Here is a 144,179-nt window from a genome sequence, read left to right on the forward strand (position 1 = left end):
GGAACACATAGGGAGTTTTCCCGACAGAACAGCAGGTCCGGGGTGAGGAGCCGCTGGGAGCCCGCCTCCCTCCGCCGCATCCCCTCCAAGCCCACCCCGTAGTAGCCTCCAGGAGGCTGGGGGGGACTTTTCCCCTCCCTTCTCTTCCCTTCCTTGCTCGGGCCGACGTTCCCCTGGTGCCCGCCACGACCTCAGCGCCGAGCGAATGGCGCCCGCCGTTCGCTGCCGCCGCTCCCGGGGAACGCGGGCCGGGGCCGCCCCCTGTGAGGACTCCCGGCTCCCCGCACTGCGCATGAGCGGGGGAAGGCGGCGGAAGGGCCCGTGAGGAGCCGGGAGCCGCCGCCGCCGGAGGAAGCGCCGCCGCCGCCGCCGCCCTCAGTGTCCGCCCGAGCCGGGAGGGGAGAGGCCCGCACAGCCCCCACCATGGTGAGCGGCCGCCCGGGGCCCTTCTGGGCGCAGCGCGGCGCCTCGGGGCCGGGCAGGGGCAGCGCGGCCTGGTCGTGGCGCGCTGGGTGTCCGGGAGCGGCCGAATGGCCGGTGTCGGGGGCTCCGCAGCCGGGCACGATGTGCTGGCCCGGGGGCTGCTCGTCCTCCTGCCGGGCACGGCAGGACCGGCGTGTGGGGCCCGTGCCGGGGCCGCGGGGCGGGCGGCAGGGGCTGCTCCGGGCAGGGGCCTAAGCGGGGGGCGCCGGGATCCCGCCCAGGCTCCGACCCGCGGCGCCCCGGCAGGCCCCGCACGGCGGGGAGGGGCTGGCTGGCACCTGGTGTGAGGGTTCAGGAACCTCTGCGAGACAGCGGCCGTGCTGAGGGCAACTCTCTCCGGTCTGTGCCCTGTGCTTGCAGTAGCACTCAGGGAGTGCAAGGGGCTGCCAGGAACCAGGGGCTGCTCGGAGTTTTTCCGCAGGATTTCAGGCGTCTCAGGGCCCATTAAGTGCTCTCAGCTCACAGAGAAACTTGGGGTTGTTGATGCTTCTTGAGCTGGGATTATGTTGGAGAATTTCTGGATAATTGTTCTAGGGTCTTGGTTGTTTTCATAGAAGTGTTGTAAAGGAGGGCCTTGCAAAGGTCATCGTAGTAAAGGTCTTGTAAAGGTTTATCTTGCATTTTCTCTCTAATACTGTTCTTATAGCTGAGGATTTGCTGTGGACTCCCAAATCGACCGACTTTCTCCCTTGTTTCTTGTAGGGGGAAACCACAGTGTTTAGAACAACATTTGCTGGTTTTGTTTGCCTAAACAAAAGAGAAATATATTCCTTCAGTTTAATTAAGGGGGCTCTCATTGGTTTCTTGCGGAGTGTCTTATTCACCAGAGGGAAGAGTTTATAGTAGTACTTTCAGGCTTTCTCCATATTCAAATGTTGTAACAGCTTTAGCTGCTACACCTGTACAATTTAAAGCAGTACTTTTCTGTAGCAGTGTTATAGTCTTAGGAATGGTGTAGGAGGGAGTTGTAAGATCTACTGGTGTATGCTTATTGGTATAAAGATATTTTATACTTGCTGTTAATACTATTCTGACAAGCAGAGTTAAAAACATATTAAAAAAAATTACAACGTCACCTTTAATTGATGGAGTTACATTGGCATAAAAATTTGGTTAGCCAGCATTTAAATTAGTGGTGTGCAGACCTCTAATAAACTTGTCACTATGTAACTAGTATAATTTTTAATTGAATAGTTTGATGTAGATCTTAATTTGTGTTTTTTTTTTATGAGCACTTAAGACTGAAGTCTGAATAAAGTTCAGACTGTAAACTTGTCTTACTGTAATTCTGCGGGTCTGGGACTGTCTGAAATTGTGCATACACAGTAATGTTACCAACTTTTTATGAAGACTTTTTTCCACAAAAATCACCTTGAGTTGTCTCACGATCTATCCAGCGTAGGTAGGCAAAATAGATACACAGGTGATGAAATAGACAGTTAATGTTTTGAATGTGCATATATTATTGGCTGGCTATGAGATTAGGAATTTAAATTGAACCATACTGTAGAAAGTGGCATTATAGCAGAAATAGTGAGGCCCATTATTCAGAGAATATGTTTTTGTGAGAAACAGCAGAGTTCTGTCTGCTTGGTCTTCTTGGAAGCACTTAACTGAAGAACCAGCAGACATATTCTGTGTAGCAATTCTGTACTGGTAGACTGGTATTTATCAGATGGGAGGGAGTATGTGAATACTCCACTCATGGCCCCGAGCAGAGCTGTTAGGCCCTGTGCAAGCAACTGTCTTCCAGGTTGTGCTTGTTCACTCCAGCACCCAGGTGAAAGGATGACACTGAAGAGAGACTAAATGACAAGCTGCAGCTTTTAGAAGTAGTAAATACAGGTGTGGATGTTTCCAGTGCCTGGATGTAGGATTCTGTACCTTACTTGTGGTATGGCAAAATCCTCTCTTTGTTTAGGGGAAAGGTAGGGAGACTTCACAGAGATCTGAGGATGCCCATCCAGAAACTTGAGATTCCATGTTCCATTTTTCTGCCCATGTACACAGCTGCTCGGCTCTGGCTTGTCCTCCCAGAGGCTGTGGCCAGGTAGCTTGTCCAGCACAGCACATGCCATGGCACAGGCTCCTGCAGCTGGGGCCTGGCTCCCACCTGTCCATACATCACTGCCAGATTGAGCGCTGCTGGCTCTGCCTTAGTCTCACCAGTGTCCATATGGCCAGAGCTTTGTGCCTTCAGGACAGAGGTTTCCTGCCTTTGAACCATCTTTGTCCTAGATCTGGAAGGGACACCCCCCTGCCAGTATTCCTTGGGCTGTTGGGAGCAGTCAGCCTTTCTTACCCACTCTTCATTTGAGCTGGCTGAGCAGCACCTCTAGAAGTGCTGTCCTTCACCCTCCTTATTAGAGTGTTAGTGCTTCATCTCATCCTGAGGACAGTGGTGTGCCCATGAATCAAGACAGAGCAGTAAGCTGGTCCATTATACTCTGAGACATCTTCACTGCCTGTACAATTCTGAATGATTTAATGAATTTAGAACTGTATGTGGTAATCGAGGCAAGTGTGGGATTATCTACATTTTTATCCAGAGCCATGTGCTAGCCTTGTCTCTATTTATATTATCTATTATATTGTCCAGTTTGTGTTCTCTGAAAAATATTTCTGTGCTGATAAATACATAATTTCTTACTGCAAACCTCAGCTGACAGGAAGTTGTAAAATTTCATATTACAAGAATTTCATGTCTGACGCTGTCTCCTGTAATGTTAGTGTAGTTCATGACATTGTTATGTGGTGTTTAACTCCACAAGCTATTCTGCAAGGCCAGCTGTTTATATGTGTAAGCAGTGGTGCATATGCATGTCTGAAGCAGTTTGTTGATATTAAATATTTGAGGTTTGGTTGTCCCATGGTAAAACTTTAGATTCTTGGCATTACACTTCGGACGGAGTAGTCAGAGTGCTAGACAAGATGGTGCATGATTTTGTTTCCTCTCCTTGCTTACCAGAGATCCCTTTGAACTAATACTTTAAATCACTTTTAATTAGAGCCATGAAAAAATATCCAAGAATATGAACTACTCTGAGAATAAGGTGTGAAATTTATTATGTAGCTCTTGATATTTTACTCATGTTTTATGGTGCCAATGCAAATATACAGTATGAATAGAGCTTGTGCCCCAGACCAGAGTTAAGAATGCTAAACAACTGGCTGCTTTATGTTGTCCTTTTTTATTTGGAAAAGCCCTGATTTTTGTGTTTCCTTCACCTCTCAGGTTAGCATGAATTACCATTATATCTACAGCAATATTCTGCGTAGCTGTATATTGACCTTCTGCCTGCATGTGAATACTGAAATTATTTTATCCATTAAAAGAACATTATAGAAGGTGGAAAGCAACTTTTTGTTGTGATTTTTTTCCCTTGGATTTTATGTCTCAACAGACTTTTTAAGTGTTTTTGTTCTGTTCCACTGCAGCCAAGTAGATTTCACATCAGTTTGAAACAGAAGCTTACAAATGTCCTGACTGTCTTACTTTGTGTGCCCTCTCTTAGAGAAACTGCTGTGGAAAATAAAATGCAGTTGAAGGACATGTTTGTTTACGTTATTCAGAAACGGTGGCGATTTACTTTCATTGTTTTTGTCTTTACCTTAGATTTTTTTGGAACTACACCTGTGTGCCATCAGTGTTGGTGAGCTAAGATGCAGTTCTGTCTATTTGTAGATTTTTGTTGTAATTAATGTTTTTCTTACAAAACAAAGAAAAATACTCATGATTCTGCCTTTTAAGCTTTAGCCATGTGTTTGTTGAATACAAGCAGTAAAGCAGACATTTTTAGGTGTCTTTGGTTCCTTTCATGGATGCAGTCCAAGGTGGATGATTCAGGAGCAGAACTCCCCTGGCCATTGGTGTCGCATCGAGGGACAGGAGTGGCAGTCGGGTGAGGGGCTGCATGCCCAAGACTGTGGGATTGAGCTGGGTTCTTGGGAGGAGCAGGGATGCTTCCCACAGCCACAGCTCTTGCTGGAGTCTGAGTGCAGTCAGTGTAAAGGCCAAGACTTCGTGGAGGTTGATACTATTTTAGAAAAGGCTTTTACCTGTCACATGCATGAGAACTTAACAGGCTTTTCTTTGAGTCCTGCCCGAAACAAAAGCACAGATGTCACATCGTTCAAATTCCTTTGCTTAGCAGTGAAACTCACAGGATTTGGATGGTCTGTATCAGTGGCTGGGAAGGCAAAGGTGCAAGGCAGTCACTTACTAATGAGTGACTGTGTGAATGCCTTCCTTGGGGGCCACAAGGAAGTCTGGGCAGCAAAACTCATCGAGCCCTGCTTGTCTCGCTGGGGCCACATGGGACCTTTGAGCCAAGTCCAAAAACAGGCTCCAGTAGGGATCCTCAGCTCTCCAGTCCAGGCAGTGTGGGACAAAGGTTGGTGCTGTTTCCCATGAACCTTATCCAGGAGAGTGGAGCCCTCAGTCAGCTATTAGCTGTCTGCAAAATGCTGATGACCACTATGCAGAACTTATCTTTGAATCTGGGGTGACTAAAAACTGTGCAGAAGATAAGGAAAAATAATGCTGTAATCAGAGTTGGTAGAGAGGTTCTAGCATTTTTTGTACCAGAGACTAGGAGAAAAAAATACTTGGAAATATAAAGTCCACGTATTTTATTTTTTATTTGTAATTTTTCACTGAAGTATCTGAGCAAGGAAAGGATATTGAATTAGAATATTCAAATGTGGTACTTCATAGTAAGAGGCAAATCTTCGTTTTAAAATCAAATTTATAGAACCAGATGTTAATTAGAATGAGTGTAGTTTTATGAATCTACACAATGTAGCTTTTCATTTGGAGAAGTTATTCTGTGTTTTAAAAGTAAGGTTATCTGTCTTGTGACATCCTTATTATGAAAGGTAGCTTGGATACCACACAAACTTGATCAAAGGCTTGCAGAACTGAATTTTTCCTTTTGAGCCAAGAAATAAGAGTACAAATATGTTTCATCTGCTTTCCATTGGTCTTCATTTGGATATATAGGCAAGACACATATCTCTTAAATAAAACTCTTACCTTCCTTTTTAACCTGTGTTAAAGTTGAGATGTTTTAAGTGGATTGTGTTGCATTACAGTGAGCACAATTTCAGTGTCAGGTTTTTGTTGCCTGATGACTGTGGGATTAAAGGTTATGTGCTGCTCTGTATTACACTTAAAACAATAATAGAGTATTAGTGCTCAGTGTCTAGAAATAGCCCTTAAAAGTGCAGAAGGTTTGGAACATGTTCCTGCTTGAAGTGTGCGTTTTTAATGTGCTGGAAGAGGAGCTATAATAGGATAATAAAAACTCAGCAGTAATTCCATCTCCTGCTGTCCTGTAGTAGGCCTTCAGAGAGTGCCCAGTCACTTAGGATGTGGAATGTCTTGTTCATATTGGCAAGGTTCTGCAGAAGCATTCATCAAATATAAAAAAAGGATTTTGGCACTTCTTCACTAAAAATAAACTCATATTTAACCAGGAAAAATATTAATATTAAAGAGAAAGGTTATGGCTGAACAGTGTGATTTACTGCATCTTATGCCTTACTGAATGTTGCAATTAGCTGCTTGCTTCTTTGCAACTTCAGTCTTCTTTTAGAAAGGTTTTATGTTGTTGCTATCACTTAGGGAGCCCCAAGCATGGGAAAATCTCATGTGTATATGTAGAATTTAAATTTTATCATTAAAGGCATTTAAGCTGAAAGTTTTTGTTCTAACAAATTGCACTCCTCTTTTATGTGACAAGATGCAGACCATACCACCTTCTCTGGTCCTGGGCATCCGTGGTAAAGCCTATTTAAACCTATTCCTTGACTTTTTGTGGGATGTCACTGCTTTTAGAGTTCACCCTTGCAGGAACAGGGAAGAACAAAGCCTCCTGAGCTTTTACAGAGTACTCACTATTAAATGGGCTATGCATACTTATGTGTACATGTTTTTAAAAAAAAATCAAAATACTAAAGATTAAAGGCGCCAGCTTTGTAAAGAAAAAAAAAAGAAAAGCTAAGATAATTAAGTGTGGCTGCCCTATAGTGCAGCTGAGTCTGTGGTGATGCAGCAGTCTGGCTGTGTGGAACTGATTAGAAGAAGCTGGTAATTGATAGAGAAATTTAAATTTGGGATGGTTTCATCTTCATTTGGGATTTCTTTCAGTGGTTTGTTTTCAATAATCTGAGTTTACAATGCATTTTAAAAAGCTGCAACTGAAAATCCATTAGTCATTTCTGGAAGTTGTTCCACATGGCCTTGTCAGTGTAAGAGATTTTTGTGGAAGTGTGAGCTCAGTAGTGCAAGGTGCTGAATGTCTGCTGTGGAGCCAAGCATGGGGTGCACAGGAGCTGCTCTAGTGGCTTGGCCTTTAGCAAGAACCACACCTGAGAACCTCAGTTTCAGAAATGTGTTTGTAGCCAGAGGTCCAGTGTGACAAACTTGGTCAAGAGACTGAAATAAAGCAGCAGCACATAATAGCTTTAAAAATGGTATAGTCTAACTAATACCACTCTGTTTGAAGTCTGCAATCTGAGCTAAAAGTTTGGCTTCAGTTAAGTGTTTTAGATACAGGGTGGTTTTGCTTCGGGGGGGATTATTTCTTTTAAAGGATACCTAAGGTAAGAGTATTGTTCTGTTTAGCATATTATGTTGGTACCAGTTTAAACCAAATGTGATGTTCTTGTATTTTTTTTCAGTGGTGTAACTCTGAAGCTGGTAACCTAACTATTCTTACAAATAAAAGTGTTTACACTCATCATCAAGCCACAGCAAACTAATCCTGACTTTTAGGACAGATGAATTTGTGCTCTGAAGCATTAGTTCCTTTTTCTTATGATGATGTGATTGAACACTAATTAACACTTTGGAATTAAGAGCTTGAGCACATACTGCTCCTAAATCATTCTCTGTCTGAATTTTATCTTGTCATGGGATTTTTTTTTTTTTGCCCCTTTTTTCCCTATTCACTGAGAAGGAGCTGTTGAAATTACAGTTACAGTAATGAGCAGAATATACAAGTTTTGGTTGGAATACAAAGTAAACTAAAAATGAAATACTTGTGCCGTGTAAGGAATCCAATCCTGACTTTAAATTTTGTCAGAACTTCTGTGTACCAGGTTGTAACATTGGGAGTGTTTGCTTTGACTGTATTGAGTGAACTGTGGAACTGAATTTGGGTGTAGTGCAGGAGCTGTGATTGCTTTCTCCTGATGATCTGTTAGTTTTGTGTAACTCATACCCTTGAAATCCTGAATGTGCTTCTCCTCGTCAGAAATATCCTTGGGAATCCCTCTCTGCTGGTAAGCAGCAAGTCTGCGTTCAGTTCTGGGCTGGAGCAGGGCGGGATGGCTTGGTCTGGGCAGGAGGCCTGGAATTCCAGAGCTCTCACCTTGGCTACTCACTCCCCCGCCTGCCTCAGGCACCTTTGCCTCTTTTTTTCTTAGCTTCGGTTGCTGCACCTGTGAAATGGAGACAATGCCTCCTCGCAGGAATGTTTTGCAAAGTATGTAGGTGGAGCTGAGAACCTTCAAAGTGAAAAATCTCTTTAAAGAAAAAGAAGTCTTTAAGGTATTTCAGTGTGTAGGTCCCTGAAATGGATGGCTCAGCCTAGTCCCTTGCTGCCATCAAGAGGCACCTCAGGAGATCCCGTTCCAGGTGTGGCCCTGGTCCTGCAGTAGCTGGGACCAAAGGGACACCCGCCTGATGCTCAGTGGTGCTAAACTGTTCAGTGGCCTGCTCTGCCCCACCTCTGGAGGAACTTGATCAGATATTTTGATATCCTGATTGCTTGGGAAAATTAATACTGATTTAAAAAGCATTAAGAGACTGTTTTTTATTTACTGGTGGGTTTTTTTTGTCCAGTAGACGTTTCTAGTTACAGTATTGTCTGTTTTCACTAGAACAAGTTGAAATCATCACAGAAGGATAAAGTGCGTCAGTTTATGGTCTTCACACAATCTAGTGAAAAGACAGCAGTGAGTTGTCTGTCTCAAAATGACTGGAAGTTAGATGTTGCAACAGACAACTTTTTCCAAAATCCTGAACTTTATATACGAGAGAGTGTTAAAGGATCACTGGACAGAAAGAAGTTAGAACAACTGTATAACAGATACAAAGGTGAGTGCCCTGAATTTTAAGCCTTATTTTATCTTTGTATAATTCTTATTTACAGTGTATTGGTGATGTTGTGCTCTTGTGCTAAAAAATCTTAGCTGACTCTTTCAGCTTTTTTTCTGTGCTAATAATACAAATTAGAAGGGAAATATAGGTAGGTTTCTGCTTTACAAGGATTCCATGCAGTTACTTTATGTGCTCTGAATGTATCTACGTTTATAGGACATTAGGGTCTGTGCTGGAACTGTGTGTGCAGTGAGTAATTGTGATGGTTAATGAGGATTTTGGGTAAGTCTCCTGGGGAAGGCACATCACACAGGACTTGATCCTGACAAAGGACAAGGTTGCATACTGGGGATGGGTTCTACCTTAGTTTTTATTCAGCTTGTTCTTATTATCAGGTAGTTACAAAGAGAGTGTAAAAGAAAACAGAGTCTCTGTATCTGTTATATAGCCAGTGTTCAACTGATATCCTACCACATAAAGTGGATTCAGTAGAGCAGAACAAATCTTGTGTTTTAGCACTTAATCTAAAAATGAGTGCTCTGTTTTCTGTCAGTTTTCCTATGTTTTATATGTATAATCCAAATACCATTTTTGTGAAGTCTGTGTTGGCTTGTGTTAGTAGATCTTTGTTAGCAGAGTTGAAATGTGAGCATCTCACTTCCAGACCAGATGTTGATTCCTTTGTGGAAAGAGGAGTGGGCCTGGTTGACTTGGAATCACTAAAGGAGCAGCATAACTTTCCCCTGGAGGTTACTGTGTCCAACATCTGCATGCTGGAAACCTCCTGTGTGCCAGGAAATGCCTAAATCTGCTCTTGGGGTAGCTGTGGATGGGCAGATTTGGGTGTTGGTACAGCCTGGAAATGAACACGGCAGAATGGCTTCTATGGGAACACAACTCATCAGTCTGGCAAAGAGGCCAAAAATTGAATGTGCTGGGGGCAGAGAACCAGTGTGCTCTGTAGGGAATGAATCAGAAGATCCTGCATATTATTAGGCAGAAAATAAATGTTTGTGGTGCTTTTGTCTCTCAATTAAAATAACATGATCTTCATTGTATGGGAGGCTTTATTGCAGTAACTGCCTCAATTGTTAAAGCTTAGCCGTTGGGAGCACTAATTTAATTTTGTTTTTAAAATACTCTCTTTTAAGGGCAGATCCCAAAAATGGCTTCTTGAAAATGTTTCCTTGTCTTAAATATACTTGTTGAACAAATGAACTTTTTCAAATATTTGTTATTCCTGATACTTACTTTTATGTGCCAAAGATCCTCAAGATGAAAATAAGATTGGTATAGATGGAATACAGCAGTTCTGTGATGACCTAGCTCTGGACCCAGCCAGCATCACCGTACTCATCATCGCGTGGAAATTCCGGGCTGCAACACAGTGTGAATTTTCAAAGCTGGAATTCATGGACGGAATGACTGAGCTGGGGTGAGTGCTCTCTGAGTGTTAGATGGTGACAGTGTGATCCAGTGTCCTGTTTTGGGGAATTCTCAGTCTTGGTCCTTTCTGAGATATTTCAGAGCCCAGCATTGCTTGTCTGCCTCTGGAAAAACGCAGCCTGGCCTTGGTTGTGTCAGAGTTGTGTGGTGGTTGGCACAGAGCTGCTCTGGCAGGTAGAGCAGGGATGTTGGGCAGACCTGGGGTTTCTCTGCCTTGTAAGAGTGCAGAAGTCTTTTTCACATTTTCCCAAAAATTTTGTGGATTCTAGAACCTGGTATGTCAGGTGTATGTGCAAATGCGACACGAAGAAATAAAAAATGAAATTCTTGTAGAGGTGCAGACTCATCAAAGGCTTCCTGAATTGTTTTGATAATCATATTGTATTCTACAAACAGTTTATAGATTTTTGTTTAACTCACGTTTTTATGGCAGAATGAATAATAAATAAATATACAAAAAAATGTGCTTTTTAAAATGCAGATGTGACAGCATAGAAAAACTGAAGGCCCAGATTCCTAAAATGGAACAAGAATTAAAAGAGCCAGGAAGATTTAAGGATTTTTATCAATTTACTTTCAACTTTGCAAAGAACCCAGGACAGAAAGGTTTAGGTATGTATTCTAATTCATAAGCATTTTTTCATAAATATTGGGAATGGCTAATTAAAGCAGTAAATGAATGTATTATTGTGATCCAATGAATCTGAAAGATAATCACCCTTGGGATAAAATATATCTCTGTGTTTTGAAAGATAGATGTCAATTTAAGGTATTCAAATTGATTATTAATTTAGGCTACAGGATTTTATGGGAGAAGGTTTATTCGTTCACTCAGAGTGAGTGCAGTTCTCAGGAAGCACAATGGATTATGTTCTTATATTGAAGACATAATTACACCACTTAGAATTTGCAGCACTGAACAGATTAATTGAATTTTTACTTTTAGGATAAATTGAAGCTGTAAAACCATTTTCTGTGTAAGCACATTTGTACAGTCCCTTGCAACACCAGAAATGCTTGCAAATGTCTTAGCAGGATAGAATTGGAATGGCACAAATCGATTCCTGTGTTGTGGGCCTGATGCCTGCTGGTGCCAACCTACAGAGTTTTTTTTCCCCTACCTCATTGAAAGCTTTTTGTCATTATTTCAGAGTTCACACGTGGAGTGTGGCTTTGGTTGATGTAACAGGTGGAGTGGAAAAATAACTTATTCAGAATAACTTCAGAACACCACAGTTTGGTTGGAGTTAAAGCAACAAACTGTAGCTCTGTCTATTCAAAACAACAAAAATGAGGGAATAGAAATTTCTTTCAAGCAGTGATGTTAAACAGCCAGGATGTACATTCATTTCTCTACAGTGAGATTTGGCTATTAGCCATAGCTAGCCTTTCATGATCCTTTAACTTCTTAAGTTAATTTTTCTGATTTTGAGAGGTAATAAAATATGGAAAGGGTGGTAGGTTCTTCCTTGGCAGCTTGTGAATTTGCTCTTCTCGGTAATGAAAATGCTCTAAACTGGCTGCCACTGGACAGACAGTGCAAGACAACTTCTCATTCCCAGGCTTTGTAAAGATGAGCTTTCTGCTTTAGTTTTCCTGGCTTTTATGTGCAGACCAGCTTTTGGCTTAAAATAAGTATTAAAAAATAAGTAACTAAGCAAAAGCTCTATATCCTTTGACATCCTGCTGTATCTTTGTTGTTTTCAGTGGATTGTGAATTTCATTGTATCCAAAGGAGCTAAAAGTGCTGCTAAACCATCTGAAAATACTTGTGCATGCTTGTAGTAATTTCTGAATCATGCAAATAAATGAATAGGCAGATTTGTATTTCTTGTAGAAAATCATCATAATTTTTTTAGGCTGCTACAATAGGGAAAATGTGGACAGCAACTGAATTGTGGGATTAATTTCCCAGGAAAACTCATTCACGTGCTTTATTTCTCATTCCTCATAAAGCTTCCTTTTGCATGTTAAGCTCTAGCAGGGGCAGACAGGTGTTGTTTTCTGAGATCCATATAGCATATACTTAGTGTAAGATAGGTTTTGAAATTGTTTTTGTTTTAAAGTCTGGGTCTGGAAGTCTGAGCCTGAAGTCTGGATGCTTACCAGCCATTTTGGTGATCATAAATACACAGTTCTAGGCATGAATTTACAACAGGGCAGAATAATTCTGGAAACCCTGGAGCAAAACAATACTGGGAGAAGTACAGAGCTGCAAAGTAAGTGCTGCTAGTTAGGCAATTAATTTTAGTGTGTCTAAATAACTGCTTGTAGGAACTTGCCAAATTGATTTTAATGTATATTGGCCTCTAATCTTGCAAACATTGTGCAGTAGTTCAGGCACAGTTCTGGAAATATATTTCCTCTGCATAATTCCATACTACTGTATAAGTAGGAGGGTGTCTGAAAAGTTCTTGTGATATTTGCATCTCATTGGAGAATACCCTGTAGTGGTGTTCATCTCAAACATTGTTTGCTTCTCTTGCATCTCTCTGGATAAAATTCGAAATGGAGGATGTATTTTGAGACTCTTATATTGATCCAGGGGGATTTCACTGAGCATTTTCACACTTACAGAAACCTAAAATTATATCTTTACCTTCCAGTTTTGCTATTTCATGTAATCTATTTTTAAACTAGTTTGTCCCAAGGTATTGTGTCATCATGCTTTACGTGTCTGGACTCATACAGTGAGTTTGAGGTTGCAGCATCCTGAGATTTAGCTTTTAACAGCCTTTGCTTACCCGCAAGAATTACCTCAAAATTGGATAAAAATGTCAGAAGGCACTGTTTGTTTGTAGTGATTGTTTACAAACCACTGTAAAATGCAGCGATTTTATCACCTTGCCTTTTTGTATGCACACCATTAATACAGCACAAGTAAATAAAACTTAGTTTTCAGTTTTTTTCCTTGAGGAACTGATCAGCTCCCTCTGAAGTTCGTATCTATTAATTTTTAGAAAGACAGTAGTTTTAGTTGAAAGCTAAAATGCATGTTTTTGTACCCGAATCTCCTGTTAAAGAGAGACTTTGAGCCTCTACAGTCTTGAATGAGTTGCCATTTTCAGATACAGCTTTATTTACTGAGGAGTAGTGACTTCTGTCTAATTTGTCTCTGCTTCTTGCACTTTTGTGTGAAATCAAATCTCTTTGCAGCTTTACAGCAGAAAATCCTTCACAAATTTTATTCTGTACTTTGGTCAGGAGATATTATAATGTGACTCTGCTGTTTGAGAACTTTAATATCAGATGCTAAACAATTCAGAAACTCCTCATCAGCTCCTATTTTCCCTCCAGCAATGCAGATTTCATATTTTGTTTTGCTTGCTGTTGGTTTCACCTCCAAGATTTACCTCCCTGGGTTCTTTTAATATTTGGGCATCCTGGGGGAGGAAGGGAGTGGAGTTCTTGGGTTATTGGTGTGGGTTTTTTCCTTCTTTTCCTGAGGTGTGCAGTTGATCCTGTGCCTTCTCCCCCTGCTTCCACAAGGGGATTGTTTATAGAAGGAATTTGCTAGACTGCCATAAGAGTTTTTGTTAAAAAGAGGAGACTTACCTGGGCAGCTTTTTGGGGTCACTGTGTGATCTCCTGTGGCTGAGGATACTGAATTTGGTAATTCACAGTGAGTGGGGTTTGCTGCTGCAGCAGTCCCCTGGTAATTCCTGGAAGTGCAGGTGACCCTGGGCAGAGTTGTGGGTTCCAAATCTCTCTGTGTGCTCACAAGCTCCTGTCTGCCCCTCCTGGCACTTCAGCCTTTGGCCCTCCCCAGGGAGGGGGGAGCTGGCTCTGTCCCTCCCCTCCATCCAGACCTGCCAGGGTTCTTTGGGAACTGCTGCCCTCCAGCAGCTCTGAGAGGCAGGGGGGCTGCTTTCAAATCTGTCAGGCCAGGCTTGACTCAACAAGCAGGAATTTAACAGGAGGCTTGGAAAGAAGAACAAAAAAAAGCCAACCCACCACAAAAAACACCCAACAAACAAAAGGAAAAAAAAAATCCCAAACAAAAACATCCAAAAACGACCCCACACCACCAACAAAAAAACACCCCACAAAAGCAAAAACTCAACCAAAACAACACCACCAACAACTAAACTATCTTCTGTCTGCCCAAGGACACTACCTAAAGATTCTTCTTCAAAAGGAAATCTTGACTACAGAAATGAGCACTTGACAAAAGCCTCATTACAGGCAGCACTTGTAATAAGGTTGCCCTAAAATGAAATAATTAAAAATTTTTTACATTAAGAAAAAGGTAAGTTTCAGTACAAAATACTATAAATTTTCTTTTCAAGCCCATAGCATCTTCAACTGAAAATATTTTGCTGACTTATAACTAAAGTATTGTTAGATAGCAAAAGGCATATGAAATGTCCTGGGGGGTTTTGAATATGTTAGATATTAATATGGGCAATTTTCAGTTCTGTAAAATATAAAATATGTGTGTAACACTTTATTTATGGTTGCCTTTTTGTAAAGGATCCACGAGTATATTTGCATTAGTTTAATCTTTTCACATTTATGGATACATGGTTCATCCTGATGTGAGATACTTGTGGAGATTATATATTTGATATGTATATCTCTAAAAGTAATTATTTTAATATTACAGATTTAGAAATGGCCATTGCCTACTGGAATTTAGTACTTAATGGAAGATTTAAATTTCTAGACTTGTGGAACAAATTTTTGTTGGTAAGTTTTAACCTTTACATAATCTGGACTGCAGTATTTTCAGAATTTGGAAGACAAACATGTTTAAGTTATTGAGTAGATGAAATAGACTGTCTTGACCTAAATCCCAGATACTCATAGTGTGTACAATAGAAATATGTTTTGGGGACATGGATGTGTTTGAGACAGTAAAAATGAATGTGTAATAGGGTTTTAAGTTATTTTTTTTAAAAAATAAATTTTTCACCTCTCCAAACAGGAACATCATAAAAGATCAATTCCTAAGGATACCTGGAACCTTCTTTTAGACTTTAGTACAATGATAGCAGATGACATGTCTAACTATGATGAGGAAGGTAAACATTGCCATTTTCTCTCAACAACTTCTGTGTTGTATGTTACATTTATTACTGTGTATCTGCTTTGGCACAGTCTCAAAAGCAGCTCAATTAGAGTATTTCTGGTGGTCCGAAGTGCAGTTAGGGGCTGCTTTATGCATGTAATCATATCTGTTATTAATGTTTTAGAAAAGAAATGCTGGAGCTTTCATGGAATCCATTTTCTTTTTCTGTTCTAAGCTCAGACACAAATTCTTTCTTACTGAGACAACCTCAAATTCTTTCTTATTGAGACAAACCCTGCTATATGTCCATTTAAAACCCACAGATTCTCTATTGGTGCAGTTCTTGGCATCTTCATCCAAGTAACTGATCCATGGTTTGTGCAGCTCTGTGTAGGGTCCTCTGGTTACTGCATTTCGTAGCTGAGATGTTTTTAAGTCTGGTTGCTTCAGTTTATGTGAGGCTTGGACATGTTTTGACATAGAAGTGAAGCTGGCAGCACACAGGGGTTGCTGAACAGAACTCACTTCCTATCAAATGTGTTTCTTGTAAACTTTTGTATCGATCTTTCCTCTTCAGTCCCTGTGCAGCCAAGAACAGCTGATTACCCTCAGCCCTTGGCAGCACGTCAGTTCAGTGAGGGGGGGAAACTAAACTTGGGATACCTCCACAGCAGAGGACAGCAAACTTCTCCAACTTTATTTAGTAATTATGGACTCTCCTCATTCCCTTGTCAGTTTTGAGTTAGGATTTTGGCCAGTTTTTTGGCTTTGTCTGGAAGATGACCCTTGAAAGTGATGTGTATTAACTGGCTTTAAAGGAAGCAGAAATCTTTAATCGGCTCTTAAATTTCCATCCAGAAAATAAAATTACGGTTTTTTGCTTCAAACTCTGCCTAGTTTAATACTGAAAAGCAAATAGCTTGTCTGGATATGAAGCTTGTGAAAGAATGCCTTGTTGAACCAAGTTTTTACATTCTGGTGTTTTCCTCTTTTAGGGGCATGGCCAGTCCTTATTGATGACTTTGTGGAATTTGCACGCCCTCAAATTGCTGGGACAAAAAGTACGACAGTGTAGCACTAAAGGACCCTTCTAGAGTGTACATAGTCTGTACAATACCTGAAATGGAAAATTGCACAGTCAATTTCTGCTGGCTGGACTGAACTGAAGATCAATCCTCACAATATGGCTGAGGGTTGAGACAAACCTTTAAGGATACATCTTGGACCATATCATATTTCATTCTTCTACTGGTGGTTTGGGCTTTTCTTCTAGTCTGGACCACTCTTGCCCGTTAAAATTCCAACACTGTGGATTTCATCATGGATTTATTTTTTGTTGGTGGATCACCCTAGTTTCATCTCCCATAAGTCCTAGAAGCTTTATTATTATTTTGAGGTTTCTGATTTCACATAAAGCACAACGCTGGTCATCATCAGACAACTGTTGTATGGCATCTGAATTATACAGATCAACATCAAAACAATTTTTAAAAGAATCCTTAAATACACACTTGGGGCTAGTTGCAAAGACTGTACTGATAGCACTTCCTGCAAGAGTGATATATTTAAGTGTACTGGGTCCGAGTTTTTTCTTTTCTGGAAAAGTGCAGGTGTCGTCTGAGTTTGAGTCTCTGGTCACAGCAGTGACAGGAATGACCCAGGAGCCCCAGGGCTGTTGATTGGAGGTCTCTGGTACCTGGCTGAGGTTTGCTGGTGGCTCAGCTGCTCTGGGGACAGCTTGGGGACAACACAACTCGAGCACTTCCCCCCCTGGGCCGTGGCAGAGCCCGCAGTGGGCCGAGCTGTGTCCTCACAGAAGCCAGCGTTCTCTAGGTTACTCTCTAAGATATCAGATTTCGTTACAGTTTTGAAATGCTTATCTGTCTGTCAAAGAGAGGTTTTTCATTTCTGTGGAAATCAAACACTTGAATATACTGAATTTGTGTCTTAACTGTTTGCTACACAACACAGTATTTTAAATTGAGACATGTGACTTTTATGGCTGAGGTGTGACAAAGCAAATGGCCCTGTTGTACAAGAGGCAGGTGAGGTTGATGTGTATCTGGGTTTTGAAATCATTATCCTGGTAAGTTAAATCTTCATAACATAGAGGTACTGCCATTATGGATGACACCCTTTTTAAAATTATTTTGCTGAGTTTTCCTTAAATTGACGTATGACTGTGGTTGCCAAATACAGAAATTCAGTGTAAAGCTTTCCCAAACAAGCACAGATCAGATACAAACTACTACCCTGCCTTTGTTCATTTAAATTATTTTGTTGATCATCACTACTTCTGTCTTGCTGCATTTGACTAAATCGCTTCATTTGGATCAAAGCAGGTTTTATCAGATGCAATTCTTTGATAATACAAGAGCTCTTGAGCTGCTTTTATGGTCTTTTACTCCTCACTGAGTTATTTGGGAAGAAACCTGATAAATCCTGCTCTGGAAAACAAGCTGGAAAGAACGAGCTCCAGGAGAGGAGGCAGACCATACTTACAAGTGAGAAGATGGGGGTCTAAGTCCATGCTCTAAATAGTGCCCTGATAAGGAAAGAATTATTCTTGAGATGAGTCACTGGTACTTGCACTAGACTGCAGCACGATTTTATGCAGATGCTAAAAGTATTTTTTAAAAAAATTTACCATTAAACAGCTAAGATTTTTATTTGTACTCTGTACAGTTGACCTTAAGGCTGGCTTCCCTTACAGCAGTGCCCTTTTGGCAAACCCAGTTGTGCATTTATTCCAAAAATACAGTTCCTCAAAAACATTGCAGACTTTCTCCAGCTACTGGAATTGGCTATGCCAAAAAGTGTGTGTTTTGCTGCTTTTCAGTATTTCCTTTCTCAGTTTTGTGTAAATAAAAATGGGGACTTGAAATTATGGGGTGGGTGGGGTGGAAAAAAAAAAGGCTCGACAAGGTTATCTCTGCGTGCTGTTTTCTGTCTTGAGGGTTTTGGTACTGTTTCAGATTGATTAGTTCAAGTATGCTGTGCTTGGAGAGGAGAACTGACTTTTCATCCCAATGCAGACTTGTCCCTCAAAAAAGTCTGGGATTGGGCAATGGCAAAATGCCGTGGTGTTTTAGAGACTCTTCCTTTTGAATGCAAGATCTTTCCAACAAAATAGTGTTGTCATCAGTTTGGTACTACATGCTTATAATTACTGTGTAATTATAAAGAAATACATAAAAACTTTGACTAATTATGTTGCAGAAAAGGGTTATTTGTGCTATCATGGCATCTTAAAAGTTTTTCAAAATAACCGAAGTTGAAAGAAACATTGATTTAACAGGGTGTTGGTCTAAGGACAAAATGCCTGGTTACAGGGAATATTTTGTACTGAAACGTGCTCAGATGTGGCCATGTGGTTTTTTCCTTTATATATGTGTGGGGTTGTTTTTTGTTTTTTTGTTTTTAAGAATGCAGCCAGTTGCTTACTTGGATTGCTTTAATTCGTAAGTGCTTATGTCTTCAATTTGATGATCTCCCCGCAAATGGATTGATTTAATTTTGCCAAATGTCAAGGGAAAAAAAAAAAAAAATGAAGGCAAACATCAAGTTTGTAAACTGTTTTTATACATTAAAATATGTACAAAATTAGAAGTGCCCTGATATAAAACACTTAATCTTGAGATTATATTTAGTAAAAACCCATCATTTACATATCTCTGTAAGTTCAAAATGTAACTTCTTACAATCCCTCTCATTACCAACAGAGGCAATAAAGCTCCAGTGAAATTGCCATGACTGAGGTTTGTACTGCATTGTTTCAGTGTATTATTTGTAAAACTTATTTCTGGAATGTACTTTTAGGGAGTGGAGAAAAAAAACCCATGGAATACATGTGTTCTGCATAAAATACAGCTCAGGGCAAGTCTTTCTTTTGGGTGGGGAAAAAAAAAATCTAAAAACTGCACCTCCACCTTGCCTGTTGCTTGTTCAGAATGTTTACAAGTCCCACCTGGAGCTGATTCTCCCAGCCCTGGGCATGGCAATGCCCCAGCTTGTGAGGGAAGACACCACACACTGCAGTGGCTCAGCTATGCCTCAAGTACAGCAGTAAAGCCACTCCTTATTGATCAGCTTGTTAATAAGTAACTTACGACTTGCCTCAAAACTGTTTTACAATGAAATCCATACTGAGACATCCTTATTTAAGAAAGATAGAATTTTTTTAAAGAATGCATTTAATAAACTTTTGTCATTCACACTTTTATTTAAATAACGTTGCCAGAAGTCTCTGTAGATTTTATTTGAGGACGGTAAATTGTCTGGGTTGGCTTTTAAACAAAAACCAGTGATGCCCTTCAGGCCTCTGAGCTCTCCAGCAGTTGACCACACCGTTAAATACTTGATGTAATTATAATTTAATCTATCAAAAATAGGCCTTAGATTTGTAAATATGAAGCTGGTTTAGTACCAACATGTACTAAAGTAGAAGTATCTGCAGAAAATAACCAAGAGTTTTGCTCCTAAATAGGCACCTGTACCTCAGGTCTGACCATTTAAACTGGCAGAAAACTCAACAGCCAGCCTCTGGAATTCTCAGTCAGCAAAAGCTGCCTAAATGCAATTTGAATGTTTTGCGTGAAACTGCAGCTCTTTTCTAAACTCAGCTCTGTGTTTGTGGAATATAATGTTTAAGCCTTTTTCAGTGTTCAAAGGACAACTGGCAGGAGTCTGAGGGATAAATCAAATTAGGGTGAGGAACCTGGGAGGGTGGGAGATGAGGGGGCTGTACGAATTGTGTGGGGAGAGGCCCAGGTTTGTTACCTTTTTCTTGCTGGTGATTTCTCTCCAATCCTGCTCCTGGGCCAGGGTGCAGCAAGCCTGGATTTGCTCTGCCAGCTTTTCCTCTACCACTTACATAATTAAAACAATGACTCAGCTAGAAGTGAAATTTTTATTTAATAAATATAATTTTCATAACCATTTTCAAAACAACTACTGACCAAGCTGTACAAGGAGCAAGCACGTGGCCTCCCTGTCAAAGGAGCAAAAATAACATGAGGCAGCCACAGTGTCAGAGGTCCAAAATTCTTTGTATTACTTATTGCTCATTTCCAGTGGGCAACACCCCTAATTGCCTAAAATTAAGGACCAACAGCTTTTAAAATTACTTCTTGCAGAGATGAAACCATTTGTTTTTTCCTTCAAAGGAGCAAGCTCAATCCCTCTTCAGTGAAAAATCAGGAGTCTAGCTGATGATTTGTTATTTTTGTATGCATAAAACCTGAAATCTGTCACGGGGACTGCAACTAGGAATTGTAAAAATATATTCTTTGAGATACAAATTAAGATCCTCCTGGAGTAAGGTGCGCCTCATTTTTAACCATTTTCAACTGCATGCTCCACAGATCATCTTTTATCCTTTTGTCAAAATGTAAAAAGGGTGAGAACCTGCTGCAGTTCGGAGTAATTTCCTTGAAAACTGCTGAGAAGAGATGAATAAAGCCGCAGGCCACGGAGGTGCCCGCCAGGGTCTCTTCCAGGCAAGCGTCGCTCTGAGCGTCCGGGAGCTGCGCGTTGCTGTCCCCGTGTCCCGCAGAGCTCTTCCCCCCGCGGGGACACGGAGCGGGCTCAGCCGCAGCCGGGCGGTGACAACGACAAGGTCCCCGAGGGAGCAGCAGGCGGCCGTGGCAGCACACACGGCTCTGAGCCAGTCCTGACGCCTTTGGAGCAGCATTGAGCTGAAGGGAGAGAGAAACCCATAGAAAGCAGAAGCCTGGCACATCCCGCGGCAGGAGCTGCCAGAGCATCCCCGCACGCCGGCCCTGCTCCTGCTCCAAACCAGAGCAGAAACCAAACCGTGCCACGGGGAACAAACAACAGAAGCAAGGAACGTGCGAAACAACCAACAATAGAAACATTTGCAGGAAAAAACCCCAGCCCAGAGGTGCAAAGAAGAGAGTCTGGCTGGGACATAATTTAGGAACAGGATAAAGGTTAGCATGAGGCTCCGGTGAAAGGTTTGCCCAGCTCTAGAAACAGTTCCTTTAAGCAGTGACATCTGTGTAACAATCTGTGTAAAAAAAGCAGTGGTGAGGGTAGTGACAATGGTGAGGTATTAGGGATTCTACACAAAAAAAAAAAAAAACACCTCAAAATAAGTGGTTCAAAAGCACATTTTGCTTGAGCACTTTGGAAGACTGAATTTCACCAAAATCACAGATATTTAGAAGTACAGCAATAGCAGACAGAACTATGAAAAATAATTTAGGCTGCAGCTTTGAGACACTTCTAGCAGTAGAAAATTATATTTTATTCCTATAAAAAAATTATAGGTGCTTAATATGCATTCTAAGTTGCATAAGCTTTTCTCCAATCTTTCTGAAAATGAAAAACCAAAGTTTTCAGCATTCCTTCCTTTGAAGCTTCTGTTCCCCCTTCCCTGCTGTAATCTTAAAAAAATACAGAGTATTTTTAAGCGGAATATTTACATTTCAGTTTTTGAACCAATTCAGAACATCTTAGGTTTTTTTCCACTGCATCCTCTTAAAAGCATGAGTTTGGCAACTAAAATTTTCCTAAGCAACCAAACCCTGTTTTTCGCAGAGGCAGAAATGACCTGCAGAGAACACGATCCCATGGAGAAGGTGCTTCTTCAGGAACACTGCATAGTAAAGTGAGTGCACACAACTCTTGCTTTGAACTACAAACATCTGCTACAGGCTTTTATGGATTTCAAGGCTAAAAGGTAAATAATAAAACTTTTCCTCCCCATGGCAAAGCCTCCCCCACCCGTTCACATTTGCACTAGGAGGTGAATGCCAGCATTACACTGAATTTTAGCTGGATTTTTCAGTTTCCCTCATGAAGGACTCTGCACTGTGCCCAGGGCACAATGAACTGGCTCCTACACTTCAGCTATCAAAGAAATACACAAAGTCTCTCTTCCTTGAATAGGAGCATTTTTAAAAGATTTGTGAAATCAACACAAAACCGCAGTGACTTCCACACAAAATATTTTTCACACCAAAAAAGCTGTCCTTAAGCAAACCACATCTATGCTCTTACTCAATGAGACATTACTGACTTAGATTTACTGCAAATAGAAAAATATACCTTGGCCGAGGGATGGATTCTTAAGTCCTTCCTGAATTGTTTAAATGCAAGTTTCTTCGGTAACCTTACAAACACTGGGAAAAGGGAAAGTAGGGGGAAAGGGAGGAGAGGAGATGGAAGGTTTTAAAGAAACACATCATGAGTGCAAATTATTCTTCAAATACACGACTGTGCTGCTTTTGTGCAAATCTACTCAACACACTGGTGTGGTAAAAGCCAAAATTCATCACCTACAGAGCTGGGCCAGTGGAAATGCTTGGAGTGGGGTTTTGGGCAAAGCCTCTGCTTCCCCTCACACAAGGAACAGGGCAGGAGACATGAATCACACGGATGGATGAGAGCACAGAGTCACACACACTGACAGGACAATGCCGGGCCTGACACGGACAAACAAGCACTGCTGAAAGGTGAAACACTCTGGCTGAGGTGTAAAATACAACTAAACAGCAGATATCTGATTAGAGTAGTAAAATAAATCTGTATTTCCTAGGTATCCATGGCAGCGTGAAGACTCCTAGGAAGAGAAACTACTAGAAGAAAATTACTATTTTAAACCCAGGTTTAAGATAAATATGAAATATAAAGGAAGTTATAGGAGTTGGTGAAAATTAAGTGTATTTTGCTACTACTGCAGATCTGGAGGGAACTGGACGGATTATTGCCTCTCCAGCTGGATCCAGGTTTTCAGCCCCATGCAGTGGGATTAGTCACATGTTCATACCTGCTGCATGAGAAGACAAGGCTCAATTTTAGTGTTTCTCATCCCCTGGGCACTCGCTGGGGGGATCTAGTGCACACTGACATTTTCAACCTCAAGCTTCACTGCACTCAGGCATCTGAAGACACGATACAAAAATGCACTATGAATGCTGAATTGAAAACTTATTTAAAAGGAAAGTTTGCTGTATTTTGTTCCTTCTTCTTGTCTCGTAATTTATTTTTAAAGCTTCTTAATTTCTGAACTGATCTTTACCTGTTACAGTGGGAAAAATTTCTTGTGTGCTGCAAGTTCAAGTCACTAGAAATTTAACAATGAAGTTGCAATGACAATTTCTTTCCTACATAGATGTTGCCTTGAGCACTGAGATCTTGTAAACTCCACAGTACCTGCAGCCTTCAGAGAGAAGCTGCCAGACACTAATGCAAAAACAAAGCTCCAAGAGGAGAGCTGAAATAATCCCAGGTAAAGTCACAGGCAGGAAAATGAACAGCAGAGCTGTTTATAGGTAAGGAACATCTGAAGGATGTGATCCCAGGAAAGTGGGACCTGTTCTTTTGCTCACTGAACTTGGGAGAATTGGGGATGACAAGAGGGATGCACTCCCTTGGCAGCAGCCCAGTTACAGTCAGCCAGGTTTGCAGCAGTCCAGATTTACAGTTTTTACCCAGAGCTAATTTTAAGATGGATCTTTACACTTTTAACTGTCCAACAGGATGAGTATTCCAGTTATTGATGAGATGTCACTGTCAGAGGTGACAAAAGGGGGTGTCCTGTAGCAGCAGCACTTTTCCCAGTCCCCAGCCATGAACAGCTCTGTTGTAAGGCACCCTTGCAGCACTTCCACTTCATCTCCCACATCCCAGGACAAGCAGTGGGTTCAGCCACCCTGGCTGAGGGAACGGTGGAATGCTGCTGCTCCCCAGCCCCCACCATGCAGACAGGTCTGTACTGGGACAGGGGAGGCACCTGCAGGATGCACCACCCAGAGCTCCAACTGCGCAATTTGTTTTTATTGGCATACTTAGGTATCAAAACATTGCCATCAAGGTCTCGGATCCTTCCGACAGACGAAGATAATTAAGCATTAATTATATCTTCAAAATACAACGTGACCGAATATAAATACATGAAAAAGAACAAAACATGCAAAAATTCCCCAACTTTAAAAGGATTAATAATTCAAAAATTTATGCTAGTGAGACTTCTGCTCAATCCACAAATTCTTAACAAATTTTTCCATGTCAGGATCCAGAACTGTTAACAAAACATACAGGGCATAATAAAAGATGACTGGTTTCTCAATTGTACTTTAGGAGAACAGTGAGCCATTATATCCCTTATTATTCCAAATTACTGGTTTGTCACAGTTAACAGTGTTTTTCAAAGCAATGGCTAATATATTATCCTCCCATACACCAGCATAAATATTTGAATTGCATTTAACTCTCAAAAATTATTAAACTGATTGCTTATAGAATACAGTAACTGTCCACAGAAGTAACAAAATTGATTTGCAAACTGCTAAGACAGCATCTGCAAGACAGCTCAAAATGAATGTGTATTTAAAAAGAAGGGTCATCATTAAAAACACAACTTTTAAAAGTTTAATTGTGTAGATTCAAATTGATTCAAATTGGATCACTCAAATTTGGGAGGAGAAAGATTTCTGTCATTGCCCTATAGGGAAATCTCCAGTATTAAATGTAGGATTCCAATCTGCTCATACAGCAACAAAAAGGATCAAATGGTCAGAGGTAAAAGCATTCCTTAAAAAAAAACAAAAAAACAAAAAAACCAAAAAACCAAAAACTTATTTAGCAATTTGTAGATAAAATTATAAAAAATCCTGGAATTGCTGTGCAGATTTTGCCAGGCCAGACAAGCCCTGCCTGGACTCAGGAGTCCTCTGGGCTTTCCTAGGGCAGCGCCGGACACTGAGCTCGCCTCAGCACCTGCTACAGGTGTGTGAGCACCACATGGCTTCCACAAGGCATTCAAAAATGTCCCTGTCAGCAAGTGGCTGAGTCCATTGTGGAGAGAGTCAAGATGCTCCTGTCGTTGGCATAGAAGGGATCCGATGAACTCCATGATCTAAAGTAACAATAAAAAAAAAGTTTGGCTGACTGGGAACTTGTATTTGCACTGGGAGGTGAGGAGAGAAGTCTATGAGAGCAAAGGATAGGAGTGTTACAAGAGCAGGAAAATTTACCTCTTTAAAGGACTAATCTACTAATTTCACGTGGGTACCTGCAGTTCATTCAAACCTTTGGAAACAGGCCGATTCATGCCTGCTGTGTAATTAGACACAGCTACAGCTATTTCCATCACTCCAAATTAAAACAACCAGAGGTTTTCATGCCTATTTTGCAGCTGAAGTTTTAGTGCTGTGCCTCGGGAGGCTGTGAATGCTGCCTGTGTAGAGAGGCACCAAGAGGCTGCTCCAGCAGAGCCCTGTGGAGCCCACAGCCAGCCCTGGGAACCTGGCACAGCCATGTCCCAGTGGGAAACCTCCACACTGCCTGAGCCTGGGGGAGGCAAAACTTATCCACAGCCAGGAACCTGTTTCATCCCTTCCTGTTACACTTCAAAACATCAGGGAACCACCTCAGCCATCACAGCTGCTGACTCAGAGGGGTCTCACAATGTTTTTTGCTTGATTACTGCTTGGGAAGAAATCCTGTTCTTGGCTGCACAGCATTATAGGGCTGCCTGGGAAAAGCTGAAGAAGTTTGGAAGGCAAGAAATAAAAACACAATGAGCTTATCCTCCAAATTAGGCTCTGTCAGAAATCTGCTGTTTCTTTAGAACTGTTCCATCCAGTGCCTTGACACAAGAATCACTAATGGGAGACCCAACAATTCAGCAATGATTTCTACTGTACAAGTGATGTATGTGATCCAGCATTCTGAATATTTTAGTGACTGACAAGTTCAACAGACAATTTAATGGAACAGACAGACAAAATGCATTTTAACATACCACACCACACATTTTATATTCTAACTGGCTAATGAAGCTATAGAAAATATTTCTCAAATACATTTTACAAGCAGTAAAATAAGCACTAGAGACTACATTCCTGTGGCCCACTACTCCAAGCATTTGTATCACTTTGATTCATCAAAGTTTTAATCAAAATTTGATACAAGGTTTGATTTCATGTTATCATATTTGACAGAATATCATAAGCAGAGAATACAACACAAGCTGCCTACAGCAACGTTTTTTAAAATAGTGTTCTTCATTCTACAGCACTTGCACAAACAACATATTCATCAGCATCACTTCAATCAACAAAAATAATTTGCAGCTACTTCCTGGTTGAATACTTAGCTGTTTTATAGAGTACAAGTACTCAAAAGACCATCCTGTTGGGGACTGCACAATCTTCTGGAGATTGAGATAAAAAACAAAGCAGCTCAAGCTCATTAACAAAGCCTAAACAATTTTAAAATCACCCAACAGTTTTCTTAATTGTATTTCACAACTTGTAACTTCACAACTTGTAACTTCATGTGATTTAAGCAATTAGTAATTAAAAAAAATTAATAAAGACTTCTCATATTAGCAAAAAAGTATAAGGGAGAAAATGGTCCCTTGACTTTCAGAGCAGGTTATCAATACTGAGTGGAAGGAGTAGAAATCATTAGCAAAATAATATGACTGACTTTTAAAAAATCTCTTTTCTATTTGTACTGTACTTAAATTTAAGTGAAACTAGAAGATTGTTCAGAGCAGTTTCAACCAGAGGCAGATGCAAAACCCACAGAACTTCAAGCCCTTAGTGTAGCACCAAGATAGTTTTGCATATTCATTGAACATAATCTTAATGTCTGTGTTCTAAGAACTCTAAAATAATTTGGCAGATGGAACTTCATCTGAACACTATATGAAGTAAGCAGGAAATAAATCTAACAAAAAGCAGTCTTGAAAAAAGTGTTTAATATTCTGTCAAATACGAGTTAGCTTCAGTATTTTTAAGTTCTTAAGGAAAGAAAACTTAAGTGGAACAAAGAGAAAATTGTAAAACTGCAAATACATTGCAGAAAACAAAACACAGAATACCTACCTTATAAGAAGATTACAGGTTACTAAGGCAATTGTTAACTAACAATCTGCCCTAATTAGATAGTAAGTGAAACATACTAGCATGAGAAATTCCTCATTTGGAAAGCACAGTTTTACAGAGAAGTGAAAAAAAACCCCAGAAAAGTTAGAGCAGCTGCTACCAAAATGTTGATTTTTAGACCAATCAAATGCTCACCTTGCAGATAAAAAATTCTATTAAACTGTTTATTTTACACATCATGCTCGCTTTCTACACAGCAAGTTTGAATTAAAAATGTACTTAATAGTAACAGTTCATTTTTCATATGGAATGAAACTTCTTGCATACTCATACCCTAGATTTGTAGAAACATTGAATAAATTTCATAAGCAAGCCAGAAGAGAGAGACTGACTGAAAGCACAGACACTGTGTTCAACACAAGAGTTCCAACAGAGATGAGCTACAGACCAGGCAATACCTAAAGGCAGAATCAGAGCTGACAAAGCTGTCAGGGTAAATTACCCACATGAGATTTGATACCCAGTGAATGATATCACAACCTTTAACTGAAAGAGACAAAGTTCTTCAAATACAAAATGAGTTTCCTTGAAAATGTGTGAAATTCAGTCTTTTCAGGTTTGCCTTTTGACCAATGAAGGACCATGATATCATCCAGGGACAGAGATTACGATGTACAAAAGACTATTTTTATTTCTACCCCCAAATATTTCCATATTTGTTTGCTATCCCTCTTTGTTTGGAAATGGGGAGATGGCACATGAGAGGATTCAGTGAGAGCTCCTCTCCCAGTTGTGCTGACTGCAAGAGCAGCGTTGCTCTGCAGACATGTCCAATTACTCAACATGCTTTTACCTCACTGACGTTTGTTTCACACGTGGTTTGTGAAGGAAAGATTTATTTAGCACATACTTTGGAATGGCACACATGATTTTGACAATATATCTTCTGGAACCCAAAAAACATTGAAAATTCTTAGAACCTGAAGACTCTGTTCTGTCAATCACTCTGATTTTAGAAATAGATTATAAAAGTTATACTACAAAAATATTTCATCTTCATATCAATCAATGGCTGAAAGATTTAAAGGCTCTCCTCCTAACAATGAAGTTAGATTTAAGGGGGGGAATGTGAGCCTTTTGTATACCTTCAGGAGTAATGCAAGCTCCAAGGTAAATATTTGGAGGTTGTACATCAAGAACCAAAGGGAAAAGTCTTTTGACTTTACAAACAACTCCTGATTTGTGAAGGCAAAAAAGTAATAATAAAAAGGAGAACAAAAACAGGAGCAAGGCTTGATTTTCTAAAGAGAAGAATGTACAAATCAAGAGAAATTACGATAGATACAACACAAGAGCTTGTAAAGCCGAACTAAACACTGTAACAGAAATCTTTCAAAAACTGTTTTTCCCCTCCCCATCCCAAAAGAAATCACTCAAAAAGAAACAAGAAGCTAATCTTTTAGGATGAAAAAAGTACAATAAAGAGTTGCATTTTCTACTTAGGTAAGCAAAACCTGCAGCTGGTTTCTAGACATCTATTGCTGCAGGCTCATCGGGTTCCAGTTTATAGGAGAATCGTCTGCAGCAAAGGCTATTGAGAGAAATGCCACACCTGTTGACCCGGGTTGGGCTACACCTTCCCATTAGTCGTTCCAGCATTCTTCTAACAGATGTGCATGCTGTTTCCCCATCTGAGAAGCAGCACATGGAGTCCAAGCAGTTGATACCTGAACCTGCCTCAGTAAGCTGGAAAGAAGAAAAAAAAAAAAAAAGAAAAAAGAAAAAAAGAGAAATCAGTACTCACAAATTCTAGCAATGAAGATGTTACCAAAAAACACTCAGGAAAAGTAGATTTCCTTAAAGCTAGAGTGTTGAATATTTTTCAGTTTTATAGGAGAACTACAATAATAATATTACCACTCCCTAAGGTCTACATACACTAAAATTTGTTCTTCCCAAGGTTTGACTGCAGCCTTGTTGAGCACATGGAAATGGTCTGGCACCTCATCTGCCTAACCCTGGAAATTCCCTCCACCAAACCCCACAGCAGAGCACATGCACTTCCAGCTGGGATGCCTTGATTTACCTTCAACAATTTATAACAGCTCAGCCCTATTTTAAGGGAAATTTATCAAGACAAAGCTTCAGGCTGCAGAATACAACATAGCAACTTGGTCCCAAGTAATTCTACCTCAAGCACACAATGCAACTTCCTAGAATAATTGACATTATATCACTACCATAGATACCCTTGGCTTGGTGGAGAACAAAGCCTGATTATGTGAACATGGTTTATCCAAAAGCAAACAAGGCTAACGTCAGAAAGGTTCAGTCATGTTCATGCCAGCATGAAGAATTATTCAGCATTAGCATAATAAACTCTTTCAACAGCTCATGTTTTGTAGGTGAGGAAAAAAAGGAATAAAAGAAAAAAAATGAAAAGAAAGCAGCAACAGATGTATGGGTGTAAGTGCCACCTACCAGTGTGCTCCTCTACAGCACTGCTGCACCAACTGCAGCATAACTGGAATCTCCTGCTTCTGCAGAGAGAATATCCTAAACTGACTTCAGTACAATTCTAAAAAGAAATAAAAATGTGAAGTGTGGAGATGCTTTTTAATTTAATTTTAAACTCTCCATGAGAGCATCCTGTCAAACAAATACTAAACACAGAGGCTGAACTTTACCTTCTCCTCACACCAGGAGAAAGAAGAATTCTGGGAGGAGGCATCTTAGTCCATGACAGGACACAGCTCACTTAAGACCTTCCCACAACTTTTCACTGTGACACTAAAGGTCACTGACTGTTGTCTGAACATTCTATTTTTGAGCCCGAATTTATTCCACACCACCCGCAGTTGCCAAAAACTGCAAGGAAAGCAAAGAACCTCAGGAGCTCCCTATGGGAACAGTTCACTATGAGTGGAGACACTCTTTTTCCTAATCCCCCCAAACAAGCAGCTGGACACATTTACAGCTTCACAACAGAACAGCCTACACAACAAAGAAGAGGCAGCTAACAGAAACAAGAGGCTTTTGGAAATACAAGAGAAAAATCTCAGCTGGTAGGACAAGGAGGAACACAGACAGAACTGGTGTTTGTTTCCATGCAACTTTTCCTGTGCCTGTCCCTTCCTCAGCCCTGTGCCACATTCCCCACAGCCCCTCCAGACCTTTCCATCACACCATTCATTGTGATGTTCACAGAACTGTCACTCAGCAGCTGTTGGAATGGACAGGATTCTCCACAAACAGAGCCCCCTGATCCTGTGGATGCTGCAGCTCAGAGGCCATGGCTGAGTACAGGCAGAACACGCTTTAGCTCACACACTCATCTGGGGGGTCTTTGGGACACAGAAGGAACATTTACTGTGACAATGAACTTCTGTACCTGAGAGGCAGGAGCAGAATATTTGCAAGTGACAGGTCTGAAAGGGGTTCTGGTGAAAAGACAAAACAAAACACATCTCAACAGAGATGTCCCTGAACACTCTCATGTGATGATCACCATGATGGTCCCAACTGCAGTGCCACAGGAGATACCAGAATCAGGAACTGCACATTTTGCAGCACTGCAGTACCAACAAACATGACCTTCAGAGCCACCTCAGACTGTGGTCCCAGAGCTGTGACACAAGAGATTACACTGAGCAGAAGGAATTCCCATTTGGAGGTCAGCAGGCAAACCCCCTGCTGCAGATGTAGAGACCTTCACAGCTGTGGCCACTGCAATACCAAACTGTAACACTGCTACACTCAGGATTTCAAACAGAATATTTAGTTCATCCATTATGCTCAAGCAGACCTTCAAATTTACTGCAGAAAGTCACATTACAGTGGCTGTATGCCGGATCAGATGAACCAGAGCATTTTTGTCCTTAGAATCTGTTACCCTGAGAGCCAGGAGTCCTGGATATTATCCAAAGACTGCCAGAAAGAAGAACCAAGAGTAACCCAAACAAGCTTCCAAGGAGCAAACCCTCAACTCTGGATTTTGGAGGTCTAGTGTCTCTTTTTCTGGAGAATCTCCTCTATTCTTCACAAGTTAGGTACAAAAAGCAAGGATCATGCTTGAACTACAACCTCTGGAAAAGTTAATACCACTCTTTTAAAAAATGGCAAATGAGACCTTACATAAGTCTGGAAACAACAATTCTTTTCTGTCAAATTCACAGTTAAGTGTAAAGAAATGCTGTGAGAACATTAAGGACAAAAAAGCCTAATTAACTTTTATGTGTAGATATATTGTTTATCATTGCCTGGTGAACATGGATTTTTCTATTTACATCCACTACCTGGAAGGAAGATACATATGCTAGAGAGTCCCCTTTCTCACTTTCTCTCTGTGGAGGACAATTATGGTCATAATTTTATACCAAAGTAAAACCTGTCATGGCAAGGCAGGAAGTCATAATGTTCCCTGGAGACCTGAAACAAACCCTCAGGAAACACAAGGCAGGAGAGGCAATGCTTTCAAAAATTAATGAGTAGAGAGAAATATCAGATATTATTAATATTTGTGTGGCAAACAAAGTATGTTCATAAGGTGAGATCTGGAATCTCAATAAACATAATACTTCATATGAGAATGGCCCATTGGATGTAATAAATCAAAAAGCAACTGAGAATTAAAGAATGATTCCGCTTGATAAAGAAAAAAAAAAAATCAAACCAACATTCTATGATGCAACTTTTCTTGTAGATATAAAAAAAAAAAAGGTATTTTGGAGATGGGTCAATGACTCTCTCTGTATGTAAATAAATGTAAATATGTAAATAAATACACACACATTAGGGTACAGTGGGAGTACTACCTAGTGGAGGTAAGAACTGTCGGGCAGGCAAGATGGGTCTAGCAGCTGCCTACTGTCCTCCCCTCTGTGCCTGCTTTCAGCAAAGTCACATGCTGAGCTGACTGAACCCTTATCTTCTTCCATCTGGAAGGACAGAAAAGCAACAGATCTTATAAAGCACCATGCTTGCATTGCTTCTTTAAAACAGTTACCATTGTTACAAGAACTTTCACAGGTCTGGTCTTGAGAGAACAAGGCAATTTACAAGGTCAAGAGGCAATTTTTATTTTTGGTGGATCAAATGCGGTTTCTCAGCACCCAAGTTTTAAAAGTGTTTGGCCTTTTTGTGCTATACAGACTACAAGGAAACCCAATAAATTTGGACTTTATCTAAAATTCTTAAAGATTCTGGAGTTTTATTTGTTTTCCCCTTCTAACAGAAAGGACCATTTCAGTTTGTTTGTCTTACTACAGGTTATTCCATATGCCACAAGACAGACATTTCAACCCAAAATTTATTCACACTGAAAAGTTGGGACTTTGAGGAATGGGGAATGTGCTCAATCTTGTACACCAAGCTAAGGGCAGGGTATTCTCCTGAGCCCAGGTCCCAGCTGCCAACATTCTGATACCACATGGATGTTTTAGAAGATTGATATGAGATGGTTATTACTATTCCACAATTAAGTTAAAACTTGCTCCCTACTGTAAATCTTACCATCTTTAACCCTTATGTACTGTATACCAAAATCCCAAACAATTGGATTTAAAATTTTTAAAGAAAATATATAGGAATGTTGACATCTAACAACTTCACTGCTCTGATGTTTTTATCACTTCTTTTTCTACTCTTTGTACCAAATGAACCTACAAGGGCCAAATTATTTCATTATTTTGAAGTCATTAGACAAAGGTTTCTTCAAGTAAGCAGTAAGTGCTCTTCTGTGACTGAAGTCAAATCCAAAATGGTGCATTCTTCCCTCATTTACTCATCTTCCTGGGAGAGATTCTGTGGATTAGCCAACAGATCAACACCAAGCCATGCTAACCCAATGAACAGATCTGTAAAGGAAGAGATCAAAGTGCAGCACCATCAGGGTGCAGAACACCTCACTAGTGGGAATTCATGCTTCCAGTGGGACAGTTTTCTTGGAAATTGCACGTTCCTTACAGAAAACATAGGCTGTAAAAGGAACACAGACCTCTCTGCTCTCGACACCACACAGCTGGGCTGGGTCAGACCTGAAAGCTGCAGGGGCAGAATCCTATGGAAAGGGAGCTAGAGTTAAAAATAGAGACAAGGAATGAAGGCCTTAAGGGCAGGGCCTGGAGCTCTGGAGACAGCTAAAGAGCAGATGGGGACTGAGATGAAGGGAAAACCAGGCAACAACAGACTCATGAGGCTGAAGATGGGGAAAGAACAGGGTTTGGCTGTGACAAGGTAAATGCTCCAGAGCCCCAGATACAACACTGTGCACTGACAGCCTTTTCTGTAAATAAAACCCTTTCTGGTGTCTAACATTTCCCCATTTCTGGGTACAGTTCATAACACACTGTCCAAAGGTAGAAACTCTGTAAACACAGTTAATCCCATCAGTAAACTGAATTAAAATATCTGTCCAAGTAACACATCTCAAATGTGGCTTAAGATTTCTGACAGTTCTTACAAAGCACAGGACACATAGACATACATGCACATAGAACACTTTCTTTACAGATAAAAACATGGAATGAGATACAGTGGGACCCAGTTAGTACCCTCAGGTACATATTTCACACAATTTAAGAACAGAAGAGGCAGCTATGAAAGAAAGCAGTGCTCTGCCAGACTCCAGTGAAGCACAACACCTGCACCTGCCTGTGCTGCCTCATTTCCTCTTCATCCCACATTCCAAACGGGACAGTAGAGTTAAGAGGCAAGACTTTAACAGGCACAAAAGACTGCAATTCTGACTTACAGGAATCACCTGGACACTTAGAAGATCCCCTCAAAGATCTTAACTGTACATCACCAATGTACTCAATATAAACTTGAACATTTTTTGCACACTGTGAAGCCTACAGAAACAAAAAATGATTGTAGCATCATACTTCTCTTTTAATTTGCATTCATAAAATAAGTCTTTTGATCTCAAGAGAAGACTAAGCATTGTGGCAGAACAAAGCATAACTCAGTTTAACCTGGAGTTATGCTCCTTTTGAGACTCTTAATACATATTTACAAACAACAAAAACCTGCCAGAGTCTGTTCATTAACCTCCGTGCATTCTGCAGTCCCAAAGGATGCAATCCCTGGGTGGGCATTACAAATGAGGGGTGACAGATTAGCTGCTATACAGCTACATATTCACCAGGCAGCTGTTTTGTTTCATGCTCCCACAGTTTTCCTTGCCTTCTTTGCCCTGTTGCTTTGGGAAAACCACAGAAACCAACTCACACTCTTCACTCCAAATTAGATTTTATTTAGTATAGTGAAGTGAGTAATTTCTGTCTATCAATTGATTTTCCTTTTCACTGTTTTAGGCAAGGATCCACAGGATAACTTCTGAACTTTGTCCAAAGACAATATAAAGAACTAGAGAAACCTGAATCTTTCTTTGCTTCTTGTTGCATTTTACAAGCTCAGCTGCACATTAGAAAGCAGCCAGTGCTTGTACTTCAGGTACTATCAGATACTCAAGTGCAAAAATTCTGACTTACAAGAGAATTGGATTTGCATAATCATTTGTAACTCATGGACAAAACAGATTTCTTCTTTTTTCAACTCTTCCCTAAGTTTCATATGAAGAAAATTGCCTCACATTAGCAAGGATTCTCCTGGTTTTAGCATTTTAATGGCTACAGTGCTGCATTCCTAGACAGCTTTATTTTCCTTTGACTACCCAGCTGTATAACCATTTAGATGTGTTTAGTTTTTGAAATTTTAGCAGAATTATCTGTTCTAAAACCTTTGGTGTAGCTATGATCTGTGACGTAATTCACTTTAATAATTAACTGAGAAAATAAACTTACATCCACTTATCCACAGTTTTTAAAAGGTAACTTGATAAACCAAGATATGTAATAAACTAAGAATTTGAAAAGCTAACTTGTAAAGGCTTTTGCAGAGGAACCTCCCCAATATATTGCCAAGTTTAACAGCTTTCAAAAGCTACACTGTACTTTGCCTGTTTTAAAGCTATTAAGTGCTGAATTCAAAACAAAACAAAATAAAGCCAGCCCACCACTACCCCCCTGGGTGTTTGGAAATCCAAGGTGTTGCCTTTCACACTGGGGTCACTAACACCACAACACAATGGCCATTTCAAGTTTTGCCTTGTAAAGTTGTAGTGTACTCTCAGAGGAAACACAAAACTTTTCTCTTTTGGTTTAACAAACAGCAATTAAGTCCCTAAAATGTAGGTTAGTTGGTTCTCCTAGGCACCTATTTGTACATTTTTAACAACAAAGTCACCTTGAAAAATATTTAAAAGGAATCAGATCTTTGCATTAATTCTTGCTGTAGGATTTGGAATTAAACAGACTGAGACATTGCTGGCGTATGCTTAAGTCTTAATGAATGCTTAAGTCATACAAAAGAGAATCAGCATTTGACAGCATTTCATGTGCTGAACTCAGTGCATTTGAAGAGTTGCAGAATCATGTTTTACCTACACAGACACATGTATACTTTAATCTTGTTTTGAATAATTTTCTGGGACTTTGTAGCCAAATGCCTTTAGGAATAAGTATCTATACACATTGGAAACAAACAACACTCACTTTATAGCTGCACAAAACAGACACAAAAAGCCTCAGCTGCACAAGGGTATGGATGCACCCAAGCTTCAAACATTATCTGCTCTTTTGACACAATTGAAAGCAAATTAAAATGGGCAAATAATTTGCAAGAAATTGCTGCCTGAAGTACATGGATCTTCCTGTCACAGCCTTATAAAGCTGAAATTATCCAGCATGCAAAATGCACTGTTAATTGTTATCATAAAGAAACCAAAAGCATTATAACCATGCTAGAAACTACGATTATTTAAAAACAGATGCAAGAAAGCTGATCTTTATTCTGGAAGCTGAACATCATGCTAGGGATGTTTTTTCCTTTAAAAAAACAAAAAGCACGTCCAACACATGCTACTTAGGAGAAGCATTTGGCTCAAAAACACAGAGCAAAGCCAAGAAATCACCAAACTGAATGTTTCTGCACTACATGTATTGCCCTCTCACCCCACTAATATATGTTCATGCCTCTTCCCATCTCTCTCAGCACTGGTTAGTTCACCTTGAGCATGCATAAGAGTTGATGAGGAACTGTCCCTCCTACTCTACCTAATTTTGCTCAGCTGATTCCTGGCCCTGGACAATGGCTGCAGTGCGATGAACTCGTCACTTAAAGCAACTCTGTTGGAGTACATCTACAATTGGACAGAGAAGGGATGGAACATACAGGTCAGTAAGTAGCAGCAGTAATTTTCTAAGAGAAAGACACAGGACAACACATTGTTATTTAAGTGGAATACACATCATATACAGAACACAAGCCTGGTACCTTCAAGACAGCTCCTGGGACCATCACAGCCAGTCAGTGGCAGGACCATTCTTAAAGTACCTTTGCTTTCATACTGAGAGAAAAGGCCTACACACTTTTACATCTGTGCTTTACCAGACACCTTTATTCTGTATTGCTTTCTTCCCTCAACAGTGCTGTGATTTATCTTTACTCAAAGATTTATATTTTGATTCACATTTACCTTACTGTCCAATTCCTCCTGTATGATTCTGTAACAGACCTATATTGAGAAACTGCCCACAAGCTACTTCAGGGCAACCGACCTCATACCATCTTATGAAAATATCATAAGATGGCTTTTCTTTAGGCCAGCAAAAACCCTTGAAACACAGCAAAACTAAAATGCAAACACATTAACACACATTCACCTCAAGTGCATTAACGAACACAAAGTTAGCCAAGCTCATCCTCTATAAAAATCAACTCATGCTTGCCTGTCAAATTTTTAATTTTTAGTTTCCTAAAATGAATGACTCAGATTTAAGTTGCTGTTAAAGAACAATATTTACATTTAAAAGCCTATTAAATTTCTCTCTTGTATCAGTTAAACTTCTCTGCTCGCTTATGAAAAACTTAGCTACATGTAACATCTAACAGATCAGAGGCAAACTCACACTTGATGCTATCACCTTAATAAAAACAAAGTAAGGCAGATTCCTACAGATACAGTGAATTCAGAGCACTAAGTCACACACAAAAAAGTTCTGAAAAATTAAAACAATAGGGGCAAGCATTTTCAGCTGAGAAATGTGTGTTTTGCTCATTGCTCCAGGGATGACTTTAAATGATGGCAGACAGAAACAACCTAAAAAGCTGCAATTTAAAAACAAGGAACTAGGGCATGTAACAATTTATCTTGCCATAATAAAAACATAGTAACTATAAACCAAGCTTTTTCTTTCCCCTAATATGAAAATATACCAATGTAGTCCTACAATTAAAAATGAGTAATTGAACATGTTCAGTTATACAGAGGGTGCACCTACACAACGAAAAATAATTTTAAAGGACAATACACAAAATTTCATATTTATTCCTTCAATGACTTCCACAGAATTCATTAGCATCAGTCACCACCCTTAGCATTTAGGACAAAGATATTCTCCAAACCCTTTCTATCTGAAAGTCAGTCACTTCCTCTGTTTGGAAACAGAAAGAAAAATATTTACTAGGAATTTTAAACACAAATTATGAGGTATGATGATACAAGAAGAATTCTGTCACTTCTTGACAACAAATGTGCTAAGCTGATGATCTGCTCCTCTTCAGCTATATCCACTTCCCCACTGCAAGAACAGTGAGTGGAATCTAGTGGAGCTGACTGTCCCATTAAAGCAAGAGTAGGAAAATCTCAACAGATTAAACCTCAAGAAAGGAACAAAGAGGTGTCTTCTTTTTGCAAATACATTTGTAGCTATAATTTCACTATCAGACACACAAAGAGAAACCACTGGATGGCTGCTGAAGAATTTCTGGTCAAATCCCATTTCAGATACCTTGACTTTGCAACATTAGGAATTAAGAATTTTCAGAGAAAAGACATTGTATTTTGGTAAACAGAGATCTCAGTGCTGACTCTGCCAAATGCAAAGCAGAAAGGAAATAAAGAAAAAGAAAAAAGATAACTAATAGAGATGCACAAAGCAAAATCCCCATGGACAAGAATCAAGCTATAACCACAGGAAAGGAGTTAGATATTCATTAAGATTCGTTCTTAAAAATAAAAAGCCTTACTGTGTCTTTGCACAGCTGTAATGGCATTAAACTGAACCAAAAAAGTCTTTAGAAAGGAGTCCTAAAGCAAGAGAATGTAGCAGGAAGTATATGGATAAAGGCAGGAAAATCCATGTGGCTTTTAGGGTTTTAATTCAAGCACTTCAATAACATGAAAAACCTCAAGAACCACACCAATACTGTGCCAGACAGCAACAGGTGATGTACAGCAAGGAAGGAAAGAGAGTGTTTGATAAATACGACCACTAGTTTTTGAAGAGAGAAAAAAAAAATAGGTAAATATCATTACCTACAGACACTCTAACCCAAGAAGTGCAGTAATGTGCAATCCAGAGCCTCACCAGGTCTATCTGAACAGTCTTATGAAAGTCAGTGGTTATTTACTTTGGCTTTTAGCTCCTGAATTCCAAGACAGGAAAAGCAGCCAATGTTCCAGTTCCCGAAAGGGACTAGTGGGATAGTCTGGCTTCAGTAGGCTTATCAGCATGATGTTGATCCCACACAAATGAAGAGAAGCTCTCACACGGATTTTTTTTCAACACACATATTAGAAGGGTAATATAATTTAAGTAAATCAATGTGCACTTACATCAAAGTAATTACAAGGTTAGATGCTAAAGAGCAGCACGGATGCAGTGCAGTCAGCAGTTCTGCATGGCACAGAGCTCAGTGCCACTTGCATTAAGCAATTAGGACACCACAAAATCCATCTGGCACACAGGTGGACAGAAAGCTGCTGAGAGGTTTCAGACCATAACTGTGCATGGAATATCTCTGTCAGCTGGGTTCTTCATACACTTTCATATTTTTTGCCCTGTGCTAATTGGCCTCTCATCAACGCCCTGAAAGAAACCAACATCACCACCTGCAGATGTGTAGAAGATGCAGAAGACAACAGGTCACTGAAGTATGTTATTCTGTAATCTGAATATAGCTGGGGACTCAATATTTCCGTACTTGGCACTGACATCTGCTGTACTGGAATATTGGGTCCACTGGTGAAATCCAAAATTCAATATGAGGTTGAAGAAGGGTGAAAATTACAGGAGAAACACAAGAATGATGAGAAGACCCTAAAACAACCTTTTTGATGAAGATGCAACTTCAATCTACCTACCAGTGCTAAAATTATCTTGATCACAAAGCTAACTGTGAATAAAACAAAAACTGTAATTGAGACCTTCTCAGTTTAGCAGAAGTATAAAAAGATATAAGGTTGAAAATTGAAACCAGAGGGACAGTTACTATTAGAACAATAGGCCAGGATGACTTCTCCATAACTGTCTCTAAAAAGAAGAAAATACTCAAAGATATTTACCTAAAAGACAGACTAATCTCACCAGAATGATTTAAATGATTTTTTGTAGGCTGTGTCAGGCAGAAGGGAGATTTCATTACCACAGCATAACTTTAGACCTTGTCTATGAATCTGTAAAACTGCCACATGGGAAATTAGTTTTAATTACAGAGTCAATGATCAAATGCTTAGCATATAAAATGATTGAGATTTAAGATATACTAATTAAAACAAGTTTTACTAAAGTAATTTTTACAATTATTGTTTCCATCATATTTTAAGAACTATTCAGTGCTAATTAGAGTAGTAGCTTCTAATACTTCTAAATACCTGGACAAAAAGAAAGTTACCATCTATAAAGCAGTATAAAAATGTGCAGTATTATCCTTTCATACAGCTGCAAGCTGAGATGCAAAAGACTGAGTGACCCCTTCAAATAATTCTATTCTTTTTATTACCAATTACTAAACATAACCATTACTGCCTTGTTAAATGGTGTCCTCACTTTTGTAATTTGAAATTACCAAGTGTATTTTGAAATGAGAACACTTTTCTAAACTAAACAGGACAGCAATGTAAGCTGGTAACTATTGGTCAAGTTGGATACAAAAGCATAACATTACCTGAGCTTTTTCAGTACTTGTTGGTTGCAGATGTCTGTACAGCACTTTCTTCACAACATCAATAAACAAACAAGCAACTACTATGAGGATTATGGCAAACCAAGCAGAACCACTTGACAACAGTTGAACAAATACAAAATACATGTCCTGGGTATGTAAAAATGGCCTGAAAAGTTAAAAGAAGTGGTAATTACTAAAAATTTCTAGGAACAAAAGTACAGCACAGGCTGTCTCAAGTGTGTCTCATTTTACATTAAGCAGAGAGACCCAGGATGCAGAGCCACAACTGCGAAACCCAGCAACCTGTTGGACCTGTCCTGCCCACGAGCTCCAGGGAATGGGGGTACTGAACTTTGGAGGAAAAGGTTCTGATTTAGTTTTAAATTGTGCTGCAGAGAATCAATCACCACTCTATCTCCCCAGACTCCAAATTACAAGCAAAAATACTTCACTTTACTGATTCAAACCCCAGCATCTTTATTTCTGTTGTAATTATTCACCTATTACACAGCACCTCTGGGAACCTATTTACTTCTTAAAAATGCCCTTATAGTTACAGGCTGCCAGAGACAGATACTGTGTGTCCTTGAGCACAGCACAGCAGCACTTAAATTTTTCAAAGACTCACCAGAAGCAAGTGGCCAGTCTAGATTTAAAACCTTTTTACTACAAACCTGTCACAAAATTCAGAGCAAGATGGTAGAACATAATATTTCAGTGTTTTTTAGCTTCATTGATATTACATGCGATAAAATGGATGGGGGGGGGGGGGAAATCACTTACCAGATAATTCCCCCATAAAACAAGGAGAATATGAAATAAAATACAATGGATCCCCAAGTAACAAAATGGTTTATCCATGTCCAGAAGTGAGTTTCTAGTGCCATCTAAAACAGAGATAACTTCAGTGAGCTTCTGTTTTCCACCCACTTCACAGAAAATTATAAATACGAGTCAGAACACGCTTATGAACTTCCAGCCCAAATACTAGAAATTGTTGTAACACACAAAAACTAAAGAAAAATTTCAAACACTGTTTAAACTAAACATAAAAATCACTTATCTGGAACCCTCAAGAATCAGTAAGTTTAGAATCAATTGCTGCTTTATTACATCTTTGCCTACACATCCAAACCCAAAGAGCAGTGTGATATCATACCTTCATCGTAACAGTTATAACCATAACGGTGAAGACCAAAGTACCAAATGTCCAGTTCCCAAACATCTAAGAAAATGGCAAGGCAAAGATCATGGAAGAAAAAACCATCAGTTAAGGGCATTCACAGTAAGTTAAATTCTTCTCAAGTCAGCTACACTAAAGAAATAAGACATAAGCTTGTGATAAGTAATCATCATGAAAAAAGCAAGGAGGGTACAACACAAACTACTAGAAAAAGTAGAGGTTATGATAAGAGCATAATTAACAACCCCCAAGACATCTCTCTTCTTAGTTCAAAACAAACCACCATAAAGGCTACATGAAATATGAAAAAAAAAGGCCAAAAAAGTAATATGAAATTATAGGGAAATGAAGACATCAATTTGACCAATTCATTCTAAGCGTCCAATAGAAAGGAAATATTGGGTGGAAAGGATTCACTTTAAGTGCAAAACAGTTTTCAGTTTAAACACTTCCAGATAATTTAAAAACATGCAGCATCAAATGAAGGTTCACTTTCAACCCCAAGCACAATTATACAATTCAAAAATAATGGTGCCATTGTATTTTACAAAGAAAATTCTAAGGAAAAGACACTTTGTTTCCAGGCTAATAAACACAAAATTAAGCTCTAATTCTGAAACACTGAAATCTGTCACTTTTGTACTCTCTTGTGCTCACAAATTAAACTATCAAAACTCTGAACAAGGTCTACAACAATAAAATCTCAGCTCTGACAACCGAGCAGGGATGCTGAGATTGTATCTATCTACACACATGCTACTCAGGGCTGCCATTCTACACCAGGTCCAGCCTGGAACTGGCTGGGGGATCACAGGGAAGATTCTGCTGTTTCACAGCTGGTTTTGCCACTGACAAACTGAACAATGACCAAATCCTCAACTCTGTGCTTACTGGTAGCAGACTAAGCAAGCAAGGATGAAGGTACCACATGCAGACAGGCAACCAGGGTCATCCTGGAGCTGATGTGTCACTACAGCACAGGGGCACGGAACTGGGAGTCACACAGTTGTAGTTCTTGTTGCAGAGCTCTGACAAAAAATCCCAACAGCCTGAGGACAGATCTCACAACTGCTTCTCTCATCTATACATAAGGTATAAAACAGAGGCAGCCATGAGTCTGGATTTACTGATCATTTTAAAGATCTTTGTGATAGCATGCCTTTTTGAAGCCTTGGATTTACTTGTCCCACCAACAGTAATGGTTAACAAGTAATATGCTTGTTGTTAACTGCTGCAATATTCATCTTAAAAATAAAATTAAACTTCTCCTGAGTGACCTGTGAAATAAAGTGTCTTTGCTAACACTGCTCTCAATAGTCACAGAGTTAGAATGCAAAACACAAACAGGTTCTTGCCACCATTTTATTTTTGAACACATTTACACTGCGGATGCTGCATCCTTTAGTCCTATGAAGTAACAGATACAATATTTTGTATCTCCTCCTCTTCTAAACTCTTACCATTTGCCTGTTAGGTTTCAATATCTGACGACATGCACAGCATGAAAAAGGGGGGAGAAAAAAGAACTAAAAGATCAAGTTGTTGCACAATGTGTTGAGGTAAGCCTAACAAAGCACCAGCATTAACAAATTATTTACAGTCTCTTCTATTCTGCTGTGCTCTGAACTGAGAACTTGGAATGGAAACATGAGGCCTTGCACTAACACTACCCTGTACCACAGATCTCTACAGGTGCTCACTTCTTGAGGACTTAAGAAAGCACCTCAGCAGCACAAAAAATCCTCTTGCCCTTAATTTTGGCTTTTCCAGGCACACATTAAATTTACAGAAACTATGCAATGCAGATATTTCACTGCAACACAGTTCTACCAGTTCTAATCAACATCTTTTAGCAAACACAGAGAGGCAGAGTAACTAAAACTCAGAAAAGTCTTAGAATTTTTTTGAAGTCATATCACATAAGAAGCTAAAGGGCAGCTGACAATTCCCCAAACCAAACAGTTGTTACTAATTACAATGGGAGAAGTCTCTTCCTGCCCCATGGACATTTACTAAGCAATTCTGAAGTGAGGTGCTTTGACAACCAAAGATGGATGCACCATACACACTGATTCATAGTCTAAAATTACCTCATTACAAGAGTCCTGAAGGACCTTTACCAGCTCACAAGAATTTCAAATCCCACAGCTTGTAACAAATGACAAGAGAGGACACACTCATGCTTCAGCTGGAAAGAGACATTTTAGTCTAAAGAACAACTATTTTAATATTCTTATCAATCATCTGCTGATGGAATGGGTGCTCCAGGTGGCTGCACCACCTTCCCTTCACTGCTCCTCCTTCTGCCAACCTCCAGCTCTGCCTGCAGCCCCTCAGGACCATTCTGTTTCCTGCCTGAACATCACTGCATTTCTGACTAAACTTCCTGAGCTCACACCCACTCCCTGGCACCAGGTGACACTGGGAATTCAGCAGGATGCTGCTTTTGTCCCTTGTGCCCTAACTTGCAACTCTGCCAAGCATTATGAGAACTGGCAAGTTCTTCATGCCAGTATTAAGTATGGCATAATGAGAAGGAAGTGTATTTCCCCATTACAACCCACGTTTAACAAGGGAAAAATCAGTATCAAATTGTTTTAAATTAAGTAATTCAGAACCAAGGGAAATAAAGAAACAGACTTGTAATGGTTTTGTTCAAGCTTTAGAGTTTTTTGTAAATGATTCTTCCTGTGAACTTTAACATCTTTAAAATAAAAAGTGTCAAATTAGTGTATGATGCTTTCATTAAGGTATGGCCTTAAAAACACTTAACAAATAGCATAATTTAAAAGCAGCTTGCACCAATAAATTTAGAAAAATTCAGAGTAATTAAAATAACAATTTCAGGAGAAGCTTTAAGACTTTTGTCAACTTTCAGCCTAACTTTATAACAGTTACTGAAGAGAAGACATTGCTTCTCTTGCTTGCCAGGGCAATTAAGTCCAATTCAAAATGAGTTTTGAATGAATGAATATAAATTCTCATTTGCTGACATTATGAAATAGGATTTTCACAAAACAGTATGAAATACAACAAAGTTAAAGACAACCATGATACATCTATTATCTTGAAAGATATGTTCTTCAGGGACATATGCTTTCTCACAACAACTTACAATTTCCATGCTAAGAAATGTTACTCTTGAGAGCACACACAAATACTGACAAAGAATCTTTGATAACTGTAATTCATAAAAACAAAATTTTTTGGACAAGGGAGAATTTTTCAAAAAAGCCCTAAGAAATACCAACAAAAACACAGTGGTAGAATAACACTTATGATATTGTACCTGGCCATTTCCCAGCAGAGAAGTGTCTTCTCCCATTAGAAGATATGAGCCATAAAAGAAAACAAATGCATGAAAGAAGCCCAAGATGGTCCAGTAAAGAAATGGTTTGAACCCCAGATGGGCATTTTTACTGATGTCTCTGCAGAAATAAAACAGATTTGTATTTCATACTGTCCATAACCATCAGCTATCCACACTGCATGACTGCTACTGCTTTGAATAAATATAACTTTCAACTGCACCAAGACACATTAAACAAATGCTGACATATGAAAAAAATACATAAATCATGGGCAAAAAAAGAATTCTGAGCTCTCAAGATTTGGCTCTCCTTTAAGGAGAGGTCACCAATGGCCAGGGTCTCTAATGGGTCAAATTCAGAATAGCACAAACTAGAATTCTTGTCCCTGGAGGCGCAATTGCAAGAGGAAGAAAAAGCCAGATCTCCTGATACTTACCCCTTGCTCTGCTTAATAGACTTTTACAAAACCAGAAACATCTGAGAGGAGACATCTCTTTTTTACAATAATACCTTTTTCTCCAAAAAGTATGCAGTGCAACACGCTACCACTGGGAGGACATCTAATTCTACAGGAAATCACTCCTCCTCTTAGTAAAGGATTTTAGTAATGATTCCCCTAATCATGGTGTCCTAGTTTTTCATTCTCCTTGTCTGAGTGATTTTCATCTCCTACAAGTAATGGAGGAGAAGGCTGCCAATCATGTAAGCTGACCATGGCTCCATGCTCTTCAATCGTAACATGGTTGACATAAAAAGATACTTCTCTTAAAATATCCCTTTTCATTAATTAACTTTTAGGATGAGAACTATGTAGCTTCAATTCCTCCTCATCAAGATAGTTACTAAAAATGCCTAAATTACAGATAATTATTGTAGCAAGTTCAGAGTTGTGCAGACGCCTCTGCTGTTGCACAAGATGTGTCCCTGTGGGAACTGATGCAGGACATACATACCTGTAGAGCACAGGCTTACTCTGCAACACATGCGGGTGTACATGCTGCTCAAAAAGACTGTAGATGAGGACAGGCAGGGAAGTGAAACAAATATTGTACAAAGTCAGGTATACACTGTCATAGAGCGTCTGCAAAGGAAAGCAAAAAGCATTTTATGCCTTGGAATTGATAAAGATTTATTAGCACATTTATAGCAGCATTGATTGATCAGTTACATTAATTTGCTAGTTAGGAAAACAGCTGCACTCACATAACAATCTAATAACATCAGCTATCAATTACAGAAAATGAAGCTGGGTATTTGCTAAGTGTAACATCTCTACTGCTCCTTCTGTCACCCTCCTATTTTCTTAATTATGGACCTCAAGTGTTTCACAGATAAGATGGCAGACATACAATACTTACTTGTTGTGAAAACAAACAGAAGAACTGATATAAAAATTGTGGTGTAATAAAGCACACATTCTGAAATAAAGAGAAATTAAGGAAACAGTTAATCCTTAGTACATGCCTCACAGCCCTAAAAGCAATTGCTAACTCTTAGAAGCTGCTAAAAATACACAGGGAGAGCATAAAGCCTTACAGCATTTTACTTGGAAAAGTAAAGCAAGTTGCTTTTCTTGAGAGGATATTTTGTTTGTTTGTCCTTTGGGACAACGAATCTGAAAAGTTTAAGCTTAACTATATGTGCTTGGTGAGCACATCTCACTACAGGAGTCTAAGCAGTAATTAAGTAGAAGAAATCCATTAATTTTCCCCTTTGGCTTCTTTTAAATAATTTCTTCACAGAATAGTTTCCACGTTTTATTCAATAAAGCTGTGACGTGCTCATGTGAGTTTGCTGCACAGAAGCACAAAGAAGAAACCAAAACATAACACCATGCTATTGCCATTAAATGAAAGAAATCAACTTCAAAAGGGACTTGGGAGCCAAAGCTGAAATCCCAGATAAAATTCAATACAGATAGTGAGTTTTGACTTCTTTGAAAACTGATGAACAAGTGAAAAACTCAAAAGCACCCCATCCAAACAAACAAAACCCCTTTCTTGAGAAAACAAACACATCAGCCTCTCAGCCTAGATAAACTCACTGAAGTATTTAAAGCCTATGTCTAGGTGGAAAGACTAAACAATTTCACAGTTAAACTAATGCATTTGGTTGTAAAAGATAAAATTAAAAAGCTCAGAAAACATGTTTAAACAGAGATATTTAACCTGATCCCAACAAGAATCTCGATCTGAAATAAATTTCTTGCTGGGAAAAAAACTCACCTTATAAAAAAAGTACTGTACAAGGGTTGCTATTCTAATATAGTAAAAGTGCCCATGAACAAAAAGCAACTTGGAGAGGAATTTAAATCTTGCTATTGCATAGTCACTGTTTCTTACAGCTTGCCTTCCTTCCTTGCCCATGATTCCTGTAATGTTTGGAAAACAAAACACAAAACAGGTCAAGTATAACAGCAACTGAAGTTTAAAAAACCCAACACCATACATCTGAAGCTACAGCTCTGTTTTCCTGCACTTCAACACCGCAAGGATTTCAGCAATGTTGCAAAGGAAGATATTCCTCACACTTAAAACTAAAGGAAGCTGCTCATTTGATGCTGATTCAAATAAAGAAGCCCCAATTGGTGGAGACAGAAGGAAGGTACCTATGCCAACATGTGCCTCCTGGATCATGCTCACATCATTGGCACCATCTCCGATCGCTAACGTTATGGGCTTCTCCGGAGAGGTTTTTAACAGTCGAACCACCTGGAAAAAGAAAATAAGACACTTTCAGACTAGACAGTCGACCTACAAACCATGTCAGCAATTCCCAAGTATCTCAGTTAGCAGCCTATCTGTGTATATAATTCATATGTTTTATGAACATGTATGCTTGGGTAAAAAATATCTTAGGCATATCACATGCATACATTAATTCCTTCTTTAGAAAAGCTGCCTGTTTTGGAACACAAGCCTGATTTAAATATTATATCTGCCTTGAGCTTATTTTCCTGTTCATATTTCAATGTTCTGTTACAACTCTTAGTTTGGTGCTTTATCATACAAAACAAAGTCAAGTAAAATTTAAAACTGAAAATTCACTTACAGACTAATACAGATTTAATGCACTTTAATAAACACAGATTCTTCATATTTATAAGTAATTGAAATAATCCAGGTGAAAGAAGAATTTGAAAAAGCAGATGCATTAGCTAGAAGAACAATATGCCATTATTAAGGAAAATAGCTTCTTTCAAAGCAACTTCATTATCATCAAGGGGTATCCTCAACTGACAAAGAAACAGAAGAAGATATGACAAAATGATGGAAAAAACTGTTAACCTGCAAGGCCCTAAAATACTCAGAAGAGGAGCAGTGATAACAGATCTTCAGTGTAAGTGTCAATAATATTCTAAATACAAAGGAGTTAGTTAGATGAGGCTTTTGGTTAAGGAGAATTAGTGATTCATTAACCTCCCACAGAGCCCTAGCTTAAGGTAGAAGCTTCACTAATTCAGTTGTAAGTGGGCTGCAGGTAAAGGCACAAACACAGATCAAGAGGTTTTCCAAAATCAAGAAATAAATAGGTATGAAAAAACATATGAATTAAAAAAAAATAAATCACAAAATCTGAATTTGAATCTTATCCAACACATATTTTAGTAAAATTCAGTATAAGTGAATGAAAAATTATATTAGAAGAGAGCATTAAGGCAAACCTTTCCTGGAGACTAGGCCTTGCCTTCCCTTCTACTTCTTCCTCAAACTTGGGTATTTTAAAAGTATTTAGAGAAGAAAAGTTTCTCCTTACAGGTTCATGAAGTTTAAATTTAGTTTTTTTGGTTTGGAAAAGCGGTGGAGCAGCTAAGGCAAAACCATGCAGGAGACTGGGAGAGCTGCTGCCTTACTGAACACTCAAGAGGTAGAATAAAGATGAGCTTGCTGGCAGTATTTTGATTTCTCCATCCACTTGCAAATTTTCAAACACACATGTAGAAACTTCTGAACAAACTACTCTAGATCTGAATTTAACAAGGTTTCAGAGGGCACAAAAAGGGTCAGACAAACAAACAGCAGTTTCAGACCTCCTTGCCTCCTCAAAGCATGATAAAAATACTTCAAAGGATTCTGACTGCATTCTCACTTACCTTTGCTTTCTGAAGGGGTGCCATGCGACAGCACAACACTGCAGAACAGTTTTTGCAAACTTCCATGAACAGTTTTTCATGTTCCCTGAGTGCAAGAGAGAGGCTGGTGCCATCCACAACCAGTCCATGCTGGATAACATGGTCTTCCTTTATTCTATTTGGGGACAAAAATGTTGACTTTGTACCAGCGTTAATGGTGAAATTCCAATTTTGCTATAAACACAGTTGTTGGCCAAGACAATAAGCAAAGGAGTTAATCTGTCAGACAGACTACTTCTTCCAGTCTGTTATGATATTAATAAATATTTTTTTTTCAAAAGACGGCTTCCTTGTTTGGCATATGCATCAAAGAGACTGCTATAAAATTTAAGAATGAAAGCAACCCAAGCTAAGATCATCACTGAGATAGTGACTTCTCAGGTATTTTACCTCTTGGCTAGCTGCCTCAGCTGTTCTGCACAGGTACTGTCTGACTTGTGCTGCACAAGCTCAAGGATGTTCATGGTTCTGTGAAAGTGTCCACAGGATAAACTGACACTAACAGCTGTTTCATGCTTGTCTCCAGTGAGCACCCACACTTTGATACCAGCCAGCCTGAGGGCTTCTATAGTTTCTTGGACTTTCTCCTGCAGTCTAGAAACAAGAAAAATCTTAAATAACCAACTGAACACTTTACAAACAAAAGAGCTCATACTGTAACTCCATGCTACCACTGTAACCCCACTGTCATGGAGAGTTAAGTCTGCCTTTATAATATTACATGCCTTTTCAGAGAATCATAGTCTGGCAAATGATATTCTGTTATGAGCAACAAAACAAAGGTCTTGATGAAATAAAAACTAAACTTCAATCTTTCTAAGGGATCAAAAATTTGTACCAAGCATATCTTGATTTAACCTAGGCACTGTCACTGCATTTGAGAAGCTTTAAAACAGTCCACAATAATTCCTGGTATTGTGGTGCATGAAAAGCTTGTCAAGCTCCATGTGCTCACTTCAGTGTACAACACACCCTGTGACCTAGAGAGCACAAGCAGAATGCTTTGCAAAGGAGCTGTGTGTAGAAGCTTTCCTAAGGAATTTGCCGTTACACTAAATATTTGCTGCAACTATTCCATTTGACATACATGACATCTCTCCTGATGAAACACACTGTACAACACTGTTATTAAGACAGAATCAGTTGGTACAAGTTTTGTTTTGAATCTGCCTCAATCCAAAGGTAAATATACTAAAGAAGAATAGCACAGAACTTTTGGTCGTAGTGGGAGAGCTTTTCACACTTCATATTTCAAGTATAAATCCTAAACTCGCTGGGTTTGAGCACAGATAGCAATAACTCCATGGCATACTTGTCTTCTACTCCTGTAGCCCCAAGTAACTCCAGATCCCTTTCTATGAAGTTGAACACATCTGCTAATCTCTCTTCCCGCTGCTGTAAGGCAGTCCTGGCCTCATGAAGGCGTTTGCCAATTTCTTGGTACTCCTCGGGTGTGAATCTTCTGTAGGCCACACACAAAGTTCTTAGGCCTTTCTGCAAGAAAATAAAAGACTTCATTCAGAGTAGACAAGTTTCTGATCTAACAAGAAGGTGTCAGCAGCAATTTTTTCACTTCAAGTCACAATTTAAACTGCACAAATTTTCTTCTGATCAGCTGAGGCTGGAAGCTGGGCAATCATATACACTTACCAAAGCAAATTCATCCACATGTATCCTTGTTTTATCTATTTCTCCACTCTTACTACGAGGAAGAATGGAAGATTCTGCTCCCTTTGTGAATAAAAGCTTCTCCCCTAAAAGTCAAATAGAACTGAAATTAAAAATAATTTTGTTTAGGAAGTTCTCAAGTGCTGCTTGTGCAATTTCTGATCACGTACCTGAGGGACTCTCTACAATGACACTCATTCGTCTGCGATTTGGATCAAACTCCAAAACATGAAGCAATTTATACCTGCATTTTGTGTTTTAAAAGAGGGAACGGGAAGAAAACATTTTTACAAATAAACTTCCAAAGACAATTGCTTATAAATAGACTCTTACACCACAGACCTTTCCTCAAAGTGTTATTTTTGTATAGAAACTCCAAAAGCAATGCTATCACTGCTGAACAACGATCACTGTTCATTGCTTTTTATGAATTTATATATGCTTAACTCCATTCTGTAAGAATAAAAGGTTCTTCCACCAACAGGAATAGCTTTCTGAATACTAACTTGACATTTGGCAATTATAAGCAGCTCCTATTTCTTCATCCTTCTGTCGCTACTTCAAGTATAACTTTGAAAACTACATTTTGTTTCTGACAAATTTGTAAAAAATCTAGACTGTCAAAAAATGTGTGTGCCCTGGTAAGTGGATTAGTTTTTATGTTACCACTAGCTTAGCAAATTAATTTTAGACATTTAAATTCAAAGTACTGCCAACTAGCTGACACAGATCAAATGAGTAAAAGGAGTTATGGAATACTGCACATATACAGTTATTAATAATTTGCAGTCATTCTACGAAAGATTAAAATATGTGATTAGATTATGCACAGACGAGACTGATTCTGGGAATTTCGAGAGCTGAAACAAGACTTGAATAAGCAATTCAGTTTTCCAACTCTGCTACAGTCTCCACCTTTGAGGAATGGGCAAAGATACAAACTGTTACAACACACACCTACACAGAGTAACTCACACAAAATTCTTGCATCTCAGCTACAATTGGTAAGGAATAAGATGCAAGCTGTCTTGAAGACATCAAGGGAAAAGCATTAAACAGAGCACGCTGTGGAAAGGCAAGGTTTGCTTATGAACAAAGAAGATTAAGAGGAGAACATTATATTAATCTTCACTATTGTTCTAGCCTTCAAAATAATCAAGGAAAAAAAACAAATACCTCTCTGGTTTTCCAAGACTTTTTACTTCCATACTGTCTCCACTAATTCCAGTAAATACAACTCCAACCCTAAAAGTAAAGAAAATATACACTTAATTATGAGTTTAGACAAAATGCCTATTAATGAAGGGAGAGGAAGATGCCAGGGAAGAAAAGGAGAGACTCTTACACCCCATTAATGTACTCTGGTTCTAGGGAAAATTAAGAATGCCCATTTCTGCAGTATTTTATTCACATCATACTCTGGCCACTGTAATTTCTCAAGTATTTTCATAAGTATTTCAAATCATCACTTTATAATACACCTAGGGGGTTGTATATTTTACATTTGAATGTTTTCCCAGTAAGGTGACAGCGCCAGGCCCTGGTCTTCACCAGTGTCCTGAGCCATCTGTAAGGCTGCCCTTGCAGGCAATTCCTGTGTCAGACAGCCCTGGCCGTGCTGCTCACCGGCTCGCAGCTTCCACCAAAGCCTTCTCATCTGGGGAAGAAGCATAATATTCCAGGGGGGATGTTATTCCATTGGCATGCCAGGGACCATCAGCACCATCTGTCTGATCTGCATTGATCTGCACTGTATGGCACAGACAAACTGCTTTCAGGAAGAGCTCTTCCTCTTTCACCTAGAAGGAAGAAAAAACTTGATTTGTAACATTTACATATCAACCCAGTTTTGAACACACTTAAGGAAAAAGTGGTTTTACTTACAAATCTGCCAAGCATTTAACAACCACATCTCAACATGTTTAATAAATATTATTTGTTCAGTGACACTTGAAAGATTCAAACTATTCAGAAATTCTGATTTATGTTTGGGTTGGGTTTTTTTAAATGCTAATGGTACAAGAATGTATCTCTGAAATAAAACACTTTCAAACTAGGATGACTAATGGTGGGAAAACCAAAGAACCTTACCAAACCATGCCTATTTCCATCAGGAGAATCTTCAGAAAATCCCTCTGGAGTAAGTTTACCATTGACCTCTTGGTACTTTATGCCATTAATAGAGCACTCCCGAAATTGCATCTCATTTTCAGTTAACGTACCAGTTTTGTCTGTAAACACATATTCTACCTTTTGTAAAATAAAACAAAAAAACAAACTTGGAATTGCATGTACTTGTTAGAAGAGAAAAGATACCATAATCTCCACTCACACCTTCTTTTACACACATTTTTTAAATCATATAAGAATTTTAATTTCTGCCATCACATCTTCATACCTTATTTTAAAATTAATCAGAAATAATATCACAAGTAATAAAAATCCCACAGTAACAAACTTTAATATTAAAAACTAAGTAGAAAATAGGTGAAAAAACCCAACAGACAACATATTTTTTACCTGTCCCAATTCCTCATTGAGGTCTGAAGTATTTACTTGTGCCCTCTGGTTTGTTTCTTCATGATAGAGGTCAAGATCCCAGCCAATAAAAAAAGACCCAAGAAATTTCTGCATCTCAACAGTCACATAGAGTGAAATGGGTATGATAAAATTGTAAAGTACCAGAAAAGCAAGAAAATCTGAAATAAATCTCAGGATCTACAAGAGAAAAAAAGAAACATTGTAGATTACCACAGTGCTCAGGTGAAACATGGTGACTTAGTTATGCTTCAATATGCATGAAAAATGACAGACTGGGAGAGCCAGAGAAGCCCAAGTCCCACACACACGAGAGAGACAACACTCAAGTGACAACACAGGCATTTGAAGGTTGCCCCAGTAACACGCCTTCACACTGATGCAAAAAGTCTGCCTTAAGCTGACTGGAGGTTTCAATTCACAAGTTCATTAATTTTTGTCTCTCTACTGAATCTGTCAGGAGGGCTGCCAATTAATATTAACTGTCATGGTGATTCTGTTTTCCATCTCTGAAAGAGTTTGGTCTGAGAAATCAAATGTACTCCCCATTACATCAAGCAGCATCATTCATGCAAGTTTTTCTAAGAAACCCTAAATTGTGAAGGCAAACAAGTGATTTTCCAGGCTGTCAGAGGAATCTGCAAGCACTCTGTTGTTTCAGGACAGCAAAGTGTCAAGAGGGTTCCTGTCTGCTGGCACTCCCCAGTGATATGGGTGATCCAGACTACATGAAAAGAAAGGGACCATGTGGATTTCTATTATGCCTCTCCAAATCATTGTGTTTCACACACACATTTCAGGCAAACACCAATGTGACAGGAGAGAAATTTCTTTTCACTAGGAATGATAATTTTAACAAACCCTGAAATGCAACACTACAGTCTCTTTTTCATCTGCACAACAAACTCAGTACCTAAATTGTACTTTGGAAAGACTCTTACCAACACTTGAATATTGAGCAAGGGAGACTAGAGATGACAAAAACCAGGCCGCCTCTTTTAACTCCTGCACCACAGTTAGGAGGAGTTAGGTGCAGGAGAACATTTTAAATAAAGGAAAAATAAAAATAGTCAACAATTTGCAAAGCTAAATAATGTCTCTTCTTCCTCTCTAGGGAGCATTGCTGTAAGTATTTAATAAATAATTAAAGTAACTGACAAAAACTCATCAAGTTCTGTGCCTAAAGAGATCTTCCAAACTAAACCAGAAAAAACAGACAGAAAATGAGAGCAGTAATTCATCTAAGAGAGGTAGTGACAATGACTTTAGTTAGAGAGTTTCTTCAAGCAATAGCAATGAAAAAACAATCTGCATACGCAGGAGGAGATGGACAGGGAAAGAACTCTGAGTAAGGATGTCAGCATGCTGAGAAATGAAAAGCAGATTGTAGAAGTCAACATGGGAGACAGAAAAAAGACAGAAAAACAAATACATGACAGAAGGAGAATGACACTGCAGAAACACACATGGCTCTCTACACTCCTGATGGCAAAGGGATGGAAAGATTGAGGAAATACTTATCCCTGCTCTATTCAGAACTGAAAGGCTCCACAGGCTAGACTAACTTGCATAGCAATTATTTCAGATTAAGCTCCTGAACTGCTTTGGACAAAGGCAGACTCATACAGAAATCCAAAATTAAAGAGAACACAGAAAAATACCGACTAACTGAAAAAAGAGATACTTTTCATAGCCGCAGATTTCAGGGACACTTTTAAGTATCCCTTCAATCTCCGAAGAGAACTGAGCAGGCAAGCAGGAGCTTGAGCAAAATTATGAAATTGCCCAAACCATCTCAACATCACAGAATGTACAAAATTCCTGAACTGTGAAATCACTGCATTAGAACATACACAAGAACAGCCATCCTCGTCCTCTTTTCCTTTATGGAATGAAAAAAGACATCCTAAAGAACATAATTAGAACATAGACCATCAGAAATATGTCCTAACAAAGCCTTTTCAAAAGTTTTCAAAAAGTCTGATCTTTTCATAAAGAAAGGAAAAGTCCAACCAGTAACAGAGGTAGAAATATTTCTACACAATGGTGAGGCTACATGGGACTAACTCAAAAATTACTGAGACAACAGCACAGAGACTTGCAAATGGATCATGCAGTGGTTACACAGCATAGAGACAGAGACATAATATATATGACATTGAGTGTATATTGCTTGAGTGTTCCTCAAATATGCACCTGGCCAGAACTACGTTACCTTACTGCTGTTTCTTTCATGCTCTGTTTTTTCATTATACCAAGGCTCATCCCATTTCTCTTCAGCTTGCCATGCATACTTTAAAATAGTGCTCAGAATGGCTTCAAAGAGGAGGATTATTAGATAAATAATCAAAAAGGAATTCATGGACCTATAAAGAGGCAAAAAAATAAAGCAAGACATTTCAGTTTATTTCACTTCATCTGTTGACACAGCGTGGTTACTTTTTTAGAAAGTGTAGCCTGTGCTTGATACAGATATAAAGTTTCTATGCAACAAGCAGGCAACAGAATGGGAAAGAAATTCTACATCTGACTAAACTAAACTCTCTACATAGCAATATGAAGACTAGATTAAGGTGCAGGAACACCCCAACAGCTGACTTGTGTCACACCTACAGTCCCACACTGGTCCTCTTTTTCTCGAAGGACCTTGCAAGGCTGTGCAAGCAGTACAAACAAGCACAGCAGAAATTCATGGCTGCACTTTTTCTTCAGTTATAAGAGCAGTGCCATGCGCAGCTGAGCATTTAACCCAGGCCAGGCTACAGCAGGAGAGTCACACCTGCTTCTTGTTCTGTAACCACCCAGACCAGCCTTCCTGCCCGTGCTCTGATGACTGAACTTCTCTCGTGCTACATACAGTTGTTTTTATGTAGCTATATATTTGCACAAGAATGCCAGGGGGCTCTCAGATTTTTAGTAACTGGAATAAAGGCATATATCAGAACTCCTTTTCCTTTTAAAATAAATCATGAGACTCAATATAAATATCCATCATAGTAACACCTATCCTGCAACGAGGAGCAAGCTTGGATATTTCCACCTTGTACACTACTAAAGGATGTAATATCAAAAAATGGATTTTATCTTTATAGCTTCCTACCGAAGGCAAGGCAATTAACACTCTCTTCCCTTTGCCTATAACTCAATGATGAGACCACCAGGGTTTTAAGGCTACACAGGAAAAACTAAGTTAAAGCTCTACAAATAAGAGAGATATTAGAAAATAAACATACTTTTCTACTGCTGACCGTTTCTGAGATTTACTCTTGTAATTTAATGCCATCTTTGTCTCCATACCTGTATACACAGCAACACCTGGGAAGGAAGGGGGGAAGAGTCAGACTTCATTTTCTGCATAAATACAATTTGCAGATTTTTTCATTTTGAGAGATATAAGATAAAAGAAAAAGGTAGTACTACTATGTTTACTACGAGACAGCATTTTGTACTATTTGCAAGACTCTTCTGTAGTAAAAGAGTACTTTTGAAGTTACTTTAACACCTACTTTAACACTCTTCGTTATTATGACTGTACTGCTCTTCAATATGTATTTTATGGAAATCAGTATGGTAAATCTCAGGAGAAAGCCTTCAACAATAGGTAACAGTAAGAACAGTCATTTATCCATTGAAGTTAAGTTATTCCTTTATCAAACCACTTCAAATATTTTCACAGAGCAGAGCTGAAACTTTATATCCTTAGAGGTTCTTCAGCATAATATCATTACTTTCATCTATAATCATATCCCCTCAGGTAACAGTCAGAAAGATTATTACAATTTCTTCAGTGCAAGCAGAATTAAAACACAGTTCATCAACATGCTTTAAGAAGAGAATACTCTTTAAATATTTAGATGTCTACAAACCAAATATTTCTTTAGTGTTTTTTAATCTTGCTCCACGAAGTAAGAGACTTTCAGGGCCAAGAGGTCTAAAAAGAAATAGACATACCAGCATGTGAACATCAGCTGTTCTGTATTCTGGAGAAGTACTGAAATCCAGTCTCCTATGCAAAGCTGTCCTGTATTCCAAATAAATTCCCAATGCAGCAACTCAATCAGCGATCTTGCCCCTTTCACCACACCTCCCACACATCTCCACAGAGCTCTCTGTTTCCTTTCATGTCTCCTTTGGTCACTGCCATACTCCCCCACCACTGTTCCATACCCCGTAACTACTGACTGAGCTAAATATTCCAAATGCCTGGTTCAGACAGACAGACAAGGTACTTGGGAAGGAAGCAGGCAAGAAACCAGTGGAGCTCACAGTGCACCCAAAGTGCTGGTTTAGGTTTGGCTAATTTACCAATCCTCTACCCCTCTGAGACTGAAATGATCTAGAAAATTCAAAAGCTATTCATACCAAAGAAACAAACAATTAGATGGATACCATGGCAGCAGTGCCAATTTTTTTTCCTCACACAGAGATAAAATTTCAGGAGGTAAAATAGATGTTTTTACCTCACATCTATCACAATACATTAACACATTCATTTCTTTGGCTAAGTTCACCATAAGCAGTGCTGTGAAAATAAGGGTCTAGTTAGAAACAAGGTTAATAATATAAGGTTAGAACTATAAGTTCTACTACAGCAGCTGTATCATCTTTAGAAACTGCCAGCAGGGTTGGTTTGAAATTTTAAAAAAGGTATTTTTTCCACTATTTCAAAAGAAAGCAGAAGTTTAACAACTGCAGTGGCCAGACTGACGTATTAGGTAGAAACAAAAGAATTAAAAGTTCAGATGCTAAGTGCTTTGGCATGCAAGCCCTTGGGTTTACCCTATTTTTACCTTAGCTGTGCCACATGCAGGCCATGATCACTATTAGATAAACAAAGCTCTTAAACTTGAAGTCCCTTTGAAAGTATAACCTGAAGTTACTCAAAAGAGCCAAAGCCAAACCCACAACCCATCTTGTACAGTCCAAAATTTAACTTAAATGTTACTGCAAATGTAACAGTTACCATCACAAATACCATGTGTGCCAATTATACACAGAGATGATGATGGATTCTTTAAATTAAACATACTTATGTTAATATTTTAGGCTAGACTCAGACTTTAGGTGAAAATTTGAACTAAAAGCAACTAAATGCTTGAGCATTTAAAATTTTCATATAAGAAACATAATTTATATTTCTGGATTCAATTTCGTAAAAGCAGCCTGACAAACCCAAAATACCAAACCTGAATCAGTGCAACACAGACTAGACAAGTTTATCTCAGGCAGAAGATACAGCTCCACTAGTAGTCAGAACTTGCAATTATTTTTTTCACCACCCTTTAAACCGGCTGTTTTACATTGTCAACGGAATAAATTATCCCAATGCTGCACCTGTCAAGCTTGGCAGGAATGAATTCTGAAAAGCTCTCAATGAAGTAGCAAAAGTGACCTTAGAGAACACCAGAGTGGGTTTTTGGTGGTGGCATAGGTGAGGCTTTTTGGTGAGAGTGACTAAGCCACTGAACTTGAGGCCAAGTAACCTGGCTGCTAGACTACCATATTTCGGGCAAAACTCCTCAATTCACTCTGAACTCCATGTCACTCCCATCCAAAGCTGACAGATGTTTGCCAGCTTCAGGCTGAGAGACATTCAGCTCCTCAGACTGAAGGCAGACTGAAGGAAAACAGTAGTCTTTTAAAATTCAAGTAGAAATTTCACTAAAAAAAAGTGTAAAGGATAACATTTTGGACATTAGAGTGAAAAAATCATATCAGATTTACCTGCTTCTGTGACAAATTTATACACAGCACTTCACCTTTTCAGAACAGGTGACAAGGTTTTTTCGAAAGCTGGACAATCAACAACTTTCAAGATATAATAACTAAACTTGAATGCTAAGTATTTCTGAAAATTTGGCAATTTCTTGTGAGAGATTTCTATGTCTTTATTTCAAACCATGATTCTTCTAACTCCTGTTCTTCCTGTTTTCGCTCCTATCCTGTTGTGGTGGTGGGAATTGAATGAGCAGCTGTTTGGATGCCTCGCTGGTAGCTGAGGCCAACCCACAGCAATTAGAAATCTTTCCATGAAGTCAAGATGGAAGTCTGTAAATGGCTTCACATCTTTATTTTTGTAATTGCAAGCGTGTTTGTTATTTTCTGTGACTGCACAAGGAAAGGTGGTGAGCCCATGATTATGTGCACACAGCTGTGTTGCCTGTAACAGATGTAAGCACTTATCTGCACAGTCCAGCTGTAGTTTGAAATAGATACTAAAAATTACAAATTTATAGCAGAGGCTTTGTTAAACCAGGAATTTCTAGGGATTTCAACTGCAAAAACTCCTTCTCAGTGCCTCTGATGACAGGGGATCTGTTGTAGTATAGATACTACATCAGTGGAAATTGTTTCAGATCAAGAAATGCTTTAATTAACAAATAACAACAAAGTTACCGATTAACAGTGCCAAAAAATTACATAACTCGCAACAGCCAAGCTCTCCAGAACTCTTATATTAAACCTATAAAACTGGAGAGTAATGGACTTTTTTCACTCATCTTTTCTCATCTCCATCTGAGGTATGCAGCTGCAGTTGATAATTTTAGTAAAAATACCTCCCCTTTTCATATATTTAACAGTAACTCTTGTGATGGTCAAGATTTTAATGCGTTCTAAATAATGATCTTATACAATTTTACTCACCGTACTATTTCTTCAGCTTGCTGACTTACAGTTATTCTTCCAACAAATCTATGAAAGATGGGTTTGTCTTAGAAGTATCTACATAAAGACTCAAAAATGTAAAAACCTTCTCTACATTTATAAAATTGTCATTAATCATTCCCAAGTAAAAAACAGATCAACTTTTATTAACAATTAAACTAAACCAATATGGCAAAACTGGCAGTAATTTTACAAGAGACATTTAGCAACAGAAACATTCATCCCTCATAACAGAAACATTTGAGAAAGCTTATTAATATTAACTCTGATTAATTGCCACAAAAGATTGTACTTCTATTAATTTAAAACAGACTGTGACTTCTTGATGATTCAGTAAGAAATAATTCCTCAACGAATCTAAGTCTGCACATTATCCATCAGAAGTAGAAACTTTCCATTTAATAAAGCCAATCTACTACACATTTAAAAATCTGACACACACATATTTAGCATGACTCCAGCCAGAAAAAGGGACACAAACTTCTATAGTGATTGTACCTTAATTTGCTAAATATCAAATATTTGAACATCTGCTCAAACTGAGTATCCTAGTTTTAAAATACCTAATATTTCTCAAAGATCTCCAAGCTTACTTAAGAACAGCTGCAATAATATACTTGGATTTTAAAAACTACTACTTCATAGCTACCATCTTCCATTATACAATTCAGAAGAAACTTGGATGGGAACATAACTTTTGCTACCCATGATGCTGCCTTACAGAGTCTATGACCTTGCTTGCTGATGTTAAAGCACACTTGGATATCCCTTTTTAAAAGTAAGGTTTTGCTGCTGAAGAATGGAGTTAAAATCTTCTCTGGAGCATATGCAAAATAAACAAGAGCAACACATATCCTTAGAATTAGACTTGAGTCAATTCTACTTTAACATATCCTATATAATATTGAAATCTCCAGCAGAACCTTATGGAATTTTCTTCAACCTGATCAGACTGTTGGCCATTTAATTCTTTAAAATCTAGAAACACGTTTACTGATTAGAACTGAAATGTACATCACTAAAATAAAAAAGATAAATATTATAATGTCTAGTTGCTACTCAAGTACTCAAGTTTAACTTGTCACTTGCAACTTTCAGTACGTACATATGTACAAACCCAAGGTGATTATTAAAACCTAAAATTCAAGCAGATGTCTGAAGCTATTTTAACCCTAGCAAGACATGTAACATTCTGAGTATTAAACACCTCATTTTGATTTAAGTTCAAAATATTTAATATTAAAGTGATACCTGTATAGATCTGCTTCTGGCTGCTGGCATTCTATAACAGCTACCAGTTTGTCCAGGTTGGCAACAGACTGCAGCACTGCTGTTTCTGGGACTGCAACATGTGTCTGTAAAACAGTGCCCATTGGGTTACTACAGGACTACCAGGCAGCAGGGCATGTATTTCAACAAGCTGAAGGAAAAATGGCACCACAAATTAACTACACTCTATTTCACAGAAGTAACCCAGACCTTAAGATTGGTCTCTCCATCCAAACTTGCAGTGGTAACGTGGCATGAACCGTCCACTCGGTCAGATGACAGGAGCACCAGATCAACAGGGAAAGTCTCATCTTTGGCTACTCTGACAATGTCCCCCACCTAACAAAGTGAACACAGATCAGAAAGATACAAAGAGGTTTAAAAGGCAGAATTCCTTTCAGCTTTGTTACCAAACCACAATGATAAGCAATAAAAGAGTTTTAGCCATATAACAGAAACAAAAGTCTCCATTTGTCCTTTACCCGAATGTTTTTAGATCTGGTTTTCACAAGGCCACCACTTCGAACAACATAAACTGGAGCACCGTTGACTTCATTGTCTGCTTTATGTCGCAGCCAGTCCTCATAGCCCTGTGGAAAAAACATAAAAATCTACTTTTTAAGCAAGAAAACTAAAAAATAGACTAAATTTTATCTACTAAGCAAATGTGTTCAAACTACTTCCTGTTTTGTCTAAATAGTTACTAACTTCTCTTGAGTTTCTGCTCCAGCTGTTACTCAAGAACCTCTTAATTTTGTCACTTTACACAAACATGTAAAGGCAAATAAAGTAGCAGAAGTGGTGAAGAAACTTAACAGTCTCATGTTCTCTTAAACAGGCAGTGACATTTTCTGTGGATCAGATGACCAAGCACTCAATGAATCTTTGATCTGTGGATTAATACATCACAAAACCGGGAACAGTCGATCCTCAGGCTCCTTTGTGGGTTCTTTTTTTTTTTTTTTTAAGAAGTAACAGATTGAAAATTCTTTCTCAAGTCATACCATGTAGCATTTCTTATAGTTACTGCCATAGCCCATGCATGAAACCGCAAAACTTAATTCTGCGTGACATGCTGTGGACACATCAGCTCTGTCCAGCAAGAGAAGATGACTGAGAGGACTTTTGTTCTTTTTGAGTCCTAATGGAACAGTCTGCAGCAACTGAGCTTTTAATTGATAAGCTAAACAGCTTTTTTTACTCGTACTTCAACCTATTTAGGCACCCTTTATCCCATGTACACACATGTGCAAACATTCAGGACTGTGAATCCAAATATACTATTTGCCTCCTATTTTTTTAAAGTATGAATCCTGAAACTGCTGGTTTAATCTAACAGCATTAGATCATAATAGCATATTAATCTCTGATCCCCAAGTCTAGGTACTGTTTGGAAAGCCCCACTAGCAAGCACAGGAAATGGATCAATCATGCAGGAAGTTCAAATGTCTCTTACAACCTGGCAAGACTCCTGCAACTAATCTGCAATAACAGAGACTTCCTAAAATGCTTTTCTGTGGGTATAAGAACTGTGAAAGAGTTAGAAACATTTCCTGGGAAGTCTGCAGACAGAAGAAGGTAGCTATGTGAAACAGCAGGCAAATTCCCAACACACCTTACAAATATATGAATGTCATCATACAAGAACTACTAATGCAGAGGCAATTTAGAGAGTTCTGGAGTTTGTAGGAAAAGTTATATGATGAAATTTGCATGTTAAAAATAGTGTTGTAGTTCTACCTTTGCATATCTCCACTCTTCCTTGCACAAATGAATAAGGACAGCACAACTGCACTACCTGTGTTTGAAAAGATGGAGAGGGGGAAGTGGGGAAAGGAAAAGAGCTTTATATGCCAAATAGTTCAAAATCAATAATTAAGAAGTGTGCAGTAATAGCAGCCATACAGAGAGATACTGGGACATCAGAATCCTGAAGTCCCTAAGTATGACTCTTGAATCCTTCCCAAGCAGTATGAAAAAGCAAGAGTCAGGATCGACAGCTCCTTGTTAAAGGTGACTGACAGAAGAAAACAAGGATTTAACTAACATCCCGTAACCTTGGGGCATTTGTCTCACAAACCTGAGCAGCTGAGCAATGTGGGCATTTGGCAAAGAACTGAAATTTACCTTCTTTAGAAAGTACAGATTTCAGCGCTTTCTCCATCTGACACCTCCTGCCTCCAACACAAGGGTGACACCTCACACCAGGGAATTTTCAAGAGCCAACTTAGTGTGGTCAGTTCAAATTCCCCCCAGATTTACCTACTGCGGCATTTTTGAGAGGTCCTGTCCTCACTTGAAAACATTGGAAAAATACAGTGAGAAAGAAACATGCAAGAGGAATACAGGGAATGTTACCTACTTGCAAGAAAATAAATTAAAGAATAAAATCTCTCAACTAAATTATATTCTTAAGTCCTGCTTAAATAACTACATCAATCTAATTGAGAAAAGATCTGCATTTTGTTCTACCAAGTTTTTCATTTTCAGTTTAGGTCTATAGTTAATTAAAACCCGCACAGCAGTTGTTTATAATTTACCTGGTAGTCAAGTAAATATCTGTGTTCCTTCAGCTAAATACCTATGAACTTATTAAAATGCACTGTTTCCTAAAGTTCCTTGGGAAATACCTTTATTTTGTGTATTTTTGTTTGTTTTTTTAACACTTTTTGCTTTGCTTTTATTTATTTGCTAACAATGAACTCCTTGGAGGACTGCATAAAGATCTTTGGAGGCATAAGGAGGAAAGTGCTCTGGCTAACAAGACAGACAAAATGACACAGCATGAGCTGCATCACTTTGCAGTCTTGTATGTCCTTCTTCTGACCTAGGTGCAATTACACTTCCAAGGAGAAAAAGTTCTGTCTCCTTGGCTGAGATTAAAACAAGGCTGAGTTCTGAGGTGGCAAGAGGCACCACATTCACCAGTCTTCTGGAAGGCAGGGGACTTTTTCCATCTACTGCTAAGCTTCTCAAACCTTCATATGATTAATGCTTCTATTTTTCCCCTTCATCTTTTGAAAGAATACTAAATCATAGTTTAACATTTATCCTGACATAACTTTGTATAGAAAAAGTGCCCCACAGCTTTCAAAAAGGGGTTCTTTCCTTAAGATCTGCTCCTATTACACTTCTGGTTTCAAGAAAATGGGAACTGATTTTGAGGCAATACTGGGGATTTTTCCCTCTGCACTCCAACAGATTTATCGTCATCCCTTGTCTGAGGGCAGCCTGTTGGAAATAGCACAATTCATTGTCCCTTGAAGATAACAACCTGTGAATATTGCTTGCTTCCTTGCAGCAGGTAAGAGAAACATGAGAGTCCATTAGATCAGTTTAGGTGGTTCCAATAGTCCTCGCAGATATATTGAGACAGCCAGGAATCTCTTGATGCCTGGCAAGTCATGAATGATTCAAAACTTCCAGGAGGAATGACAGAATCTCTGGTCTTCAAAACTGATGATAAGGGAGCTAAATTTCCCAATATAAGACTGGACATCTAGAAGCAAGGTGGTGTTAAGATTATTTTGGACTATTTTAGACTTACACAAGTTCAACTTCTTTGTGGAAAAAATGATCTAATATTTATAACTCTGTTTCATAATGCCTTTTAGTCCACACAGTTTCATTATCCATTGCCTACATATGATTATAGCTTTTGAATATGTGATTTTTTGGGGGGGTGATGGTAACAACTGCAATTGAATAGGATTAGGGCATTCTATATATACAAATTGCACAGCAACAAGACGAAATATTAGTCCAAATATTACTCCAGCTTTAAGAATCACTCTGTCCCAAACACCCTTCTGTCTGCTTGAAATCTAGAACTATTTTTACTTTTGCCCTATTTCTGGGTGGCTTTGGGTCTTTCTGGCACAGAAGGCAAATTGAAATTCTGGTTACAGCTCTGAAACAGTCTCCTGCTTATTTTTCAGCTGCGAGGCTGCATCTATTCCCGACAGCACTGTCAAATCCCTTGAAGAGGATAGTTCCTGAAAATTACCTCCCTGCAGAAGAGATTATAATTTTTATCCACATCACTTCTTTATTTATGAGCTTGTTTCTTTCTCCTCTTGCTTTAAGAGCATAAAGAAAACAGAAGACCTTTTTTTCTTTCTTTTTCTTTTATTTTATTTTTACATTCTGATTACAGAGGCTCTAGGTCTCAGTAGCATGTAATATGGTGCTGGAACAAGATTTCTATTAAACTCAGATGATTTTTCTTATTTTAAGTGCTATGAAACACTCCAAAATGTTTTATGCGACCAAAGAAGACATGGGGCTTTTACCTGGTACAGAGTCACAGATAATACACATTTTCCACCACAAAACTTACCCCTTGGGGCAAAATTTGCCTTTTAACTACTGTCAAACACACCCCTTCATCTGCTCAAGCTCCTTTCTTAAGGTGTGATGTGGGAGGACTGGTTCTAAGAGGCAGCGAGGTGTGCCAAAGGAATAAGTGAGGAGCTTTCAGAAAAGGTCTGATAACAAGTGACATGTAATGTTTAGACAAAAATGCTGCCTGACAGTCATCCACTGTCCATTTTAGGGTACTGCAGTGAGTCACTGAGTGCCTGACAACCAACCAAATGCTGAAGCTCAAGCATCTAACTAGAAGCATTAAACCCAAAATAGATTCTAAAAATTACACCATTTTAAAGTATTTTTAGTATCTAAGCACTATCCTGGTCAGACTCTGTTAAGTAACTTTACTTCAGTAGGACCTCATGCTGCCAGATTTTTCCCCTTTACCTGTTTTATGGCTGTCACAGTTATGACAAAGAATAATGGCAATCCACTGGTAATAGGACTGGTAGGGGTATCTATCATGAGCTAAAAGAAAAGAAAATACGAAAATTAATCCAAACTTCATTTTTACAATTGTACTTAAAAAAAAAAAAAAAAAAAGGCAAGATGACTATTTTCCAAACTCTTTATTATAACCTGTGAGTATTTTTACTGCATGTCCAATAACATGTCAGTAATGATGCAAACAAATGTTTTAGGACACAGAGCAGCTTTAGTCACATTCGTAAAGCATATGACAATTTTAAGGGCCCTTATTAAACAGAAGGTATTAATTTCATCCTAGAAAAATTAATTCAAAAGAATATTACAAAGGAAGGAAATCTACATTTCATGAAGCTCTTTCAACACTCTCTATGATCTACTGCTTACCAGCAATGTAGAGTATAACACCATCCACTTTAGAAATGAAAATAAAGTTAAGAACAGTAATTTCCAATGGTTTAGATATCAGAGAACACTTTTTTAAGACTGGACCTTTCTGGTTGCCCCAAGTTAACATGCAGTTTTTACAATTTGTGCAATTATTGCTGGCATGCCAAAAGTGCAGTGTACACACTAAGGTTCTGTATGTGGGGGGATGTTAGTGGTTCTCTTCTGCTGCAGGAAAAAATCAACATGGTCAAGTGCTGTAAAGGAAATATACACAAGAACTACTCAAAACCACAGACATTGATTTGATCCACTTTACCTGAGACTTATGGCATTGCTTTGGGAATCATTAAAGAAGAAAAAAAAAGTCATATATGAAGTTTACTCTACCACTGGGGAAGGACCTCACAGAGAAAAAAAGATCATGCCACTTTACAATGCACACATAAGGTTTTTGGTTGGTTGCTTTTCAATGAAAAAGACAATTTATAGAACACAACAAAAATGAGACCTAGCCTGCAATACTGTCTGTTCTTTAATGGTAGCACTACGATTTCAGCTTGGCAGCATATTGACCAAGAAAAAACAGACCAAAAGCATCTGATTTTCAGCTGGATAGGGTTAATCATAGCATTTCTACCATCTATACTCTCTCATTCTTTCTCAAGAGAGGCTCATATATGAAAATTAAGCAGGTTTTGTGCTAGTGGAATTGTCATGTTTCACCAGGACACCATGGTCCTCTACCTGCCACGCAGCTGGACACACAGCCATGACACACCTCGTGTCACCAAAATGCAGTCTGTCACCTTGTTTTGGGCATGCACATGTGTGGTGAACAACGTGGACTGGACTGTGCTGCAAGTTGAAATCACACAATGAGACCCTGCCCCAGCTCTGCCATCCCCAGTGGAAAAGGTGGTAATGACAAACACTGCATCTTGGCCACATGAGATTCACAGGACAGGGAAGGTACCATGGTGGTCAGCTTTAAAAGGCAGCTTAGCCTCATAAAAATAAAAATATTAGATATTAATGAACTTCCAAAAAGGATATGAATAAAACTGGAGTTCCATTCTAACAAATGAACAAAAATTACTTCAACTTTTCTGCTGCTCTGTTTCCAAGAATGCAGACAGACAAGAAGACATTTCCCACACACATGAGGGCATCCACTTGTCACAAATGGAGAGAACAGGATTACACTCAGAACAGAATTTCTGCCTCAGATCCTTATTTAGATACTACTGAAAGGCAATAGTTTGAAAGAACTATGACACAACACTGAACTGAAGAGATAAATCTGCATAAAAAAGAAGTAAAAGCCATGATGTCTGTGGTTACTTTAATAACATTTATGTTCCATCTTCAGCACATTCCCATCTTCCTCATGCTGCAATATGTTAAACAGCATGAAACATTACAACAGGAATGATACAGTCATTATTCTTAACGGGAAGATGTGACAGACAACACATTTTGTCAGCCTAAGTTAGAACTGTATGACTTTAGTCCAGCACAGGAATTTTCAGCCTAGGAATGTTCTTCCTTTTAATGTGAAAGAACAAGATCAAGGGACACAGGAGGCAATGGATGTAAAGCTGTAGATCTGGCCTTGATACTGACACCTTACACAACCACAGACAAGTTTTATAAACTCTTCACTATCCCCATTCTTTGTCAAATGAGGTGCCATCTTTTTCATATGCACACTCTAAATGTTGGTTAATCACTGTGGAGGGCTGTACATGTTCAAATAATTCTATTTTATAATGAAAGAAAAGTTTGTCCACCCCAAAATCTTGTGTCTGCCTCAGATATTAATTAGTCTTTCAAAATACTCTGAACCCTTCTCCCACTTATCCTTCACCTACTAAGCCTACAACAGCTCCACAGAATTCAGGTACATTACAGAGCTGGAGGGGCAATGATCATAGAAAATTTACAGACTGTCCTAATCTACTCGTGGGTGTTCCTAATTAAAAGAAATTTAGTCAGCTACAAAAGCCACAGCAGTATTTCTGACACAAACTGTAACAATAAAAGCACTAACTGAGGTCTTGAATACTGGCAAACTATTGATTTTAACTGTAACATCTGTGTGTTCATTTTATCTGAACAAACTGAATTTGAGGATCTTAGAACTATATCACAATCGTCTGTTGATGACAACCACCTACAGTGGAAATATACAAACATTCAAACACCACCAACGCCCACAAAGACAAGAAGCGTATCTGGCATTTCATTACTCCCTTAAGAGCTTTAAAGTTGTATTGGAGGCAGACAACTGAATCCCTGTGCTGACTGTGCAATGGACTTTGAAGCTGGACACTTAAATACATTAGCATTCATGAAGATAAAACCTAAGGATAATACTTAAATTTGGACATAATTATTTTTAAAGTTATGTTCATGTTCTTTTCCTGGAGAAACTGGAAATGTATTCTTTGTATAGACAGAATATATAAATAGAGAAGTTAAATTCATAAAACAAAAATCAGTGGCAAAATTTACAACAAAAATTGCAATTTCTTGAGTATTATTCAACTTACCTGAACCAAAAATATAATGAGAAAATAAAAGTTGGCTACTCTTCTGAACTGCTCAAATAAGTTTTTTGGAACAAAATTCCACACTGTATACTAAAGGGGAAAAAAGGAGAGAGATGAATAATTACAACACAATGCACAATTTTTCAGTGCAATTTAGTTCTGCTCCCATTGAACTCTCCTAACCTAAATGTTCCCATTCCCCAGGTCCCCTCCTCCAGCCCTTGCTGCTGTATCCAATTTTTGTTCTTTTTTTTTTTTATTTCTTCCATTTTAAGTCCAGCTAGCAGGGAAGCAGTGGTGGCAACTGCATTTCCTCTACAGGCCAAGTTTAAAATGTTTTCCTCCTACTGGGACAGGGGCAGCTGGAGTCATTTGGCTGCTTATGTCCTGGGTAGGAGGAAAGAAATTAATTCCTGCAGCTGTAGCATTCCCTCTAACACTACAGCGACAAGGCACATCCCCACCATCAGCTCTATTGATTTCAATCCAAGGACACACCGGGAGGGAATCCGCAACTGCAGTCCACTGCTGATTTATTTTATGCAGAGTACTGGCCTTCAATTTGGCTATTTTAAAAATCCTCATAACCAGCTTCATCCTGCCTTTTACGTGGTTTTGGTAACACTGGATGAAAAACTATTTTTCTTCAGATAGCCTGACCAACTTCCTTAATTGCTTTGTACTTGAGTATTGGGAAAGAAGGGTGAGAGAATGAGACAAACTACACCAGAAGCAACTCAGCTTTTCCCTCAAAACAGTTCAGAGTTTGTTCCACTTTGAATATTCTATATGCACCACTAGACATAATACAGGCATGCACATCTGCCACACAACTTCTTAAGCAACACATCAAGTGGTTTTGCCATGACAAATTGATTCCTTACCTTGGATGATATGATTCTGTTGTCTGCAAACTTCTGAGGAACATAATGGCCATGCTGGGGAAAACGGTTTGCTATATAAATAGTTCTTGTGTCGCTTTGATGCGGTGGGTCAAAACCCTAGAACATAAAATAAAAAAAAAAAGAGGCAATCAATAAAGTTGATTTTATTAACTGCTGTTTTGCAAAATTCTGTGGAAAAGGACATTCAGATACCAAGCAGCAGTTTTAAAAGAGTAAAGAAAATTACTGTATAAAATTGAAGTCTGCTGTGTCCAGACAATTTTCAAAAGCTGTGGGGGAAAAAACCCAAAATCTTACTTTTGATGTTGTGTACTCATTCTGAAAAAATGAAAGGAAAAAACCTGTCTCAAGGTTAGAGAACACTTGCTACCATGCAAGCTTGAAGCCCTGCAAAACTTAAAAAGGAAGAAACAGAAATAATTTACAAAACCTCACAGCTGTGCTCACAATAACCCTAATAAAACAGTTTATTGAGAAAAATAAAAGGTCAAAACATGCGAGCTATACTACTATGCTGTAGTAACTGGATTTTGAAAAGATTCTCACCAGAGAAAAGCCAAAAGCATATGCATCTGACCAGTCAGCAGTATTTTTCCAAACAAGTTCTATCTCCAAGAACTAACATTTTGTCTCATTTCAAAAGTGATTTCCTGCCATTACCACCAGTTCATACATGAATGGTGCAACAGTGGAAGCAAACCCATGGGGAAAAAAAAGAAAAAGCTTACTCAGCAATACTTATCAATAATTTCCTGCCAAAAGATGATCTGAGTGAGGTCCCTGGGAATCAAAGCCCTGTTGCAGGTCTAATGGTCAGTGTTTTCATCATCTGCTTCTTCAAGAGAAGTGGAACACAAGTGTTAAACCTGCAGATGATACCACCCTGGGACCGCAAGAACACCAAGTAAGAGAAAATTCTTGACCAACCAGATGCACAGGACACAAAGACCCAGCACAAAGAAAATGCATCCAGAAAAAAAGAATAAAAGCCTGTAAAGGAATTTTGAAGAAAAATGTCAAAGGCTATAATAGATCACAGGCTAGACATGAGTCATCCACATCACCCCACTAAGAAAAAGGCCTTCACTGCAGAGGAAGCTGGAGGAGGAGTGGGAGCCACAGCTGAAGCACTGTGAACCAACTGGACAGCACCCAGAGGAGTGCAACATGAGCCCCAAGAGATCCTGAAAACATGACATATAACGCAAGGCTGAACAATCTAAAAAGCAAAGAGCAAACAAATTAGAGTCATTTAGCCTGGAGGAGAGGAAACTTGGGATATCCTAGTAAATCTCCTGATACACAGAAGACTTCCATTGAGAAAATGGGTGCTGTGAAGGCCAAAGAAGAACAGAAGTAAACAGGCTTAAGCTGCAGGTAAGAAAACCTAGGTCTGGGTATTGGAAAGCAAACAAATTCCTTTGTTGTGGAAAGGAATAATTAAATACCAAAACAAGTCATGAGAAAAGGTTGCAATGTCTGTAACACAAGGGCTTATATCTAGGTCATTCAAGTCTATGTTTAATTGAGCCTTTCCTGGGGCTACATGACTCACCAGAACCCTTCCTAGCAAAAATGTTCTGACCCGGAGAAGCAGGTGATGGCAGAAGATAACCAAACAGTAATAATTCAGATAACAGGCCAAGAAAACTACTACAGGAAAAAAAGCAGTAAGTTTTTAGGCATGAAATAAACTAGTGATATTAAATTTGGAACTGCTGTTTGATTGGGAGTCAATGACTGTCTGCAAAGCGGTGAATTCCAGCATAAGCATCACACACATTCCTAATCTTAGAACCAACTTGCAGAGTTTACACAATCTCCTTATTCTCTGATGCCAAGTGCAAGGACAACTGGTGGTGTCCTTTGCTAGAAAGGGCATTATCAATTTCACCACTGCAGGTGAGGAAACTGCATTTGCAGTTTTGCTCCACTTGAGAATGAGGCTCAGAGCTTTATCCATGTCAAATAAAAAGTGACACTTCACAGAACTCCAGAAGAGATACCTCTGTACCAGTTAACTACAGAAGATGAACAGTGAGCACAATGACTGGCACAAAAAATGGTTAGTGCAATCAAACATTAATTTTTTAAAATCCATTAATATCTCTAATGCAGGTCATTAGGTATGTTCACATTCAGGATGGTGTCATTTTAAAGTAAAGGAATAATTAAAACATCCTCTCAAACGCACAAATGTTTGTATTTGGCATCATTACTACAGAAACATTCTGCTTTAGAAAGAAAGAGGTCCAGAATACTGAAGTGAGAAAGAAAGGAAGGGGGATTTTTCAAAGAGATTTGAAGGAGAATAAACTTCAGATGACAAGCAGTGGAAGGCTGGTCTAGTCACATGCTCCAGGGTGAAAACTTGTTTAAAGATAAGAGTGGAGCAGGGAGACAAAAAGTAGATAGGGGAAAGGATGGAAAAAAATACACAGGATACCAAAAGCAAAATGCAAGGAACTGCAAAGCTTTAAGAAAAGAAAAACAGGCAAGAAAGGAAGATGAAAAAAAATGTACCTGTTAACTGCTGACACAAAACTTAAAGAGAAGAGTGTTTGTAGCAGAAGCATTTTGGATATCTGACATTAGTGACACAGTATTTCTAAATCAATCCAGAAGATGTCACAAATAAAAGTGTTTTTCAAGCACAAAAAAGGAGCCTAATTAGTCAGACTTCGTGCACAGTTCTCTTCTACATCTCAGAAAATGTCTGGCACTCACAAAATGCCAGACATCCTCACTTTGGAAAGTCAGATTCTACAGCCAGAAAAAATTCCACTCTAAATCAAACAGATGTAAAGCAAGGAAAAAAACCACAAAGAGCAGAGAAAACAAGTTGCAGTCTTCTTTCTGACAGTGATAAATGCTAACCTGCATGCCACTTGCTGAACGCTATTAAAAGATAAATCAAAGATTACTGACTGACTAGGATATCACTGAATTTTTATATGCCCTTTTTAGGCCACTATCTGAGCACCTGAAGGTTGATGAGTATGATAACATTTTATGATGAAGAGTAAAGATCTCTGTACAACTCCAGTCTCACTGCACAAGCACTTCTATTAGAATGACTACCTCTGCTGAAGCAGGCTCAGAGGACTAAAAGCAAGAACTTTACTTTCCAAAGAAATCAGAATCTCAGGCCATACAAGCTTACAGGTGCAGTTGTGGAGCTAAAACAGCTGAAATTTGCAGTCTATAGAGATTGATTCTGTTTTGTTGACATTTGCCACAGAGAAGGCACAGAAGCTGTGCAGTCAGCAGATCACAATGCACACGCAAAGCAGGCCGGGGACAAAAACCCCTCAGTTGTCAGAGCTGCGGTTGGAAAAGGACACATCCCTGACAACCTCAGTGACTTGGCTGCAGTCACAGCAGGAAGTGAGTGTCAGAGCTGGGAACAAAACCCAGATTTCCTAAGTTTTACAACTATAACTACTAAAAATCACTTGAAATTAGCCAACAACCCTGCTGTCTCATAACTAGCTGATGAGACCACAACTAAGCAGATCTTCCAGAGAAATTTTAATCACACATCTCTCCAAGGAAAATTCTGCACAGGCATTGAACTTCATCGTTCAAGAGCTGAAATGTGTTTAACTCTTCCCCAACTATGGGGCTGGTCACAGAGCCTGCTCCTGACACGAAACTGATTTGAAGACCAAATTTCTGCCCAGCGAGGGATTTTCCACAGTGACTCTGTGCAGCCAGCAAAGCAGTGCAGAAAGCACACTGTTCCTAATTTCACTTAATAGACAGTTCTCTCTCTTTCTAACGTCATTCTCCAACTCAGCTGCAAAAGTAGGGTAGCATGCCCTTGTCAAAGGATTTCTGCAGCTAAACAGCATGAGCAGAGAAACCCTAAATTAGAGTCTTGCAAAATGATTAAGTTGTCACCAATCTCTTTCCAAAAAAAGTTAGTTTCCCTGCAGTTATCTAGTGAAGTGATTCCTACCCAAGTGCACAGATCACTGACTTCATAACAAATAATGCAGAATATATGACAAGACCTGGCTTTTAAGGCTTCTTGACCAGGTATATTACAGGCATATATATTACACGAATCTCCTTTAAAGAAAATTTGACCATAAGATGAAGTGACCTGATTTTTCTCCCCTTCATGTCGCAAATTAAATCTAGATTTATTGGCTAAAGTTCAGTTCTTCAGATGATTTACCAACACAAACCAGGCGTTATCTACCCTTGGAATACAGCTCTCATTTTATCTTTGCTACACACTTCCCCAGCAGAAGTTTTGCACCCAGATGAACTTAATACCTTGGTTTTGAAAACAGCCTAAGAGCATGCCTCCTATACACAGTACACAGATACTCTAGTCAAACTGATTTATAAAGCACAAATAAAAATAACCTTTAACAAAAAGAAAAAGAAGTGATTCATAGTTTTCATTTCTTATAAATTTGAATGACTGTAAGCAAAGTAATTTTCACTAAACTTCTTCAGCAGTTACTGTTCTAAAAGTTAGACAAAGATATTCTCTGTGCAGTAAATTAGGCCCCTTTAAAACAGCACAGAAAACACATCCTGGGGAACTGAGGAGAAGTATTTGACTGCAATTTTATGCAATTTATTTCATGAAAGCCATGGGATTCAACAGCCACCCCCCCCCCCCCACCCGCAAACAACTCTTTCCTACATTTTGTCTGCATCTCAACCACTGTACTTGGAGAAATGCCCACTGGCCATCAGGCAAGGAAAACTGATCCATCCCTTTTCCCATTTTGTTCGTGGTTTTGGTTTTGTCTTGGATTTTTTTTTTTTTTTCATCTTTTTTAATATGTCATGCCAGTTGTTTGGTCATATAATAAAGAGCTTCCCCACAAAAGAAGAGTTTTACGCTGCTGCTGAGGAAGCCTTAATAACACACATAACGAACTCGGCAACCGCACAGGAAGCAAATGAGGATCAGCACTACAAAAAAGACCCTCCCAACACCTGCAAGTGCAAAGGAAGAAAAGAAAAAAAAGGCTTTTGTACTCAACCTGTTGCTGTAACATACACATCTACCGCAAGACTTAACACTTCAATACCACTATTAAGGTATGGCAGTGTGCGCCAACACCCTCCTCACACACTCTACAGCACTGTTAGGTGAGACAGCAGAAGTCCACAGATCTTTCAGCAAGGATTACTGACATGAGACAGACAAGCAACACGTCAATTTCATTATCAAGCTTTGCAATACGTGCATTGATAATCACAAATAATCCACCAGGTGGTTTTTGCTTATGACTTGCATAAACTTCGTATACTTTAGTATCATCTCCCAGGGTTTCTCATTCATTACTCACAGCTTTTACAGAGGGGGAAGAAAAACCAAACTTGTATTTGCCAAAAGAACTTCTGCTATGTGACCACTGAAAAGTGAAAGGGGCTTGAAAGAAGGAAGTCTCATTCAGAGCCTCTTCCTCCTTTAAAAACCCACACTGAACACAACAAGACAAAAGCAGCATCTCCCCAAAACCTTTCTGAATATCACATACTACTTAATAAAGTTAATAAACAGAAGAAAAGCTTTCTGAGACCAAGTTTTCTCCTAGGGAAGTGACTTGACTGATCATGGCTGCAGAAGCAGAACACCACATTTCCTGGCAGACAGCCCAAAAGTCTGCTATTACACTGATGTCAAGATATATTTTGATTAAAGGTGTTTTGAGGAAATGGATTTTCTTGCTTAGGATTTTCTTCTGAATATACACAGAATACTTTTCCCTCTGTCAGATAAGATGATCTATTCACACTCCATGCCCATTTTCAGAAGTCTGTGTAAATTTGTACTCCATACAGTCAGCCAGTAATTCTTTCAGTCATGTAACTGGGCAGCAGTCAAACTGAATTTGCCTTATCAAAGGTTAGCATGAAGGAAGAAACAGCCTCTCGCAGCAATTTTAAACACTGCTCTAACAACTAAAATAGTGAATCAGCTGAAGCACCCTGATGTGTATCCAGTGCCATGCAATTTGTACCTCCCCTTTTAAATACCACTGCAGTAAAGAAATAAAACTACTTAAAGTCATGCACTATTTGTGCAACTTCCTCTTCCCCCTTAACTGTATCTACAGCTGTTCAAAATATCTGATAATAAATCATGTTGTAACCTCCTAAAAGACCTATAAAAAGATTACATTCTTTTGTGAAAACACACCCTCTAGGTAACAAGGCCTGTGAAATCATGAGGCAATAACACTTCCTTTCACAAAGTTAAAATATGCCTAGTATTGCAGTAAGAAAAGTTGTCCTGGTGCTTGCCACAAAGTCCTGCTCACACTCAAGTGAGCTCAAGTCGTTCTCACTTTACACACTATTTTGCCAAGATGCCCACCAAAAATAACTTGGAAAAATCCCTACTTAAAATTTTAAAAAATCATCTATCTTCTCTTTATTTACCTGCAAACACAAGAGGCAAGGTAAGCTGGCCTCATTCACTGCTAACACACTGCCCCACACCAGTTTCTCTGCTCAGGTCACCGATGCCAAACAGACTGGTCTTGGAACATCAATAAAATCAGAAAGGAAAAATGAGCTGAAAAGACAAGTTAATATTTCTATCATAGCACTCTCAAAGGCTGCTATAGCATGTCCAGTTCCTGTTAGCAGCAAAGGATTTGAATGTAGATTCAACTAAATTCTTTAATTCAATAACAGTCCAACTTGCATCAATGAAGGAAATGGTTTTCTTATCCTCCCCTAAAATCCAAATCACATTATTTATAAAGCATAATCCATTTTGGACTTCATACGATAATACAAACCTAAGACCTTGTAATAGCTGCTCTTTCATGACTGTCTTCAACAGAATGCCAAGATTCACTTTATCAATCCAGTAACCAAAGAGGGCCTACACAAAAGCCAGGGAGGGACTGTTTAAGTTCTTGTAGTGATATGACAAAGGGGAACGGCTTTAAACTGAGAGGGGGCAGATTTGGATTAGATACAAGGAAGAAATTCTTCCTTGTGAGGGTGCAGAGGCCCTGGCACAGGTTGCCCAGAGAAGCCATGGCTGCTCCATTCCTGGAAGTGTTCAAGAACAGGCTGAATGGGGCTTATTCTCTTGCCTCAATGTGCTTAACCAGCCAAATGCCTCTAATACATTCCTCGTCCATTGCTTTATTTTCGGATGCTCCCTGTCAGACACACAGGGATGTATTTTGCTCAGATGCTTTTTGGAAGAAAAGAGACTCTACAAAAAATTGTCTTTAGCTCCAATGAAGGAAGAAACTTAGTTAACATTCAGGTTCTAAGAAGCAAGCCTCAATCCCAAAGGCAGGGCTAGTGGCTCCCACGTTACATTTCAAGGCCTGTCCATGCGCTCTCATTTTTTTTTTTCCTTTAAAAAAAGTGTTTTACATAAAGTCCAATAAGTTGAAGAGACACTGAGGCTTGACAGTGTCTATAGTCCAAAATGTCAAATGTGGTCTTCTGCAACATGCTCCCAAAGCAGCCCACTGCTCTACCATGGAAATGAAGATGCCTTTGCAGTTCCAACTACACAGCTCTAATTTCAGAACTAAAAGTTTTCCTCTAAGGGCTCCAGCAATTAGTTTTCTTTATCTGCAATATCATCTTCCTGTCAGGCACCTACAAAAGGAGGGTAGGCGAGATTTTTAAAGCTGAAGGGTGACTTCAGACACCCATCAGGAGACAACTACAGGGTATCACACTTTATAAAATAAGAAATGAGAGTTCAAAAATCACAAGCCACTTTTTCAGAAGACTTCTCAAACTATATAAACTACATTGAACATGGAAAGTGCTACAATCCTGCAATAATCAACCACACTACTAAACAGGCCACAGTAAGAAATACAAAACCAATGCAAGAAATGAAACATTTAACACACAAATGCTTCACATACCTCTAATGACCTTAGGATGGATCTCAGAAGAAGAACCCCCCAAATGCATCCTTTCCGTACATTCCCTGCATTTGTTAACTAGGTTTATAGCAGATTTTCAATATTAAATAAAGCATTCAAATCTGTGACAGGCTATGAACTTTCCCTTAAGGCTAGAAAGCAGCTCAAGTTTTGTAGATAGCAATTTCACCAAAAAAAAATGACATTTCTCAAGTCCACGACAGGAAAAATACAGAGCAATCATACATTCCTTCACGTACTGGCATACTAAATACACTATTATCTTAAAATGAAATGCTTTTTACCCTCTGCTTTGAAGAATCATTTATAAATAAGTATTTTACACAAGCATGAAGGGCTCCTGTTCTGGACTACGCATACAGCCATTATTGAAAAGCCTTGTTTTCAATATTTGGATTTGTTCTAGTAGGCAATAGCTATTTATGCCAATCAGCTCCTGCACTGAGGGTCTAAATCATATTTTCTTTCAGCATGGAACAAAAAACAACAAACCCTTTCCAAAAGCATCTTCCCCCAAAATCCCCATTAAATAATAAATCTTAAGGCTTTTTCAAAATGTGTGCCAAAATTACACTGACAATTGCTGACAATGGCTGCTCAACAAATTTCACAGGAAGAGAATTTAGTTTATTGCTGGAACTGTCTGGCTCTTCTTTTAACATGCTTTGAAAAAGCCTGCTCTGTAAAACATTACAGTTTTGAGTCCACTGCATCCACCCAATAGCATTTTTAGCTCTAATTCCATTTTGAACATGATTTATGATTTAAGTGTCAGTTTAATGCCCTGCTTTCAGACATGTGTACAGACCAGTCTATCCTTAAAGCTTGCTAAATCTTAAGCTTCCTTTCCATTTTGCTGCAATTCTCTTTCCAAAGAGAAATGTAAATATCTACAAAAATGTGCACAGCCACCCAAAGTAGCATAAAAACATGCAAAGGGGTAACAAAACACAACAACAGATGACAACATGTATTTTGGGGGATAAACCATTTAAAACCTCTTCCTCTAGTAAAACATTTCAGGATAAAAACAAACAGTTTGCCTTTTTTTCTGCATCATTATCTCTCCTTCCCATTTACAGGAAAGTTCTCCTTTCCCAGACTTATTTTAACTCAAAGTAAACAAGGAAAAAAAAATCCTATTAAGTCACTGCATGTGGGAGGCCAAGGAATTGCAGGCGCCTGTTTTTTAAATCACAGTGTAGTTCTCAGTCCTACTTTCTATCTTTTCTACCATGGTCTGTACTAATGCTAAGTGGTTTTCTCAACAGCAGGTGAAAAGAGGTTGAAAAAAAGTCTAGCTGCAAATATGTCACCTGTGTTTTGCTAGAAAATATGACCTTGCATTTACAGAAACACTTTGTCACATCTATTTTGCTGCAGTTCTTACCTGCTTGCTTAACAAACAGATTTTGTACTAGAAATTGAAGGATTTTTTTGAGAGGTGAACTTTTTACTGGTGACATAATTACAAAACCAGTCATAACTACTGAGCACATCATAATACAGTCAAGAAAAAGCAAGAGCAGATCGTCAGTGAAAGTCACTAGTCATGATGCTTTTAATGAAATTTAAACACATTGTTATATTTCTCTTTCATAACTTCTGTCTCTCTATCTCAGAGGAAAGCAAATGTCAGTTTTAATGAAGTCAGCCAACCCATTTAAAACTAGAAAAACAAATACCAATGATATTCAAAACACATGTTGAATGCTACTAAATCCAGCATGGATCTACTTGCCTTAGATTACAAATTTTACCTTCCACTGGGAGTGCAGCAACAATCTCTGAGCAGTAAACAGAGCCTTTCACCCATCCCACCAGATACTCCCTATTGACCAGAACACAAATAGTTTTTGCTCATTGTTAAGAAAATTCTATTTTTCTCCCTTAGTCACATAAAAACCATAAAAAGACAGAAGCTATTAAGGGAGCAGGACCCCATTAGTGCAGGAATATCATACAGTCAATTAAATAGTCTATTCTTGAGTGATAAGTGGAAATTTGGCACAACAAAAATTTGCTGTTTAAAAAGCTCATGGATAGGAGAAACAAGAAAAGAGAATGAGACAAGATACAGGTCAAATACCTAAGCCTCACAGCAAGGCAGCACATCAGACAACACCAATCTTCCCATTTTTAAAACAGTCTTAGAAAGAATCAGTGTCAGGACTGGTTTGATTATGTTTTGGTATGCAATTCTTAGATTTAGAGTTTAATTTTCATGAGGTAAGACTTACGAATTACACACAGGACACAACGGATGTCTCCATTTGGAGCAGACAGCTGGCTGAAGACAGGGCCAGGTTCTGCAAGCTTTGGAACACATTGTCCTGCAAATGTATCAGCCCTCAGCAGCCACAGAATACAAAGGGTGAAAAGACCCTAACACATGGGAGCACTAGTCCAGCAGATCAAAGAATATCTCTGGCAAAAAAAAGAGGGCCACATTTGCTCGTCTGCTAATTTACAGGAGGGGAGTGCTTGACCTCCAGCTCTCAAACCACTCCAGCAAAGCAATGCAACCTTTGGCCTGCTCCAACACGCACCTCGCTGATCCCTCAGTGATAATTCAGAAGGTATTAACCGTGCAGTCTGAACCCCAGGAACTCTTCTGAACAAATATGCATTTATTTTCCTAGCATAAAATAACAAGCAGTTAGTTAGCTTTAGCCAGAAAGGGGAAGAGGCTTCACTGACAAATAAGAGGGGGGAATACAGTACTCCAGAATAGCAAGGTGATTTCAGAAGCTAGATTCTCAATTCTCAATCATTGGATTAGTTTAAAGTACTTCTGGCATTCAGAAAAGAGAAGGAATTTTGGAGGGGGATGGAATTCAGTAAAATGATTAAGAGAAAATAATACACACTTGTCAGTGCAAACAACAAAATAAATGCTGTCCACCTTGTTCAGAATGCCAGTAACTGCAAGGTATTACAAAATACCATCTGTCCTCTCAGAACATCTTAACAGTAACCAGCATCTGAAAGGAAAAAAAAAAAAACAAACCACATCCCAGACATCCAATCCTCTAATGCTAATCTATTTGAGGACATTCCCTTATTAGTAAAAATTTTTCATTAGAACACATCTAGAAGATGAACACTCCTACAGATACTGCGCTGGCTGTGGAGGGTGTGAGGTGTGACAGGCACTACCTACACAGAACAGTCAAAAACATACCCTGTGATCACCCCTCAGTGCAGCCTATAGAGAACTTCTGGATTTGATAAACTCTTGACATCCCTCCCAATCTGAACCTTCTTATAAGCAGGAAATAAATAAAATAGCCTGGTAACTAGGTTTTACAGTTAATCTATGGATTTTATCTTTGATTTACAGTAAAATAAGAAAACTGCATTTGCCCAAACCCAGCTCTCCACAGCATTAAAGCTGTTGTGCTCTATAGCATTCAGGTCCTTAAACTGCAAAGATACTTGGCCAAATGCAGCACAACACTTGTCTTGAGTTGTCATTAACATAAGAGGGGCCAGGCAGGCAACTCTTAGGTTTTGTCCATGTAGAATCCTTTGTACTTCACTGAGCTCTTAGACAACAGCTCAAAAGGCTCAAACTCCTCATAACAGTAACAAAAGAGAAATCCTGAGTCCCTTCTCCAATTGATAGGACTAATAATTTAAAATTATGCAGCTAAAATCATACATACAAGGGTATTCTACCACAATTTTCAGAGACCTCTTTGCCAGAGAACTGAAGGTGTCAGTACATTCTGTTAATAGCACTGCAACAGCTCCTGCACGGCATGTGCACCATCAGAGAGCAGCACAGCCCAAATGCTGCTATAAACCCACCAAAGGAGAAGTGGAACAGAAAGTCCCCGGGTGTTACAAATGTACTCTCCTTTTGTGTTGGTACTGCACAAACTCAACCATGGGAGCCACAACAGCATTTGGTACACAGATTTGCCATGAGGTCTAACCCATCATATCTGGAAATGCAAATAAAACAAACTATGCTATTCCTGAATATTAATGATGCTTCCTATCAACTGTTGTTTATCCGGTTGCTTTTTTCGAGCAGAGCTGGCTGTGCCTGTGGTGTTATGCAACTCTCCAAATCCACATGCCTACTGCTCTGAGATCTCAAGGTATCAGAGCTGGAACCCAGACATCTCTCCCGCCCAAAGCTTGTCTTTATCATGGCATTTTATTCAAAGCCATGAATCATAACTCCATTTGGCTCTATATTTTTGCATTACTAGAACCTAAGTACTTCCAACTATTAACTACATTCTATAACATCACATCAACTAGGAAGTTAATGACTTACTATGCAGCTTATTTCGCATGAGGCAGCATTAGATGGAGAAAAATTGATAAATCGTCTCTGCTATGGCGGTGTAAATTGTTTCAGAGCAAGAAAACCAGACTTAAGGCCAAAACACTAAACCTGATGATTCGTGCTACACAGGCACTGAAGGCTGTACTACTGTCACCCATTTCTTAGATACAACAAATCACTAAAAAACATCTAACACCTCAGTTAAAGAACTGTTACGGACTTCTAAGATGATAATAAGAATGAATGAAGCCTTACATTCCCAGCATGTCTCTTCAGATGACTGTTCATGCCTTTCTATCCCTTTCTGTAGCTCTACAGGCACGCACTGGACTTCACAGAGAAAGCACAGCAAAGTCACTACTTTCAAAACATAGCTAAAATCATCTGAATTCAATACCAGGTCCTCTCATTACCTGAAGTTCACCTGCTTCATTCTCTCCCCATCTTAACAATTCAAGTTCTCAAAACCATACCCACTCCTGAGCACTCAGTATATGAAATACTGCTCCCTTAAGCAAACAAGAAGTTGCAAAACAATTCATTGGTTTCATACAGAGTACTTAAAAACTACCTCAAAGCACCTTCAGCTAAGTACCAGTCCCTCCCCCTTTCCCCAATCCCTTACTACTTTTCCAGCATTTCTGCACACCAACGTTTTTTCTTTTGTATTACTACAACATCCCACTTCCATCACTCCCACACATTTGCCTGACTCCAACCCTCCTGTAAGGATGAGGACCCTTTTATAAAACCCGTTGCCACATCAAGCACAGGTACAAACGCACGCTCCAAAGGCATCCAAACCCACACATTCCTCTCTTCTCCTCTCAGACACAGATTCTGGCACCTTTTGATTAAATTATTTCTGTCACCCCACTCTTCCTACTCATTCTGGTTATTTTGTCAGCATCTTTCCCCATGTTTTTAGCCCTCTGACATTCTTTCAGAACCTAAACATCACAGCCATGTGGAGAAACAAACATATGGTGGGATCTATGTTAAACCAGCAATTACACACAGGGATGAGTTGTCTGAGTGCATTTAGGAAGAAACATGCATTATGATACCTATCTTAGGCCAAATTTCATCTTTATGAGCAGTGAAACAACCAAGCCATTAACATCTGTGACGTCTGTAGGGAAAAACCCACAAAACGTATATCATTGCAATAATTTTTTCTCATCAGTACTATATTTAGATGTCTGCCAAGAATCTTGAATTTTTGTTGTCCTGCTTTTCTACTACATTAATTGGTTTCTTCCCTGTCAAAACTAGTGCAAGTTTTAAACAGTTATTTTCCACCATTTTCCTTTAAGAAGCACTAAAACCTCCAAGTTTATTGCTCATCCTGTTACACTAATGTTTTACTTTCCATTAAGGGCAAACAGATTTCTGGAAAGCTGGTCAGTGTACTACTTGCAGTGAAAAAAGCAACCATGTTTGATACATGAATTGCTAGCACTGATACAGTCCTAATCTAAACTCTATAGAAGACTGCATAATGCTGCTTTAAAAACCACACACACAAACTGCAAGCCACCTTCAAGTGGAAAAAATGACAGCTATGTTATACCAAGTTTTTTTTCTAAAAAACATGTGCAGGACTGTAACAGAACAGAAGAGTGCAGTCAGAGCTCTAACAGAGCAATTAATTTCCAGGTCAGTAACTCTTGGTGTCAGACCAAACTACTGAGCACTGTCAAGCTGCCACTGAGACCATGACCACAAGCTCTGCCTCAGACACAGAACTGAGAAAATCTATGGGCCATGGGAAACCAGGTCAGGGAAGAACAGGAGGAAAAAAGAAAACACAAAATTTTTTATCTTTTTTTTGGGTAAAAGTGATGCAACAAATTAAACAAATCATTAGTGAGACAGAAGCTTTAAGAAATCAAAATCTGAAAACCTAATGTAAGCTCTTGCACTAACCTGGACAACATCCGTGATGCAAAGTAACTCCAAAGAATGGAAGAAGTTATTTTACAAATACATACATCATTTAGAAAGAATTTCTCCCTTAGAGAAAACACAAGTAGGATAATGCTGGTCGGGGCAGGAAGCCGGCCAATAGCTCAAATCAAAACAGTAAATCTCGATGTACTTCCCTGATACAGCAGCACCGACGTGACAGCCACGGCCGCCTGGTTTCCCCTGCTCGTTCTAACCCAGCACAGCAAGCAGCGCCCGGGTGGGGGGACAGGCACCCTCACTGCTGCCTTTTACAAGTGGTTTCCCCCGCCAAAAGCATTTCACGGATGCTTTCCTTCAATTTCATTCACTTTCAAATCCTCAGCACGCAACGGCTGCAAAGCGCTCAGGTACGGGGAAATATTTGAGAGAGACGCAGGTCGGGTGAAAAAGCCTTAAAACATTTCGCAACGGGAAGGAGGAAGAAACTGCGAATCTCTGAAGTGTCGGTCCAAGGAAAAAGGCACCGTCACTTCTCCGGGAAGTTTGGGGAGCCCTTCACAACGGGGACCACACGAAAGAGAACGCGCTGTCCTCTGTGCCAAGGGGATTTCGAGGGGAAACCCCCCCCCCCAAAAAAAAAACCAAAACCAAAAAACCCCAAAAAAACCAAATCCAAAACAAAAAAAAAACAACCAAAGGCCAAAAGACCGGAACAAACCCTCGGATACGGGTTAAAAATAAAATTTAAAAACCCTTTAATAACGATCTAAGTGCAGCCTGCGGGTCTCCCCAGTCCCCGCGGGGGGAAGGACTCTCCTCTCTCCCGCACCCCGGCCCTGTCTCCCGCTCCCTCCGCGGACCCGCGGCCCGGGCGGCGCCGTCGGGACGGGGCCGAGCCGAGAGCTCGCCCGGCCCGTGGCGCGGAGGGTGCAGGGAGGCACCTACCAGCTGCTGCCGGACCCAGCGCAGCATCCCCGGCGGCGCGGGTCGCGGCCCCCGCGGCGGGGCTCCCTCGGCAGTGCCGCGCCCTCCCTCCGCTGTCGCCGCCGCCGCCGCCTCAGGCGAGCCGCCCGCCGCGGCTGCTCCCCATGGCGCGGGGCCCACGCCGAGTCAGGAGCGGCACAGCCCCGCCGGCGCCCCGAGCCGAGGCTGCCGCCGCCATCACAGCACGGCCGCTGACACTCGGCGGCTGCAGCCGCCCCGGGAAGTGACGTGGCGGGGCGGAGAGAGGGGCCGGTGTGAGCGATGGAGCCGTGAGGGGGGAGCCGCCATCACCTGTCCCGGGCCTGGGCTGCTGTGGTCCGGCCGCTCCGCCGGCCTGAGGTGCGGCTTCTCGGGCACAAGAGCCGTGCGTGCGCTCGAGTCATCCTCGGGTAAACTTCCAGCTCCCCCCGCACCGCAGCCCGTCAGGGCTCAGCGCTCTCAGCCCTATGAGGGTCCCCTGTTCTACCCAAGGGAAGCTACTTCGCACCTTACTGTTTTGTCTTTCTTTTCTTTGCAAAATGTGCAAAGCGTACACATGTTGGAACAAAGACTTTGAAAAGACAGCAGATAATCACTGATTTAAAGTAAAAGCCCAAGTGCACGGTGTGTGGGTTTCCCAAAGCAGGGAACAGGTGCTGGAGGATCCGGCGCCCTGCTGCTGGCAGCATTGTCTGGAACCGCTGTTTGTTAAAATCGGGTGTAGAAACGTGCTGATGTCAGGCAGTGATCTCTCTGAAATCTTCCCACCTGGACGCGTTTTGTGTCACCTGCTCTGAGTGACCCTGCCTTGGCAAGGGGTTGGGCCGGGTGATCTCCAGAGGTCCCTCCCAACCTCGGCAAATCTGTGATTTTCCTCTGAGAACAGCTGTTGCTTATCAAAACAAAACGGTGTTCAGCGCCAAATACCGGACACACCTATACAAGTCTGCAGCTTCTGCGCCTCTGTGACTAAGAACTAAAGGAGATTATTTTAAGCAGTAAAGACCTGAGCGTTTGTGACCAAGTACTGTTGTCCCTGAAGTCAGTGACAATTTTGACACTGAATTAAAAATAAGTGTTTCTGTGAGTGAAGAGCACTGTTTCTGCCGCTTCCATTTGTTCCCAGGGAATTAGGACTTTTAGCAACGAATCATAATCGTATCTGCTGTAGTATTTAGTGTTCATATAGAAATTTAGAATGTAATTCAGGATTTAAGATGGATGATCTAATGTCTGAGCAATGGAATCTTGTGGTGGTTTAAGTATCTGCATTTAATTAGAAAAATAACGTTTAAACAGTGGGGAACAAAACTATTTTTATCAGTCACTTAGGAAAGCTCATGTTAGCAAAACTTGGTATTAAATGCTAGGCATTATTTCAAAACATTTAAATACATCAAAGCAGAGTTTCAAACAGCTTGCACTACCCTATTCATCTAATGAGAAGTCGAAAATAACAGAGTGATTTCATAGCTGTGGCATGTTGCCTGGAGAGTGGCCTTAAGCCAGAAGCTGAACTGATACACTCAATATTCGTGCTCCTCTTTTATCATCAGATGTAGAACAGGGTCCTGACCACTACACACTAAAATTCATATGCCATTACTCTGAAGTGCAAGAATATTTGTCACTCTCTCCCTGCCAAATTCCAGTATGAGTTGCACTTTCTGCAAGCCTGTTTCCATGGCTTGCAGTTGTGTTACATAAAGCTGCTTGGCGCTGTCTGTTCCACATTTGCTGTAATGATACTGTTTCACCAGACAAAACTTGGAAGCAATTTGCAAGTGATTTGAACTCTGCAGTTTGTATTTTTTCACTCTAAGATGTTTGTATTTTAGTGGATGAAAGTATATTGATAGGATGGATTTTTTTTGCTCTGTGCAGCAAAGGCACCTTTTCAAATATACAGAAAAATTTCACTAAAAAAAATCCTTTTCTACCATCCCGCCTAGTAAAACTTTGCACCTTTTAAATTGCTCAAAAGCCTACACTAGACACTTATGAAGTTTCATCTCACCCTTGAGAGATAAATAGTGTTCAGAAGAGAAAATTGAAGTAGAGCAGCCAAGCCAGATATTGATTAGCCAGTAACACTCCAGCACTTCTCAAATCAGAGGTCAACTGTATTAAGAATTAAGATTCCCACATCAGAGACCTCACTTTAAAATAGTGTCATGGAGTCACCTGAATTCACACAGCAGGCTTATACAGAAAAAAAAAAGGAAGCAGAGGCTGAAGGAAAAAGTCACTTTCCAAAAATTAGGTTTAACCCATTGCCCAGGCTCTCTTGATTAGACTCCAAGCTTTCCACTTAAGTTTCTATGAGAGTAGTAATTTCAGATGTTTGTTTAGCAAGATCAGGATATAAATGCTGTCTGATAAAGAAATATTTACATAAACATAAAAACACACATTTGAATGTTAGGTCCAGCAAGCTTTTATTTATGCATGCATGAGTAATTCTTATATAATCAATGGTGCTACTTTTAGGTTTATAAAATTAAACATTGGTAACCACAGAATCATTGCCTGAACATGCAACCATCAAATTGTCACTGGGGCTGCTGATGCTTCTCCCTGAGCTTGTGTGTGACACTCACACATTTCCATTAGTTTTGAGACCAGCAAATGGTGTTTTTTCCAGCAGGAACTGGTGAGATGCTGTCAGGCTATATGGCCACATCCAGTGCATGATGAGAGGAGATGGAAGTGCAGCACTGATGCCAGAGGGTGAGCTGCCTGCAGCATTCCTGCCTTGGAAAACTGAAGTGCCTGGCAGCTGAGCCCTGTCACCTGCACCATCCCAGGCTCCCAGGGTGCTGCAAAGGGGGTGATCTCATCTGATGCACTGACTTTGGGGCAGCCCAGCTCTTGTGTTGCATCTTTGGGATAGAAAAACAGAAAAGCCAAAGAGGTGCAGAGTAGAGATGGAGGTTCAGAGCAGGGATGTAGGTTTCTGTAGCAAAACCCAGTAATACTCCTTACTGTATAATTTTCCTGGTGGAAAATTCCTTTGGTTTTATTGAAATATTTTGTTATTTCTCGAAATGAGTATTTTAATCTATGCATTATTTACTTGCTAATTATGGTGCTAATTAAAAATGCACACTATAGAAATACCTGTTTTGTTTCTAATCCATCGAGGTTAAGGGCTGCCTGACAGACACAGGGCTTCTTCAAGGCATCTTTATTCCTAAAGCATTCACTTACTGGCTGAAGCATCAATTATATAGAGATAATCAGTGGCTGATTTTCAGTCACAAGGCTTTTCATCTAAAGCCACATGTGTATTCTTGCCTAGAGCAACCAGTCTTCAGGGGAAAAGTAAAAGAGTTAAAAAATGAACTGAACTTTTTAAAGGGAAACCTTGTGTGCAGTTTGCCACTCCCTTTTTGTGCCCTGAAAGAAATAAAATCAGATTAAATAACAGGATGCACAAGGTGACATTTCCAAGACACTCACTGGATCTCCACAATAATGCAGTATTTTTTATTTCATCTTCCCCTTTCTCTCAGTTGTTAAAACCTGGATCTTGATGTCACACCTCATCTTTCCATTGCTGTTTTTTCCTTTTCACTTCAGAGCTTTGTTGAGAGTGTAGAACTTCAACTTCTACCCAACACATGAAGATCAAGAGATCTGGATACCAAATGGTATCCAGGTGAGGGGCTTCATGTGACACACAGAAGGTCAAACCTGCCAGTGCCCTGCAGGCACAGAGAACTTCGCACTGCACCACACTTCACCAAAAGATGCTCTGCACTTACCTTGTCCCTGGCTGTGTGGAATGGCCTGGCCTGCTGAATGCAAGTCAAGAGAGTTTACAATCAGTGCTATTCAGTTTGCAAGGCCCCAGGATAACAGGAAGCTGTGGAAAGCATTAAAATTCATCTTCCCTTTCAGTCTCACTGTTAACTTTTTAATTACGTGTTGCCTGTAGGCTGCAATGTTCAGCTTGTGGCTTTCTCTAAAGCTGTTTTGTTTTCTTTTACCCCAGGGAAGCAATCCAAGATTAGAAGATATAGGAAATCCTGGAAAGCCATCCCTTATCTTCATGAAGCTGAGTATGACCAGGATGAAGTATAAAATGCTAATTGTTCATGCCTTTTTTTTTGTTTTGTTTTAGGGAAGAAATACAATTTTTCAACCTATGGCTCATAAAGTTTGGAACATCTCCAATGGCCCTGTCTTGATGGAAAGTGGAGGACTCATAATCTTGCAAAACAATTTTTTTGTTGGAAAATGTGTTCAGGTATGTCAGGTAATTTCTAGTATATCCTTCACAGTGACGTAATTTTGTGATTCTGTATTATAAACAAGGATAACCTTATAAAATGTGAATTTTTCTCCAGACTCTTTATTTAATGATTTATAAAAATACACTTTTACAACTAATTCATTCTTATCGTCATCTTTTTATAACAATTTCCTTTTCTAATTTATAAGCCCTAGTGATTATTGGCATCCATACATCACCTCAAGGTTAACCTTTGTAAAAAACTACCAGGCAGAAAATTATGCATCTCAATAAAAAACTCATGATAGTCTACAGGGAATTTTTCATTCTTCTGCTTTGTAGCGCTTCAGTTAAGATCACTGAGTGGATAAAGAAAGATTGAACTCTGGAGAATAAACACAGGGCCTGGTTTCCAGTCTCTTGACACCAGTCACCTGGGACATTACCGTGACAACTGTAATACAAACAGTTACACACCTAGGGATGTTACCTTGGAAAGGAGTTTGAGATCTTTATGGGAAAGGAACATGGGAATTCTGGTCATGGTTGTACACTCTCTCTTGGTTTAATAGCTTGCTTCAAAATAGTGTAACATCTAATACATGAGATGTTCTCCAGGTAGTGGGAAGTAGGATTTCAAGCACCCTTATGAAGAACTTCAGTTTCCCATGCCTTGGAGGGCAAACTGCTGAATTGGATAGATGTTTTCTGAGAGCACCTTCTGGTTTGGACATTACCAGTTACATAAATCTCTGTGGGATTTAGATATGCAGTAAGTTTGTAATAACTAACATATTTTTTTGTGTTCAGGATTCAGCTTTTTAGTATTTGAGTTAGCTCATGTAACACCAACTAACATGCTCCTATACTGCACTCAAATTATGAAGTAGGTATTTCTGCAGGTGTTCCTTGCTGTGCTGTTGGATGGATTGTGACCAGCTCGAATGCTGAAAACCCGACTTGAATGCCTGTGGATCTTACCTGTCCCAGCAGCAACAAGCTGTGATTATACAGGTTCCTTTTCCAGATTCTTCCTTTCTCTCAACTCATCTAAGGGAAAAGGGAAAACAATTTACCAGAGCCTTATAATTCAGTGCTTTCCACCAATTCCCTTTTATTTAAGCCTGTGCCTCAATGGTAAGTGGCAGGATATTAGCCAATATTGGTGAGTTCCTCCCTTTCTCAAGGGTGAGAGATTAAATTCATGCCCATTGACTTTACCCCATCCTGTTTGTTCAGGTGTTTTAAGAGTAGTGGTCACTCCCTTGCACAGGCGTGTCCATGACAAAGCCCAGGGCTCCAGCCTGGCTGGGTTGCACAAATGCCTCAGGGAATAAGGCAAGGAGGCTTGGAGAGACAAAACAGACACCTTGGGGAGGTGAAGAAAATTTCAGTGCCTCATCTAAAACTGATACAGCCACCTTGGGTGACAAAGGACAAAATAGAAGAGCTCTGCCAAGGTTGGTCATGAACACAAGTTTCAGATGTATCAGTGGATAGGAGAGGGTCTCACAGATGAAGACAAAATCTTGTACTTGCTCAGCACTGGAGAGGCTGTTCATTAGTGCAACTGTAAAAGCAATTTTTGCTAACAGAGATGCATTTTATATAGCAAAAGGGTTTTACAAAAGCATCTACCAAACAGAATAAGCTGGCAAAAACACCTCTTCCTTCCAACACATTGTTTACAATAAAGTTTTTGCTCTTCAGAATTTGTACATTAATCACATCTCCAGCTGGTATTTATGATTGGACCTGTCTTTCCACCAGCTTTCCTTTCACCACCATCCTTCCCACCCAAACCAAGACTGTTCACATTGTGCTAATAGCACCCTGCATGCCTCTGGGCAGATCTCCCACGTAAGTGTGTCCACCAGGAATGCCAGGCTGGCTCCCAGCTGCTGCTGACCTCCCTTCCCACTAGAGCCCTGACCTGGGCCAGGCTTCCCTCACACAGACACAGCACATTGTTCTTTGGTTCACAGCAACCACAAAAAAGGCTTTTGGTTGTTTTTTTTCCCTCCCCTCTTTATTTTGGCATAAATATAGTAAAATCGGTTGATCGACACTGCTCTTGGGGAATGAGACTTTCCTGGCCTTTAGGTTGGAGATCACTTGCAAGTTATGTATCATATAGGAAAAGTATATGCTAAGTCTGATGACATGTCATGGTATCACTGATTCCACAACACCTTCACATCTCATTTCCAGCTAAGCTTTAAGAAAAGTCTCATAGGCTCAGAGTTTCAAAAACCTGTCTACCATTTCAGTCAAGTTTTTGAAGTAGCTGCAGAATAAATAAACCCATAGGAAGTGTTTAGCACTTAAGCTTTATAAATCTGAAGCTGGATACTCAAAATTGGAGAGGGTGTGTGCATATATTTATTATTTTTTAAAAATCCCCTCATGGCCTAGTATTCTAGAAGTAGGGTGCAATAATCTACCATGCAGGGATAACTGGGGACTCTGCAGACAAAAAAAAAAAAAAAAAAAAAAAAGAAAAAAAAAAGCTATGAACATGACAGATGATGTTCCTACAGCCATTTGAGACAAACAAACATATGGTTGCTCTGTCTGAAGTTCCTACAATCCTTTATGTCTTCAAAGTGTAGCAAAACATTGGCTGATTAACATAATTAAAGCATTTTACAAATGATTCCTAATTATATTTTTGCAAATGTAAATGAAGATGCTGACATGAAGTTTTTTTGCTGTGCATGATGAAAACTGAGTTCTCATTTTACTGAGTACTGTAATCAAATTTAGAACAAATGTTATATAAGTGCATAAGTAATCCTAATCCTAATCCCTTTTCTGCTGTCTCACTGTCTCCATCTAGGCCTGCTGCAGCTGTAAATCTATAAATCTCCCATATTTTGTAATTTCCTCACATATTTTTATTTTTGTTTCCCAATCTCCTGCCTTTCTGAAAGGAGACATTTTTAGTTGCTAATGGTTCTGATGGAATGAAAAGTTTGGTTTTTAGCCTTCTGCCAGTTTTCTTACAGTACTGTATGTTTGATCACAGCAAATGTACAGTACTGATGCTATTGCTATAAGATGTTAAGCCTCACCCTGCTGAAACAAATCTAGAGGTCTTCAAACATTTTTTACTCTGTCCTTAGTTGAATATCTGCTGTTTTCAATGTTTTATTAATATCAGTAGAGGTTGGCTGAGGGTATGTCAACAATGCATAATTCAAAGTAGCCAGAAGATATCAAAGATAGCTATAAACAAACTAGTTGGTAATAAATCAGTTCTAGCGTTGGAGCACTGAATTCCCTGTGAGCAACCTGACTCTGTTTCTGATTTTACCCTAGGATTTGTGCCACTGCTATAATCTGAAATTATTTCACTGGCTCAATGAAAAACAGCCAGGAGGGACAGGATCCAGTGCAGATTTAAATGCTGGACTCAGAAAAACAAGAGAGACTGTGCTAGTGATTGTGTTTTGTCATATATTTCCACAAGATATTTTGGAATTTATTTAATAATTTCACCAAAAAATTATTAAATAATTCACATATCAATTAAACAATATTGTAACAATTCTTTAAATCACTTTTATTAGTCTGTCTTTCTTATTTGGAATATTTCTAAGAGTACAAAATAGCAAAAGATAAGTATTACAGATGAGTGGTTCACAGCATATAATTTATCCAGTTAATTTAATTTCTTTGTATTTGTCTACAAATTGCTTATAATTTTATCTAATTAATTCATTATGTGAACCTAATTGCTAAAATAACTCTGAGATTGTCCAGCTGAAAAAAATAGCAGCCTTTTCATTGCCTTGTGTGGGAACAATGCAGGGCCACAGGAATTTTTTCCCTACTGTGCAGACCTTACTGGCATTATTCTTTGGAAGTACCCATCTGACATACTAGTCCTTCTACTTCTTGCTTCCTAGAACAAAAATTATTCTTAAGCAGAGAAAATTCACATTTATAAATTGGCAAATGAGACACAAATATTCTCTGATTTTATTTATTTTCTAAATATCATACTGCCTATGAATCTATTTGTCAAAATATATCTGTAAGAAACATTAGATGATGAGCTATAGCAAACAAAATAGTCTTCCATGTTTTTTAAGTTACTGTATTTCCTTCTTTTCTGCTTATCCTCAGTTTTGCTTGTTCCACAAAAATATATTCAGATATTTCAGTACTGACCTCAGTTGGGACTGAAGCAATTGTTTTCTAGAAGATAAAATGGGCAGCAGTTTTCCAGTCCCACACTCCTGCCTAAGGCCTGCTGCACCAGTCAAACCTGGTCACCCAGCTGCTCCTAAAAACCAATCATAAAAGCTCAATATCCCCCAAAATGTTAAACTTTTTGGAACGTCTAAGCTAGATCTTCTTCACCAATAGGTAAATTTTTTGCTTCTTATCCTGGACCATATATGAAGTCTAATACTGAGAAATACCTGTGTATTATATGAAAATAATCCTACTTCTTTAACTTGAAGATCACCCAGTTTCATTAAGTTTTCTGATAAAATCTGTTGGTTTTGTTGCTGTCATCTGGACATTATCCTGGCCACTTCTTTTCCAAATCTACAAGTACCAAATGGAGCTGGTACTTTAACTGAGGGCTTATCTGTGCTGCACGCAATGGAAAAATAATTTCACTTATCTCACATGTATTTGTACAACCCATAACAAGATATGCTTGTTTTTTCCCCTATAGCTATTATACTTTAGACTACTAGCAAATGAATGCTCTGTAATATTTGAAACTTTCCTGGCAAGCCAAATCAGTCACTTTATATCTAATGTTCATGCAATTCATTATTCTTAAACAATTCCTATTTTTTTTTAAATTACCATTTTTATTTTAGCACCACCCAGACTATTTATCTACTTTACCGCAATTTTTTTTTAATTTACCTTTTCTCCTGCAAAGTGCCTCCCATCTTGGTATCATCTGCAAATATAATAACACAGTACGCCCTAATCCCAGTGCTTAATGAAAATACTGATTAGTATTGGACCAAGAACAGACTCTCATAAGAACCACTCTTTGATTTACACAATGGGAATGGATTTGACCAGCACTAGCTCTCATTATTAACATGGAATTGAGTCATCCTTAGACAACAGATAGACTCCAGTGCACCCAACTTGCCTGGCTGCTATGGAGCCTTTCTTGAGCCAAACAGGATTCTGGGTTAGTCAAAGAATTCATTGCAGAGCCCACAAACGGCTGAAACCACTGTTATTGAACTGCATCGGCCCTTTGGAGGAATGCCACCTGAAAGTGATACGGACAAAGTGCATTGTCCAACTTGTACATTTTTAATGCTATTCTGCAAGGTAAATGTGTGTGGTGCCAGCTGAGCTTGCCCTTCTGCATTTTGCCAAAAAGATACTGCAGGTGACCCAGAAAGTACCGCAGTGAAGAGCTGAGGTTGGATCATCTACACCACTGCTACACATCCTTATGCTCCTTTCTCACTTCTCATTTTCTGCAACTCCAGCTCTGGTGCTGGGCTGATGGCACCCTCAGGAGTGCAGAACTTGACTGTAAGAACACCATGAAAGCCACCACAAAGAGACTTGTTCCTGTCTATCTGTCATACATGGTTAGAACAGGGAGTATTTCTCATTATGTTTTGGGAGAAAGAGCAGAGAAATTGAGAGACGCATGGATATATTCAAAATTTCTCAATGCCAATTCAGATGGGATTAACTTATTTTTAATATATTTCTCTTTTGTGAATTTACCCATCTTCTTATTTGAATGCATGTGTCTTTGAGCTGAAAAAGGAACTAGGGATTTGCCTGTGTAAGGGCACACATAAATCAAAGAAACAAGCACCTTCTTTTGATAGAAAAGGCTGTTGCTCAAAGAACTATCTGTAAGGGAAGATTATTAACTTTTTTATTTCAGATTTGAGGATCTGATTTCGATTCTGAGATTGAAGCACAGTAGTAACAGTATAATTTAGATATCAGATATACCTGTTCCTTACTGCTGCCAGCCTGTATATGGTTTCAGGGTTCTGATGTTGACTATTAACCTATTTAAATATTCATCAACAGCCTTCTGCCAAGGTGGATTAATTCACCATCTCGGGTCGCTGTCAAGTTGTCAATTTCTCAGATATTTTTCATTTGCCAGTGCCCTTTAGAGTGACAATGATGGCACGCTTACAGCCGAGCAACAATTTTACTGTTGGTACCTCCTGCTATACAAAAGCTCTCCAATACTTGAGTGTGTAAAGCTTGCTGTTATGGCAGGTCTGAAAAATAGTCTATTAACCAAAAAGTGAGAAGTATATATGGAAAGGAGCTGATGAACCATCTTGTTTGATTTATGGCAGTGAGGGCCTATAACACCAATATGAAAGTTGTCTCTGAAGCTAAAGAAACACTGTCACTTTTTATACCCACCTAATTTTTCATCTAGAACCATGAATAAAAGACATTAATATAATTCATGGAAGGATTCTGGCTCTCCCCTCCAGTGATGACCAGAATTAACCCCATAACTTTGATAGAATATGGAATAATTAACTTATTTACTGAACTAATAATTAAACATTAACTAATTATCATTAATGCAGTATTTATTTAATATTCACATTATCATTAATACCAGTGCCTTAAAAAAAACCCCCACACACTAACTAGATTTCTTTTGTTTGCCTCAACTTTTAGACCGTCTTTCTGGGGTACACTTTTAGAAACATTCAAGACATACTCCTTCAGCTGATGATTCATGTATTTTTCATGATGGAAATCAAGTCAGCTGCATCCAGTGCACAAAACTCCTTATATAGCTCAAGTACTTCCAGCTTCCAAGTGAGTATGAAAAACACAAATTAAATAAAACCATTTCCCAAAGCATTGAAACTGTTGAAATGTAGAGAGACAACTGTTTATTTTTTTATTTTGGGGCATTTAGGAGTGCTAGTCCTCCAGGAAGGAGTAAGCCAGTGGAATTACAGTGGGGATGTAAATGAGATGGGAATGAGACCCTTGGGCTCCCATTTATTGTTCCCTCCCCAGGGGCTGTTTTAGGTCAGCATACCACAGTGGAAAGTGATTTTCCCTCTCTCAGGCATATCTGATGTGGAGGATGAGCAGAACAGACCCAGTGTGACAGCAGGTCAGAGCCCAAGAGAACTTCACTGCAGCCACAAGCATCCCAGAAAAGCATCTCCAAAAAGTGGTAACCAAAATATGGCCTTTTCAGGCTCAAACATCTCTAAATGCATCTCCCAGGACATGCACACAAAGAAGAAACTCAAGCTTTAAGAAAGCTCTAGGCTGGAAACTGAATTTTTCTCCCTAATTACGCAGAGGCTCTGACTCCTGACACCCACTGACTTCCAGCAGTTTGGTTCCAAGTCTAGAGAGGGCACCAGTTTTCATTTAGTTAAACACAATAGAAACAGAAAACCATCTAATATGTGTCTGAAAAGTCTGACAGTCAAGATTAATAGCTGTGTTTAAAAAGATGACCAAACACACAGAGATCTGCACAGCTCAGTTCTAGCCCCATTTGCTAGAAGCAGTTTGCATACGGTGATGGATTTCAGTATAGTCTGCAATTCTGTTGAGCAGGTGCTGTATTAGCAAATCTATCATTAAATAAATATGACACATGTAATTCTACACATGGGGATGCTTTCACAAGGCTTTGGACGTGTTACAAATTGGTACATGGGTAGACTGTGCTATATAAGATCAGATAGCTGAGGCTGCAGCCTGTGCTGTATACATTTCCACTCTGATAGCAATGCAAAACTCCCTCAGAAGATCCCTATTTCCTGCAGAAAGTTTTCTTCTTTTTCTTTTTTTTTTTTTTTCAGTTTTGACAAAAGCTGAACAGTGAATTAGAGCAAAGAAAGACAGGAAATAATGTGTGGATAGGGACAGTCAATCACTGGGGAGATCAGTTCCAACAGATCCATAGGAATGAACCTCTTTCATCATCATCAGGTTCCAGTAATGCTTCTGCAGGCACTCAGCTACACAAACAAGGTCTGGGCAAACCAGGAGCATTCAGGACTGAAGTTAATGGGGTGCACATTATTTTAGCACCTAAATTGAGTTCCAGAAGAAAGTTAGTATGGTCAAATAATGATTTGTGTTTGTTTGCAGTTTCTGTTCCTAATTAGTCCATAAGGCTGTGAGCTGGCTGTGCCAACAGTGCATTTCCTGAGAGACAATTAATCCCATCCTTGCAAAGCTGTCTTATGGGAAAGGTGGCTCTGAAAAATATTAACAACACTTGACATAGACAATGCAGAATATATTTTTAAGTCACTGGTGTTTTATTTGCTCCAGCAAGCACACCTGCTACACAGAAGTGTCCCTCTCAAGTACTTCTCACACACCAAGAGGTGGTTCTGGTTTCTCTCCAGGGTCCTCAATAGCCTGGTGAGATGGGAGATTAAGACTCTGAGTCCTGTCATTGTGTTGCTTTCATTACATTTCCACAATTCACATTTTAGTGCTCTCTTCAAGAGCTGCTGGTGAACTGCCAAGTTGATTTTAAAACATTTATTCTAGCGGTTAATGGTAGTGTAGTTTCACTGGCTATTAGTCTAAACTTTCTCCTGCTACAGGCCAGGGAGTTTCACTCAGGATGTCCCATATGCAGACTTTACTTTTTAGTGAAACTAGGTATTTTTAGTCCTTAATTTAAAAAAACCAAACGAACAATTATTTACATAATGATTTCAAATGAGAAGCAGCCTAGCCCTCCCTTATGAAGCTGTTGCAGTGTTCAATCCCAAATGGAGGCAAGCCTTTATCCCTAATCTAAGGTGTCCACTGGATTTCAGAGTCCAATACTATCAGATATCTTAGTTATGTAAATATTTACAAACCACTGTCTAGTCACCACTTCATTTTTGTGTTAATCCACTAAATGGGTTAAGTTTTCTACAATTTTCACTGGGAGCTTGTTCACTGGAGGAGTTTGCTCCTCCAGTTGGTTTGCAGACAAGCAGTGCTTTGTGGGGGATCAGATGGCCAAAAGTGGAATGAATGAAGGATTACAGATCAAAACCAGAAAGAAAGAAGTACCAGTGAAGGCCAAACTCTCAAATGCTTGGAGTGGTTAAACAGCATTACTAGTCCTGGCAAGACTGGGGTTGGAAGAGGACTCACTCATCAGGCTCACACCTAACTAATTAATCTGGTTTTTACTGCCCAGGCCAGCTACCCCAATGAGTTTGCTGTTAGCTGAGCCATGGAGAGCACAGAGCAACCCCAGGGCTCCACCTATTTCACATTCTGCTGTCAGCTAGCTGAGGAGCCCTCCCCCTGCTGCTTCCTCACACCTTTGCACAGGAACCACAAAAAGGATGTCACACCCTAAAACCAGCCCTGTCCCGCAGTCTCCTGACACTGAGAGAGGTGCAGCCTTCTCCAGGGAGAGAAGAGGTTGCTCCCACTTCTTGGTAGCCCTGGATGCACCTGGGTGAATCCAGCTCCTCCTCCCACTCCCTGTGAGCTCATTAGAAACATCTTGCTGCTGGGCAGGAGCAATTCCCGGTGAGGAGGTTTGCAGGCAGGACTGTGAGTCTGGACCTGCCTTGTCATGTCCAGGAGCAGGGCTCACCATCCCAGTCTTCCTCCAGGGCAATCCTGAGTTTCAAAAGGGAATGGAGAAGCCATTTTTAAGGGGCAGAGAAGTAATTGGGTAACCGCCTTCAGTTACATGCTCAGCTCTCTAGTGCTTGCACAAATGAATCCCAAACAGGAAGATTGATAGCACTGGAAACCTTGGGCTGCCTCTCGAGGCAGAGATAATCGTTCATCTCATGCTTAGGCAGTCAGTAAACAAACAATAGCACCTTACACTTCATTTGTCAGCCTACAAGGCATGAGTTGTATTCATGTTTTATCTCTACACTCATCTTACACAATGCTGCCATGCAATTCGTAGTGATTTTTTTTGAATTAGCAATAATTATAAGGAGAAACACACCACTGAGTAAATTATAGAGTCACTTGCCATTTCCCCAAGCAGCACACTGCTGCTCTCTGCTTCAGTTTTCATGCTCATCTGCACCTGCTACAGGGAAAATCTCAACATGACACAAATTCAAAATATAATCAAAAGCAAGCTGAACCAGTCCAGAGAAGAGTGGTCAGTATTTGTAAAGCACAAATATTTCTGTATTATAAACTGGACTAATCAGCTTTATCAGCATTTCTCAAGCTACAGTTTCAGATCCTCACTACAAGTATCTGAAGGATATTACAAGATCTTTTCTTCAGTTTAAAGCACAGTGCCAGTCATATGCATTTTTGTAAAAGCACTGATGTCTGTCTGCTTGGCCCAACAAGGTCCCCAGAGCTCTCTGGGAATTTCTGAGAACTGAGAAATGCCGTGGAAGGACAAACCACTCCCTGCATGCTGCAGACACCATCACTTAGTGCATTTTGGCATCTAAATAGAAGAGGATGTCACAACATTCAGGTTTGGGGAAATGCAAAACCCAAAAAGACACTGGCTGTAAGTTTGCCATGCAGTGGTCCTGCTCTGAGGACCATTCTCACTAGCACTGAATGATTCCTGGCAGCCTGAAAAGTGAATTGAATCTTACTGTCATCAACCAATACCATGGAATTGAGGTGATGAATCTCTGTTCTTATCACCATAGATTGTACAAATGGGGCTGAACATTTACTCAGCAGTGCCTGAAATAACTCAGGAGTCTCTTCCAGCCACTTTGAATGGCTTTAAACTTCCACCCATTATACTCATAAGAATTTACATTTTCTCAGCCTGTTCTTTTTCTCTGTTCCCTGAACACCATTTTTTCTCAAATATGATCTCAGTTTCAAAGCCTGAGGAGAACACAGTTCCTCAAAAATCTCCATAGAGCATCTGTAAGCTGCACAATATCTATAAATTCCAGTATGTAGCCTGGAAGCCAAACACAGGTGATGGAAACAAGGACATTTTTATAGGCATGAGCTTATAATAATTTTAAAACCTGAATACTGAACAGAAGGATGGAACAGCTAAAACTCTCAGATTTATACCATCTTCTTACAACACAGCCATAAGTAAGCAGAGTCAAAAATTATAGGAAACCGAGACAGGAATGTAGTTATAGTATCCTGTGCCACTTGTTGGCCGCCAATACACTGGGAAAATGTTTAATATTGGCTAAGGAAGAGCTCACGTAGGGATAGCAAGGATTTCTCTTTACCAATACATCTTCAGCTCACCCTATACAAATAGAAGTCCTGATATCCATGCCTTGGCAGGATTTGTGCAAGGAAGAAGCTCTTTTAAAGATATCCATAAACGAGTTCTGAAAGCTGAGGTAATAGAAACACTTCTCTGTCCAGCAATATGTCTGTAAAGGACTTGGCACTGTGGAATGAGATCCACTCATTTTCTTGAAATAATTGATGATAATCCCTAAAGTATCCTGCTCGTCTGTTATTGCACCTTAGTGTTACTTCTAGGGCCTATACCTGTATATTTCCTATACTGTGATGCTTTAAAATCTGTTGTATGCGAATGACATGACAGATTCCCCTCCAGCTCTACTGGAACTCAAGAGAACCAGATCCTGCTTACACTGTTACCCTGTTATCAGCAATACAGAGCTACAAGCAGGCTCTAGCCCAGGACATTTGCTTATAAGGCTCTTTATTAAACAATCACTCTGCTGAAAGGCTTTAGTAAACCCAGTCTCCTCTTACAATGGACTCTCTTACAGCTTCCCTTGCTTCTGGCCATTCCTTATTTATACCACTCAAATTACTCGGCTCATTAGTCTGCCATTATAATAGAAGTCCAGTTTAGTTTATTTACTGTTTGTTAACAGCCTTTGCTTTACAGAATGACATACGTATATCTGCATTTGCAGAAATCTGGAATGCAACAGGACGAAGAGAATAAAAAAATCAATCAGAGCTTTTAAAGACTTTAATCATTCACATAAACAGCCAGATGACTGCAGTCATTCAGAATAAAAATAAAATCAAAACATACACACTTCCCTAAGAAGTAGATAGCTCTTAAAATGACTAACCAGATGAAAGAACAAGCTAGTTAAAACAGTATTGACTGAACCATACTGCTTTTGGAAACTCTGATAATGAGAGAGAGAACAGAATAAAATAAAAAGATCTTCCTAGTATTCTGGCTACACTGAAACACAACAAAGCAGATTGCTTCCACTTAAGGAAGCTTCAGCTCTTACTGTTCTTCTTAAATGGGTTGTGTCACCAGGATTTATAATTAATGTGGACTTAAGCTTGCCAAGACACTCAGCTTTATGTTAAGAGGCCTGAGTGCAGATTTAAGGTGCCAGTTTGGCATTACACACAACTTCAAGTAGATGCTTAACTTCAAGATCTGTTGTTCCTACTGCTGATCCTAAAGAAATCATCAATTTAGATTACTTATGTTGGTATGACAGCAGGAACTGGAGCCTCTGAATTAGGGGCTCATGCCCTCCTTGACGTATGGTGAATGCTGTCAGAAAGGCCACGTCAACACGTAGGCAATTGCTTCTTAAATCCTTGCAGGTGGCTTCAAATGACACATGTTAGAGAGCTGTGTCTAGGCAGCTGGATTTGAAAATTGTGGCTTAACAAATTGTTTGAAGAAGTGAGGCCAAATTTTCCACTGTGAAATTTTTCTGTGACTTTGGACTGGGATCAGCAATAGGCCAAAAAAAAAAGAGCTCTCTCTAAAAAACTGCAGCCAATTACAAGAATGGAGCTGGGAAAAAGAGAAGGCTGTTTGCCTCATGGTAAGAAGTTCAGACAGCTACTGCTTTGCAAATCTCCTGGCTTGGAAAATGGAACAGTGTTCACCTAGACAGAGATGTACTCTTACACCAGAGACAGCTAAAAGCAAGAGTTAAGGTTTACCATCATTGGTGTTTAGTTTCACATTGATGGATTGTTTCGACTTGTAAGCCATGATTGTTTAATGTTGCAAAGAATCTCCTACCATGAGCTGATGGAAACGTTAACTCCTACCTGATAACTCCTGTTACATCTCTCTTGTTATACAAGATGTTGCTTTATAGATTCTTGTGTGTAGCAGTACATCTGATTGAATTACACTACCAACGTGCTCTTAACAAAATGACAATGCAGCTAGGTCAGGATAAACTAAAAATAACTTCTAGAAAAAGCTATTGGAAAATTAATTAGTTTTGGGTCTAACCCAGTATTCACTGCACTCCATGGAAAATCCAGTGCTCTGGTAAGCACAAGGAATGGCAAACCAAGCCTTCACAAGATTCTTTATCCCTGGGCAAATTATTTCATAAATGCAAGTCCAGAATAGCACCACTTAGTGAAGAACTGAGGATAGAAGCTGGCTGTATCCCTAACAGCCCATTTCAGGCATTTGTTCACCCATACTGTCAACTCAAACCAAGTTAGTTAAGTTATTTTACACTTGTAGTGCATGCTGCCAGAGGCAAAACATGAGTTCAGTTTGCTGCTGTGTCCTTAGAGTCCCCTGCTGTATCATGAAGGCTCCTTTCCTGTTCTGGTTGAGTTAAGGACAATTGTCACCATGAACTGTGAACTGTTTTGGTTTTGCTGCTTCGGTTTTTGACCTCAATGTTACTTAAACTAGAAAGGAGACAATATTAAAATGCATATCCAAGTAATCCAAGGAAAGACTGTGAATGACTTCCTAAGCTTTAATGAACTCTCAATCTTTTTAATTCTTCCTGAATATTCTCCTTCTATACTTGTGCTAAGCAGCCCTAGACCTCACAGCCATGAACTACTTGCCTCCAGTTGTAAGCATTTAGATGCCAGTTATGGCATTGAATTCAAGGACTGAGTTGTAGTGCCTTACCTTGGTGTAACTCTACTGGCCAAGGGCTGCAGTTGCCATGAACTATGAACCACGGCTAGGAATCGGCAGTGCTGTGCTGATCTCCATCCCCTCTCACCAAACCACTCCTCAGTTACACCAGTGTGAATGAAAGGAGAACCAAGCCATAAGTACCAGCCCGACAGCTTAACATGCACGAAGGTTTCTAAACTTCTGAGGCAAAAGTTCTTTTAATATGATGAGTATGTAAAAACACTGAAGTTGCGTTCCCCGGAAATCAATGCAAGTAGGAATTAGTAGCTCAGTAGTTGACAGAATGCAGAGTTATTCTAGAGTTGCTGACATACATTGATTTCTTTCTTAGTCATTTCCAAGCATCAATAGAAGGTGTTTCTTCTAAGCATGTTAAGGGACTTAGCAGGAGATATCTTTTGGAACCAAGTGAAGAGAGCAACCCAAGCCAGGAGTGAAATGCAGATGCAAATCTGCATCACTTCTCTTCTAGGAGAAATCTCTATCAACAGTGTCCTGTGGGATGCAGCCTGCCAACTGAAACAGTTTTGCAGGGAATGAAGAAAGTAATTACTGGTTTACATCACATTGTGGTCAGGACATGCACTTGAGATCTGTGTTCAGGTCTGTTTTCAAAAAACATGTTGGGCCATCTCTGCATTACATAAACAAAGGAGAGATTTAGACAAATTCCCTCTCAATAGCCCACAGCTGAATGACCACAGGCCTCTCATTACCTCTGCAATGTTTAACCATTATTGTAGTTAAAATAATATTACAGCAATGAAAACTTACATAGAAGCTCCAATGCTTTTTACAACTGATACAATTCAGATGTTGTATTACTGAATCCATTTAGTTTTCTGCTCTTTTATCAGCTCGAGTGTTTGTGCAAATGGGACTGGTGACTGACTCACTAAAAAGCAAAATGTAATTATTCCCTTACTTCATGTCATAGAACTGTAACTTTTTATTTCATCAATATAAATGTTTAAGCGGTAACGTTAGGGCAGAGCAGCTACATATCAGCTGAGCTGTAAGTGACCTACATCACCAGTTGATCATGCTTCTTGATTAGTGTAAGCTTTAAAGCTCATAAGCTGTATTCTGCACTAAGATAGACATTTAATAACAGTGATAATTAGCTAGTAGCTTGCAATTTTCTATTACTAGTCTACCTATGAAAATAAAACATCCTAACTTATCTCTATATATGGTATTAAGAAGAAAATTTTCAGCTACTCTGAAATTACATGTCTTCATACTTGATTCTTGGGTGCAATTCTCTCCTCATCAATATATACAACTAACAAAGTTTATGTAATCTAAATCAAATTGCTAATTTAAAATCTTTAATAAATATTTTCTGAAGTTGATAGCTTTCTTGAATCTAACAGGCATAGCCATAAAGCAATCACAAATGAAAATATTTCTGTGTATAAATGCACACATGAACTGATTCAGCTGGCCTGAATCAGTCTTCCAAAACAGTCAGTAACAGATTAGGGAAAGAGACAAGAATGAGGGACACATTCAGGGAGCCCTCCTTGTAATCTGATGTTGGTTTCAGGCAGTATATTTGGACATTATAGTTGTCAGTGATTTTGAAAATGATCTTGGCTATGTGGGAGTCAAAGCAACCTCAGGGCTTTCATTTTCCTGAATTTCTGCACCACCACTTCCAGTGCAGCTAGCCTCCCTATTTCACTGCCAGGTATTTCCCGTGCTCATGGCTAGTGTCAGTCTGTCTGCAAGGGGAGGAGTGAGAATGCAGATGAAACAGGAGGAGAAGAAACCCCAAGGCTGCAGGAGAGACTCCTTTCTATAAAGGCAGATTCCCCTGCACCGTGTCACTCAACTGCCTTTGCAACCAGAGTACTGGCTCGGTGCCCAAGTAGAAGGAAGTTTCTCTATGAAACAGGGTCACGTACTAAAGGGATAGATTTTTTAAAACTATTTAAATGGCTTATGGTGTAGACAGGCAATTAGTCTGACTTTCAAATTACATTTCCTAATTGCATTGTTAAATGTTTGAACACACTTCATAAAATTTAGTCTTTGTTCCTTCTAAGATCAAAATGAAGGGAGAACAGGATAAATTACAATCCAGCATGTAAGCAGCCTGGTTTTGTGCACCTAAGTAAGATGCCCATGTGAGAAGTGCAGTTTCTCATCTCTTCCATGGTATTATTAGTTCTGCCTGGCTTTGCAATGCTGAACTGGAGACTGAAGATGAGCTGGAGCTCAGCCACAATGAGCTCCAGCTCCCAGCTTCCAGCAAGCATGAGTGGATGGACAGGCACTGACAGTAACCCCACCAGCCGTTCTGGGCTCAACCAGCCCCACCCTTAAATCAGATCCTTAACTCCATCCCTGAGTGGGAGTTGGAGCCACTAAGCAGGACTGTGGGTAGAGAGTATGGGGAGGCTTGTTTTGAGGTAGCTGTGTTTTTTCTCAGTCTTTCACAGATCAATTCATATTCCAGGTTGGACATGATGACAATGCAAAGGCTGCCTCCAAAATGGGGGAGTGGGGTGGGCTAGGAGTGGGACCTTGAGGGTAAGACAATATGTGTAGTTAACTCTCAGACCTACAACACATTCAAAACTCAAAGCCTTTCTGTGGTTCAGAGAAGTTTCTCTGGCTAGTTTGAATATCTGTGCCAGACACTGGCAGTTACATGATGTGAACACCCCGTCAGAGGCAATTATTTTGCTGATTTGTTCTTGTGACAGCTCAGTTATACACCAGCACTTACGGAGAGTAACAGAACAAAAAAACAACTTAGAGCATAGCCTGAAGTGCAGTGACAAGAGAGATTCATCTCAGGGGAAAATAATAAGGAAATACATTTGAGCACAGGAGCATCAGAGGGTTCAGAAAGTCACTGCAGAGCGTGGGAGGGCTGGGTGTGAAGGCAGCTGACAAACGAACGCAGGGACTGCGAGATGAAGTTCTCCCCTCCGGAGGAGATGGCAGCCTTTGAAGAACACTGCCTGGCGCCCAAGAACCTGCTATGTGGCTTTGGCTACTCTCTCTGACTTCCACATTCATCCTTAGCACTGCTGTTGCCCTGCAGCTGGATCCTTAATCCCCACAGGTAAATTACTCCCCCTCCTTCTAACTCTTCAAATCTGTGTCTCTGATCTGGGCTGCCCTGAGCCTGGCAGTTTTATTTCTGGTGTTTTCTGAAGCAGTGAGCCTCCCCCTCCTCCCTGGGCTCCGAGAACTTCTCCTGCTCCAGCTGAGAGGTGCAATCCCGTGGGCATTATCATTACTGCAGGCAGGCAGGTGGAAAGATGGCAGATAAAAAGGAGCACTAGGCACACTCTTCTGCTCTCCAACTCTAGCCTCATTTGAAAGCAGAAGCACCCTTCTCTGTCCCTCTCTGTGAATACAAATCAAAAAGCCTGGAGTGTGAGAATGCTGTAAATAGTCAGATAGGAGATGTGTGTCTGACAGCTCCTGCACTCCGCGGGGAGGACGTGCTCTGGGTATGTGACAGACTTCTTACCTCCCTTTGAGCACTTCTCCGACTATTTCTGAGTTCAGCCCTAAATGTGCTTGTCTCCCCAGCTTTCAGACAGGACTTACAGAGGCTTAAATCATACAGCCAGCCTCAGTCTTGACCTGGCACCCAACCCACTGAGATGCCTTTGGGAACTCTAAAGTCAAGCAATATCATCCAAGTGCTTTTCCCTTCAGAAATGAGTCTTGGAAATGCATAGCAACACTGCAGGGATGACCCTGAAATGGTGATATATTCATTTCTGAGTGCTCACAGGATAACTTTTCCATTGCTTTCCCAGTGCAATAGCTGACTCTTCAGGTGCCCTTGACAAATCAGCTATAACAGCATTATCCAAATATCAGCTGGATCATTACATTACCAGCTGCCAGTCAACAATTTCCCCCCACTGCAGCCACAGATCATTTTGCAAGCAGCCCTCCTGCAATAGTGAGTGGCATTGCTCTCTGTCACTGAGTCCAGTTGTAAAGTTACATTTTTTCCAGAACAGTTAGAGAGCATTAGTTTTAATCCCTCTGATTTAAAAGTACAATGGCCAATCAGATGACTGGCAAGCAAACAATGTCACCATTAGCTCTGGAAACCAAACACACTTTCAAAATAGCCAGAGAACAAGAGGAGAAAAAAAGGCAATGCCTTTTGTTACCGAATCGTGCAACAGAGGCAGGCTCCAAAAAAGCTCACCCATCACTTTGGGTAGGTCCCAGCATACACTGTTTATCCCTGTAATCAGTATTTTGGGGGAGCTAGTGCAGCAGGACCCATTCACTGGGACACCCTTTGCTGAGGCAGACAGTGCACAATTGACTGATCATTGGGGGCTGGAGCAGAGTAAGGGGAGTCAGAAAACTGACACCCAATTGATCTGTGCCAGTGCCTAGGGAAGGCTCAGAGCTGAGCAGCTTGTCAGGCCCCAGACCTGCCTGGGCTTTCAAGGATGATTGGGGTAATTTTGGCCAAAATCTTCACCTGTAGCTGCATAACTGCTATGTCAACAGCAAGCTTCCAGCTTCCCTGTTCAGGAGAAGGGAAAACAGCTCTTCAACAGAGTTTAATGATGATCAGCAAATTTGAGTTTAAAGAACTTCTTGAATTTTTCAGTTGATAATATTGCTATGTGATGTTTGCCTGAGGAATCCTGCTTGCTCAGTGCACCCCGTGTTTATGCCACTTCCTATTGGTATTCCTGTGACTTCCAAGACATTTCAGTCTATATTCTTCACACTACATTCTGTACAGCCTCACATGAACAACCAAGGTGATGTCAGTCTTGCTCCAGGTGTTTAGTCAGAATTGTTGAAAATTACAGATGCATCTCTTGCCCTCAGTTCTATGTCACAGATTTAATACAAATACAGATTAATAAGTCCTTCCTAACTGTCTAGGGAAGCAATACTTAGGAGAGGACCATTTTTCACCTATGTGAGCTGGTTTAAAATACTGATTTATATCATCCCCTCAGAGATGTAGTCTCAGGTCTGAGGAAATCAGCAACTTCACCTTAAGCTTTACTTTCCTTAGCACTGAATTCTTTCTGCAGCTGGTAGTTCCCTCCTCCCTCGATAACAGAAACTCCTTTCCTATTCAAAGAGCTCAAAGACTTTGCTTGTGGAATACACAGAATAAAAGCAGTGGAAATTAGCATATGTGTGGGTTGAGAAGGGCACATACACAATATTATAACCTCAGAAAATTACCCAGTAGGCTTACTGCTGATTTTCAGAAGATACAAGCAAAGGGATAGTTTTTTATTTTTCCTTGTAGAATGGGATATCAGATTTTTTTTTTAGGAAACAGTATTAAACTTCTCATTCCTATCAGGCTTCAACAAAATACCAGTGATTATCTGGTCGTCACAGAGCCCCTCACAGAACAGCTTTCATATCTGTCTAGAACCATTTGCAATGAATTTAGTAGTGACATGAACCCTAATGTGACTGACCTTCAGAGCCAATGTACAGCACAGCCTGACCAGCCCACGTAGCCCCTCCTGCCCACACCATCATCACTACAGCTCTGTGGATTCAGACAATTCTGCCATCAAATGGCACTGAACTAGAACAGAGTCCAGCCAGATTTTGGAAGTTACTTTCCCAAACCATAAAACCCAAAGCTTATGATAAAACACAGCTACACTGAAGACTACAAAAAAAAAGCACTCAGATGATCTGTAGGACTACGCTGCTCTGCAAACAAGTGTGTGACTTCAGGAATCTTCCCACAAGGAATTTGCTTGTGGAGTCTCTGGCTTTCCACTAAGAAATAATTGGTGGTTTTTAGCAGAGGAAAATAAATGTATTATTAATGATATGGTCTGGCAAGAATGATACCAATAGTGCAGGCCAAGAGCCATAACTGCACTGCTGGATGCTGCTGCTCCTGAGCAGAGCATGGGTGCAGGGAGCTGCAGGGATGTGTGGTGAGGAAATACTCAAGCTCCATCTAGTGGAAAAAAAATCTCTGTAAGGTCAGATTTGGACACATGGTTGTTGGGAGTGATTTGCACTAAGAAAAATAAAATTGAGGTATGGACTCAATTCCCTGGGAGGGAATGGTCTCTTTTCTCTTCCAAAGGAAGTCAGGGTGTAATCATTAGTGAGAAAATAAATTAAGGCTAGGAAGAAAGAAAAAAACCTCTCTCTACCTACTGGGACTTAAGGATTTAGCTTCCTGCACATATGTTTTACTCTCCCCTGCTCCGGCCATATCCACCTTGAGCTCCCTGTCAGAGAGGGATGGATGTTTACATCAAGGTGGATGTTTACAGCCTCCCCTGTCAGAGACCATGTGCTGGCTGGCACAGGCTGACCATGCCAGCATGACCAGGGAGAGTTAAGGAAAAGCTTTTGTTCATTTGGCTTCATGGCCCCACATCAGAAGAAGGCAGAAAAGCCCCTTCACATGCAGTGACACAGTGTTACTTCTACAAGTAAGAAGAGTAAACAGCTTCAACGTTCTACTAGTACAAAGGGAGAAATGTGTGTGCTGGACTCACACAGATCCAGCTGACCTTGTCATTTGAAGAAGCCAAAACTTGACAGTGACCCTGTGCCCGCATGCTGGACTCATTTGATGAGAAGAACTGCTAAGTTTGAGCCTAGCTTGTCTCAAGATGCCTGGAGTTTCTGCTTGACTTCAGGGTTCCATTAATAGATGATGCATGTGTGTAAATCCTCCCTATGTCTCCAAAAAACCTTGATATAGAGCTTTAGAAAAACGGAGATAAAAACTTAATACCTTAGGTTATTAAAATCTCAGCACTTCTTTTACTGCAGAAGCTTTTTGCAATATCTACTAATCCTTTTCCTCCATAAAACTCCATATCCTATCTCACAATATACTTTCCTGTGTTACTGCTAATCTTTTATATTTGTCCATGTTCTTCAGTAGGTGGACATTAACACAAGCACTGTGAGAGCATTGCACTTAGGGGATGCTGGATGTGCCTTCAGCTGCAAAGTCAGGGTAAGACAAGCCTCCATCACCTGTGCCCACCCCACCAGCACTGCCAGCACCACAGGGCTGGGCAGGAACTGCAGCAGGGGCACAAGGAGATGCAGCAGGGTGCACAGGGGAGGGGAATTTATAACAGGGCTTTCTTACCAAAACCAGGATGATACATATGCAGAAACCAACATCTCTTAGAAACCATCTCATTCTGCAAATGGTGAATGCTCTCTGCATGTTGAAACTGCTCCTTCATCTCTGCTTTGCAAAAGTGAAACAAGCAGAGAGAGAACTGTAAAGGCAGGTACTACAAAGCCACAGGTTGTGTTGACAACACTTACAGGTTCACAGTGTCAGCTTTAGTTTTGTTCGAGTTTCTACCAGCAAAGAAAGCTTCTGCCCTTCCTTTCCTGAGATAAACCCCACCATATCCATTCAAGGATTTTTTTAAAAAGAGAAAATGGTAATGTTTGAATTAAACTGTATATGCACATGGAAATAATTTTTAGAAGCTTTGTGGCAGGCCAAGTACAAAACAGAAGTTCACTCTAAGTAAGGTCCTTCTCCCTGTAGGAAAGAACATTGTTCTGCTTATTCACATAGAGAACTTCTGATGCCTTTTCCTGTACTTTTATTTTAAATGAAAGTAAAATGCTTGAAATAGTAAAAATGCAGTGGCTGATCATGTTCTAAACTCAAAGAACTGTTTAAAGAGATAAGACTTTTCTGCAGAGAAGGAACACCTCAAACTCCAATTTATGTATTAAAAAAGCAGTTAACTGTCAAGAATATGGGAGAAAGTAAGGAAAAAACCAAAGCCTAGAATTTGTGTGGGATAAGATATGAAACCACAAAAAGTCTTAATATGCCAGTGCATGCAAACAGACTGTGGCATGGCCAGACACATATGGGACAGCTTAGGTCTGGTCTTATCTTTAAATCATTTGCATCTTTCCTCTTCTCTGCCTGTGCCTTTTATGTCTCCTGCTGAAATAAGAAGCAAAGAGATACAGGTGCAGCCAGGACAGTGTCCTTCAGTGTTTGGCTGTTGCTCTTTTCTGCTTCAAATGCAGCTGCAATCTCCTCTGCATTTGTTTCACTTTATCAGTAGCAGAGGAGCTCACATCCTCCAACCTACTTAGTAAGAAGAGAGTTTGTCCCTCTCTTGGGCCCCAGCTTTATTATCAGAACTGTGAGAGAAGGCCTTAAAGTGCTTGTCCAGCACTTTCGTTTGTTGTGCTGTACTGTGGCTGCTGTAGACGCTGAATATGTAGATTCAGAAGTAAGTTTCTAAAGCAGGGCTCGGGAGGTATTCGTGTTAATCCCATTATCTGATAAAGGGATTTTTGAACACACCTCCCTCCATCCTGCATTAATAACTATCCTTCAGTCACACTAGGAAATGAAATTTAAAGGCTTCTGAGAAGTTGATGGGCCATATGTTCAAAATCATGGAATTAAACAAAACAGGTTTATAGGAAGTTGCAACGTTGTCAGGATCTTATCCCTCACTCTCTCCTGCCAGCTCCCCATCTTTCAAAGTCACCAATTAGACCTGCTGCTGATTTCTTGCCCATCTGTTGAATGTGCTACCCCATACAACTTGTCTATCCTGAAGTAGACAGGTTGGAAGCAAAGCAACATGAGACCTGACTTAGATTTAGATTCTGCTCCAAAGCTGGACACTGGCTCCTGCTCCTGAGGAAGCCATTCATTCTTTACCTTCTTCTGAAGCACACCAAATCCTATAAGATAGGGGGTTCAAATTTGCATTTTACTCTAATATCGCTGCATTTTATCAGGACTTTTCCATCACATCACTGTGAAGGATGGCAAAGAAAATCTTTTGCAGCCCAGACAACCAGTTGATACTGAAACCAAACCTTTTACTTTCAGGCCATCAGCAATGCAGGGCACTGGTTCTCATTTATCTGTACTGAATGGATATGAAGACTGGACCTAGAGTCTCCGTATAAATATATATTTTCAAGGAAGAAACTTATCAGTGCCCTCTGAATATTTATTATTAGAGCTATAGATTACTTCCTTGAAAATTGATGATGCCATAGATTGCAGTGCTGCAACAAAAGAACCCTACATCATCCAGGATCTGAGGACAACATACACAAGTTTTTGGGAACAGGCTGGAGTACAAACCTGTTATCTGCCCTGTCTCACCACACTGACAGGCATGGGGTACAGGAGAGGCTTGTAGCACCCACTCCCATAGCAGGGGCTCTGGGAAGCAGAGCTCACAGGCCAGAGAGAACCACCATAACCTGCTTTTCCAGAGAAGCCAGCACAGTCTGCCCATGGGGTCAAAAGAGGGAAAAAGACCATAGGACACAGTGCTCCAAATGGCCAGGTGCAGCCAGCTCAGCCAGGGGGGAGAGGGAAAGTGAAACCAGGGACACACTCAGCACTTGAGATGTGAGAGTGTGTGTCCTCATAGTGACAGGCCACACTCTGTAGAGAGAGGTGTCTATTCCTTCCCTGTCACCCATCTTTTGCTTTTGATGGGCAAAAGAGGTCATTTGGCCTCTTTTACTCTCCACAGATAAATTCTTGGGTCCTGAGGTTTTCCATTGCCCTTTTGCTGGAGCCCACAGTTAACAACAGCACACTTGTTTTTGTAACCCACTTGACCAAAGAAGGAAAAAGTCATCTCAAGTCCCACCAGTGCCAGCTCTAAGAGCATGGCAATAAAGAGGCACTCGCTTTCCAAAACAAGCAGAACCAGCTCAGCTGGGGGGGTTCAAGTCCAGACTTGCAGCCTCTGAAAGAGTCCGGCCTTTTGCCTCGCCAGAGCATTTTAAATGAAGGAGCGGCTGGTCTTCTGCTACCAGGTGGGAATTGGGAGGGCTGGCATCTCTCCCCGTCTCCAAGTGAGATTCCTTTGAAGACTGGCGCCAGCCCTGCCGAGAGCCGCAGCCGGGCCGGGGCCGGGAGCCGTGCACTGCCCGCCGCCGTCGCTAAAGGGAGCTCCAGGCTCGGAGCTCGGCTCTGCCTCCCGCTCCAAGTGTCACCAAACCCCTTCTCTTCCCTCCTCCACTAACCAGGTGCATGGAATTAATGCGGCATTTACAGGGTCATTCGCGAAATATTAATCTGCTCCTTCACTGGAGATCTGCAACACAGCAGCTACAAACTCTTTGGGGAACCGGGCACACCGTGAGTAAACTGAGATATGCATCATTTCACTAGGGATTTCCCAGGAATGTCTTCAAGATATATTGTATTTTCGAGCCGAATTCTGTAATTGGTGTTAATAAGTATTTACAGCCTACTTGCAAAGAGAGGCTCAATAAACCCCCAGTACTGCTCATCAGTTTTTGAAGGCTAAGATTTTAACAACGTAGCTACACATCACATACAGCTTGCAACAGAAACACACTTCTGAAATAAAGTACCTCCACTGATTTAATGCGACTGGCTTTGAAGGGGGGCTGTATAACACCAGAATATTTCAGTCACAAAGGCAGTGTTTGCAGAGGCACACGTCACCCTTTCACAGAAAAACACACGGCAGCTTTGGATCCCTACAGCATCATCAGTGCAATCAGTGCCCAAAATATTGCAACAGGTAAGCAGAGCAGTTCAGCAGAAACACCCCTGGAATCTTGAGACCAGGAAAATACCACCAAAAAAAAAAAAAAAAAAAAAAAAAAAAAAAAAAGACCTAATTGTGTTACAATGGCAGTGTGATTTAAACACCAAGCAGCAAAACCCCCAGGGAACAGCATCTGCTGCGTGGCAAGCACAGCCTCCAAATTCAAGTGGCCCCAAGGCAAAGAAATCAAAACCTGCAAGCACCTCCGAAGGCAGTGATGGTTGGCAAGGCTCCTTGTGGGGCTGGGAACCAGGCAGGAGAATATTTCTCACTTTAAGTGTTTCTAGCAGGTGATGAAGCTATAAAAACTGCTATTCTGGTATGAGCAGTGGTACCTTTCCCAATTTTGCTTGCCCTCCTGAGGGAGCTCTGATTAGCCAGTTTTGTTCAGTCGCTGCTGGAGTTAACTGTTTATGAAGAAGTGAAATACCTTGTTTTCTACTGTCTCTTCCTACAAAAAAAAAAAAAAATACAAATCCATGAACTTCTTTGGGGGACTGCTTAGAAACAGGTGACCTTGAGGTACTTCCTGCATGTTACTTGTCTTAAAGAGACTCACAATTCTATTAATATATTATCACTAATATATTCATTATAATTATTCAGTTAATCCAAAGCAGCAGCAGGCAGGCAGTCTCAGAAAGAGCTGAGAAATGTCTGAGAGGAAGGAAATTCCCACCACTAGCCTATCTGCCATGCCAAGCCTGTGCCTGTATAGATGCAAAGCCATGGGTATTCCAGACAATTCATGATTCACTTGTTTATCATTACTGCCAGCATTTACAGGAAAAAAGTGGGGGTTGTTTTCCTTGAGGCCTATATACTCCAGCTCTGGCTCCTCACCTGAGCAGCTGCAGCTAAAATGAAGATAAAGGACAGATTCTGTCCCAACTCTGGGAAGACCCCAGCCAACTCCAAGTTGATGGTCTCAACACTACTTAGCCAACCATTAGGGACAGTAAAATCCTCTAATCAGACCCAATAAAAACCCTAAAATCAGACCCTGAACTTAATAAGACAGGGTTATCTGCTGCTAACCCTGGCTGACTGCTCTCCACAGGGCACGAGTAGATGTGCCATCAGGAGGGAGGTGGGAAAGAACAACCTCCCTTAGTTCACACAAGTGCAGCAGAGCTCATTATGTGCCCTGCTGCCTATTGCTGTGAGAGGTTAGAAATGCTTCCTTATTTCCCTTATGCACTTGCTGCCTTCCCCATTCTGTTTATTTTGTGCCACCAAAGCAATGACAATCACCCATGTGAAGCACTATTCCCTTATTCCCCAGCCTCCTTTCTGAGGTGAGCACAATCCTGAAAACAGGAGCAACTTCCAAAATTTTAAAAAAGAAAAGAAAAGAAAAAAGGAAGAAAAATTACTGCCACATCAGTTTCTATTCAAATCACTTGGCACATTTCTCCAGTTCTTTTGCTGGAGACCAGGGTTCACTTCCAGCTCCCCAGCCTTCAATACCTCGGGACAGTGAGTGCTGGCACAAACTGAAACCTGGTGACCTTCCTTTGAGCATATTAAGTCTTGCTGGAGTTTCTGTGAGGTTAATCGATTCCACTCAGCCCTCTCTTGTGAAATCCTCGGACAGGAAAGAATAAGAAGATAAAAAGCCAAGGGAGATTTTCATGCAATCCTTATAGCCTCAGGATTGCTTCTGTTTTTAATGGTGTTTGTCTCAGTTTCACCATCTTTGGAAAGTATGCTGCTAGATACTCAAATTACTCCTTAAATAAAAACCCCCAAATACTGAACTGCACTTTTAATTTGCCAAGACCACCCAGTCTGTGCCACATTTGAAGTACTACACAGCAAATTACAGTGCAGCACCACGTGAGTTACCAGAACCACTTGAGATCCCAAAACTTTGTGAAGAGATAGATTTACCTTGTATAGGCCGACACACAAAGAGAATTGAGTGCAAGGAAATTTGAGTGGTTATAGACACATGGAAATTGGCATGTTAAACACTGGCCTATGGAGCCATCCAGGCAACACTGAGCCCAATCAAATTGCCAAACCCTCTTTCCTCTTGGCCATAATTTCTGTTGATTGGGCACTCACAAATGCAGTTTTGCTACTGAAAGGTCCAAACTCATTGGTTTGCAGCAGCTGGAGCTCAGTGGTGCCTCTGTTTTTCCTGTAGCTGATGGAAAACATGGACTGGCCTCTAGACTTTCCTCTTGCTCTCTCACATTGTGAATTGCACCACGACTGAGGCAGTGGTGGACCTTTGTCAAATGTGGACATTTCACATGTGGCAAAAGCAAATGCTACACCAGTGAAATATAGAAGGAAGCAAAGTGCTAAAATCCCCTTGACTCCTCCCTGAATAAACTGGTCTCCAAAAGGCTGTCCCATCAAGGCACTGCTCTTGTACCAAAGTTTGGCCACACCTTGGGGTGTGTACAGTACTGGGCACAGGAGTGCTTGAGCTGTGCACATGACAGGGCTGAGCTGGCCACTGTCCTACTCAGGGCCCAGCATTTATGGAGCTGTGGAACACACAAGGCATCCTTGAAAACAGATCTGACCAAAAGGATTTTTCTGCTGCAAAAGCATCCCCATTCCAATGTCTGCACCTCGCCTTCTGTGATCAGTGCTGCTTTGATTTGGTCAGGATCACTTTATCCTGCAGGTCCCCAGCCATCCCAGCAGCAGGAGGATCCATATGGAATAACTGGGCAAAGACTGCTGGTGCAGCCCAACTCTGCACAGCACTCAAATCCCTAAATAGCAGCATGAATAAAAATAGTTCAGTGTGGACATCTAAAAACCAAAATGGGGTAGGAATATATTTAAGTCAAGAGGTAGTTTCTGAAATGTAAAATGATTCCTAATTATTTGCCACTGTTCATGAGGTTGCACTGAGAGATGCTATTTCACTTCATCACTTTTAAAATGCTACACAAACATCACACAAATAACTGACATTTTGAGCAGCAATCTTTCCATTCTTGCATCTTAAAAATATTTTTTCTTCTAGGTTACAGACACTGATTAGGAGTGCTATATAATCTTTGGATTCATCTGTCCAACAATCATCTAATTAATTAATCATTGGTAATAAAATGACCTCCTTTTGACTGATACCTGATCTCAGAAAGGTTCAAAAGAAACTTGACACATGTTGTGTCATGTTCCAGCATAACCCACTACAGGTATTTTATCATGTTATGTCACATCTGGTTTCCAGAGAACAAAATCAACTGAGGAACAAATTAAAGGAGGAACGAGTTGCACACATATCAGATCTAACCAGTTCAAGTATCTGGCAACATACAGGAGCAGGTGAACTTCCAGTGTACTTGCAGGACCATCGTTAACCCCAGAAACAAAATTATTTTTGGATATGTCTAAGCAGGGACATCTGATAACAGCATATTATCTGTGCAATCCCTGCTGTACTTAGGTGCTACAAGAACCCTCTTTAGGGAAAATCTGAGTAAAATCTCAGCTAAACTGACAAGAGAAAAAAGCAACCCTCATGTTTTGCCTGTACAAGTACTGAAAGCCTTAGACATTGAATCTGAGATGTGCAAACAATGAGGAAATGAATGGTCTGGCCATCCTACACCTCCTGTGATTTTCTTATCTTACATGGGATCTGCAGACTGGCCACAGCCCCTCTGTTGTACATCCTGGTCACTGCAGTGATGAGGGAAAAAGGCTCCCAGGTGGTTCAGATGAACCACCACCATGAAAATCTCAGTTCTCCAACCACACTAAATAATGTTGCTCAGGGAAAGCTGCTACCCTCATCCCTTGGGCAGTCCAAGCCTCAGACAGGGAAATCCATGTGCTGCAATGATTCAGAGCACTTGGCTCTCATTTGCCTTTTCTAGGTGTTTCCTTCTCATAGACCCACCAATGCACAGCTCTGACTTCACTTTTAAAACTAATTAAAATGCAGCAATAGCATTTACTTCTTTCTTCATGGATATTTTGTCAATTAGAGGAGGAAAAGCATTTTTTGGGAATGGTAGTTCAGCTACAGAGTTGGAGGCCTGCCCTCCTCACAGCAGCACAGTTGAACATTTCCATTGAGTATGGAAATGGCTGAAAACAGAAATAAACATTTACCTTTTTTTTTTCTGAGGCTAAATAGGAGATTTTTAAAACAGACATGGAACAAGTGAACCAAGGGGTTTCGGGGAAGAAAATCTATAGAATATAATAAGTTGTAGGTGTCCTTCCAATGGGATATTGGTTTTCAGTATATAATTAATAACAAGAAAACTGTATCCTGACTTTGGGGTCTGCATCAGCATCCTGGAACAAAAACGACCATAAATTAGCATCAATTATGTATTAAAGTTCCAATTAACCTGGCTGACACTGATATACTTTAACAAGGTACACTTAGATAAAAGAAGTAACTCTCTAATTACTTGGAACGGGACCTCCTGACCCATTCTGCTCTTTTATCCCAATGCCAACCTAATGAGGAAGGAAGTGTGAGATAGGAAACTGTGCAAAGCTGTAGCACCATAAGATGCCCCTTGAGAAATAATTTTACCTTCTTACTAATGATTAACACTTTATTGTTCTCAGTGCCTTTTAACTGTTTTCAGAAGAAGTGGTTTTGAGGCTGAAATTGCTAACGTTCATTTTCATGTGGAAATCTGCCATCTAATGAAGGTCCTGGTCACATGTTCCTTCTCTGTGACACACCACATACACATAATTTGGGATGGTGGCACCCAGGGTTGCTGTACACAGATTTAAAGTGTGCTCCTTGACATGAAGAATCTTGGTTCAGGCCTGAGCAACGATCACAGTTAATTTTACACCTTAACCACAACAGTTTGAACGTGTTTTTCAGCACTGAAATTTTGTGCAGAGACCAAGGGCAAAAGGTAGACCTGTGTAAAAGCTGTGCTGCCTGTAGGGAGAGCAACACCAAGGTGAAGGTGGAACCAGGAAGATGTTTATGGAGCATTCAATAAGGCACAACTTTTTTCCTCCTTTCTATGTTCCCTGAAATCAGATAACTCCAGATATTATGTCCAGGGGAATAAATCCAGCGGCGTCTCCTCTCCCTTACCAAACAACAGGTGGTTGTAGAGTGCCCAGTCCAGCAATCTGCTCTTGTTCACTTCTGTCCAGTGCTCAACTTTTCTACTCTAGACTGACCCACCAGACTTTAAACATATGCAGTTATGCAAAGGGCCAAGAGAGCTGGTTTTTTTTCTAGTGTTTTTTCAAATCACTCAAAAGTGTTGTACTCTACCACTGAAGAACAGTTCCTCAAAGCAAGGCAATTCCTGTAATGAAAACCACAGAATAACTAACCTGTCTTTGAAGAACAATCTTTTGTCAGTGCCAGTTGTTTCTCTGTGTCTTGTTATCAGCACACAAAATACTTTGAAATTAAGGATGATGCTGACCACTTATTAGTGGTTTTCCAGTGCAATAGAGCTGGGAGTCTTGGCTTTCACACTTGATCTCCCACTAGCCACACAAATCTGACTTCTGTCCTTTTGGAGAAGAGGTGTTGGTGGAATCCATCAGAGGCACCTCCTAATTATAGTCACAGTCTTCAAAACTCAGAGGGAAGCAAACTCACCACTGAGATTTCAGCTGGATGATTCCTGCAGTGAGTGCTTTCCTGGGCCCTTGCAGTCAAAGGTTATCTCCCACCTAAGCCATGTCAAAATTTAAACTTAAACACATTGGGTCATGCTCTTCCCTACAGGGAATTTCACTGCAAAGGGAAAGAGATACAGCACTGGAAGAGAATTTCAGCAGCTCCCAGCCTGGAATCACAACTCCTTTCCCAAACTATTGTTGTTGGATGTAATGTGCTCCATTTGCAAAAGCAGCCAGCAGACAATTCCCCACATGACAGCTTTTCCAGCAAGACTTTCAGAATTCCTTTGCTTTAGTTGGGAATTTTGTCTCTATCATTTTCCTCCTAACTTTGAGCAATCCTTCCAAAGCCAGTAGAGAATGAAGACAAGCCTAAAAGAAATTCTTTAGTTGCTAAAAGGGTCAGAGTAAGGTCATCTGCAAGATTTGAACAGTTCATCGATGCCCCAAGCTAACACTGCCATGTGCATTATTCTCCTCCCCTGCATTTTCTGCAGGAATATGTCTGGATCATTCAAGTAGTTTGTGAAGATTGAAAAAAGTTATACAATCAATTTTGGCCTTTTGTGACATCCCCAGCCACTTCAGTAAGCCCTTGTGGAAAAAGGCCCATCCACAGTTCATGTGTGATGCACACCCCTTGATCCAGCCCCATTTAAACCAAGGTCTGGCTGAAGCATCAGTGGGAATTGAATCAAGACTGACAGACTATTATATGTGCACCATAGGGGACTGCCTCATAAGTCTCTCGTGGCAAACATGCTACTTATACAGCATCCCATTCAGATAAGTGACCTACTTATGGGTTGCATGTTGTAAGCTATTTTGGCGAGAGCAATGTGATCCTTGCTGTTCTTTGCTTTGAGTAAACTTCAGCCTTTGGGTATAAGAGGGAAATTTGACATCCATGTAATAGAGGACAGCCATATACATTCAGAGTGGGATTTTTAAAACCATTCATAACTGCAGAAAAGAGAAAGAATAAACTCACAAAGCTTTGATTCTCACAGGAATACAGGCACTTCAGTAAATATCTAGGTGGCTTTATTCTCTATCACATTGGAATGGGCCTAAGTCCTGGGAAAATAAGACAATTATTTGGCACTGCACGGCTGCAGGTGTACAGGAACATTAAGGAGTATTGCCATCTCTATTTCTTACCATTTGATGGAAAAAAGTCCAGTTTTATTAGACTATTACTAATGTGAAAAAGGGTAAAGGACAGGACTTCAACTTTTTTTGCTAGCTTGTGTGATTGATTAAATATGTCCATCATCTTCTCTGCTAGACTCTGCGTAGGAGTGAACAGATGTGAAACCCACCATAGAACATCCAAATTAAAACACCCTTTTAAAATGATACAGAGAAGGGGAAAAAAAGGTGTTGTTCTTGAGATCTTATCTCTTTCCCTTCCAGCTTTACCCCTCCATTGTTTTATGCAAAGCAAGCTGCAGGAAGAGCTGTCCTTCTCAGCCAGGGCTGCCATGGCACACGTGCCTCAGCACGGGCTATAAATGCATGCACACCCTGGCTCCCAGTTCAGATGACTCCGTCCACTGGTGAGCAGCTTGTGAAAGCCCTTCAAAGCTCTTCAGTGAGCCAAGGGTGACAGTTTACTCAATCTTTTGTAGCTCCTCTGACCCTGCCTCGTTCAAAGGAAAGCTTTTTTTTTCCCTTCCTAATTCCTCCCACTCCCTCTTTTAGAGGAATGAGAGAAAATTTAAGTGCTCTGCTTTGACACTCAGCTTGCTGCTTGCGTGCAGTCAGGCCAGCTGCTTCCCCAGATCTCCACTGCATTGTAGATATGCTCCTCTTGTGCCAAGACAAAATTTATAAATAGATTTGCCCAGTCAGTAAGCCCTTTCTCTTTAGAAAGACAGGGATTCAGGCAAAAAGAGGATTATTGATAACATGCAACATCTTTATTATAGCAGAGACTGCTACTGCTACTATAGTTAAGGACCTGTCAGCATTTCTATTGTAAGATTTTTTTTTTTTTTGTGCAAGGGTTTAACTTGGCAGTAAAAATTTAAATATACTTGAAGCTGGACTTTTTCTTGCAAGAATTCAGCAAAAGTGTTAGGCACAGGGCTCTCTACTCTCCCTAATTAGCAGTGAATTCAATGAGTTTTAGAGCTTCTCCTGTGGATATGCCTCTCCTGTTTTCTGAGCAGTGGTGAGTAACACCTGATCCACCACCACGAATTATAGAGCACAGAGAAGAGCACAGGGCAAACGGAGGGCCAAATCCTGCTCTCATTAGTCATGGTACTTGAATAGCATTTGGCCATTACAGGAACACAGTTTTGGCTAACTTCCCATATTTTCATCTACCAAAAAAAACAGCAGAGGGAGATGCTAAAAAAAGTCCTTTCAAAATCATCTCATTTAGGTAGTTAATTTTCCTTGCAATGCATGCTGGTAGGACAGCACAATCTGCCAAGTGATGAATGTGCCTTGGGTGTCACCAGCCCCACCCCTCTCCCCTTGTAGTCTGTGCCTCTCTTCAGCCTCTGGCAAATTGCCTAATTTCTGCTCTGCCTCAGTTTCAGGATGGAAAACAGTAAAACCCACACAAATGGTTTTGCACACAGAATTCATTCTGCTGCAGCTCAAGAACTTTCTGGCAGGAAATAATCCAGCTCCCTTGGACTTCAGCAGTAATTAGCCTGAGTGCAAAGCCACAGCTTGTTACTGCAGAGTCGCTGGCAGCCCCAGGCTTGTCACTTCAGTAGTCTTGAGGACAGGACTACTGAAATACTGCAGTGTGCACACAAGGGTTTCATCAAAATAAGGCCATCTTTGCTTTCAACCCTGCTCACAGACACATGCAAGTAAGCAGCAATGTGTCCTCTGATCAATTTTCTCCTCTTCTTCAGGTTTAAAAGAAGAGGAATAAAGTATTCGTGCATTTCATGGTATTCACATCTTCTGGGAAAGAAGAAAAAAACCAGAGGGGTATGTTGAAACTCAGCCACTGATATTTGCTAAGATTTGTGAAAAAAGAGTGATAAATTGACTGGGGGCCTGCATGGAGGAGTGGAAGATGTATTTTCCTTTGCCTTGCTTCTCCATGGGATGCTGCATGTCTTTTTCTCACAACCAATACAGCTATAAGGATCTGAACAACTTTGCTCCCTCTCAGCCTGAAGTTAAACCCTTAATATTAGGAGAATGTGGGCCTTTCTCAGGGTGCTTTAAGCCCTGTGTATGTTACATAAAATCCTTTACACACACGGCACAAAACGTTCTTTGACTTGTGTCTCTCAACATTTGTATTTGTGGTCAGCTGAGTAGTATCTTTTGTGTGCTGATTCCTACAAAAGAATAATACTGGTCTGTTTTTTCTGTTGACAGGATCTTCAAATCCTACTGCCCCTCTGACACATTAAAACAGTGCATTTCTGTCTAGTTTTATTTTTATGATATGAGGATTTAGCTAAGGCTTTGACACCATGGAAACTAGACACAGGACACAATCCTGTTCTATCTAAATATACTGCCCAACTTTCAATCAGGTTTGCCTCTTTTATATTTCATGAAAACTGCTCTTTACCTTCCTCCATTTAGGCAAGTTTTTTGGCTGGCAGGATAGCCTTGAGCCCACCCTTAGCTTTCATCACCAGCCATAAACACTTCAAGAGAGAATCACATGCACTGAGTGGACGGGAGGCAATACCAGAAAACTGGCCCTGAAATGCCATGTAGCATCATGGAGGTAATTCTCAAAGAAATTGAATGTTAAATGGAAAGCAACTTTTAAACCTCCTAAGTACCAAAGGCAACTTTAACTAAGCAAAGCAGATCATCATCTTTTTCCTTGTGTTGTAACAAGAAAGAACTGTCTCTTTCTTAAGCCATCAGCTCCACTATAGATCTCTGGTATTTTCTGTTACTGTCTTTGGGCATTCTAGTTTATTATGGCTAGTTACAGCTCACACTCATTTATGCTTCTTATCTACCAGGCTACAACATTGCCATTATCATTTTTTTAAACCACTAAATTATCTCTTTGTTATAGTTCACACAGGTTCTGCTTGAGTAAAAGAGGTGGGAGGGACAAGCCTGAAATGCAATTTGATAAAATCAAATTTCCCATTTCGGTGTGGCATCAGAAAGCTGCACTTCTGGAGACAAAAAAACTATACCTGTCTCTTAAAACCAGCTTTGTGGGCTACTGTGGGTTTTCATACCACTGTGAAATCAGGACACAGAATTGAGGCCAGGAACTCAGTGTAGTTATCAGGTCCCCCAGGTGCAAGTGAGGGCACACACAGCCCTCACAATGCAAGATGGAGCTGCCTCTACATTCCTTTCTACCAGACACAGCAAAAAAGCAAAAAAACCCCCAAAAAACCAAAAACCACTCCCCTCCAAAAAAAGTCAGTATTTCTGCCCACAATGAGCTGAGTGGCTATTTTTGAGCAGCTTGTTTTAAGTGTCAACATGTGTTATTTTGCCTGCACCAGCCAAGTGAGCTGATAGCTGAATGAAGAAGGCAAGACATGCAGGAGGAGTTGGAACAAATGTCTTAAATGTTTGAGCCTGTCTGTTTTGCCAGTGACCCATAGAGTGAGGAGCTGTGTCAGCTAATCACTCAGCTGGCCACTGCCGACAGACAAATGCCTTGTGGTGACATCTGATGGAGTCCTTACAAAGAACCAACCTTTCAGGGCTTGGGGCTGAGCTGAGCCAGTGCCTGGTGCTTCTGCACAGCCCTAACAAGTGCAAAAAGTGTTCAGATGAATTCCTTAAAGAACAGGCATTTGTGTTTACTTGGGCATTTTTATCCTAAACCAGCAATGATAATTACCTGATTAAAGATATGACAGTCATCAAAAGCAAGAGCACATTTTCAAGGAGCATGCAACAATAGCTCCCTGCTTGTATGGCTTTAATTGTAAAAGCAAATAATTACATCCTTTTCAAGGCTTGAAGAGAATTGCTTTCAACTGCAAACAGAAACTATGAAAATTCTCCAGCACAATACCAATTTTTAAATGGACAGTTTTCCTAAAAGAAAAAAAAAAGCTTCCAGCAGCTGTGTTTCAGGTGCATATTCAGGAAGTAATTACTGACATGGACAGTACCCAGATAATCAGATGAGGCTCTGCTCATCATCAGGGTGTCTTGACCCATGGATAGAATTGGCCCACATAATTTTTTTTTCACAACAAGGCTCCACATGCAATGCTGGCTACACAGGGAGGAATGCAGATGACCTCAGGACTGAGTCAGTTCCTCTGTCATTACTCTACAAACCACTACAGTGGCTGGTTCACTTTTCTTCTTCCCAGTTCCCCTCCTAGCATCTGATAAATCTCATATTCTTTGTGCACTGAGAAATAGGGACTCATTGCAAATTCTGGATGCAAACCATAAAGGAAAGTGTGAATACAGCTCTGTTTACCTCACAAACCTTGTATATTCTGATGGATTTTGATGCCTGGGATTGATCTCTGTATAAGCTGCACAAACAAAACAGAGGTCACAAAGGACCATCCAACAAATAAACCTAATTACTCATACCTTCCACCTGACACAGTCAGCAGGGTTTTTACATCAGCTTTCTTCTACCCCAACTTCTCTGAGGTCTGACCCAACCTCCCCTAAAGTGGCAACAGAACCAGATTTAACTGGACTAGAGTTGAATGGATCTTTGTAAACATAAGTTATAACCCATGCAGTAAACAAAGTTTGATATCAAAACTGAAGTGCTTTAAAAGTCCATTTTTAGCTGCTTACACAGGAACAGGCTTGCCAACCTGTGAGGTATGAAGTGTATGTGGAGTGGGGAACTACACCAAAAGTCCCTTTCACATCAGCAATCTTAAGCACTCAGCACTGAGCATTGTTGCTTTGAATGTTTCCAGCTCCTGAAGCAATTCCAGGCAGACATGCTGACAAAAGAATAATTTTATCAGCATATGGCTGATCACAGCATCCAATTCCACCAGTATAAAATGGCCCCATAGAGCACACCAGCATTTCTGCATACAAGTGGAACAGATGCTGCAGAGATCAATGTAATAACAGTTTAATTAATTTTAGTGTCAAAGTCAAATGCTTCCTTATTTCCAGTTGACACGTCCCTAATTTCATGGCTGGCTCTATAAATTTTGGAAATGGGAGGAGAAATTTGATTTGAGGGTTAAATATTGCAGAAAGGCCTTAAAAAATGCAAGAGAAGCACTTCTTCACAGTATTCATAACTTGAAGCCGTAGTACTGTCCACTGTCCTCACTTTGAGAGTTTTACAGTCACAGTTTCATTTTCACAAAACACACCCCTTGCTCCAAGCAGTCCTCTGGCATAAAAGTGTAGTAGCATCCTGGAGCTCCAGCCCTGGAACAAGATCCCATTGCAGGTGACATATTGGGCTAGGAGTCAAGAGACTTGGCTCAGACTTCCTTCTGTCAGCAGTGTTTTCTGTTGGAAATCCTGAGAATCTATTTACCAGTAAAAAAATCTCATTGTATCGAAGTGAGGTCTTTTACCCCACTGCACTGGTCAATGTTGTGCAGCTTCTGCTCCAAAATGGTGTCCAGCAGATGAGCTGGACATATGGAAGAGAGGAAATGTCTCCTTGGAAAATATTTTTCTATTTCAGGTCACCAATAGCACCAAGCACTCTCTGTGTATCACAACAGTCGAAAGGCTGCATGTCCTGCATCTTCCATTATTGTCCTACTGTCCAGCTCCACAGAACAGACAGGGGAAAAACAGCACTTTAAATAAAAATACATTCAACAAGAAAATATTGCACCCTGAGATCTGGTCAAGGGAAGTTAAGCAATCTATTAATGAAACAATTCTAGGAGCTATTGACATAGTTGTGTTCTGAGTAGCCTTTGGATTGTCACAACACTGACAAGAGACAGAGGGTGGTGAGAGACTGCTTGCTGCACAAAGTATTATTAAGCTGAAATGTGTCCAGCAAATGTTTATTCCACAAGCAGGAACTATGAGTGCCTGTTGTGGTCACTTAGGCCTGAAACCCAAGATTTCAGCGATTTTGTCTGAATGCATTTGCAGAGCTCTGGGTGACATTCACCAACACAGGCAGCATCTCAGGTTTCAGCAGGAACTAATCTACCATCCTCCTGCATCTATCACTTCCAATGACCCAAACTAAAGAGCATCATGCACACCCTGCCTGCTCTGACACTCTCTGGGGTATCACCTCACAATTAGGACTCTGCCTCTCAAGGCATTTCATTAGCAAGAGGTTGCCAGGACTCTGCACACGTTGTCAAACAAAGAGTGCCCTGATCACAGCAGGCACTGCCACAGAAATCCCCCACCCCTCCAGCAGCCTCCTCCCATCTTGAAACAAAGGCAGGTTGAGGGGAGAAGTGATGGGGATGGGAAGAAGGGAAACCTTAGCAATGCTTGAGCAAACACATTTGGAATGAGGCTTAGGTTACTACACATGTCGAGGGGATTTTTTTCCTCCCCCCTCCTCATGTTGGCAAACTGTTGATGACCACAGGCATGGAGGGCTCTCAACAGGGGATCAGCCGATACCAGAGGCAAAAGGATCTGGGGGTTCCTTGTGCAAAGGAGAGCATCTGACAAGGCACATCCTCTGGGTGCTTTTGTTCGAGGGCTATGCTTCACTAACAAATCCTGTTGCACTAAGATTGCAGGCTGCAGATATCCTAACAAAAACAAACCCAGGGTACTACCTTTACATCCAAATGATTTCAGGGAAGAGCTGTTAACAGCAGGATGACAAACACCACAGCCCTTGAGCTCATGTGTGCAAATCTGGAACAACTGCTTGCGTTAGGATATCACACAGAAAAATCCCACAAATCAAACACAGTAATACCAAGTGCTTGTATAGCATGTTTTACCTGCAGCTCTTGGAGCGATTACAAAGAGAAATGAAGAAGAAAGGCTCATTACCACCATTTCACAGATAAGGAAACTGTGGCACAGAAAGGAAGTGATTTGTCCTGCAGCCCAGTGGAAGAACAGGGCAGTCGAGTCAAGCCTCTTAAGTCCCAGTCCGATGCCCTCTCCCCTGAACTATTGTAGCTGACTCTGACCCTGCAGGAACTTCACATTTGTCATTATGCTTTACACCTTGATCATGAGGCTGGGTGTCTTCAAAGCACTGCCCTCAGCTCCTTGGCCAGGAGAGGAAAAAGCTCCCATGTACCTAATCAAATATAATTGCCATTCCCAGAGAAAAGAGATTCCTTCTCAACTCCTCTGGATGATAATTCACCCTGTGTTCAGGTGTAAATGTAATGCTATATGTAAGCCAAGATAAAAGTAGCTCCTCTGACCACTTTTAACTCAACATCCCTTATGCAGTAAATTTCATACACAGCTATTGAAATAGTACCAGAAATTGGCTGTAATTTTGTTGTCTATTAATATAATTTCATACAGCAGTTTTAGAGTATTCTTACTAAAACGTAGGCTCCAGGGAAAGCTTGTTTAACAATAAAAGCCTTTCACCTTTAAACACACAGATAGCAGAGAATTAGTTTAACTATTGAACTGCAACTGGGGGACAAGTTTGCACCAAGGCACTGGCCCAGCATCCTTCGAGGCTCAGGTACAGCACTTGTACCTGCTACAGCTGCAGCTGTGTCACACAGGAACAGAGAAATAGCCAGGACAGAAATATGGGTCAAAATCAGCACTTGAAAGTTAACCTGGAAAACACTAAATCACCAGTGGGTATTCCAGAGTGTGAGCACAGAGTGCTTGAAAAGAGGGATGCTGCTTAACAAGTCTCCGCAGAGCGTCACTCCCACGGTCAGCGGTGTGGGTTTAGGATGCAACATGAATACAACTTCATGAGACACACGAGAGCATCCTGGTGGGTAGACAGCAGGTTTGCTCCCTGTGCTGCTACCAAAAGGTCATTACTGTGACCAAGCCACTCAGATAAATTATCAGATGTGAACAGTTAAACAGGGCCAGGGAGGAAGGGATGTTTTTCCCTTAGGTGCCTTGTGTAAACTTAGAGCCTGTTACATTCTAAAGGTGGCCATAGGTGACTTGTAATCCAGGCCAAAAGCAGAAAATCACAGGATTAAAAGTGGGTGGTCAGATCATTCATTTGACTTGCAGGGGAATAAAACCCCACGATATCTGCTCGTAGACGACAAGCAGTTTTGCAGAGAACAAAGAAATCTCTCTCACAGACAAAATTGGTCTGCCAGGAACTGAGCCCATCTAGCTCCTCACCTCCCCACCACCCTCCCCATATCTTCCCCTCTAAAAGGATCTTTTCTGGGATTCAGGGAATGCGTGTTTATAAAATAGTTCCATTCAATTAGGGCACAGAGTACAGCAGCTTTATATCAGAGGCAACCCAGAGCGAGAGCTCTGTGGAAGTGCAGGTACATGGTAATGATGACAACCCTGCACTGGTTGTAGTGTCATCACCTCTTATTCTTAATCAAAAGGCTTCCAATCCCTTCTCGACGTGTGCACTCGGAAATGAAGGGACTGCTGGAGCATCATTTGAATGTGGCAGCCCTAGATAATGATGAAACGAATAAAAGACTGACTTTTTTGTTTAGGTTTGAGGAAAGATTCAGGATTCCTCTCGTGAAAAGGCAGCAGTTTAATAGCAGTGAGGCAGAAGGGCTTCTCGTTATCCACAGAGCTGCTGCCAGCACAGCACTAATGGCCACGGCTCGGGCTTCCCCGGAACGCTCCCTGTGCCGCAGCGCCCGAGGAAACCGTGTGCCAGGGGCTCAGTGGAGACTGCTTGAGACTCCTGGCCTGGGACTGGGGAACAGCACAGGGCTCAGCTCCATAGGCTTGCCCTTGTGGAAGAGGCAGGGACACTGTTTCTGGGCTGCCCCAAGCATCGCAAGCCACACAAACCCCCACAAGCTGGCTGGCCAAGTGTGGGGTCTGGGCACCTCTGCCCCCCAATATCTTCATCCCCTGCTGGGGAAGTAGCTGCTTCAGCAAATGTGGTGCTGCATAGAGAAAAGCCATGTACATCAACTATGGGGCAGGAGTTGCTTCCATGAAGTAGGGGCCTTGGGCAGGCACATAGCACCTCTGGGAAGCAGTCTATTGATAAGCTGTGTCTTCCTATACACTACCCTGCAAGGCTGATTTTGATACTGGATTTGGGTGGAAGGAATGGAAAGGTAAACACTTTGCTTCTCCCTGTAGCTCGTACACACCTCCCAACAACCTTATTAATATATCCTGACATATGTTTTTGCAGTGCCATTTACATACTCCAGGCAGCAGCCACTGTAAGTCTCAGGATCTTTTCTCTAAGGGAGGTCAGGAGCTGTGCTGAATGACCCACTGGATACATGCTGGTTCCATTTGGAGAATACCAATTCCATGCCAGGCAAGAGAAGTAGCAAAGGTCTCTTTGTTTTGTTGATTTAAACGAGCATTATTTCAGAAAAGGAAGTTGATTAGCTAACACTTTTTCAGTAACTTAGGAACCCATGGAAAAAAATTTTGTTTCTATTTCATTACTGGCCTCTTTGTCTACAAGTAAAGTCTTCACAAAAAAAAAAAAAAAATTGACATGTGCAAAATTGCAACTATCTTTAGCAATTTGCTCAGCCCTTCTCAGGCATTCACATTTATCTATACCAGAGATAAATACACAAGCCAAAATTCAAAACAACCCGTGTTTAACATCAGCTAAAGTTACTCTGTTCACTGCAGTAACATTTGCCCCAAATGCAGAGCTAGCAAGGTCAATAGTTTCACTTTTTGTGCTTCAGCTACATTAATGTAACAGTTTGCCATTCCTCTCTATAACTATATACGTTCAAAGCTTCATGAGCTATCATGAGCAGCCTGATCTCTGACACACAAGACATGTTAACAACAGCTTTTCCCATTCAGACAGCCAGCAAGGAAGAGAAGTCAGACCTTTCAATGTATGTTAAGCAACAAATATAAGATCTCCATGATGTCCTACATGATGAAACACCTTACAGCAGGCTAGAAAAGGAGGTATGGGGAATCAATACATTTCTTCTCACAGTTACATAGCTGCATACATCACCACTTTTAACTTCACTGTCTTCAATCCAGCCCACTGTGTCCACAAGTAATATCATAGGGACAAGGCTATAGAAAAGCCAAGGACATTATAAATGAACAATGTGGTTATTCAGTGCATACATCTAGGGTTAGGGCACAGTGACCAGCCACATAAAAAGCCCAGAACACTATGATGAGATTTCACTGCATAGCAATACCTGTTAGTATGAACACCTAATAGGAAGAAACAGCTGATAAAACGAGCTTGCAGAGCGTGCACAAGAACACGTGTTTAGTCAAGAGACTAAATGTAGTCAAGTATAAACACAGAACAGATATGTGCATGATTTCAGGATTTCCTTCCCCCTCCTCAATCACAAAACCATAGTGAGTGATTTAGGACATTTGGTTTATGTGGCACAGTGTGTCTGCAGGAGTGACCCCTGAGACAAGAGGCCAGGAGCTGCCCCAATATCAGACAGAGACAGTTCCAAAATGGACATAGCCAAAACTGAGCCCAGCAGCAGTGCTGGTGGCAGGTCTGTGAAAACACATCTAAGTAGCAACAAACACTACCCAACAGCTACAAGAGACAGGAGTGAGGAAAAAGTGCAGAAGAAACAGCCCTGCAGGCACAGAGGTCTGCAACAGAGGAGGGGAAAGAGGCGCTCCGAGAGCTGGAGCAGATTCCCCTGCAGCCCATGGAGAAGGCCATGCCCAAGTGGGCTGTTCCCTGCAGCACAGGAAGGCCAACATGGGAACAGACAGCCACCCTGCAGCAGGGGCCTGTGCCCTAAAGGAAGCTACAGCCCATGCTGGGGCTGTTCTTGAAGAGCTGGTGCCACATGGGAGCAGTTTCTGCATGCCATGGGACGGAGCCCAGGCTGGAGCAGGGCAAGAGTGGCAATGACAAAGTGTTATGAACTGACCACAACTTCCCCCCTCCCCATCTCCCTGTGCTACATATGGGAAGGGGCTGGAAGTGTTGGGAACGAAGGAGTGAGGTTGAGTCTGGGGAGCACAGGTGAGGTGGAAAGGGTGTTTTTATTTCCTACTTTCCTTCTCTGTTTTTAAATTGAAAATAGCTTATTTCCCCCAAAGACGAATTCTTTCTGCTTTGTTGGTGATGCTGATTGGCAAGGAATGCCCTAATCTTTATCTTAACCCATAAGCTTTTTATACACTTTGTTTTCTTCCCCTGCTCCATTGAGGAGAGGAGCAAGAGAGTAACTTGGTGGGCATCTAGCAGAAATCTCAGATCATTCTACCAAAACGGCATTGGGCCCTAAACACTAAAGTACAAAACAAAGCTCCAGAGCTCCCTAGAAAATGAGGTTTACTCCAAAAATATGTCTTTGACCAAGAGAAGTAAAACTATTGTCATAAAAAAAAAGGAAGAACTGATTAAAATTCAAATAGCTACTATTTTTTTTTTAACTGTAAACCAAGTGAATGAATGCATCCCATTAACTCTTACCTTTTAAAGAGTTTCAATGCTCAATTTCTTTTTGTTTGTCCCAAATTACTCATGATAATTTCTGACAAAAATGCCTTCCATTCCTCCTTTCATAGCCTCTTCTCCATCTTGATACACAGAAAGTGATCTCACCTGTGGGTTAATAAGCCCAGCACCCTCTTTTTCTATTGGTCTGTTTCTTCCTCAGTCATTTTCAAGAGAGCAATTAGAAGGCTCAGCAGTGCTCTCCATCTGATTTGCAGGTAGCTTGGTGAAATGCACAGTAAGGGGTTGGCAGATGGATGTACACATGAACTTCAATAGCACAAACTGCTGAGAGAACATTTTAATCTTGGATTATAATAACCATTTCAGGTTGAGCTGACACTGTTTCCTAATCATTTCAAGCTTCATCAGTCATAAAAATGTCCATTCGCTTGGGTGTGAGTTTTATGGAACCAGCCTATGATCTCATAATAAATCTCTTATAAACCAGCTGAGGAACAGCCCTGATTATGGACATGGGAAAGATTCAGCAAACACAAGACATGAGAAAACAGACTATATTTTTACTGTGCTTTAGTTATTAGGGGATCAGCTGAAGAAAAGCTTGATGAAAGGACCTTTCATCAAAAAAGGCTCTTGCATTCCTTAACCGGGTAAAGAAAAAATTTCTCTTCCTATAGCAAACACATGAATGCCAATGAAGAGGCTGGGTCTTGTCCTATGTTATCTGACTTTATTGCCATTGATGTGTTTGCTGCAGGAAAAGATACTTCTCTAAAGTGTGATGAGATCCCTCTCTCCCAGCACTGCTGGGTGGGTGCATGCTCTTAGCAGGGTAAATGAGCATCTTGGTTAGCTATAAATTATCTGCAGACAGTTCAGCACCCTGCTTAGCTGTAATCCCCTATTTGGATTAGTATGTTGCTCCAATTGCATGTGCCATTTTGGGTGCTAATGAGTAAAATACAGTGTATTTTACTTACACTGAATAAACATCTTGTAATTAGTACTAACCCACCTCATTGCAAGGCTGTGTTCTCCCACAGATGCCAGGAGCTATTGCTGGTGGATAATTGCAAGGGCATGTTTTGGCCACAAAACAGCAACTTTACAGCACGATCCTTATAATCACTTCTGACAAAACCCATGTCATCACCAGCCCCTCATGCTAAGGATCCTCCATGGAAACTCCATTGGGACTCCTGGAGAATGGAGCAATGGAAAAAAATAAATCTTTCTGAAGAAGCCTAAAACTGACTGACAAATGATACTTCTGAGGTATTGAAATTGAAAAACTTGGGTGGAATTCAGTGAATTACGCAAGCCTAAAAATATCCGTGTGTCAAAACATCAGATTTATGTAATGCCATGTTCTGCTTCAGAAAATTCCAGAGCGTCTTCTCTAGAGGCAAAATATTTCAAGGCAAAACACCCAGTGATGCAGAAACCACCAGCCACAGCAGTTTGCAGTCCTGGTGCAGGCAGTGCTCCCATGGCAGCTGCGGAGCCAAGTGGTGCGAGCTCCTCAAGGTGCCTCCCACAGGGTGTCAATCCTAAAGCTCAGGGACAGAATTTTAATATCACAGCAGCAGAGCAACCATTAGTCTGGTTGTAAAATAGATGTACTTTAAGTGCACTGTCCTACTTTGTTCTGTCCAGAGAAGAGATCAGGAGTGGAACTGTAGCCAGACTTTGCTCACGCTTTGTGCAATCCTTTCTCTAGGAACCATTCTTGGTTTTCCATTATTTCTTTATGAGTGTAGTAAAAATGCTCTGGAGAGGCTCTTCTGTTTTGCAATGTGAATGAGCACAGCTGACCCAAAAAGATGAATTTCAAACTAGTTACTTTATTACTAGAGCAGTTATAAAAACTACATTGGGCTTCTGTTTGCTTTAGATGATGTCTGCTGTGCTCACAGACACAGGAAAAAAACAGAGGGGAACAGAATAGAAATAAAGATTTCTTGCAAGGAGGGTCTAAATTCAGTCCAGAGAATTAAACCCCAATGTGTCAATGTAAATTAAACAGGCCCTCTTCAGAGGTGCAGGATCTGTAGCCATGTCACAAGAAAATTGTTGGCTATGGGCTCAAAATAAGGTAAATTTGTCACCTTAATTTTCTTACCTCTCAAGGGAAGAAAAAAGGAATGCTGCAGCACTGGGAGTTGGCTCCTGTAGGGCCGTGGCTTAGCAGCTGAGCCTGAGGAAAGCCCAGCCACCCCATATGGGATAGGAAATCTCCAGCTGAAGCAGTCACAAAATATACCAGCCCCTGTCAGCAGATGGTTCTCACCTGTGCTCTGAGGCCCAAAGTGAAACAGAGTCAGCAGGGGTAATCATCCTGATTTTTATTAAAAAAAAATACAATTAATGGCATAAACGCAGCAGGGCTGCCACTAATATTTTTCTTAAAGACAATTCCTTGTCCTTCATTTTCAGACAGGTACCCAGCTGTTAGCCCAGGAATGCAGGGCTAATTCTCTGGAAGCTCCCCAGAAAACACTGCTGTCAGCTGTCACAATTCCTACTTATCCCCCTTGGTGGACACATGGCATGGAGGAGGCTGGAGCAGAGGGCTGCAGGAGTGGGGTGTCCTCCTGCAGAATGAGCTGAACACCAGCCTCTGGAGCCCCTTGCAAAACACTGCACCTAATGCTCAGTAGGATGCCATATCCTGCATTTTGCACATCTGTATCATTAGCTGGAGAAGAGAGGGAAAAGGGGAAAGAACAAAAAAAATCCACCTTTATATAACTAAAAAATCTCTCCGTGGTGTTTGTTTAGTGTGAAGAGCTCACAAACACACCTGCCCTGCCAAATGGGAAGGAAAAGCTGAGACAACAAATCTTGTTATTATTTCATCTTTTTTATTTCACTATTTTAAAACACCCAGTCTAATCAACATAAAGAATATAGTCCTTTTATTTCTAAATTGCTCTGTGTTTGTGGAAGCTATGTACTTATCTATAGATATCCACAGAGTATGTATAGATTATAGATACAGATAGAGGGAAGAGGAGAACGCTCATCTAGATATCTGTATAGATATAGATAGATAGAGATATATAGATATCTATCTAGGTGCTTTCCCCTGTTCCCTGCATCATTTAGAACTGAACAGAGATGAAAGAAACCTCTTGGTTATGCCAATTTCCCCCCTCTCTCCCCTCCCTGTGACATGCTGAGGAAATTGTACTCTGGTTTCTAGGACTGGTTTTCTCTGGCCCATTGTGCAACAAAAAAGTGATTATTTTTAATGTGGTCAAGAAAGAAGCATTTTTCCCTTCTCCTTTTTCCAATTGATTCTGCTGCAGGAGGGATCTTGCTCCATTGTATGAGTGAGGAACATGGGGCCAGATTCACACGTGGGTAACTCCTACTGATGATGCTGGAGTTGCCTCAGGGATGGATTTGACCCACGATCTGTTGTTTTTTTGCCTTAACTGCAGCTCATCTGCAAAACCTCAGTCATTACACCTGGTTAGACTAGAGCCTTGACAAACTGTGTGGCCTCAGCATTTGCTTTTATGAATCATCCTTGTCTCATATAAAGAAATCCAAGACAAGCTGAACATGGCTGCTTAGTTTGATGGCAATCACACACTTCGCCCACCTCAGGGCTGTATGTCTAACCCTTTCCAGGAGCTGGGAAAATATTCTCAGCTTCAACCATCCCATTTAGTGCTGCTTTTAGAACAGGAATCAGAATATTCGCTGCATTTACTGTAGGGAAAGGTGCTGGAATGAAACCATTGTAGGCTGAAGCTGTACACATACAGAAGTGGTGCCACCCCTTCCTGGCTGCCTCATTAATTTCCTACCCTACCAGCCCACCCCAAGGAACAAGAGGACAAATTAGACTTTACAGACAGTCAATCTTAAACTAGTAAAGCCACCAGCAGTGCTGGGTTTTCACATGAAAATGACCTGAGACCTCCTAACATTATGGCGATGCCACTGAACGGGCTCTTTGTGAGAGCCATCTTCCAAAGTTTCAGATGTTTTCTCATAGTAAGGCACAAACTCCTCCAGGACTGCATGTGAACTAATAATAGAAATAAAAAGCTTATTTCATAGCACTCCTGAAAAATCTGACTGGGCAGGTGAGAGGGAAGCTGAAGAACGTGGAATCCTTCACAGTTTCTCTTCAAATTTGTTGAGGTCCTCAAGCTCCCACCATCCAATGCCCTGAGTCACCCTGAGAAACAGTTTACAAGGTAAACAAATGCTGCACAAACTGATAAGCAGATTTAAACAGGGAGCTTCAGAAAGATGATGAGTGGGTTTTGTTTTGTTTTTGCTCTGCTGTTTTCCTTTGAGTCAGAGGAAACGATTAGCTCTTCAAATTTCCCCAGTACTAACGGATGTGACAACTCAGTGGCCACCCTGAAGGATGGGATGCAGACAGAGAGATTGGGGTTTGGCTTTTCTTTATCATTTTTGTTTTAGATGATCATGATGCTGATCATTTAAATGGGTAAAATTCGGCATCTCACGTGCACGTGCACGCACACAGAGTTTCCTACAACCAGCAAATTTCCTCAGCTTGCTGCCTTCCCTGGATCTTTATCTGCCTGAGGGATGGATGGTAATGTGATTATATTTTTATATCCTTTCCTGGCTGCCAGAGATTCCTCATTTACTTAGGCAATGCAATTTGGCTTTTTGGCTCAATGTTTGTCCTCACAGTTGTCTTCTCCCACCTTTTGGTGCACCAGTGTATAAAGGGATCCAAACTGGGCTTGGGAGCACTCGTGGGTGCTGCTGTCACAGAGGAAGGGAGTTTCTCATACAGGCAACAGCACTCTCAACTTCAGCAGGCTGCCTGGAAAAGCCTCTCTCTGGGCTGTACCTGCACCCCTGGGGGAGCTGGCAGCCCACCCTGTGCTGGCACGGTGCCCTCAGAGCCCACAGGGATTTGGAAGCACACACAGCCAGGGGATCAAGCAGAGCCTCCAAGGGCTTTGCTGACAGCAGGGATGGATCCAGCCTGGGAATGTTAGGATGTTTGGGCCGTTGCAGACAATGTCAGCCCTCCTCAGACTCCAGACTAGATGTTCTTGGCTAAAGAAATGATGATTTCCTGGTGGAACAAGAGCTACTTAAAAAAATTATTGTGAAATTTTTGCAAGTGTCTTTGTAGAAAGAAACAAAAGAGGATCCCACTGAATAAGTAATTTTTGATTTGTTTAAAATTGGAGTTAGCAGATATTTCCAGGGGGATGATGCCTCTCTTGATGAGAGCTGCATTTTCCAGGTGCTACTTCTATTTCTTCTTCTGTTGTTCCCAGGAGTGGGGTCCTTGACTTAGTCAAGCTTTTTACTCACTGTTTTTTAGACTTGTAACTCACATGGGAACATTCTGATCTCATACAGTGCTATTACATCTCATAGTATCACTCAGCAGCACTACTCTCCCTTTATTGAGCAAAGGAATTATTATCACCTTCTCTTTGAGAAGGGAAATATGATAACTGTCTCATTTAGTAATGGTTTGACTGTCTCACAGAGGATAGGCAAGAGAATTTCTCAGAGGTCCCAAGAATAAAAGCACTGTGGGAAAGTCAGTGTAGAACTCAGATTAATGGAGGAGTAAACTGAGGCACAGAGCAACCAAAGTCACAAAGTCTGTACCTGCCAATGCCCACAGTAGGGACCAGTAGAAGATGGGGCCTTCCACAGATTCAGTCAGTGGGAACTGGTCCAAAACCACCGGTATAAAAAAGAAACACAAAATAGTTTGGAGGAAAGCTCTCGAAACTGAGCAAACACGGTTTGCCAGTGTTTGTTTTGGAAACACAGGGTATGCTCAGGTGAGAAAATGTCCCAGCTTGCAGCATATTTCAGCTTGCCTGTAAACAGAGCTCCTCTGGGCTTTACACAAGAATCACTTTCCCTCCTTTGGAGAACGATGACAGACCATCCATTTGACACGTGACAGAAAGGAAGAAACAGAGGCCAAACACAAACTTAGCAGAACAATCTGCCTTAAGAATCAATCATTATTTTTCTCTTATTTGGAAGATAATTAAATGTTAGAGCTCAGGCTTCCTGACTTATGAAAATTGGATATTTATAATTTTAACTACAATTCCAACGTGCATCCATACATTCCTCAGGATGCTGTGGCTTATTGCTTTTCACCAAAGCCACATCAATGTAAGAGCTGGCTATAAATGTTCAGTCTGAGAACACTCACAGGCAGCTGCTGGAGCCCAGTGATAGAGCAATCCTGCTCTTCTCCATAACTTGTGTCCATGTTAAGAAGATGCTGATAATATCCTGAATTTTCACCTGGGTTTTCCCACCTGCTGCCTCTTGAACATGGAAGAGCCATCTCTAGGACCATGCTTTTGCTCTCCTTCACATTCTTGTCCAATGTAAGGAAAGGAGCAGGGTATCAGTGGGATTTTCAGAAAAAACCAAAATGCAATTGTAACAAACTGCAGTGATGACCTTACAGGGGGAGGAAGAACAGGGATGAGTAGTGAGAGTGGAACATAAACCCTCCACTTCCCACTCAACCTGCATGAAGCCAGCTGAATGCCAGTCTTTGATTAGTTTAGAAACCAAGTTACCTGAGTTCTTACCTTTACTACTTGAATTTACCTTTTTCTTTCCCTCAGGACTTTCCCTAACTCTGAAGCACTCTTTTCCATTTTTGTCTCAATTCTGTTTATATTTATTCTTCCTGCAGTGCTCTGGTTCAAATCCATTTTGACTCCAAGGGATCCTGACAGCAAAGTTAGTAAGAAAGAAGAAACCCAGGTGCTGCAAGTGGTCTTCAGGATATCCAGCCTCAGTGTAATTTTCAGGAGCATATCCTTCTTTCCAGAGCACTTTACTCTTGTCTGAGGCTCTCGTGTCCTGATTTTCTAACCTGTTACTCCTAACTCAGAAGGCTCTCCAAGGCTTATCTTATCTCTTGCTTTCTCTAGGAAGCTTTTCTCATAGATACCTGCCACCACACCCCCAAAGTTATCATCCCATTCTCTCAGGGTGAGAGATTTCTCCATGGAGCTTGTACTCTTTCTCCTGCTTTCTAAGACTCTGCCAAATCTCCCACCCCAAGGATTTTGCAGTTTTGGGGTTTTTTTAACTTTTACTGCTCAGAAGCCCCAGCTGATCACATGGCAGACTCCTCCTGACATCCCCTTGTTTTCTATGCCTGAAGAGGGGCAGCTGATGGTGCAGGAGATGATGTGGAGTCCAGTACAACTCTACATGCAGCAAATAAATATTTCAGAATGTGCTGCTATAACCTTTTGCTCTACAGGCACAGAGCTGGAGATTTGTTTTTTCCCCTTTATAGCTGGGGATGGGACTGGATCTGTGCCCATATGGGCTCAGGACAAATGTCCCACTTGGGGCTGGCCATCAAATCCTGCCACTCTGGATTTGCAGCGATCCCATTTCTCAGTACAAGGCTCCTTCCAATCTGAGGTAATATTTTTTCTAGGACAAAATGGAAAACCACATAGCCAAACTTCTTCCACAGTTTGGGAAAATCAATGTCGGTTATCCACTAGGTGACACTATTTACCTACAGATCTTGTCGAATTTGTGTGAAACTCCACAAATCTTTCAAAAGTAGCATACAAATATGTTTTGCTCTTAAAGAAAAAGGAGACTGGTTGCAGAGGAGAAGGAAAATGGGCTGTCAGTGAGGTATAATTAAGGGCAAACCTACAGTTATGAGACTTTATGGTCTGGTTTCAAACTATTTACTAAAATGCATTTTAAAAGCTGCTTTTTATCAGCCCCATTTTAAAGCCTTAGGAAATTGTTTTATTTGAAGAAAGAAAAATAGAAAGGCAGGCACTCACCATCAGCACAAATCTCAGCCTGGCTCAGATTTTGTCTCGGAGAACAGTGTGAACAGAATTGCCTGGTGGCAGAGCCAGGGAGGAAGGAGAAAACAGAAGAATTTCTGCAATCTCATCTGAGGAGAGCTCAGTGGAAAACTGCTCTCCAACCTTGCAGACATTTCAGAATTTTGCATTTTCTCCCCAGTCTTAAACAGCACCAGAATTGGTAATCTCAATTTTTGAAAATTGGTTGTCTGAAAGAAACAAAAACTGGTTAGATGCTGATTTGTTTCATGCTTAAATATTATTTTATCCTTAATATATTTTCCCCTATAGAATCATGTTCTCTTCTTTGTCAAAGAATATATTTCATTATGAAATGCTGACCAAGTAAAATTTGTACAACTGAAAATTAGGTGGGCCAAAATCAAGAGCTTCCCACAAGATGTATCAGCTTTTAATTAATATTTTTTAATTGGAAAAATACAAATCTTCTTCAGCACACTAATGCCACTGGAGATGGTGTTAGGGAAGTCTGTGCTTGACTTAGCTGTGATCTGGGAATCACACTTGCAAGGAAGCCGGATGAGTCTGTTTGAATTGGGCACACATTCTGGAAAAACTTTCGCGAATTCCATTCTTTCTTCTCATTTGTGCTGCTGACAGGCCAAAAGAAACACTTCTCATCTTCAGCCTTTAAGTCAGGCTTTTAGAATGACCTGCCAGTGTCAAGGGAGGTGTCTGGGGGGCAGGGGGTGTTCAGGATCCCCAGGAGCAGCCTGGGCACCTGCAGAGCACAGGGAGGATGGCATGGGAACCCACCAGCCTCGTGCTCTCCCACTGTGAGTCAGCCCTTTCTATTCTTTTGTAACCACAGCCTGTAAGTAGCTTATGGCCCAGTTCATGTTTAAACATGGCCAGAGATCACCTTTAATTCCACTGTCTAGCCACATTCAAATATAGGTTTTGGCTACAGCTCCAATCAGTCTCACAAAACACAGATTTGGGGAACATTTCTGGATGGTATTGTTCACACTTGCAAAGGAAGATCTTCTTTCCCCTATCATTTTGGGCCAAATGGAACCCCTTCAGGGTTCTGAAGGAAAAGACTAGCTAAATTAAAGTTGGACATTTATTTTCTGAAGCCCTTTTCCTCATCTGCCCTCATCAGATCCTCCCCCCTGAAACCCCTGAGGTGTCCAGCCTCGGTTAACATCAGTGAGGCAGAGCTTCAAATCTCTGATGTGCAAACTCACTTCCTACACTGCTTCCAACACACTCTGGTACCTGTTACAGGCAGAACATCCCAGCCCAAGCAAGATCCCCTTCTCACCTTCTGCTGAGCACAGGGCTCTCTCTTCATGTCTGAAGCTGCAGCTTCAGCTGAACCCCTGTAGCTCAGGGGTGTTCTAGATGTTTGCAGATCTCCAGAGATATTTTATTGCTGACAAAGTTTGGTACACCAGCAATAATGATGGAAGAAGAGGAAAGTTTTGCTTCAAAGCTCTTGTGATCAGAGCACAGAAGATGGGAGGGCAAGAGAGGTACAGGGCTGCTCCAGGGATTGTGCCCCTGAACAGGAGCAGAATCGAGGTGTGTGTGGACCTCCTGGGGAGGAGGCACAGCTGTGCTCCCACCTCCATCTCTGTGATTTGCTGCTCTGTTTCCAGCACTGCCTTTTTCAAAACCAACCACAGAACTAATTGATAATTGTGCAAAAAGCCTTGAGGGTTGGACAAGATAACAGTAGTTTTACAAGAACCTGGAAGGCACTGAAAAACTTTTATGGCATTCTTGATGTAAAATTATTATTTTTCACTGCTGCTCAGTGCACACAGTAGCTGCTGGCACAGTTTCAATGGTTAGGTGGATGACATGTTATTTTTAAATTTTTGAAGTGGCTTTGGGGCCTGACTCATACACACAAGACATGGAGCAAAAAAGAAACAGAAGAACTGGTGTTAAGAACCAGTGAAGCCCCTGATTTGTCTTGTGGTGTGGGCAGAAACAGATTTTATTTAGACTATAACCCCTAATTGGACTTTTGTTTGTATCACTCTTCCAAAATTGTTTCTACAGCATGAAGAAATGCTCAGGAGAAGGCATTGAGGTTAAGGGCCTTCTTTTAAGATGTGAAACAAACCAGCACAGAGGATCTTTTCCCAGAAATGTTCCTCAGGCTCAAATCTGAACATAATGTGTATTTCAGCCCTCATTGGGGCTCTCCTTCCCCATCAGTGCTACAGACAGAAAATATTTAAAGCAAAATAACTTTCAAGTGAAAGCTTTGTAAGGCAAAGTGGAGGGGGTGGGAAAGGAGAAAAACAAACTCATTCTCCAGAGAGCTGAGTCTAGCAGGCTCATTGCACTGGTGACACTGTCCAGATCTGAGGCTGAACCTCCAAAGGCAAAGGGCAGGAGCTAGTTTGCTTAATTTTGAATATTTGCATATCTCTTTCTCTCACTGCATTGGTATCAGATCTGCAACAACCTATTAAAGCTTTCATTTGAATAGCCATTATATGCCTGAGAATGGAGACTGGGCTCCTTGGGAGCGCTTAGGAATAAACAAATCATTTGTGGCACATGTGTTGTTCAAGCTTCAAGCTAGGTAAATGGAAAATACAGATTATGGTGCCTCAAGTCCTCTCCATTTTCCCCACTTGTCAAACATTCCCAGATTCTTCAAAAGAAGAATCTGGCCATATTATTAGCAATAAAATGGCTTATAGCTGAAATTTTGAAAAGATTTAACAATGTTCTTTGCAGGAATTGTGTTTCTCATTACATAAATCTCCAGGCTCTCAGGCAAACCACCACCACCACAGCGAGCCATTATGTCCTGCTGTGGCGGTGTCTCCACTTTAAAAAGGTAAAGATTCAGGGCTTTTTGACTTTCTTGTTTTCCATTCTTATTCCCTTTAGAGAAAAAAAAAAACCACCACAAGCCCACAACAAACCAAACAATATATTCACCATAGAAAAGTCCCTGCACTGGGGCAGATTAGTCCCCATTAGCACCAGTGACCCACGCATGGCCAGGGATGGGCTGGAGAGAAGACATGGGTGAACAGAGAGGGGGACACAGGGATTTCTGGGTACCACTGGGAGTGGGTGCTGGCTCCTTCCCCACCTTGGTGCTGCTGCATGCAGATGCAGCTTCTCAGAACACCAATACACTGTTCAACAGCAAAGCCAGAGACAACCCTTCCCTCCACTCTGCCTCCTGCAACTGCTCTCCAGAGCAACAAAAAAGCTGAAACTGCCACTTGCCTTCAGCCAGAGTGTTTCTGTTGATGCTTTGGCCTTTCCCAACCTGCAGGATGCATCCCACAGGATTTCTCCCAGCTACTGACGTTGGCTGTATTTTGACCTGGCTCAAGACTTCTGCACATGGACTGCTGAACCTGAGATGTGCCTGGGCAGAGGAAGGGTAGGGATCCTTGGTTGTCTCCTAACATGGCTTGGAAAGAAAATACTGGGAATGGAGTAAAATAGCATAAAGTCAAATCCTAGCAAACAAATGCTGAACCTGATGCAACTAAGTTTTTTAATCATCCATTGAAAAATATGCCATCAATTGCCAGGCAAATTTCTCAGGTTGATATGGCAACTGGAAACACTGGAAATTTAAAAGCTGAGCAAATGTTCTTAAAGAAGAAAAACAGTCTCACTCCTGATGAGCAGGGATTTCCAAACTCCTTTCCTCAGCCTGCCTTCTTTTAAATTCACAACCTACAGGAACAGCAGTGTCATAGGATGATGCTGATTTTCTTTCCATCACCAGAGGCTGTTTCTTGGAGGGTGCAGTAACAGCTCTGGGCTTTTGTGTGATAGATCTGCAGTCACAGAATAGCTCTTACTCCCTTTTCAGCCACAGCATCCACCTGCTAACAAGGCCTGATGTCCCCACAAAATTAATAATATCACTCTTTTAGATAACCCTGTCAGTATATGGAGGGTGGGTTGAGAAAACAGAGAGTTCTGGGTATCTGTATTACTGCCATATCACCTATCTCTCCTGTAGTCTCAGCAGAAGGCTAGCAATGTCCTAGGAGTCCTGATCCCTCCTGAACATGTCTGGTAGCACAGCTCAGTGGCAATGGTCAGCAACCCACATGGAGGGAGCAGCTCATACTGGGCAGGAGAGCTGCTCCTGGCAGGCTGACTGGAAACAGAGGACCTGTAGGTGTCCAAAGAGCAGCTACAGGAAGAACATAAACAATATTTGCTGAGTTTATGCACTGCCTCTCCTCCATGTCCACCCAATTAAGTACAAAAGAAGAGAAGGAAATGCTCGTTAAGCACCCAAGGCTGCCCCTTGGGAAGAACTAAACAGGACATTCACATTTACATGCCATCTTCTTACTCCAGAAAGATTCAGAGGAGTGAACAAATAAGATGACCAGAAAATTATCCACCTCTTAAGATCATCAAGGACTGTACTAGCCTAGTATCTGACCAATAAATATTTTCATTTCTAACTTCTTGTTTTCAATTTCAGTTGCTTGAAAAATAATCTCTAATTTACCAATAAAGGTAAGGTAAAAGTGACCATTCTGGATATGCCAAGAAAAATGATGGGTACAGCTGCCAGAGATATTGGGCAAAAGGAGACAGTTCCTACCAGAAAATGCTGTGGTCTGCAATAGGGACTTTACTGCCTTGTGCTAAACTTTGGGGCAGGTAGAAAGAAGTGCCTGCAAGGTGCAGAGGGCAGCATCCCCCAGAGCTCTGGACAAAGCCAAAAGACTCACAGGTGTGTTGTGATCACTGTGGGGCTTGACTGGAGAACACAGTCCCACACAGCCTGGGATGCAGGCACAGGAAGAAACTGGTGGTGCTTGGGGCAATTTTAGGCTGGCATTCTCCCTGCCTTGTGCTGCTCCTGGCTGGTTAATCGGTGTCCTGGGACAGGGGCTGCCACTGGGACTGTGCCAGTGAGGACAGTGGTGCTGCCCAACACCTGGCAGGAACCTGCCCTCTGGGAGGACACCTACTCCAGGGGACAAACTCTACTTTCCCTTTGCTCCCTCCCTTCACAAATACTGAGCATTTGATAATCCTGTCGAAGCCTCTCAGATCCAGCTGACCATGTCTGCTCAAGCCAGAGTCCCACAGATCAGAGTCAATTCATATTTATCCTCTGAAGGGGACAAGAGAGTGTTTAAGAACCCACCTCAGAAAACCAGAGAGGGCAATTAGCTCTATTTCATATTTATTTTATCTTTTCCTTAAACAAAAGATTGCTATTCTTTTCTCTCCCTACAAC

General features: G+C 40.5%; 2 protein-coding genes across 3 annotated transcripts; one reads left to right on the forward strand and one right to left on the reverse strand.

Moving 5' to 3' along the window:
• The first annotated feature begins 287 nt into the window (after positions 1-287).
• On the forward strand, positions 288-18,795 carry DCUN1D1 (defective in cullin neddylation 1 domain containing 1). Of its 2 annotated transcripts, XM_059855709.1 has the most exons (8): positions 288-426; positions 8,371-8,587; positions 9,857-10,025; positions 10,518-10,648; positions 12,103-12,255; positions 14,643-14,725; positions 14,964-15,060; positions 16,043-18,795. In XM_059855709.1, exons 1-8 carry the CDS (start codon positions 424-426, stop codon positions 16,120-16,122), a joined length of 933 nt encoding a protein of 310 aa, XP_059711692.1. In that variant the 5' UTR covers positions 288-423; the 3' UTR covers positions 16,123-18,795. The 2 variants fall into 2 exon arrangements, with proteins under 2 accessions (XP_059711692.1, XP_059711693.1); XM_059855710.1 differs by lacking the exon at positions 12,103-12,255 and having other exon boundaries at positions 293-426.
• Positions 18,796-23,828: 5,033 nt separating this feature from the next.
• Positions 23,829-84,610, reverse strand: ATP11B (ATPase phospholipid transporting 11B (putative)). The gene is made up of 30 exons (XM_059855707.1): positions 84,394-84,610; positions 69,310-69,426; positions 68,426-68,515; positions 65,445-65,525; positions 61,169-61,276; positions 60,897-61,025; positions 60,669-60,772; positions 59,397-59,444; positions 56,618-56,682; positions 55,985-56,066; positions 54,967-55,117; positions 52,734-52,931; positions 52,305-52,463; positions 51,840-52,012; positions 51,390-51,458; positions 50,384-50,457; positions 50,196-50,299; positions 49,858-50,039; positions 48,936-49,139; positions 48,507-48,660; positions 47,022-47,124; positions 46,639-46,784; positions 45,772-45,831; positions 45,367-45,494; positions 44,392-44,530; positions 41,079-41,144; positions 40,703-40,806; positions 39,920-40,085; positions 28,521-28,654; positions 23,829-24,930 (listed from the first exon to the last, which is right to left on the reverse strand). Exons 1-30 carry the CDS (start codon positions 84,418-84,420, stop codon positions 24,849-24,851), a joined length of 3,447 nt encoding a protein of 1,148 aa, XP_059711690.1. The 5' UTR covers positions 84,421-84,610; the 3' UTR covers positions 23,829-24,848.
• Positions 84,611-144,179: the final 59,569 nt, after the last annotated feature.

Source organism: Haemorhous mexicanus, chromosome 10, assembly GCF_027477595.1.
Source record: "Haemorhous mexicanus isolate bHaeMex1 chromosome 10, bHaeMex1.pri, whole genome shotgun sequence".
Lineage (NCBI taxonomy): Eukaryota > Metazoa > Chordata > Aves > Passeriformes > Fringillidae > Haemorhous > Haemorhous mexicanus.

What these genes read in the sequence shown, in the direction of transcription:
- ATP11B (XM_059855707.1), bottom strand. Translation starts at nt 84,420, where the DNA reads ATGCTGCGCTGGGTCCGGCAGCAGCTG. An exon ending in ATGGAAATAGGCATGGTTTG is followed by an intron (nt 52,013 to 52,304) that starts GTAAGGTTCTTT and finishes TCTTCCTTCTAG; the next exon opens with GTGAAAGAGGAAGAGCTCTT. An exon ending in CTGAGGCAGCTAGCCAAGAG is followed by an intron (nt 48,661 to 48,935) that starts GTAAAATACCTG and finishes GTCCCCAAATAG; the next exon opens with AATAAAGGAAGACCATGTTA.
- DCUN1D1 (XM_059855709.1), top strand. An exon ending in ACTGTATAACAGATACAAAG is followed by an intron (nt 8,588 to 9,856) that starts GTGAGTGCCCTG and finishes TATGTGCCAAAG; the next exon opens with ATCCTCAAGATGAAAATAAG. An exon ending in TGTGGAACAAATTTTTGTTG is followed by an intron (nt 14,726 to 14,963) that starts GTAAGTTTTAAC and finishes CTCTCCAAACAG; the next exon opens with GAACATCATAAAAGATCAAT.